This window comes from Brienomyrus brachyistius, chromosome 5 (assembly GCF_023856365.1).
Source record: "Brienomyrus brachyistius isolate T26 chromosome 5, BBRACH_0.4, whole genome shotgun sequence".
NCBI lineage: Eukaryota > Metazoa > Chordata > Actinopteri > Osteoglossiformes > Mormyridae > Brienomyrus > Brienomyrus brachyistius.
In genome coordinates this window covers 39081587-39216981 of record NC_064537.1, presented here as the reverse complement: position 1 = coordinate 39216981, position 135395 = coordinate 39081587, and the positions used below count along the sequence as shown (strand labels likewise).

The following is a 135395-nucleotide window of genomic DNA, read 5'->3' as shown; positions in this document are numbered from 1 at the left end:
CATAGTAGAAGGAAATACAAGATAAGAAAGGTGTGAGTCAGAATGAAAGTGAAAGGTTATCCTGGGAGTCAGTGACATAGGAGAGAAACTCAACTTGAGGTACAGAAGGAGTTTAAAAAAAGTAACCTGTTTTGAAATCTGTACCTTGCATATTTATGCAGTCTGCTGCAAACTTTCTATAGTATTTTAGTCTCTGTGGGGAATTCTTGCGTTTTAAATCCTACCTTCACTTGCCTCCGAAATACTGTAAGGAAATACACTATATTGAGAAGGATTCTTTGAAAATACTGCCACTGTGATGATCTATTTAACAATAAGTATTGAGTGAATAAATGATTGCTGAAAATGTTTAAACGATATTCAGGATGTGAATGTGCCGTATGTGTCATGGATGCACCTTAAGAAAAGGAAAATAAACTGAAAGGTAGATTTATTACACTGTGTGCAGTTAATTGTACATCCTGACCGACATGAAAAGTTAGCAGGGCCACTGCTGCTGTGATACATGTCCTTCTATTGGGCAGTTTGCTGTGGGACGTGGGAAACCATCTGGATGTTTGGCAGCGATCGTTATCCACTGAGGCGCCCTACATTCATACACTCAATTATTTTCATTATCATTGTTCTTACAATTTATAAATGCAGTAACCTTTCTAATGATCAGAACAGTGAAACAGTGAAAGAACTGCTAATTTCCCTGACTGGTTTTAACTGTAACATCCATCTATCTGTGTGGTTTATATCTATTATCTTTCATCTCTGTGTATCCACACACTACTGAATAGATTATGTAAATGAATATCATTTCCAAAGTTAAATGCACCTTAACCACATTGGTCGCATGTAAATACCCAAACTGGCGAGGCGGCAGTATGACCCCAGCATGCTGCTAGCCCCGCCCCCTCACGCACACACCATTTTTATACCGCACACCTTAATCACAAAGGCTCCACAATAACAATAAACTAAAGTGACCTCTGGCTCTAGCTGAACGCCCGCTTCCAAAAATGGAAAGTGAAATCAGTTCTTTTACAGGTCACCTTGTTCAGCGGCGAGCTGCATTTAGTTCATTTTGTACAAGAAATTACATTTTCTAATGACGTTTCATTTTTTTCTCCAAAATCTTTTAAAGATTACTTTTGAAAACTTGAAGATGTGCGACAGATACTCTGATTTGTAGGTGGTATAAAAATGCTAAGAGAAAAGGTTTTTAAGAAATTCCATTTGATGAACTTGCACAAACAAGAAGTATCACGCATTTCATGGTTTATACAGCTACTTTAATATTTGAATAAAAGTTTATGGTACGAAAATATACAACTAACAAATTTAAGACTCACAAATTTGTAATTTGTGAAACAACAAAAGCGTAAATGTTAAAACTGGAAATACAAAAAACTGCACACCTGTGATTTCACGCAGGGCAGTGCAAAGTACCAGTATCCAGATGGAAATGTACCCAAAAATTTGAAAAACAGAATCCTGTGTCTGCCTTGACATTGTCGAGGAGGCGACAAAAGCACGTCTGCCTGAGATGTACCGCTGTTGCAGGTGCTCTCATTTGACTGAAACAGATCTCAGTCCCTCTATAATGCATGTCAGCTGCAGCTGGCACATTGCCCTGCTCTGCATGCTGTTGGCCCTGAACTAGGAAACTAGCATTTTGACTCCAGAGTACAATAGACTCAACTTGTGCCACTTCTAAAAGTCAAATTTACAAATTAAGCCGGCTAATTTTTTACTCACTGTTTCTGCTATAGTTGACACCTAACTTAGACATTCTAGGATGGTTGAGCAGAGTTCTGGCCTATGCACCAAAGCATGATTATATAATTTTAACAAATATGTACGGCATTGCAGTCTGCCTGAGGCTTGTGTGCATGCAAGTTCTATTCTTCTAAGCGTCCCAGTAGAGGCGTTTGTTGAGTCTGAAATGCAAAAATGCCCATTTACGTAGCTACTGTGAAAATCACAATTGAAACATTTCCGCTACGGTTGTGAGAATATCCTGTCTGTAGGGGGGGTGGGGGAGTGTTTCAGCAAAGTCAGAATGTACAAGTAGAAATGTATGAAGAATACAGCAGCATGGCCCTGGACAGTTAGAGCTCGAGCAAAGATGAGCTATAACATGTGAATGAAATTGCCATAATTAACAAGTCCTGCAAAGTTTCTCAGCATCAAACTTTGCTTAGGCTGGAGGTCAGGTTCCTGCACTCTGCATGTGTCTCTCGCCCTGCATGTGTCTCGCTCTGCATGTGTCTCTCGCCCTGCATGTGTCTCTCGCTCTGCATGTGTCTCTCGCACTGCATGTGTCTCTCGCCCTGCATGTATCTCGCTCTGCATGTGTCTCTCACTCTGCATGTATCTCTCGCCCTGCATGTGTCTCTCGCTCTGCATGTGTCTCTCGCACTGCATGTATCTCGCTCTGCATGTATCTCTCACTCTGCATGTATCTCTCGCCCTGCATGTGTCTCTCGCTCTGCATGTGTCTCTCGCTCTGCATGTATCTCTCGCTCTGCATGTGTCTCTCGCACTGCATGTGTCTCTCGCCCTGCATGTATCTCGCTCTGCATGTGTCTCTCGCTCTGCATGTGTCTCTCGCTCTGCATGTGTCTCGCTCTGCATGTGTCTCTCGCCCTGCATGTGTCTCGCTCTGCATGTGTCTCTCGCCCTGCATGTGTCTCTCGCTCTGCATGTATCTCTCGCCTTGCATGTGTCTCTCGCTCTGCATGTCTCTCGCTCTGCATGTGTCTCTCGCTCTGCATGTGTCTCGCTCTGCATGTGTCTCGCCCTGCATGTGTCTCGCTCTGCATGTGTCTCGCTCTGCATGTGTCTCTCGCCCTGCATGTGTCTCGCTTTGCATGTGTCTCTCGCTCTGCATGTGTCTCTCGCCCTACATGTGTCTCGCTCTGCATGTCTCTCGCCCTGCATGTGTCTCTCGCTCTGCATGTGTCTCTCGCCCTGCATGTCTCGCTCTGCATATGTCTCTCGCTCTGCATGTGTCTCTCGCCCTGCATGTGTCTCGCCCTGCATGTGTCTCGCCCTGCATGTGTCTCTCGCTCTGCATGTGTCTCGCTCTGCGTGTGTCTCTCGCCCTGCGTGTGTCTCTCGCCCTGCATGTGTCTCTCGCTCTGCATGTGTCTCTCACTCTCAACGGCCTGCTGCAGCATTGTTCAGGTAAACAATTATGTTTAGCAGCTGTCCGATTCACTCTGGGAAAAAATCACAGCATACCACATGTGAATTTTGTTGTGAGATTTGCTTATAGGTGTTGACTATAATTTTTTAAATCTCTTGGGCTTATAGATGGTGAAATGTGTGGTGCATCTTTAAATGAAATAATCTCCGGTTCTCACATTTCCCCCCACAGTCTAAGGTGCATTGAAGTTAACAAATTGTCTGTATGTGTGAGCATGTGTATGAATGGTGTGCATGTCTCCTGTGATGAGTTGGTCCCCATCCTGGGCGATTCCCTGTCTTGTGTCTGTAGCTTCAAAAATAGGCTCTGGGCTCCCACTATCTTGCATAGGCCAAGCAGCTATAGAATGGGTGGAATCTATGACATCACCATAAATAATATAACAAAACTTCCTTACTCTCCTTCTCTACCAGGTACACATTCTGAATTACACCACTGTAACCACTATACCTCGCACAGACAGGACGTCTATAAACCATTTGGGCCTTTATCTTTTCCTGACCAGTTTAGATCTCCCAGAGTTTGCGTTCTAAAGTTTTATCGATTAGGCCCTGGAGCCGGGCTTTGTACTGCTGCATTGGCTTATCAAGCAGCCAGTACAGGAATGCCTGTGAGATGTAGCACCTTCCATTTGCTGTAATCCTCCCACTTCTCCCATGGTACATGAAGACCCTTTGTATGCATGCGATGAATTCCAGATCTGGACCAAATCTCCTCCTGGAAAAACTATTATCTTTGCTTCCTTTGTGGCACCAGTGTGAGTCTTTGTAGCACTTCAAAACGACTTGTTGGTTCCACCTCTCCATTCATGGAAGAGTGTAGGGATGATGTTCGACTTTGTGTGCATCTTCATGTTATGCACCAGTGCAACAAATCCTCTCTATGAAGCAGAGATGACTGCCAACCACAATTGCTTTATTTGTCTCAAGTCTGAATTTCCCCATTTGTATTCTGGGTTACTGTTATCCGCAGAGATGCATGTGTACTCTTGATCGCACTGGTTTCCAGCAATTGCTTGACTTCTGCTGAGACAGCATTTTGCACAGAGAAAGGAAGCAATGTCAATTTTTTTTTGCTTTTTTGATGCGAAGCGCTCAATAGCTTGCAGCGAACAAAGCCTTTGGTGCAGCCCAACACCCTGTCATTGAGCGTGAACGAGCTGGCTAAATCCTACCAAACAGTGGCAGCAAAAGTTAAAGTAGAGAAAGATATTACATCATTATCTGCTGCCAATAGTGCACCAAACTGCATAACATAAAGTGTAGTGGGACTGAAGATTTTAGTGGTGTGGTTCCTAAATGGTGTTTCTAAAGCTATCTGGAATAATGGAAACACATGAGCCAGTGTGCACAAGTAAATCTGTAAGCCAGAAGTTGACATCATTTGTGCTTATAGACCGTGTGTGCGATGTGATCTTTGCTCTGATCTTCGTTTTGCAATGAGAGTACGTTACGTTCCGGAACAGCCGCAATCTCATTCCTGATTGGTGCACTCCCGGAAAATGTTCTGGGTGCTTACAATTTATGCATGCTACTTTCAGGCCTGGGCACTCAGAATGGCAGGATGGGGAGAAGAGCCGTTTCGGAAATAATGCCTGCAGGGTGTGCTGGTCTGCATGTTGTTTAATTTAGAACAGGACTTCCGTTCATCAGGCAGTTTCTGTACTACTGCTGTTTGGTGCTTGGATGCTAAGGGCTCAGCGTGTTTCATAGCTGATCCGATCTGACATATAATCATAATAGCTTTATCTAGCATGAGGTCCATTTGAATTAATAGTGTTTCACCTATTTCTGGATTCATTATTTTCTTCACCAACTGATCCTGTAACATCTCATTAGTATTTCTGCCACTTAACTGTAACTAGCATTTCACACGGTCCCTAGTCCATTATGCACTCATTTCGTTCTCTTGGCTCCCTGCCAAATTGCATGATACTCGACCACAACATTCACCTTTGCAGAAGATTTCCTCTCTAGAGCAGAAAGAGTACTATCAAATGTAGTAGTCGTATTGGTGAGTGTGCAAGAAATCTACATGCCTTCGGCTTTTGCTGGTCTGGGCCCCTGCCACCCTCAGCACCAGCATGTAACTATCAAACATCTTCATCCTTATATATAAGGGAATTGCAGAAGGAGCAGGATAAGGCGGCAACATCAAGTAAAGTGGAATAGTGCCACCTTCCTCACCTCCAGGTTTCTGGTGTATTTTTAATTAAATGAAATAATCTCATGGACCGTCATTAATCTATCCCAACACTTTCTGAATCTCTTTGTCTATTGCCTCCGCCGATATGCATTCCAAAGTACACTAAAGCAGTCATTACCTCCCACAGACGGGAAGTAGTCACAACAAAATGCATGTTATGTCTTGCTACAGCAAAGAAGAACACTTAGATTCTAGACACGTATTACTAGGCTTTAAGGCTTCTACTAACCTACAGTGGTGCAATGTTTTGGGTTACCTTAGGTGACAGTTCTGAAACTTCATTTTCCATTCTGCTTACTCAGCGCAGGGTTAGAGTAAGACTAAGCTAGGAAACACAGGGCACAAAGAAGGGGACCTCCTGCATTGAATGCCAGTCCATCACAGGGCATAAAGCAGGGCACGTCCAGCACTGAATGTCAGTCCATCACAGGGCACAAAGCAGGGCACGTCCAGCACTGAGTGCCAGTCCATCTCAGGGCACAAAGAAGGGGACCTCCTGCATTGAATGCCAGTCCATCACACGGCACAAAGCAGGGCACGTCCAGCACTGAGTGCCAGTCCATCACAGGGCACAAAGCAGGGCACGTCCAGCACTGAGTGCCAGTCCATCACAGGGCACAAAGCAGGGCATGTCCAGCACTGAGTGCCAGTCCATCACAGGGCACAAAGCAGGGCACGTCCAGCACTGAGTGCCAGTCCATCTCAGGGCACAAAGCAGGGCACGTCTAGCACTGAGTGCAAGTCCATCTCATGGCACAAAGCAGGGTACGTCCAGCACTGAGTGCCAGTCCATCCCAGGGCACAAAGCAGGGCACGTCCAGCACTGAGTGCCAGTCCATCTCAGGGCCCTGATCCTTGGGTGCTGAATTATCTACTCCCTGCTATGTCATGATGTCACATATGATTTAAATGCAGAAGACACATTTTCCTGTGGTGTATCATCACCAAATAAAATATGGGAACTACTTAGAATGTCTGAGAGCAACAGAAAAATATAAAATATATTAAAAATCCGTATGTATATGTTCTGTGGGTCCCCTTTTTCTAGTGTCATTGGAAGCTAAAATTATTAATCCCCTCTTGAAAAACAGAATACTGGATCAATTATAGACTTATTTCAAATCTGCACTTTATAGCCAAAGTTATTGAGAAAGCAGTTTTCAGTCAACCGAGCTGGTCTCTAAACACAAATAGCTATCCTGAGAGCTTTCAGTCTGGCTTCTGACCACATCACAATGATATTATTCTCATAAAAGTATTAAATGACATGCGTTTCATTGCTGATGCAGGTGAAATAACAATCCTAGCGTTATTAGACCACAGTGCATCCTTAATACTATCTATCATAAAATATTTCTAGACAGGTTGGAAAACTGTGCAGGACTCTCAGGAATGGTCCTTAGATGGTTCAGGACTTAAAATGGTTGTTTTGTAACTATTGTAAATTATGGAACTGAGCAAACTGCCATGGCATGAAGAGTCCGGCAAGGACCACTTCTTGGGCCTCTCTTATTTATTCGCTTCCACTTGGCCAATGGGGGCTGATGTTAGAAGTAAAAGTGTCAATGCAGGAGATAAATACAATATCTGCCTATTGTATTTATGCAGATGACTACTGTATTATTGATGTGTGGTGTCAATCCCTGGAGCAAACAAACAACTGTATACAACTATATTTCGTTCAATTAAAGCTAAAACTGATTGAAAACATGTTTTCATGTACTGCAAGAGATTTAATGTTCAGTACTATTTCTCTAAGGGAGACATCTGTTGGCCACACTTTAATACACATCACTTTTGCATCTGTTTTTAAGAAAATGTCCCCGTGTTCCTATATTTGCTTCTTCAGGTAGTTATTTGCTTACACCTGTACAAAAAACAGCCAAACACTCCTGTGCTTTTCTCAAAAAACATCCTGACAGCCCAGCTGTGCCTCCTCGTGTGGAGGATGCATGATGTGCACACATACCCACATGCTCTTTCCATTCCAGCACCTTCTATGTGGAAAAACTGATTCTTGCACATCCTTACTTCTCATTTTGGTTGGACGGTCTTCATGCAGCAGTGAAATTTAATGCGCTGCTCCCTCCCAGCAGTAAAGCCATATTCAATCTATGAATTTATCAAATTACATTGCAAAAATAAAAAATCCTTGTTCTGTATACTACTCAAACGCCAATTCCTTAGATCTGCGCTGACATACAGATCCCCTGGTCCTTTAAGGCCTTGTTTGCACTAGGCTTTAAAATGCGTCTTGGGTGATCGGATGGCATGTGCTTTAGTGCAAACGAACACCAAGATACATTGTGATCCGATCCCTTAAACCAATTGCCATGGTGGTTTGGGATGCATCTCACTCCATATCTTCTGTAGTGTCAACACTATTGCATCCTGGATGTGTCCCCAACAAGGACGTCACAATAAATGTGTGCGCGACAAAATCTGAACACAAGGAGTCAGCTGGACAACTTGGAGGAGCATGATCGACACAGGTGTAAATGGTGATGTGTCTCAGATGTCTACTTACGGTCCAATTGGCCAAGACGCGTTTTACAGCCAAGTGTAAGCAGAGCTGTAGTGTTGCTGGAGGAGTGTATGTGGTTTCTCCTCACACTCATCCACTGCCAGATACAAAGAGGGTCAAGCCTGACAACCATGCTTCTTACCTAGAATACAAATCAGCAAAGATATAATCCTTGCCAGGGCCTTGGAAATTTAGATGCTGTAGGGTGAATCTTTGTACCTTTCACTGAGCCACTGGGGCTGCTGTTAGAAGAAAAAGTGTCAATGCAGGAGATAAATATGAGAGGTAATTGGGCGAAGACTGCCTCTTCTAACATTGTACTTTCAGTGGTGAAAGGGCCACTTCTTCCTTGTCCATAGTCCTTCCGTAAATAAAAAAAATAAAAATTAAGAAAAATCAGATGCACCCACTGATGATAGTTTCATTGCCAGAATTTCATCTGTCACAGATTCATCCCTTGGATCGGATCCATTATTTGGTGATTCTGATGGAAAAATTGGGAATACACTAATATTAATTACTTATCCCCATAAGTAACCCCAGCTATTTTTTGAACTTTGACTGCAGATAGGTAGTGATAATTTATGTATTATGCTTTGTCAGTAACATTATTCTGCTGAAATTGTTATGAGAATTCTCAATTACCTCCATATCTAATATTATTGTCAGTTCATACCAAATGCTTATGTTCCCCTCTTGGGCAGATGGTGAGCCCTATCTACCATGTCCAGGTCTGTAAGTGGTATTTTGTTCAATCTGTATGACTAGGAATGAGGTAAGACTTGTTGAACTGTGTTAATCTGTGCTAGACCTCAGAGTAGGCTAGTCAATTGCTTGCAATGTTTAGTGCTGGGGGCTCCATCCTACCCTTAGAAAGTTTATGTGCAATGCAGTGTGTGGCTCAGTGGGCTAAGCCACTGTGACTGATTGCCCAGGCTTTATGAAATAATCACATGTCTGGGGGTTCTCTGTTGGTGCTGCAAAGCGTTGCTTTTTGGCCATGACTGCACCTTTTCTTTGCTGCACCTCATAGTCTACATCCTTAACATTCCTTACCAGTAATTTAGATAGAAATGAGAGTTTATCTCTCAGCGTAAAGAGATGTAGTGTCATGCTGCAGTCTGCAGTCATGTCATGCTGCAGTCAGGATGGTTGATGTTACCGAAATGAATCTGAAGAACACTTTGTTAGACATAATATAAACTGCACTGTTTTCTGGTGATCAAACCTTGCGTGATATACAGAAATCCAGGGGCTGTTGGGTAAAGCCGAAGGAATATTTAATCTACATGAATGCAAGCATCCATTTGTAACAGGTCTGAGGGATGACATCAGACTTTCGTTTGGAAAATGAAAATTGGTGCAATCCGTGCATCTCCGAGAAATACTGATCCATCAATCTTTTGGGCTGATCAGGGTCATGATCGTGTCACACTGCACAAATTAAGTGTGGTTCTCCAAGCCACTTCACTCAGCCACCGTATAGCCTCCAAGGAGCTAAGTGGCACTTTTACACTTTTCTAATGTGCTTGCAATTTATTCTCTCCCTTTAAGAACATCAGTTAAAGGGGAGGGGCTGAGGCAAAGGAAAGTGGGAAGTCAAAGAATAAAATGACAGCAAAATTTTAGGACAAGGGAGAATGATGGCAATTCGGCATTTCTTGCATTGAGTGTGTTGCTTTGTAAAAACAGTGCTCATTTGTATTGTCTATTGACAATATTTTATTGTCTGTTGCCATCTGCACTTATTACACATATTCTAGACACAGCTGTTTTTTCCCATCTTCACTGGCAAACAGCTGTAAGACCATTCCGGATTACACCAGACCTTTCCAAGGGTACAGATAGGTGGAAAGGTCAGGTTCAGAAAGTACAAATCCAGAACATGATTTTTGCTTCAATCAACCAGTTGAACATAGTCACAGTCGCAGAGTACTCAACTGGTTGGTTGACACAAAATCTCATATACACAAACTACGTTTTGATTATATATACTACTACTTTCTGAACCTGAACTTTGCACCTTTGGGTACAGATTCCTTCTTCTGTCAATTCCAAGCCAGCTGGCTTATAGTATCCCCCCAGTGTGACCTGGATTTGGCTTTGAGGTCTCCATCCTGTAGAATATTTTCAGAATATCTCCTCCAACCAAGTGACTTCTCTAAGAGATGCCCAAACCACCTCAGATGACTACTCTCCATCCAAATCAGCAGCTCTTGTATTTCCAGGAATCTCTGGATATCTGAACTCATCCTGTAAGAGAGTGAGATCAGCAAGACTATTTGTATCAGCAAACCTCTTACAGAGATTAGCCACAGCTGAATACCATAGGTGAGGATCAAGACAGATCGGCCAGTAAGCCCCAAAGCTCATCCGGTGGTTTAGCTCCTGCTTCTCCATCACGGACCTCCTCAGTACAGCAAAAATAAATAAGTAAATGCAGCCACCAAACCAATCCTCCTGTCAGTCTCATGTTCCCTCTTGTGAATCAGATCCTCAGGAAGTCCTTCACTAAATGCACAGTAATCCACTCGTTTCCAAGATAGTCCTCTGGCTTTGGATTTGGAGGTGCCAGTTCTCATCCCTGCTGCTTCACATTCAGCACTGGATTGCTCAGGTGTATGCTGTAGGCCCTCTTCAGATTGAAATCACCCAGAAGAACTACAGAATCCGTAGAGAGTACATTTTCAAACACCTCAGCCACCATCTCCACGAAGGCTGAGTAATGCAAAGTGCTGTTTTGTGTACGTTTCCTTCCCTGAAACTTGCCCTCAGCCTAGGACTTCTGAGTTTGCCCACACTTGCCTGAGGTCTTGTGCCATGGGGAACTTGAGAGTAGGACAGACTTCATCTCTGATCAAGAGATCCAGGTAGATCCTTTAAGGTAGGTATTATTTCACTGCTAACTCTTATTTTAACTAAAGCAAAAATAACTACAGAGGATCATTGAAGGTCTTTCCTACCACTCCCTTATGTTTTCTCTGTTTCATTTCATCATCCTTTAAAGACCTGTCAGTAATTACTGAAAGAAGATGTCTGCATCTTTTCAGGATTGTCCTGCTCTTCTGCCACAGCCATGGGTGTTTGGAATCCGGCTGAGGCGGAGGCTTACCTTCTCTCCTTGGTTGGGATGTGCTTGGCATATGTAATGAAAGGGATCGGGATATACAGAAATGTTCCCTTGGGGCATATCAGCAGTCTTACTCTGCAGTAGTAGTCAAGTCTGACTCATCGGTGTTGCTGTGAAGCCACCAGATGGTGCAGACCTCTCCAAGGAGAGCGCCTGGATGCTGTCGGGAGTTTTTCCTGCCGTCTGACACTAAGAAAGGCTTAACCATGTTCTTCCTTGCTGCATGAGATCCATTTTTTTTTGTAAGACAGGAACGTCTACATTGCTGTTATGTGGGTTACTACTGCATAGCAGCTCACAGCATGTTGTGGCTAACTGGCGTGCTCCACAGCAATCATTTTGATCTTTTATTTATAATTTTTTATTTACTGAAATAGCAAATTTCTTTTACATTTGCTGAGCTTGATAGATAAGATTGAAAGCAAGTATTGACTCAATGTGGGTAATATATTTCATCCATCCATCCATCCATCCATCCATCCATCCATTCTCACTACTGATGAGCATAAAATTTTAAATAATGTAAGACCGAAAATGGATATTTAGGTGTCTATTGATTTGGTTTATTTTAATTTATTATACTGCAATTTATTTGTAATTATGCAAATTCATTGCATTTTCATTTATTAATATACTGTAAAAGAACAGAAAACCCTTAAGGACAAATCCGTGATAAACGTATTACTTATGCAGTCATGTTGGAGGACACTTCCTTGGCCTGCTACTCTCCTTTCCTGTTAGCTCATGCCAGATGGTCTGATGACCAGGTCTGTAATGCAGAGCAACTTTGCATTGTTAAGTACACAAACATTCCAAGTTACAGAGACCTACTTCCATGACAGCAATTCCGGAGAAGGTACTTCATAGAAAATCCTCAGCTTTCCCAAGTTATACACATTTAATTCACCTGATAATTCATGTCCATTTTTTCTTTACTCTAAGCTGATTACTTTCAAGTCTTGACTTTGACTTGTGAGTATATCTACAGTATGAGTTTATCTACTACTGGGATTTCCTTGCTCTATGAAACACTGTGCTGTGAGCTTGTCTTCTGGCAAGACAAAACTGAACCACCCAAGTATTGCTCCGACTCCTAAATGCAAATAAATATGCTAATATTCCTGCTGTTGGTATGTGGCAATTACATTTAGCTAAGCTACATGTATTTTCACTAAACATTTTACGCTCACCACAATGTCTGAAAAAAGTCCGAAAATGGTCACAGATGAATCACTTCATTTAGACTGTAGAGAGTTTACAGATCAGTGGTCATCGTTGACACACCACAACAACGAAATGTGTCCTCTGCATTTAACCCATACAGTATGTGACATAGTGGGGGGCAGCTAATTCAGCAGCCTGGGAGCAGTGCTTGGGGGCGGTACCTTGCACAGGGTACCTTCTTTACCATTAAGACACCACTGCCCCAGCAGTTTGTAAACCCAGACAAATCATTTCAAAATCACCTGTACTTGATCACAGCTGCCTGATGGTTACAGCAATCATCTTCAGCTATCCAGCTATGTTTAGGACTTTATTATAATCCATTACCACCATACAAGATATCTGATGACTAGAGGGTGGATTATTAAGCTTTTGATAACATCTTTCCATAATCCATTAAACTGGACAGCTATAAGTAGAGAATATTTCCACGAGGTGCAAAAATGGATATGAAGGCATAGTAAAACATTTAATGATAAATTTACTTACAGAAATTTAATTAGGTTAAGGAACAGGGCTACTTGGTGATAGCTGACACAGCTTATATACATTTGATTTTAGTCACTCTTTATTGCATTATCTTATTCTAATATTATGCTAAACTTTTGTCATTGCATGCTCCTAGCTAAACCATTTCACTGAATGATACCATGCACTGCATGCATAGGGCTGCCTGCGTACACATCAGGCAGATTCTCCTAAGTATACTAAAGCCTTATAACTCTAAAATTAATACCATAGTCACATTAGTTACAGAAAAGTTGTGATGTATTTGTTTATTGTCAGTTTCAGTCAGGGAAGCAGGCCAATGAAAGATAAGGAAGGGAGACAGAAAAGTGTGGGAAAAAAGTTAAACTGACTGGTCACTGTAGAAAGACACAAATGAACATTAAATGTCATTATGTGGTAAAAGTATCTGCGGGATATTTTGTGGGAAAACATGTAAACAGAATGAGATGGAAAGAGAAACAATGCAATTGGCAGCGTGAAATGGAAACTTCTATTCATCTTGAAGCCACTTGTCAAGTACAGGCTTGTGGTAATCCTGGAGCCTCTTCCACAGACAGGACAGGGAGCACCCTGGACGATATGCCAGCCGATCACAGGACGCACACTCACACACACCGTGGGCAATTCAGACGCAAAAGTTTCTCAAAATGCATGTTTATGGACTGTGAGAATAAACTGGAGTACCTCTAGGTAGCATATGGAGAATCCTTACACACCCGGCAGGAATGGGGTTCAGATCCCTTTACCCTAAAGGTCTCAAGTCATCCTAGCATCCCTCAAACCGACAGTGCTGTGACAAAGACAGCACATGAACATATTTCACATGTTTTCCAACATACTGCATAGCTGGAATGTCAATAAATCTGAGACTTATGACAATAAGGAGAGAAAAGACCAGGAACAGGAAGAAGCCGAACATGCTGCGGTCAAGATTAGACTGTGAAAGGAAACAAAAGAAATCTAAATCAGTGGGAAGGGAAAGGCAACTTGAGATTAGCTCATTACAGGAGAGAAACAAACCTGATTTGAATAATAAAACTGAAGATAATTTGGACGCTGTGGACAAAAACTATAAAGCTATAGATCATGTCAGTATAATGATCCTCTATGGTGAGACAAATCTGAGCTTCACGTCAGCGGGAGCCAACGTTTAAGGATCATTTTTATGTCATATGAAAGGAACAATAATAAACATCTTACAGTTTACTTTCCTCTTTTTTTCATAATACATGCACAAATCAATAGAACTAGTGCATTTTTCACTTTAAACTTAACTATGTATTAGTAATGTAAAGAAATTTTACCTACTTTTATTTTGATGATTGCACAGCCCTGTAAGAATATCTCTGCGGGCCGGACGCGGCTATTACCCGGGTCTGCCCTAGGCTGTGATACAAGCAGAGCAAGCCGCAGACGGAACGAGCAAAATGGGAGATGAGGGACGAGCCCCCCCCCCCCCCCCAATGCCCATCTCAAATAAAACTGCTGACAGACAGCAGCAAAGAAAGTGACAAGGAGCGGGTGAGAAGAAAATTGTACAGAATGAGAAAATGACTAATAAAGACAGTGAGAATGAAAAATGGGGAAATAAACTAATTATACAACAATTTATGGAAGAAGCAGGTAATGAAAAATGTGCAGAAAAAGAAAGTGAAGATTTGATTAGAAGTGTTTTGGGCTGTATCTCATGCCCATATAAGTGCAGGGAAATGCAGAGGCTGAGAGAATATTGAAGGCAAAAAATGCAGGTGGGAACATGAGGAGAGGTAGGCAAGCGGGTAGCCGGGCTGTGCTGTGTCATCAATCAATACAGCGATCGGAAAGACAATAATCAAATAAGTCAACTGCAAGGACAAAAATTTAAGAGGTGGGATGAGACACCATTTCCTGAGGGCTGTTCTCATCTTGACATTTTCAAAAGAGGAGATGGGTAGCCCTTCTTTACTCTCACCTTTTGGGGGCAAGTGTGTGGCTCAGTGAGATGGAGCTCCCTACCTGTGATCAGAAGGTCACTCGTTAAATTTCTGGGGGCTGGTGCTGTTGTTGACCCCTGAACAGGTCCCTTAAACCCCAAGCTCCAGGAGAAGCTAAAGGCTTGTTCGTACTCCTCTGCACACCCATAACACCTGTAACACTCATGCATCCACAGTGTGTATACGGACACAGAAACGCCGGGCGAGCCGCACACCTTGCACGTGTGCACAGCACGTTATAGAGGTGACATATCGTGCACGTGTGCACGTTGCTTACTTTCTACGTCGTTCCAATATGGATATGAAGGAGGAAGAACTTGTGCATACACTGTCCATGCAGAGGCGCACAATGGAGTAAAGCAGCACATGGATGTGTCTACATGTGCAGAGAAGTATGAACCGAGCTGTGCTCGCACCCCAGGCTTCACTATCACCTGTATGTACGTATATGTGTGTGTGACTCAAAGGAGAGCAAGACGTGCAAAGAACCATCCAAAGTACATGTTCTTATATCCATGGGTGTTGCTAGAGATCTGGGCCCTATCAAACCATATATACTGCATTAGGCTCGCAACCCAGAGTCATCCAAGTATATTCTACAATTTCTAAGCCTGGAAGCACTCCTGCTCATCCTTGTACAAATGGCAGAAAAGCTTCCATTCAGTTTAAACATAGGCATAGTCAGTGAGATCATAAACCTCATAGCATTGATCTCACCTGACTTTCAGATCTCTGATGGTTACACTGGTCGACCACGATTTTGTCACAGAACAACTAAGGGGTGTCTTTTATGTCGTTTTTTTTTACGCTGACTTGATAAATGTACTCACAGAGTTTTTAGTGACATAATTTTTAGGCTTTTTGCCTTTATTGAGGGTGTATAATGTATCGGTTTGTTAAAAATTTTATTTAGGAAAAATTAATTTCAATTTGAGAAAAAAAATTAAGTAATTAACTATAAGTCTGTTTCGGCAGAGTTTAGGCTATAACATATTTGGTCAAGTTGAGACATGTTGAGTCCTGCTCTCTCTCTGATATGTAAAAACAATATGAAGACCAGTTGAGTTCCAGTATGCTGACTCAAGTACAGCAGAGCATCATACACTTCTACCTTGTAAATGAGTCACTTCCACCATGCATATACACAGTAAATATACATATAGCATAAAGTTTAATTGTGTGTCAGTCAAAATCCATGCATATTTAGATATTTGACTTCAGCACAACAAATATTGTACAATTCGCCTATTTTGAGAAAGCAAAACTTTGTAGACCGGTGTAAGACCTTCATCTCTCGCTAAACTTTTCTTTGCACAGTACAAAAGAATGCATCAGTACTCTGAACGTGCAGAAATCCATACTCCATTTTTGGGCAGAATTTAACCTTTCAAGGAATACAGCTCAGTGAACCAATTAGAATCTTCCTGCCAAGCAAAGTGACCAAAGTTAAAAAGTTTGGGGGTTGCTAACCGAAGCATATACTGTCTGGTCAATGAATAGAGAATAAATCAGCTCAGTCAAACTGCAAGCTATCAGTCCTAGAGAAAAATTTGGCCTGAGTTTGCTACCAAGCTATTTTGTTCTTCAAACCTCACGCTGCATTGTTAAGATTCACACATTCGCACCAGCCCTCGTAACAATGTCTGTGCTGACGAGGCTGGAGGTCATCGTTTTGCATACAGTAATTCTCATGCCTGGCTCTGATACTTTGGATTTTAAAAATACTTTCCTTGAAGAAAATGTGTGTTACAATACGGTTCCGTTTTTGTGAGGAAGCTGGTCTTCTTTTCAGAAATGATGCTATCACTTCTCTGTCATGTTGATAAGAATAAAAAAATAAATTTGCCTGCCATTTAAAACATTGTGGCTTGCTGCGGAGTCACTGTCACATTATAAATTCATTAACTGTCACTCACTGTGCTACATCAGACAAGCAGGAATCTGCTGTCCACCAACAGCTATGTCACCTATGCTCAGTTCAGCTGCTTATTACCTCTTAACAAGAACTCCAGGTGCAGTAAACCAGTCAGCCTTCACAAATACTGAGTCCACTGACAAACTGACTTTGTGTTCATTATAACTTGTGGGTCATCTTTCTTCATCAGACAGCCAAATATGACAGCTGTCTTTGTATCAAGTCTTATTTTACTAGTCGAGAGTCTTATAATTCACTACCTGCAACGTGTTCACATTATCTCACGTAAGCCAATCTGAGCACGGTTTTCATATAGCGTTTAATCCCATTTGTGAGTTACTGGTTATGACAGGTTTGTATACTTCATGCATCTCAGAGTTTACGTGGATACTGGCAACAATGTCAAGGCTATAAAATAACTATAGATGAGACCCCAGTATTTATAAATAAATTAAGTGAAACAAACAATACATTTTAAAGCTCGATAATTATTAGCAATAAATGACTATGGCCACAAGGTGGAGCCCTTGTGAACGATGGCGAATATTCTCTCATTTTGACATGTATTCAGATTATGAAATTTTTATCCACTAACTCAGATATGAATTATATATATCCATCTGCTTGCATTTTGGCAACATGTTAATGCATAGGTTTTTGCGTCTGCAACGCCACACCAAACAGAATTAGCACTGGGTAATGCCTAAGTCATGTAATCGCACATGCGTGATCCCATACGTAATTCAGTCCCTGGGATACTCCAGTCAGGCCTTGTTAGATGCTTGACGAAACAGCTGCTGCCTTCGCACGGAAGGTAAAGTGATGATTATAGAATGAGTTATGGTGTGGGTTCATAGAGTAGGAGAAGGACGGTATGCTGATAGCCACGGCAGATCCTCTCAAATTAGAATGATGGTTAACTTACAGTTTGATGTAATAGTTATAACATTAGGCACCACTGCTGAAATGTTACTACACAGAATTGAATTATGCAGTATGAGTCTGACTATTGGATACCTTCTTTCACATGGAAAAAACAACCATTACAAGTCAGAAGCATCCATTTATTTTCTGAACCACTACCGCTTTTATAATTATATTTTCATATTATTACTACTAACACACATAGGCAATGTAATCATACATCTTATAATTGCATTTCCCAATCAGAGTCACAGAGTAGCACAGGCATGAGGCTGGGGTACACCCTGGACGGGATGCCAGTCCGTCACAGGGCACGAGGCTGGGGTATACCCTGGACGGGATGCCAGTCCGTCACAGGGCACGAGGCTGGGGTTCAGCCTGGACGGGATGCCAGTCCATCACAGGGCATGAGGCTGGGGGACATCCTGGATGGGACGCCAGTCCATCACAGGGCACGAGGCTGGGGTACACCCTGGACGGGATGCCAGTCCATCACAGGGCACGAGGCTGGGGTACACCCTGGACGGGATGCCAGTCCATCACAGGGCACGAGGCTGGGGTACACCCTGGACGGGATGCCAGTCCATCGCAGGACACGAGGCTGGGGTACACCCTGGACGGGATGCCAGTCCATCGCAGGGCACGAGGCTGGGGTACACCCTGGACGGGATGCCAGTCCATCGCAGGGCACGAGGCTGGGGTACACCTTGGACGGGATGCAGTACATTATAGGGAACTTACACAATTATACACTATAGGTAGAGATGGCCATTAGCCTAACTGCATATCTTTTGGCTCTTTGGGTGGAAACCCAGACAATATGGGGAGGAAATGCAAACTCACACACGGAGTAGAGTGGGATTTGAACCCCCAACCACGGAGATGCACTACCCCCCCATGGATGAGGTACCCTACATTCATACATTAAGTGTTATTTTTTCAATCATTATTTTTAGAATTCCTAAAAGCGGCAGCCGTTTTTAGGATCAGTATGTTAAGACCACAATAGTCCCCAGACTACGAGTCCATACTGGAGAAGAAGCTGGACAAGAGATGAATCAATACAGATCTGTGTACATCTACATACTATATTTAACGAAAATAATGTCTCCATTGTTTAAAGTGGAATTTAACCTCGCTTAGCCTTCAGAAGTGAAAGCATGGCTGGGAAACAGAACGACTAGGGAGCGAAGCACAGGACTGCAGAGCTGTCCATTAGCTTCCACGCTTCCTGCAGCATCCGCTGGTGTACTTCCACAGCATTCCTTAAGTAGTTCAGATATTAGGCATACTTCAAACTGAGTGTGTCGATCTATATATTCCTGTATGTGTTTGTCCTGTTTCACCTTTTATTTCCGCAGCCCGATTTTCCTGCATTTCTCACGAATCCTGAAAATACTTTACAGCTTCTCTGCTTTAATTCAGGCCAGACCTCCACCTGTTCTGTCTTCCTATGATAGTGCCTTTTCTCCACAGATCATTTTCACATTGTCTCCTTTATCCTTGCCCTCTTTAAATCTCTCCCTTTCCGTCACTCCTGCCCCATCCCCTCCCCATTACCACGGTCATTCCGCGGCCCCTCTTTTTCACGCCCATTCCCCTCCGTTTCCTGCAGCTCCGTGCTTTCCCTTCCATCTTTTTCTCCATTTCTTCTCTCTCCTCTGTCGCTCCATGTCCCAGTTTTGCTCAGGAGGCTAGGGGTTAACTCCACAGGCAAGTAGAGCAGTCTTTTTTCCCATAATGAGGGCACAGGCTGAGAGACACAAAAGGGGTCACTGAGGATTGTGTATACATACTCAGATCCTCAGTGATTCTCACTTGCCTGAGTTCTGAGGAAATACGGAGGATTTGCAGGGCAAACTGACATTTGCACTCTTTAGAGAGACGCATTGGCATGAGGATTGTGCCCTGTGCCGCTGTCGGCCGCCTTTGTGAGCCTTATCATACCCGCCGTCCCTAAGAGCAGGTAGAATTGAGGAACCTGCACACTTTCTCATTATGTCCTCTGAAGAGCTGCATGCACATCACCTCCCCTCTATTAAATGTTAAAAAAGCCTGAGTTCCAGATGATAAAAAGGACAAGGAAACGTTCAAAGGCCATTTATTTTTGTAATGTGCAGGTTTCTTGTACATGACAATTTATACAAAAAGAAATATAGACATGAAGAGTAATACTTCTTGTGGTACAATTCATGGTGACAGGTGGCATTGTCAAGCATGTGACAGGACTTCTCACAGCCGATAATGTACCGCTGTGTGATGTAATGCCATACCAGGTGTAGGTTTTGCAGCCATTACATTTGGCAATGTGTGACACTGCTCTGTCTGCCCAAAGGCTCCAAAGCCTGTGTGCTCACACTTCCGACATACTTCCCGCTTAAGCTGATTGCTTTCTCTCCCGCAGTCTCCTGACATTCCCGTGCCACATCCCAGGTGACCCCCCCCTGCCTGTCCGCATTCCTGCTGAAGCCTTTCAGCTGGATGCTGCCAGACGCAGATCCGCCAGTGCGCCTCACCTGTGACAGCGCCTTATCGCCGCTAAGTAATGATGCAACAGCGGCTTCCCACACTTGCTCCACATTGTCTGGTCCTTTGGCACTGGGGCCAGGATTAATATCGCTATACGCTCAACAACGAATGAGCTCCAAAAGCTCCTTGGAGTCCAGCTCCGTTCCAGCTGTATTTTAGCTACCTTTTAACAGGAGACAATTAACTCCACTGGCTCCTCATCTATAGGAACAATTCAATAAACCTGCAGTATAGTAAGACATTTGCATTACTATAACCCAAACTCACTTCAATCATAATTAGGCACTGTTACAACCTAATAGATCTCCACCAACCTTGAGAAAGTAGGTCTGAGATGGACTAATGAATTGTTGTGCATAGAATAGACATTTAGCACTACAAATTTAGTTTTTAAACCTTTTATACGGACCTCTCTGGTTAAAGCTATTACTATGACTACAATTCTTCTCATTTCTTTCGTAGATGTTGATGGGACGAAATACTGAAGTGAAAATGGTTCTATGATCTGAAAATAACAATAATGAACAGTAAGGGATGGCTTGGCTGCGCAAGGTGCTACAGCTTTGTGAGACGGCTGCAGATATTATACAGCATCTATGTAGAGGCTAGAAACCCCCGATGCATCAGGAGTGCCACCTTTCCCTGGTATCTGGAAGGGACCTTCACCTGCCAGTCTCTACTGGAAGGTCTACAGATTCATTACTGCTGATAACAACACAAGATACACATTTATGACTGATTCAGTATTTGATAACATATGCAGAATCTTTCGGAAATTGCTTTGTAGGCACAATATAGACGTTAAAATGACCTGCTACACTATATCAGGGGAAATGCTCAGACCTCACGTGATCCAAAAGGGCTATCCTCATGACATAAACTGAATATCCATGTTTCTTTGGAAGGGTGACCAGATTTGCTACCTCAAGCTGACAAACCGACCCACTTTACAGGAAGCATGCCTCAGATGCTATTCATAGCTCTGGCACCCAGACTCCAGCTGCTCTTCATGGGGGCAACATGATGGTTTGCTAATTCCCCCCAACAGGCGGACACCCCTCTTACTCCATCCTGTTACATGTCATTCCTGATACAAGGCAGCTGCTAGCAGAAGAATTGCATGAAGTCATTTGCATCCTTCACCTTATGGCTGTGGTATTCCGTGAAAACATAAGCCTTCACAAGCACTGCTTGGACCCCATGTCTGCAAAGCGCTATATATCAAGTTCTTTAATTTTCTGGGCTACCACAGGCTCCCATGCCTTGCAGTGTCCATGGTGTGTATGTGCCTTGTGATAAGCTGCCGTTTAAATCTAAGGAGGAACAAAACTTGTAATACGACCATTCTGATTACATAGGTGACATGGGCTTTTGTTTCTCCCTTAAAGAAAACCATACTGGGGGAGGGTTGCAGGCAGAATGGCTCGAAAACAGGATCGGTAGGGTAGTGGCATGGTAAACAATTTGAATCTCCAGCAACAGGGCAGTGTCTTGTTATGTTTGGACATTCCTCCTCTACAGCTTAGAGTCCAAATAACCTCACTGCGTCACCCTGTTTTACATTTAAAAAATACGGACTCTATGATTTATCAACAGGAACTCTGTTGCCATGTAACACCACATAATGCCTACAGCACATGAAACACCTGTTCGCTAGTTTGTTGGAACTGCAGGATGTAAGACTGATTTCACGCTTGGCTTCTCCTCCAACGCTCCTAACACTACATCAACTTTCTGGTTGTCACTCACAGCCCTGCCAGCATCCAAAAGAAAGCCTTAATCGGTAAGCACTCTTTTGCAAAGTCATTTCCGCTCTCTGCTCCCAAGATCTCAAACAGCCCTTGTGACGTCACAGATAAAAAGACATGCGCCGGAGTGCGGTGGTGGAATTCAGCACCGCACCAATGGACAGTGTCCGCAATCTCTCTGCGGACGGCGATGGCTGCCTGCGAGGAATGCGGACAGGACACGGCCGGCGGCCGCTGGTGACCAGAGAAAGTGGGCAGGGTCACCTCACCAGTGCTGCTCAAATCCACGGAGCAGGCAGACAGGAGGTGAAAGCTGTGTGCAACCTTCTGTTCCCCAGTAGCAGACAGCTCTGAGGACAAACGTCCGAATGGGAGCGCTTCCTCCAGACCTTACTGCCCGGTGACACAAGAAATGTGACAACCATCCCACGCCGCCCACAAACTGCACTCCAGTGGCCGCCCTCCCCATCCCAAATGGACCTAAGGCTTCACCCAGCCTGCCCCCTAACCCTCTTTCCCTATATCGCCAAGTTAAACACACCCCTCTGCCCCCCCAAATCCAGTCTCCATGTACATTTGTCCCTGCCACGCCCCTGGTACTGCAAACATAAAAGGTGCAGAAATGCCTGCCTGTTGTCCTGCTCCCGTCACCCCCGCTCCTTCAGCTATTCTCCACTGCAGTGATAACACATTCAATCGCACCAGCTTTCCAGCCTTAACATTTCCAACAGTAAGTTATTTTTTGACTGAGCCACCCGGCGCTAGACCCCCTGCATCTTTCAGCATGTGAGAATCTTCAATTTCACATCACCTTTCAAACTGATGCTCACTGAGTTTCACTCACTGATTTACATATGCCAACAGGTCCACCTCTGGTGACCATATACGAAACTGAAAAAACTGTGTTATTAATTGGATTTCATCATATCCATAGATCTGCTCCTTCCTGCGAGCAGATCTCAAATAATCACAGTCATTACTGCCCACCCTCCATTAAGCATCACATACATTATCGTGAGTGTGTTGTGGAAGACCAGTCAAACTTCTGAAGTGGATAATTACAAGACAATAAAGCACAGGTGTCAAACTCCAGTCCTGGGGGGTGAAGCCCTGCACGTGTTTGGGTTTCCCCTCATTTAACACACCTCATTCAACTCCTTGTGCTAATTGCTACACAGCTCTTGAGCTGAACCATTTGTGGTGGAACAGGGACAGAACTAAGCTACAGAGGGCCCTAGCCCTCCTGGGCTGGAGTTTGACACCCCTGCAATAGGTCTCTCTTTGTATATTTGTATGGAAATGATTTAGATGCTGCAATACTCAGTAAAATGACTGAATAAAAATTAAATAGGTTCTTGCAGATATATGTGTGTGTATGTATGTATGTATATAGAAAACTCTAATCCCAACTTGATGACCTTAACCACTTTATAGTTTTTTGATTGCATTCAGAGAGCTTTGTTGGGGCCTGAAAAATAGTCCCCATAACGTCAAAATAGCAGATTTTTATTCCATTGTGGGGGGATATTCGGTCCCCACAATGTAATATGAACATAATCCACACACACACACAGACACACACACACACACACGCACACACTTTCTTGTACAAAAAACGTTAATTCAGCTATAATGTTAGGACAATTAAAGCAAGAGGATGCTTTTTTGTACAAAAGACATTGCTATTTGCCATGTTATAATAATAAAACTAATAATAATGATAAAGTAGTTATTTAGTTAAAGACCGAGTGCTTAATATCCTGTTCTGAATGAAAGATAACTCCCATTTGCCACTGACCCCCATTAGGCTTAAATAATTGACCTCGGGGTGGCAGAATCACACAGTGGTTAGCGCTGTTGTCTCGCATTTATAAGACCAGGGTCTGAGTCTCTGCCATGGGTCTGTGTGTGGATTTTGCATGTCCACCCCGAATAGGACTAGCAGATAAAGAGGATGGATGGATAGTTGACTTTACAGTATCTTGCTATATCCACCAGTTAGCTCTCTGTGCTAAATACTGTAATACAAGAGAGGACTAAAGGCAAAGCTGGGGGCACTTGACAGTTATTGGTCAGCAATAGGTGAGAGGGGCATACAGGAAAATGTGATGATCAGAGCTTCAAAAAAACTCAACGCGAGGAGTGTGCCGATGGGAGCCAACACTAACCTCAAAGACAGACACGGATTCTTATGACATATGCAATGAAACAATGCTACCAATTCAATGAAGACACTTTATAATTTTTCTGATTTAAACACTCAAAATATTCTGGTAACGATTCCATTATGTCATACAAATGTAATGTAGCTAAATATAGATCCTATCACTCTCTGTTTCACAATCAATTCATATGTTTTTTTATTTTTTTTTTGCGGTGCCGTGTGCATGCAAGCTCGAGAAATGTCAGAACTATGTACAGTATGAATATCACCGAGATGTTTCAACTGCAATTCATTTCATGCTGTTTATTTTTCCAGGAAGCTAATTTTCTTTGCAAGTCGCGTACGTTTTTAATGCCCACTAAGACAAATGCATGCAAACTCCCCTGGAATAAGCACAATAAGAAGCATTTGCTTTTTCTGCACATTAGCAGTTTTAATGGCTTCCTCGGAAGCTGCAATTTTACTGCATTTTCTCCTTCATGTCTAGCACCAGCTCTGACTGCTTGTAGCTAAATCGGGACTCTTTTCAGAGAGAAGTGGCGGAATCTTGCTCATTTGTAAAAGGTTCAGCAGAATCTTCCCATTTCCCTAAATATGGTGTGTTCTCTCCAGGCTTCCCAAGTGGTTGTTGCTCCAGATAGGTGCCGTGCCTGGCTTCGATTCAGTGGTGCCGCTTGCGACCTTTGTGTGGAAGCGCGATGCTGTGTAAGCTTGATGCTTATGCTGGTTATACAGACAAGGGCCTGCCAGTTTGTCTCCGCAGCATCTGAGGGTTCATCAGGCGCTGCACAGATGCCGAAGCCTGGCTGTGTTACCGTTACTGTCTTTGGCTTTCTGCAGTAACTGCCTCAGTTAATACTGCTAATGCGAGTATTACCCAGGGTGGCCAGATAGCGCAGTGGGTGGGACTGCCAGGATTTCAGATCTGGCCCCTGTTCTGTGCGTGCAGGAAAGTGGATGCTATATTATGCCATGGTTTGCAGTCCAAAAACAGTATGTGAGTGTCTGTATGGCATATATGTGTGTATACATTGTGCATATGTGATGTGACAGACATCCCACGGATTCCCCACTTTGTAGCTAACCATGATCCCGAATAAGACAGCAATCAGAAGACAGATGAATGGTAACTCCCCACGACCCTGACCAGGATAAGTGGTTGGAAGATGGGTGGATGGATGGATGGTAACTTTAACTCTTTGTGAACATTTGTTTGGAAGTAGAAGTAGTCAAATTCCTCGATGGATCTAGTTTAAATCCCACACAAGCCCTATATGACTGATAATTGCACATCCCCCTTGCAATATTAAAGTATTTATAAATAAAATTAGAAATAAATTAGAAAATGAATCGAAAAAAAATTATTTGGTTGGTAGCCGTCTAAATTGTTCTTAATTAACTGCTATTGAATAGCCACCCAGATGAAAGATTTTAGGCAGAACCAAAGAGATTCTTAAAATAAAGCCTGCATTACTAATGTTTCCCTTGGTATTTAGCAGAAACACCTGCATGATTTTCCTCTCTAATAAGAGAACGGCACAGTTCACCGGTTGCAATCCATCCATCTTCCAACCATTGATCCAGTGCAAGGCCACCTGGAGTCCATCCCAGGGAGAAGAGAGGACATGGCAGAGAACACCCTGCATGGGATGGCGGTCTAGTGCAGGCCACACACAACAAGCTATTTAAATCACCAGTTCACCTAAATACACATCTCTAGACTGTAGGAAAAAACCTGTGCAAAGCAGGGAGAGCAAGCAGGTTCCACGCGCACAGATCTGGGGCAGAATTCTAATGCTGGAGGACTGAGTTGACAGTGGTACCCAAGGAGGCACCACGCCACCCTGAACAAGTCACTATCCGAGATGAAATTGCTAATAAGCTTCCTTTATATATAAATAATTATTTTTTTTCCTGAGTGAATAGGGTGCTTAAAAGGCTGTTTTCCCAATTTATTTAGGTAGCTTTAAGGTAAAATGAACTGCATGACTTGGTTTGCTAATATCAGAATAGCCCCGAAGGCCTCAATAAATAAATTAATAACTACATAAACACAAACAAATAAATGCACCACTATTTATACAGGCCCTACCCTTATTATCCGATTAACCATGTTGAGCATTTTAATCAATTTCTTCTTCTTTTTTTTATCAAATGTTGCATTCATTTCATTTATTTGTGACTTGAAGCAACCTGCTTTGCTCCACTAACTTAAGTAGTCTTCTTGTTTAATGTAACACAAAAAATAAAGAAAATTCTGTCATTATCTTCTAAGGTAGGCTAATTACTGTATTTGGGTAACTTGATGCTGACTAATTAATGTCAGATTCTGACAGCGTCACCATTAGTTCTCGCTCTTTCTGTTTCCTCTTAAGGTGTTTTGCATGAAGCGCTAAGTGACGGAAATATTAAAACAAAGTCAACTATTTGAGCCAAGCGAGAGTCGAAGAAGCGTGATGCACTCGGAACAGGATATCAAGCGCTCTCTTTAACTAAATAGCTACTTCAGAGAAGCCGCACAGTATATACAATATTATACTGCAAGAAGGTTCTTTATAACTACAGCTGAAGCTAGAGAATGTCAAACTTAGGATGTAATAGCAATACTACTATATCCGTTCAACTCTAAATTCAGATAACCATTTATTGCTTCAAATGGAATAATTTCTTGGCTCAGTGTCTATTCATAATTGACCTGTAAGTTTTGTATAAGCTCGTGTTGTGACCCGAGCCCTACTCACCTCGCAGATACGCATAGTACAGGTGCATAAAAAGGGCTCATTTTCACGGAGCTATATGATGTAAAGGCTCAACTAAACCCCAGCAGCTGGGTCGTATACATTCAGAGAGGATAAAAAAGCAGATCGTGGAAGGGCACGGCGGATAGCTGCGGTCACGTCAGTCGGTAAGGTACGGGATCTGTCCGCAACTTTGCACTTTTACCTGAATGGGCATATCTTCATATATAAGCTGGTAGGGTCTGTTTCACGTGTGAAGTCTATTTGAATCCTTGGCGCGCGCAGGTCACGTCGTAACGCAGGGCCTCGGCACGCGGACGCTCCTCCGCTAACGGCACGCGATAGTATTTAGTGAGGGCAACCGGACGACAGCGTCCGGTTGGATAGCGGAGTCTCCGCGCGCAGAGACCCTGTGTCACATCTTATTGAGGCGTAAGTACGCGCGCCTTGGATCCATATCGCCGGCAGCACGAGGAAGCGGCGGTCTGGAGATCAGTAACCTTGCCCGCTACGAGGGGGGAGAGAGGTGAGGGGGGAGAGTCTGGGAGCAGACAGGCCCATCTGTCACTCTGAAAAATGAAGGAGATGTAATAGAATTGGGAGAAAGAAAGAATTATCTGAGAACCGACCGCTCTGTGCCAAACTTAATAACAAGCTGGTTCAGGGAGTATATGTACTTCCGTGGATTTACTGCTAAGGCACCAAAATAACGGAGTTATTCTTAAAATCTTAGACGAATAGACGAAATAAGAAGACAAATTCGTTTAATTCTATGCCATTCCTACGGAAAGACAAACATGAATTAGACCCATAGCAACCGGCTATGCGTGTTTTGCCATTTTAGTTTGCAAGATCTTAAATTCATTGGCAGTCCTCATGCTGTGTAGATGTGTGGTAGTGATATAACAGAAGGTATGGCTAATGGTAAGTGCCTGGGAAGAGACAAGTCAGATGTCCAAAAAGCTGTTGTGTTCATTCATTTGTTATTTTATTCTATTTTTATTGCAACATAAAGATACATGTTTATCAGGACATTAAAATCATACACTGTTTTCTCGATAATGTCTTTATTATAGTGCTTCTGCTGTTATGCAATGTTTTAAAAGCCATAATCTCATTTTTGCAATGTTTAATGCATTTTTAAACCAAAATCACATCACAGATTGCTAAGACTCAGTGTCGTCACATTTGCAATCTTTCTTAACAATACTCTGAAAAGCGATGTGTGCAAAGTCCATTACGGTGTCTTGAACATTTAAAATCATTTATAACATCGGCAACATAAGGGGGCGAGCTGGATGACTGGATGCTATGTAGACAGAGAGGGAGGGAGAGGGGCAGCAAAGAGAGAGGAGGAAAGTGGGAGGAGCAGGAGTGAAAAGAGAGGCAGGGAGGGAGGGGATGAATGGGAGAAACCAGCCAACCAGCTGAGCAGGAGAGAGATCAGGGCTGTTTGAACATGCTACTGTGGGGGAGAGAGAGAACGGGAGAGGGAGAGGGAGAGAGAGAGAGCCCAAGGAATCTGAACTGTTACTACAGCAATTACCGCTGTGTTCTGCTGAGAATTAAGGATATGCAGAGACATACTTGTAGATAGAGGGGACAGACCTCAAAATGTAATTTTTAATGCAAATTCATTCCAGCCTTTTACTGTTTTTTTTCCCCCCATCAGTTCTTTATTAAATTTGCCTCTTTCTCTCCTCCTCCCCCCCCCCTCCCCCGTCTGTCTCTCACTCTCATTTTTTCCCAAGTACCAGCTGCTGGATCCCCTCTATTTCCATCCCTTCCACTCTGTCATCCCCTCCGTGCGGGAAGCAGGGCTGTGCGATTCGGGAGACGAAGAGGAGAAGGAAGCGCTGCACGCAGTAAGAGAAGGCTGATTCTTTTTTTTCCTTTCGCTGGGAAATGTTGCTGGCAGGGAAAGCGACAAGACGTGAGCGAATGGGAGAGGGGGACAGACGGGCAGGATGATGGAAAAGGAGCTGCTGCTTTAGGGAGGCAGTGGGGACAGCGATTTTGGAATTTTGGAGTCCCAGGTTACATTTATGCCTGTGCATGTTTGATTGTGCATATATATATGTGTATGTATGTGTGTGGTTGCACTGATGCATTTGGACCAAGAGAGCATTGGTTGGAGTCACTTAAATGATTTCTGGATTAGGAGTTTTCCCAAACCTGCCTATGGAATTAATTGTCTGTTTGAAGGAACGAAGGCAGAATAAAGAAAAGGCGGGTGCTGTCTGCTGTAGCGTTAAGTATTTCAGGGCCGAAGCACTACTGACAGACACAGAAAACAGTGGAAATGTGAAAGCTCTTGCAAGAGCCCTGGAGAGAGCGGTTATTTATAGTGAGAGCACACAGCAAAGGATGAGAGGAGTGTGAGGTGCAGAGAAAGAAAAAGGAGATCGCTTAAGAGAGTTAGAGTTAATAAAGGGTGAAAGAGAGGAAAAGTCAGAGATGCAGAGTGGCTGAGTATGTAATTATATAGTGGGCTTTTACTCAAACTGTCTTGCAAAATGCCTTCTTGTAATCCATTCACAGTTTTATATGCATGTATGTGGGAAGAAGGTTCCCAAGTATTGACCAGGAATTCCCACTTGAAGTTCGGCTGGAAGGTGGGAATTTAAGGCAATGAGATTAAAAGTGATGCACCTGGAAAGTGTATGCACGGCCAATGTGTTCTATTTTTGGCCCCCATGTCTTCGTCATCTTTCATTATCCTTCTGTCGCACTCGGCGTTGTACACATCGCCTATGGACATGCTGTAGTTGGGTCACTGTATGGGGCGAGCATAATTATACAGTGAAGTGCGTTTCCACAGCAGAGCGGAGGCAGGAGGATGGAGTGGAGAGAGTGATGACTGATAGAGTGTATCTATAGGGGAAACCTGCATGACTGTAGATAGAGAAAGAGAATAAAAATATGAGAATTAAGGGAGATAAAGCTGGATGACAGAAGAAGAGGACCAAAGTGAGAAGTGGAGCATGGAAGAAACAGACGGACAGAAATGAAAGTTGTAAAGCCACAATATGAAGAATAGAGGGTGGGTCATGGCCAGACCAGAAGCTGGTGTAGTTACAGCTGAGTGATAGAGGCATGTTGCGATCTGCTGCAGAAAAAGAGAGAGCTAAGAATTACATCACTGAGGGAGAGATTAATAAAGCAGATCATCTCCCAAACTGTCTGTTTTGTGCTTCATTGGCCCCGCCTACATGTATAAACTTTTTTTTTTCTTTTCCCCGTCGCCTCCCCCACCCTTAGCCGGAAGAGGAGAGCGTGTGCTCAGACCCAGCGCTGCCTCTCTCTGATCTTTCTCCCATCCTTGCCTTTTTTATCCACCGGTCTGTCAGGGAACCAGCAGCAGCTCAGCCTTTGTAGTTGAGGCCCTTTCCTCATGACATTTTAAAACACATAGCTGAACTCCTGCTGTTCGCCGGGGCGGGGTGTGGTGATGGGGTGGTGGTGGGGGGGAGGCAGTTGACTAGCTTGTACCAGCTTATGTATTGATTCACTGACTGAGCATACTGAGGTCAGCACACCAACTCACCAACTCTAAAATTAGATTTATTTAAAAATAATAAATGAGAAATAAGCAAAGCCGCAGCGCTACGATGAGCCACATTTAATACCCCGTCAGTCATAGCGCGTTCCACAAATCCTGTGGTCGTCCTTCCTCTCATCCCTCCCTAGCTCAATGTGTCCAAATTAGCCCCCTTTCGCCAAAGGTAATATCTGAAGAGGCTATGGTTGGAAAATGACTGACCTACAATATTTCCCGTGCTAGTTCAGAGGCAGTGGGAAGGTAGTTTGCGTGTCTATTTTTATCTAGCTCATTTGCTGTCCTTCCTCTTATCATGCCCAAACTGCAGATCTGAGATAGCCTTTCTCTGTTGTGGCAAACTTTGCCAGTCATCTGTTGTCTGAGGTCAAAGCTGTACCTCTCTCTCCTCCATCCATTCTCCGTCTTCCTCCATTATTCTGTCATGTCTGCCTGCACCTCGACACTTGTCCTGTTTCATTTAAGGTCATGTTCTCCATTTATCTTTGTCACTTGATTCACCTTCCCCGATGTCCTGGATGGCATTTTCCCCCAATGTTTACCGTTAAGAATGTCTCATGTGCCTCACCATATTTTATGAAGATTACCACATTCAGAAACAATCTGGAATTTTCCACAAATTGAGTTCTGTGGCTCATAGTTTGAGCGTGGGACATGGCATGTGCTGTTTCATAATTGGCTTTATTCTGTCATGGGGAGAGTTTCTAAGTTGGCCCTGATATCTCGGTGTGCTGCAGCAAAAGCGCCTCCAACAGACCTGTCAGACACTTGCAGCTTGGCGTTTTCCAGCACTTTGGGAAACGCACCACTTCTCCAGTTGTTACCATTGCCATTTTTTGTGCCATGTCACCTGCAGTGTGTAAGGAACAACATCAGCCTGGCAGGGAGCGTTTTAAGGCAACTTCCTGGCATCCCAGCCCGACTTGAGGGCTCTGCATTTAATACTCGCTAGGAAATTACTAAATCACAGCAAACACCCGGCGAAACGGAGACAGCCATGTATATGTGAACCTGTGAATATCCCCACACAATGAATAATTTGTATATTTTTACTTGGTTTGCTTTGCCTATTTCACTTTCAAATGTATTCTAAAAATGCGTGAATGAGAAGTCTTTCACTGCCGGTATTGCAGGACTGACTCATGAAGGGTTAGCAATTTGCAGAGAATTCCACCAACCACACGTAAGCAGTTTTTGAGGGAATTAACCAATAGCAGAGAGGTACAGGAATACCATCCGACAACAAGCAGCAAATACCGAGTGATGCAAGGCGGCTTTGTCTGGACAAACTGGTTCCAAGTTGTTTTGTCCCTTCCTTTTCTTCTTTATTTTGTAACATTTAATCGCCATGTCGAAGAGCAGATACTGTGGTGGCAGTCAAAAACCAAAACTGTGTTATTGAAGAGGTTATTTTTGGAAAAACATGCCTTTGAGAAGAGCAGGAACTAGGGTGGCATTGAAACAGGACAAGTATGGCAGGGATTTAGGTTTGAGTGACCTGAATTGTGTTTAATATTTATGTTCTTTATGGTGGATCTTTAAATAGCATTTATGGTTGTATATTTGGTTGTATATTCTTGATACTGACTTATAGTGTGCTCATTTCTGCATTACAACAGGGAAAAGATTCAGTCAATAACTGTTCCGATTGACATATAAAGCTACTGAATATCACTCAAGTGAATGTCAACCAAGGAGCATTGTAACAGCCGGGCGGCGAAGCCCACTTAAAAAAGAAAAGTGTGCAGTTTCCTATGTTTTCATGCTCTGACCACTTGAGGACAATGCTAATGAGAACCACTTTGGATTTTGTTTTTCTTTTTTTCTCCACAGTGCAAAAGCCATAGAGTAATACTGTCTGAAAGCGGTACTATATCAGGCTTACTCATACCAAAGCCTGGCTGTGCCAGTTAATAACCAGGAGCACACTTTCGACAGATGGTCTGCTCAGAGTGTTTCCTCGTTGTTCACTTTCCGTGTCTGTGGCAAATTAAAGACTCACACAGGTAAACTGTGGTAAAGTGAAAATGTAACGGACCAGTGCTGGAAATAAACAGGTGCCCCTAGGATTAAGCTTCTGTTTATGTCCCAACTGCATCACTAAATTAGGGCGCAAAATCGGCTGCAAAATATGCTTTTCCTTATTGTTAAATGTAAATGTATCCATTTGGGAGTGGTTCCTGATATAATATGACAAATCAGTCAGTGGTATGTCACTGGCTACTCATATTTATGGTGGGGGGGGGGGAGTTGTGGCTGATGCAGTATTTAAATCTATAATACTCGTGTGAAAAAAGGCACTGTCATGGAAGCCTGGACAACTGAATCTCACACCGGCTCCAGGAGGCCTTATTCATAATGAACCAAAAAGAGTTAAACACACTTAGCTTTATTAATTAAGAAGCTGTGGGCGATCAGATGACAAAGGCAGGGCTGTCCCCATCCGCAAGTCTGCTCATGATGATGCCGAGAGCAGGGAGGAGAGAACAAAGCATTTTGAAAAGTCAGCTTGAGGTCTACGCCCCAAAACTCATCCCTGTGGCTGCCTTTATCGTCGTAATAATCTCTCCCGTCGTTCTCGTTCATCTATGCCGGCCGGGCTGACATCGCTTCTCACAATGCTGGATGTCAGAAGCAACCGGGACCCGAGAGTAAATGTATTTTGCGGTAATGGACTCCGTGCAATAATGACTGGTGACTTAACCGAGGGCCCAGTGGGGCTCCTTGACGCTGCGAACAATTCATTTACTATAAGAGCAGTGAATGCCCAACCACTGCTTGTCCATTAGTGTTGATCACGGACCTGCTCCGTCCAGCTCCTACCTCTCAATGCATCAGATGTTCGCTCCATTATGTGTATCTTAAAATGAAATAATGGAGAAGAGAGGCTCTGTGAGTTTAGGTTCTATTTCTGTAAACAGACATTCTTTGAGTGACTCTCAAGGGTATATACTGTAGAAATGGATCCAGGTGAGTTACAGCTAGCGCTGATGAAAATACCCAGGCTTTACAGCTCACACCTCCTGAGTGTTGATCTCTAATGCCCTCCCAAAGACTGAAGGCATCATAATAAAGTGTGATCCATCAGCTACATTTCATATCAACATTTCCGCATTTCACAGGCAGTGCTATCGGATGGCCCCCAGTGATGGTACGACATCAGCGATCTTTAGCCCAGACTACATAGTGTCTATATATAAATCAGAAACTTATATATAAAAATCTGAAGTGCACTTGTTTGTTTTGGACAGTCTCCATGCTTGTCGGGTTCGTCAGGGCCCCCGCCAGAATGACGTACTTAAGAACTGAGCACCTTACGTCAGCGATGGCCAGGTGTAAACAGCCAAGCTACACACAGGCCATGGATGGGCGGGCAGCAGCAGCAGAGATAAGGCATTGTTTTGAATTCAAAATAAACTGAACTGGGTTAATAAATGGCATATAAAATATTTATTGGCTGTCAAGTTTTTTTTTTTTTGTACATTTAATGACTCTGCAGCCAGACTGTATGCCTCCACCATCGGATTTCCATATTTGGTAATAAGCTCCTGATGATCAATGATAACAATAATTCAAAGAATACTAGCCAACTGCAAAGTAACTGCAGTAATGAAGTAACATCTTGGGCATCATCAGTCACTGATAACAGGTCAGATGGATAACACTTTCCAGCAGGGATTTCTTTTTATTTATTTATCTATCTATATATATATATATATATATATATATATATATATATATATATAAGTGTGCGTGAGAGAGTGAATGGTGTGTGAGTGTGCCCTGTGATGGGCTGGCCCCCCATCCTGGATTGTTCCCTGCCTCGTGCCCATTGCTTCCGGGATAGGCTCCGGACCCCCCCCCCCCCCCCCACGACCCAGTAGGATAAGCGGTTTGGAAAATGGATGGATGGATGGAGATATAAATATATAAATCTTTATTTATTTATCTTTTCTTGTTATTTTCTTTTGCACTATTAGCATGCACATTTTAAGCCCTATTTCTGAATGCTGTTTTCACACCCTGCTGTCATTTATATGACATATTTGGATCTGGCGTACGTTGCATTATGACATCATGCTGATTAAATGTGAGTGACTTGCTGATGACAAAACTCCCCAGCGTGTGATGTATGTTTATAAATACAGGAAAGCCATAGCAGGCTGAATGATGCATTTTGTGCAAACCATACGTAATAGATATCCATCATGTATTTTAAGCCCAGTTAGTGACCTTGCTGTTGGTAACCAGAATCAAAAATAGCCGCAAACATGAACCCACTGAGAGTCAAAGCAGGTTTGTTATTGTTTTTTGATTTTAGTTTAAATATGTCATTGTGATACTGTGAAGCTGGACTCATTCTCAGCAGCAGTATTGAAATAAGAGTTCTGACATGCTATTCCCACTCTCTGACTAATGGACAGAATGACTAGCTAAAGATCTGCAGGATAAAGGGACACACTGCATTACAGCTGTTCTTAGTTTGCCTCAAAGCATGGCGGCTAACACACAGAGTGTGAACACAAGTGTTATTTTCTTGCCAGTAAGCTGAGCAGTGCTGGCAGTGTCTTGTTGCGAAACACTCGGGCAAGTGTCCTGCGTCCTCATCTCTCCATTCATTCATTAGCTCCATTATCCGGGTGCTTTTTGAAAAGGCGGAACACTCCAGAATAATCTACTGGATATGCCATATCTAGATGGCTTATTTGGAAGTAGGGTGTAAATAATACAGGTAATTATCTAATTACAGGTTCAGTTATGTCCGGAAGAGGGCTGCAGTGAAAACCATCATTCTCTCAGCTATTCAGGAAACGACGATGGCTCTTTTGTAAACTCTCTTAATTGGTCCTTTCAGCCATCATTGATCGTATTAGTTGTTTTTTTTTGTATCTAAAACTATGAAGTAATCATTATATATGGAGAATAAATGTATGATTAGAAAAAAATGTTGATGCTATACTACATTATATTTACGTATAGAATTACTTTAATTATTCATATTTAGAGGGCATAAAATGGTGTGTGAAATGTCTTACATTTGTTGATTTATTACACCCAGAGTAATTGGTATCAAAACAGAAGTGAAAGTATTCACCTGTATTCATTTACCATTGGACCATGTGTCTACAGTGTGTACAGCGTATACAGTGTCTATAGTGTGTACAGCATCTATAGTGTGTACAATGTTTACAGTATGTATAGTATTTACAGTATTTTTAGTGTGTAATGCAGCCATAGTGTGTACATATTTACTGTGAGTTTATTTACAATGTGTACAGCATCTACAGAGTGTACAGTGTCTAGCATCTACAGCTTCTAAAATGTGAACCGCATTTACAGTGTGCAGTGTGTACAGTTCAGTTTTTACAGTGCTTATAGTGTACAGCATTTGTAATGTGTATACTATGTACAATGTTTTCAGTAGGGATAAGATGTACAGCATAAACAGTAGGGCTGCCACTAACGACTATTTTTCTAATAATGAATCTATTGACTCTTTTACCAATTGGTCGATTAATCTAAACAATTTTCCACAAGAAAATCTAATTGACCATTTAATTTAAGTTTATTTTATTTTGACAACAACAAACTGTATGTCATTGATGGGTTTTAGATAACAGATGGCAATTTATGGACATTACATTTGTCCATAATTTGATAAGCAGATTAGTAGTATGCAAAAAATGAATGAAAGGCCTATTATAATACCCAAAAATCTGGAGAAATTTGGTGTGTTTATTAAATTTGGTCTGCGGAGCACGCTACATAATTTTGTTTTGGTAAATCATGGTAGCGTCAGCATCATTGACTACATTGACTAATTGTGGTAGCCCTAGTATACAGCATTTACAGAGAGTATAGTGTGTACAGCATGTTCTGTGTGTACTATGTGTTGAGCGTACAGTGTTTGCAGTATCTGCAATGTGTACAGCTTTTACAGTGTGTATAGTGTGTACAGTGTGCACAGCGTTTTTAGTGTGTAGAGTGTTTACAGAATGTATAGCATTTACAGTGTCCATACTGTAGGGCGTACAGTGTTTGAAGTGTCTACAACATTTATGGTATGTACAGCATTTTAAGTATGTGCAGTGTGTACAGGGTCTACAGTGAGGACAGTGTTTACATCATGTACAGCATTTACAGTGTATATAGGGTGTACAACGAGTACAACATTTACAGTTTGTAGAGGATGTTCAACTTGTGTAGCATTTATAGTGTGTATATTGAGTACAACGTTTACTGTGTACAGTGTTTAGTGTGCAGTTTCTACAGTATGTATAGTGTGTGCAGTGTGCAACATGTATAGCATTCACAGTGTGTATAGGGTATACAACATGTACAGCATTTACAATGTGTATAGTGTGTACACTGTTTACAATGTGTACAGTATTTACAGTGCATAGTTTGAACAGCATTCACAGTGTATACAGTGTATACAGTTCCAAATGCTGAGGCTTTCTGAAATTAACTGCATCTTGTGTCCCTTCAGTTGCTCCACAGCCTATAATCACTCTGCCAATAATCAACTTCCAATAGTTTTTATTACATTTACAATAAATTGTAATCCATTAAATAGTTCTTTAGATTACCATTTAATCTGAATAGGGAGAGAGAGAAGAGGGAGAGTGTGTGTGTGTGTGTGTGTGTGTGTGAGAGAGAGAGAGAAAGAGAGAGAGAGAGAGAGGGACACAGAGAAGCAGATATAGGCTGAATGACAAGGGAGGAAGCAGCACTTTCAGACTTTGTGATATTGTGTAATAGCGATTGCATTGTGTAGCTCATGTAGGATAAGGTCACAGTCAAGTCAAGTCAATTGGGCTTTATTGTCGTACCATCCATATGTAAGTATGTAATAGAATGAAACAGCATTCCCATTGGTCAACATACAACAGCAATGACAGGGGGAGGATTTCACAATACTTAAAGTGCAAAACAGGACAGTGTGTAACGGGGGGACAGAAAGGTTTATACATGTAGTGTAGGTACGAAACAATAAGTAATACAGAAACAGCATAATGTAGTGTCAAAAATGATGAATGACAATTAATTGATATACAATAATGACCAGTTCCATGTCCAAGCTTTGACAGTCTCCATCTTTGGTAATTATTAAAAATGATGTATCTATTTTAATGGCTTCTTAGTGACCTCAATAAGAAATAATATCCATTTGCCCAACTGCATGCGTGAAAGCTGTGTGAGGTGACCTGGAGCCTGCATCAGGCCACACAGCGCAAGGTGGGGGTCACCCTGGGTGGTTTGGTAGCAGAAATATTATCCTGAGCAAGGTTGTAAGTAAAAAACAGAATAATATTTAAACCATGGTTTTTAAACCAAGCTGTGTGCACTGAAGTCATGTAGTCAGTCAGTGAGAGCGAGATGAGATGGCCAGCCGGTGCCAAGTCGGGATAAGTAGAGGTGCTGTCTTAATGAGAGCAATCAATATGGCAGACAGTTTTATCATGCCATCTTAAGGAAATCCTGCCATATATCAAACATCTCCCTGTAGAGCAGCAAATTCACATATTCCCAGGTTTTATATACTTCATTCATTCAGTGAAATCTTGCAGAAGTGAAGGGGAAATGCTGATCCAGCAATAGGTTTCCGGCTGTATTCAAACACGAATTATAATGAGCTCGACTTTCCAGCTTTTTTCTGCTCTCTTTTATTTCAACCGTTCTTGAAAATGGAAAGTAGGAACATCTCTAATTATCAGCAGAACTGTGGCATCAGCTGTTGGCATTTATTTCTTTTTTTTGTTAACTTTGAAGTTACTTTGTCAATTTTAGATCATTTTTTTAACCATAAAAATGTAAATATGAATTATGTTTTGTACATTTGTAAGCTAAACATCTAAGAATATTTATATAATGTATACCTTATAATTAAAGAATTTCAGACATTCCATTTGTTGAAACCTACACTGTTTTGTGCTATATTACTGTCTGTGGTACATTCCATCCATCCATTTTCCAAACCGCTTATCCTACTGGGTCGCGGGGGGTCCGGAGCCTATCCCAGAAGCAATGGGCACGAGGCAGGGAACAACCCAGGACGGGGAGCCAGCCCATCATCACAGGGCACACTCACACACCAGTCACTCTCACACGCACACCTACAGGCAATTTAGCAACTCCAATTAGCCTCAGCATGTTTTTGGACTGTGGGGGGAAACCGGAGTACCCGGAGGAAACCCCACGACATGGGGAGAACATGCAAACTCCGCACACATATGACCCAGGTGGAGACTCGAACCCGGGTCCCAGAGGTGTGAGGCAACAGTGCTAACCACTGCACCATATTGCACTATGGGCAATATGATGACAAATATATGATTTTGGAAATATGATAGAACACAATTAACACTGATGGAATATACACACACACACACACACACATACACACAAACACACACACAAACACACACACACACTATGGACCATTTAGTGATGTGTTTGCCTAACTGCATTTCTTTGGATTGTGGGAGGAATCCTGTAAGACATGATGAGAACATGCAAGCTGAGATTCAAGCCACCTCTGCTAGTCACTGAGCCCCAGTACCACTGTGAAAACATAGATGCATAATATTAATGAGGTAGATGAATGAGAAACACAATTCACATGGCAATTAACAAGTTTCCCAGGTATAGCCTGTTGATTCAGTCGGTGATGTTAATATGATGACAAGCCAGACAATCAGCATTGTTAGATTTCAAGATAAAATGGCCTAATTGCATGGGCAGGTAGTTTAACAGCGAGAGTTAGCTGTTAGCTAGTGACAGAGTGTCAATTTGATCAGCCGGATTGCTGTCTGGTTAGCTGCCTAGCTAGCCTGGAGCCTTTATGCTTGACCTGAAGTGGCAGCACATGGAGTAAATTATAATTTCCCTTCAGTCATAAACTGTAAATGCAGGTCTGACTCCTGTCACAGGATATGCCAACGTTGAAGGCTATACCTCATAGTTTTGATAAATAGAATAAATCTCATGTACCCATCTGTCTATTTTCAAACTGCTTATGCCATACAGGGTCTCAGTCAGCCTGGGGCTTATCCTCGGAATCACACACATGGGGCAGGGGACATTTTGGACAGACCGCCTGTCCATCACAGGGCACTCATTCACACACACCAGGGGAGTTTAAGACACAATTTTATCCAACTGCATGTTTCGAACGACAGAAAGAAACCTGCGCAAATGGACAAATTCCGCATACACAGAGTTGGCGGCAGGAATAAAACCCCCAATGCTAAGCTGAGCTAAAATGCCACCCCCTACGCATGACCAATACAATCTATTTTCTGAGTCTTTCTCCATTATCAGGAGTTCTGGGTCGGCATTTTTTGTTCTGTGCAATGTTATGTGATTGGAAGTGTACTGTATGTCTTGTATAACCTGAAGTTTGATTCTCTAATTCATCCGGACATCTACCTCTCACATGTCAGGGCTATGCACAGGGCTGGGGTACACTCTGGGTGGGATGGCAGTCTATTGTAGGGCAAAAGGCTGGGGTACACTCTGGGTGGGATGCCAGTCTATTATAGGGCACAGGGCTGGGGTACACTCTGGGTGGGATGCCAGTCTATTATAGGGCACAGGGCTGGGGTACACTCTGGGTGGGATGACAGTCTATTATAGGGCAAAAGGCTGGGGTACACTCTGGGTGGGATGCCAGTCTATTATAGGGCACAAGACTGGGGTACAGTCTGGGTGGGATGCCAGTCTATTATAGGGCACAAGACTGGGGTACACTCTGGGTGGGATGCCAGTCTATTATAGGGCACAAGACTGGGGTACACTCTGGGTGGGATGCCAGTCTATTATAGGGCACAAGACTGGGGTACACTCTGGGTGGGATGCCAGTCTATTATCGGGCAAAAGGCTGGGGTACACTCTGGGTGGGATGCCAGTCTATTATAGGGCACAAGACTGGGGTACACTCTGGGTGGGATGCCAGTCTATTATAGGGTACAGGGCTGGGGTACACTCTGGATGGGATGCCAGCCTATTATAGGGCAAAAGGCTGGGGTACACCTTGGATGGGATGCCAGTCTATTATAGGGTATAAGACTGGGGTACACCCTGGATGGGATGCCAGTCTATTATAGGGTACAAGGCTGGGGTACACCTTGGATGGGATGCCAGTCTAATTTAGGGTATAAGGCTGGGGTACACTTTGGATGGGATGCCAGTCCATCATAGGGCAAGAGGCTGGGGTACACCCTGGATGGGATGCCAGTCCATCATAGGGCAAGAGGCTGGGGTACACCCTGGATGGGATGCCAGTCTATTATAGGGCACAAGACTGGGGTACACCCCCGATGGGATGCCAGTCTATTATAGGGCAAAAGGCTGGGGTACACCCCCGATGGGATGCCAGTCTATTATAGGGTACAAAGCTGGGGTACATCCCCGATGGGATGCCAGTCTATTATAGGGCACAAGACTGGGGTATACCCTGGATGGGATGCCAGTCTATTATAGAGTACAAGGCTGGGGTACTCCCCCAGTGGGTTGCCAGTCTATTATAGGGTACAGGGCTGGGGTACATCCTGGATTGGATGCCAGTCTATTATAGGGTACAAAGCTGGGGTACACCCCCAATGGGATGCCAGTCTATTATAGGGCAAAAGGCTGGGGTACACCCCCGATGGGATGCCAGTCTATTATAGGGCACAAGTCTGGGGTACACCCTGGATGGGATGCCAGTCTATTATAGGGTATAGGGCTGGGGTACACTCTGGATGGGATGCCAGTCTATTATAGGGCACAGGGCTGGGGTACACCCTGGATGGGATGCCAGTTTATTATAGGGTATAGGGCTGGGGTACACTCTGGATGGGATGCCAGTCTATTATAGGGCACAGGGCTGGGGTACACTCTGGGTGGGATGCCAGTCTATTATAGGGTACAGGGCTGGGGTACACTCTGGGTGGGATGCCAGTCTATTATAGGGCACAGGACTGGGGTACACTTTGGGTGGGATGCCAGTCTATTATAAGGCACAAGACTGGGGTATACCCTGGATGGGATGCCAGTCTATTATAGGGTACAAGGCTGGGGTACACTCTGGATGGGATGCCAGTCTATTATAGGGCACAAGTCTGGGGTACACCCTGGATGGGATGCCAGTCTATTATAGGGTATATGGCTGGGGTACACTCTGGATGGGATGCCAGTCTATTATAGGGTATAGGGCTGGGGTACACTCTGGATGGGATGCCAGTCTATTATAGGGCACAGGGCTGGGGTACACTCTGGATGGGATGCCAGTCTATTATAGGGTACAGGGCTGGGGTACACTCTGGGTGGGATGCCAGTCTATTATAGGGCACAGGGCTGGGGTACACTTTGGGTGGGATGCCAGTTTATTATAAGGCACAAGACTGGGGTATACCCTGGATGGGATGCCAGTCTATTATAGGGTACAAGGCTGGGGTACACCCTGGATGGGATGCCATCAATCCTTATCCAAAAACATCAAACATTTTTTTAACAGCTGTTAACCAAATAGGTCAGAGACTTGGTAAAGACTTCTGCATATTTCCCCTTGTGATTTATAAGTATGTCATATGCATTGTAATGTACTAGTAATGAGCTACTCCACTTATAATAGCACACATTAGTAATAGGGCCATACAGAAATGCACACATTAGTAACTTAGCTGGTACACAAAGATCTCCCGTTTGATACCTACTCACTGAGACACCAAGAAGGAACAACAAGCCCATTACAAGTACCCAAAATGCATTAGCATACTTATCCTCTAGAGACACCCTGAAGTATGCTTCACAATGTGTTATGGATGCAGTTCGTTTCGTTCCAGGCTTATTAACTCGCAGAAAGAGTGCAGGAAGAAGCAAGGATGCCACTATAGACTAAGGGGCACACAGGAAGAATGTCAGGTGGCCCAGGCTGGGTAAAGGCATGCGGGCGCATTGGGGTACAGCTCTGCTGTAAGAGTCCAGGGCAGTTTATGCATCTCTTATTAGTGCCTAGTGACTATGCAATAATGGAGCCCTTAAGGCATATTAATAACACATCTGGATATTATTATGATTTATGTGTAGTAGGAAAAGTGTTTTAATGTTTTATGAGTTTGGCTGTCTTGCAGGTATTCTTTAGCTAATGAGAGTAACATATTTTACTTTGCTGATACTGTACATGTGTACTCTTATTTTGTTCTTATGGCTTTGACAAACAGAACAATGATTTGACAAAAACAGAAATTTTATTGCTTTTTTTTAAAGATACAAATGACATTTTTATGTTGTTCAAAAGGTATGTTTATTTTATGGCGAGGTAGGGGGATTGGAGGTTTAGTTTCAGTAAATGGGGAGCCCTGGGGGATGATTTTTTTTTATCTTTGTCTTTTGTATATCCAATTACGTGGGCTTTCCGTTTCTATGGGTTCTAACTCTTTCTAAAGTTATCTGCTAATTAAATTATGAACTTAGCTTTAGATTACATGAGCTGGTGAAGGAAATAAGACAACAAATCACCAAATGATGAAAAAAATCATATATAATATAATATATAATACAATTTCTTGGCAAAATTTCTCATTTATGCTTAGAGGCGCAACAACATAGGCGAAAGAACACAGCCTTGTACTAATCTGTAATTTTAGATGGTTAGAGATTAAGCTCCATTTGGGAATGCCTTTCAAATATGAAGGCTGTGATTTATAGCACTAATAATTATCTCAGTATTACAATTTCCATTCTTGCTTACCTTAAAACAACATAAAGCTGGACATGTAAAATTTTTCTCCAGTTTAATCCTCTGGGAGCTACTAAAATACAAAGACGTGAGTAACGAATAAAAGGTTTTTAATAATGCAGACTTTCTGTTGAGAAATTTATCGGCGTTTTCATTGAGACATTTATCTCTGTTGCAAATAACATATTACAATGCAAAATTTGAGTTGCTTATGTGCCAGTCACTATAAATATCGTCATGTGTGCTGATTGTAGGCTTTTCAAAGACGTGCTATCGAAAGCACACTTTGCAGTCCTTTGGAAAATTGTATGGTTCTCAGGTGCTCAATTTGTCCAATATTAGTGCTTATTCTAGCAACAATTACATAGTCATTAGGGGTTTAACTGCAAAGACTAATTGCCTCTTCCAGACCACACAGGAGATATTGCTCTGGTTAATGACATCATCACCAGTGGCTGGCCGGACGTGCCGTCTGACATGTGAGAAGTGAGATGACTCTTTTGTACCTGTAGCCTTCCTGCGTTTTTTTTAATGCAGCCTGTGTACCTTCTACTGAATCACTGTGATGCTGGAATCGTCAGTCCAGTCTGGGCTACCAGTCCTCGTGATGCACGCATTAAGTGTTTCTAATACAGCCTATTATTCCTATACTTTTTCAATACCTTTTAATTAGCCACGCTTCACGCTATATTTTCCTCGTATGTTCCCCATGCCAGCAAAATAAAACTTACTGTCATTACAGACACCAAGAATGGATTTATTAACTGGAGTTTTCTCAGACTGATAAATGACATACCCTGTAAAAGATTAACAGACAATTATAATTCTACTTATCAAGATATTGCACAAATTAAACCCTTCAGTGTGTAGATATCTTTGCCTCTTGAGGGTATTTATTAAATTATTCCAGCTTATGTACAGTGCCTATTTGTTTATCAGAGAGATGGCCTGTTTGACTCACGGACTGGAAATAAAGCTTCGGGTGTGAATCATATTTCTACATGCAGCGCTCTGTCAGATATTTTATCTTGCTAATTAAGAGCGAAACCCAGTTTTTCGAGTAGAGACAAGTTTCGAATGTCCTTTCCTTTCAAGTTTAAAATGGAAAAATTGAAAGGCTGGGATTGGGTCAGCACAGAAATCACATGAAATGTGAGGCGAGATGGAAAGGCCGGGGGTGAGATGCTGTCCCCCCCCCCGCAGTGAATCAGTGTGGTAATGTTTCAGTTTCGGCAAAACGAGGGGGGGGGGGGGCGGGGGGCACAGTTCTGTGCTTTGTTACAAAAACCAGTAGCTTACTAATGTTTAATTATGGAGTGACATTTAAAAATGCAGACCTCATTTCCTGTCTCACTGTGTCTCACTTCCTGTTTCTCTCACAGACTCTCGTATGAGCCACTGCACACATGTTGGTGACTTTCACTGACTTGCCTTCGTCAGGTGTTTGGAATCTCATTGCAGCCTGTGAGAAAGACGGCGTGGGGTGGGGGCGTATTAAAGGAAAAGAGTAAAAGTGAGTGAAAGAAATTGGCCGGTCCCATTTTGTAGTATAAAAGTGGGGCGATCTGTTCCTTGGATATTTTCCAATGAAATTTCCCAGGGACCAAGACACTGAAAATATCTTGCTATATGCATGCTCTGTCCTACATAGTGCAGGGAAGAGAGAGAGAGGGAAGAGAGCGGAGACCATGTGTGCGTGTACGTGTCTGTGTTTATGTGTCTGTAGTGTGATATTAATCTTTCAATGGAACATCAGCAGTCAAAAAAAGAAACACCCTGACAGTCAAATTGGGAAAAACTGAGTCGTACTTTAATAGCGAACATACAGCATATGGAAACTTTTTCAGCATTACAGTAAACAAGCAAATTGCAAACAAACTCTGTGTAGTTTTGGTGCATAGACACGAAGCTCTAGACTGGAACAAACACACTAATAAGCCCGGATTGATAAGAGACTCCTCGCTCCTTTGCTATAAGACAGCTGGTGATGGGGCCCAAAAATAAAATGTCCTTCGATGAAGGAGAGTGAGAGATTAGCAAAGAAAACTAGAAGGATGTGAAGATCTTTATCTCTTTTATCTGCCTTTGTGGGCTGGCTTCTAAGCGGCGCCTTTCTGTAACTCCTTCATCAATGCTTATCAAGCCCCATTTTTCTATTGACAGTTTCCATTCATCTCTGATGTTGCGCCTGCCCGTTGTTTGCTTGGATTCCCTCAGTCAACATCTTCGTTTGCTCTTTCCACTCCGCCATGTTAATTACCGCGTTCCTTCTTGGCCTCTATGCTTTTTCCGCTGATCACCTTGGAGAACTTCTCCCCGTACTCAGTCAGCCTATTTTGTTGATGCGTTTCTATTATTACTGTCTATCGCTAGCATAGTGTTCTCTAAGACACCGTATTTTCCTGTTAACTCATCACTGTGTTTTTTGGTGCCTTTACTAAACTCCTTCAGTCTCACTACTGCGCAAAAAAAAGATTTTTGCCCCATTCTCATACCAGCTAATTAGTCGGTATGTTGACAGTACATTGATTTTTGTGTTCTTCACATACACTTCCTACAATCCTCCCCCCCTTTTCCCTTTCTCAGCAAAAATTAAATAAATAAATTTGAAAGAGCAATGCCTAGTAATCCAGCTGGTAAAATGGTGCATAGTCTAGATAGAAATAATAACATAACAATATTAACTCTTGTGGAGTAGGTGTTGTGTCCATTAAGACCATCTCTGAGCACAATATTGCACCAGTGACTTCATTAGTGTTGTCTCGAGTGATGGACTTGCTGGAACTTCATTGGACTGCAGAGCAAGGCCCGAACCACATCCTGTTCCTGACAGCTGGCTGCTCCCTGTCACTTCCTGTAATTCAATAGTGTTAAGATCGTTGTAGTCATCACCATTCAAAGTAGTATTTCTTTTTTTCTCTTACTTTGACTGTGAGTAAAATCTAGCCCTCTGCATGCTCTTCTATTGTGTCTGTTTTTGTCATTCAGACATTGGTGTTTGTCATGATCTTTTGTAGCTATTAATCGCCATACCTTGGTAGGTTATTTAAAGTGCAGCCTGGAAAGGCTATATATTATGATCTGTCAGTGAATAGAGTGGAAATGAATTACATAAAGGGGAAGAGGATGAAAATTTTTTAAATAAAAATAAAACAATGGCACACTTCTCACTTCCTGTCAAACATACAACACAAAGAATTTATATTGTGTGCATTTGCCCTGCTGCTCTTGTCATAAAAGTGGTATTTAGCAAACACTCTACGTGTTGCTCACTTGTCTCATATGTCATAAAGTTTTCTCTTCTTATTTTATTGTTGTTTTTCCGACAGTGTGTCTCCAGGTATGAGGCCATCACGGCCAGTGTCGCCACCCTGTCGCCATGACGATGCCACTCAGCCCCCTCTCCAGTGATGAGGAACAGCAAAGGATGCTGGGAAAAAGTCAACACTTCTATCCAGGGGCAGAAGACGAGGATGGAGAGGAAGAAGATGATGAGGAAGAGGCAGAGGAAAACCACACAGAGGAGCGAGGTGATAAAGAGAATGGAGAGCTAGAAGGAGAGGAAGAAGAAGAAGAAGTAAAAGAGATGCAAAAAGGTGGCCAATCTCGTGGTGGCAGGGAGGAGGGGCCCAGACAGGCAGCCAACATGATTGGACAACCAATGGCAGACAGACAATTACGACCAAGCAACCTGGGACATGTCAGAAACCCTCATTTGTCTAACCCGGGACCCGCCCATCACCAACCTGCCAATCAGCAGCAGCCCCTCCACCCATCAGCCAGTCGGCAGCAGCTAAGACGACTGAGGGAGCGCAGCCAGAGCACGGTGACCCCCGGCGAAGACACGCAGATCTCCATGATGGTGTTCCGCATCGGCATCCCCGACATCAAACAAACGGTTAGTCCACCAGAGTAATGCTGCCCAAATCCTCCTGAAATTATGCTTCTGTTGCTGATGCCTGTACCACAGGGAGTCTTACAGGGGTAATTGCATCGTGGGTCTTTTTAAATGCAGAATAATGCACACACAGCTAAAACATTGAAGGAGTTGCGGTATTGAAAGTAAGGAGCCCTAGGACTGTACCCTCACAAGGTGACCTACTAGCGCTTAAATAAAGGCCCCATTATATTGACATACTCCTCCATCTATCCATCCATCCTTCCATGAAACATGGAGCTGGAAACAGTGTGGGTGGCATTCCGGTACCTTCAAGTGCACACTCTCTCTCACACACTACAATGAACCAAGAGACACCAGTCCCCATAACATGCATGTTTTTGTAGAAAAGCGGCAAAAACACAGGAAAGCATGATAACTCAAGTTGCACAGAGCTGGGCACCGAAATCAAACCCGGGACCCTGGAGGTGTGAAGCTGTAGCGGTAACCACTGAGCCACTATGACACCTTGGAATTTATGCCATTAGGTCATTCATCAATTAAAATAATGCACTGACTTCTTTAAAGAGGCTGTATTATGGTCATTTTCACAGTTCAGGATTTTATTTTTGGGGTCTACTAGAATAGATTTACATGTTCCAATATTGAAAAACCATTTCTCATACTGTACATCTCTTGTATCTGTCTATAGCTTTGCCTAAAACATTCTGCTAGAGATGTAAACCCCACCCCTGATGAGCCCAGTGTGCTCTGATCGGTCAGCTTGCCCCACTGGTCAGCTTGCCCTACACATTCCACCCCCGTCTTTCAGTCTGCAGACAAATCCTTGTAGGTAGGCGGCCAATAAGGATTGTATTACAAGGTGACCTCACCATGTGACGGAAGTTATGAATTTGATAGAGGTGGGCATGTAGAGTTGTGCATCCCGTAGAAGAACTTGTCCTGTGAAAGGGACCAGCTGATACAGAATTAGCCAAACACTTGACTTACATAAAATTTTGTGCTACTACATAAAAATGAGACTGCAGAATGCCTGGAGTGATTGAAGTTTCAGCTGTGGCTTTGCAGAAGGAGGGACAGTAAACAGCACAGGGATGCTAAGATAATGCTGAACTTTTGATTAGTATAACTTATAAATAAATTTGCATGCAATTTAAATTGTTATATGCTGAAAAAGGCTGTATTGAATATAAAAACGTTCTTGCAGTGACCCAGCACCTTCCAAGGGATGAGACCTAGAAAAATCACAGGTTACCTCAGGCCTTCATTGTCAGATCTTAGCGGCTTTGATGCGAAAAGGCAGATGGGTCCTTGAAGAAGGCTCCACAATAAAAGCATTCGGAGGGTCCTCCATACAATGAATGACAACGGTGGCACTAAGGGATATGACTTCAGCAAGCATTCTTAATCTTCCTGGGACCGCAGTGTTTACCCTGAGTCTTAAACAATGATGACTGTGTTTCCCAAGCTACAAAATTAGATTGAGTGACAGTATCACCAGTGACAACAACAGCTGCGCTGGGGAAAAAAGCTCCACTTAGGAGAGAAACATGTCCAATTGCAGCTTTATTACCAGGTTGAGGAGTGTTAGGGGCATTATTGCCGAAGGACAAGTACATATTTCAGTAATGAAAGTGTTGTATTAATGACTATTTCAATCATTACATCTATCACAGGTGTCTAAGCAGGAAGCAGGGAGAGCATAAAGTGACAGGCAGTGTCAGGAAACAGAACAGGCACTGATACGAACATTCGGTTGATTAGTTATGGGATGGACATGCCACTGATCAAGCAGAGAGACCAAAATGGCAGCACTTTCATCCATAGAGATCTGTGTCAGGGCAAGGTGATGCTTCGTCTCTCTTTTTATGAAAAGGTTTTTTTTTTAATAATATTTTATTCTCTCTGTTGTTTTCCTGCTGTCACTGGCAGGAAAATTTACACTTACAGCTGTTGAACTGTTGAATTATCTATTTTAGGTGCATGTATTATGTAGCTCCCTCTCATCCACTGTATACAGTTAGTTTATGGACTTGTCGGTCCAATGCATCTCACAGATGCTTGACACGCCCCCGGCTGTCCACATGATGCAACAGAAAATGGGATTCCTCGGCCAGGCAACCTTCTGCCATTGCTCCAAGGTCCTTTTCAGACACGTGCCCATTGTAGGCGCTTTCAGTAGTGGATGGGGGTTGGCAGCGGCTCTCCAACAAGTTTAATACATGGCTCCATAGCCTTATACACAACTGGACTCCATGCACTGTGGGTCGTGATACATTACTCCCAAGACCATCATCAAAATTACCCTGTTTTTGGTCTGTATCGCACCGGTCCCTATCTGTAGATTGTGGTTTTTCCCTTGGACAACCCTCAGTAGGTACTCACCATGGCTGACTGTGAGCACCCCTTAAGCCTTGCTGTTTTTGCGATGCTCTGACTCACTCGTTTGACTTGGCCTTTGTCAAAGTCACATGCTTCTTTATTCCTACCCATTTCATCTGTATTCAATATGTCGACTATGGGGAACGAAGGTTAGCTTACTGTCTAATATATCCCAGACCACGGCACCGTTTTTACAAGATAGTCAACACTGTTCCCTTCACATGGGGGTGTTTATAATATTTTGGCTTATCGTTGTATTACTGTAATGCTGGCCTTTGGTATTAATTGAGCAGGTGAATCAAAGTCACAGATCAGTCTTCACCATCTGGCCGATGCCATATCCAGCGATATGCCACGGTATCCTTGTTTATCCCCAGTTCCTGGATTCCTTATGCATCTCGGTAAAGCAGCAGCTTCCCTGTCCCCCGCTGAGCCGAGCTCCGCTGATCTGTGGGGCGGGAGTCGAAGACCGTGCCTTTGTTTCTCCGTGATTCATCCTGCTTAAGTGGAAATGGCCGCGCTAACCCGCCGGCAAAGGAGGACCGCCTTTGCACCGCTCTGTGACTTGTTTGCTGTGCGGTCCACCTCGCCTTCGGTAACTATGAACAAGGGGTATCCGTATCGGGTGCCTTCTCTCGCAGGACCGCTTCCCCCTTCGATCTGTTTGTTTGTGCCTCTGCTTCTTAATTATTCAGAGGAAACAGAATCATTTTAGCCGCGGAGGAGCACGGATGCCAGCGTGTGGAGGTAGAGGCGGACGGTGCACGGGTGCGATTCGTGCCATTTGGCAAGTGCTTATGACAGCAGCTCTTCAGCCTGCTGCTCACATCCTCTGTAATTCCATCGCACAAGGCCTGTCCTACATGCCGGCTAATTCATCCTCCATAAATGCTAATTGCTCTGATAATTGTGCTTTAATGAGAAAGAGGCCGGCAGCCGGCAATAGACAGTGCAAACGCCATTTTCCCCTGGAAAACCAAAGTGTTTACCCAACACGCAAACTCAAATATCCCCGTTGCATCGGGCCGCCCCATGACACACATGGTATTGACCCAGATCGGTGACAGGAAGTTATCGGCCTGGCAGGTCGCACAAACTCGTGCCACAGAGGCGTCCGACGGTATTTACACCGCCGCTGGCAGCCAGATTATTTGCCCACAGGTGAAACCAGACCAGACCCGCAGCAGAGAGCAAACAAAGACATCGGTACTCTGCCCACACAGGGAGGAGGTCTGAACCACAGCCACGGTGGGCTACAGACGGGCATGAAACGGCGGCGTGCGGCAGCACTGGGAAAGCTCCCTGCGCCCTGTCAAAAATACCACGCTTGGTAGTCGGACGCAGTGCCCTGGTATATAAATAAGACAGCAGACATGGTGGAGGAATGGCATTCCAGAGTCAGGCGCTGCTGTGAGTCTGCCCTCAGAATGATACAGGAGAAAGGCAGTAGCAGGTAGGATGCATATGGAATGGCGGGGGGGGGGGGGTGTTTTGGGGGGGTGCTCTGAGAGGGGAGAGCAGAACTCCCTATAGGGCTCATTAAATGCCTCTCAACCTCCCGCACTTACCCTGTGGAAAATAACCACAGGAAATAAGAGAGGAAGAGCAATGGGAAGGGGGCCACATGCTAGCTCATGCATAGATAAAGACCCCCAGCGAGGGGCAGGCTCTACCCTACATGCATGCACTGCCCTCATTGCACCGATTTTCTCAATGGAGCTCTTCATTTGCAGCGCCACTAGTTGGGCATTTAAATCAGGGCATCTGCCCCTTTCATCCTGCCCAGGTGCTCTGGAATGTTACCTTACAACGCAGACGGTAAACAGAGGTGTCATCTGCCCCTTTAATCCTGCCCAGTCACCATGGTATCTTATTGAAGAATACAGACTGTAAGCAGAGGCATAACCTGCCCCTTTAATCCTGCCCAGTCGCCATGGTATTTTATTCAAGAATGCAGACTGTAAGCAGAGGCGTCACCTACCCCTTTAATCCTGCCCAGTCACCATGGTATCTTATTGAAGAATACAGACTGTAAGCAGAGGCGTAACCTGCCCCTTTAATCCTGCCCAGTCGCCATGGTATTTTATTCAAGAATGCAGACTGTAAGCAGAGGCGTCACCTACCCCTTTAATCCTGCCCAGTCACCATGGTATTTTATTCAAGAATACAGACTGTAGGCAGAGGCGTCACCTGCTACTTTAATCATGCCCAGTCGCCATGGTATTTTATTCAAGAATGCAGACTGTAAGCAGAGGAGTCACCTGCTACTTTAATTCTGCCCAGTCGCCATGGTATTTTATTCAAGAATGCAGACTGTAAGCAGAGGCGTCACCTACCCCTTTAATCCTGCCCAGTCGCCATGGTATTTTATTCAAGAATGCAGACTGTAAGCAGAGGCGTCACCTACCCCTTTAATCCTGCCCAGTCGCCATGGTATTTTATTCAAGAATGCAGACTGTAAGCAGAGGCGTCACCTACCCCTTTAATCCTGCCCATTCGCCATGGTATTTTATTCAAGAATGCAGACTGTAGGCAGAGGCGTCACCTGCTACTTTAATCCTGCCCAGTCACCATGGTATTTTATTCAAGAATGCAGACTGTAGGCAGAGGCGTCACCTGCTACTTTAATCCTGCCCAGTCACCATGGTATTTTATTCAAGAATGCAGACTGTAGGCAGAGGCGTAACCTGCCCCTTTAATCTTGCCCAGTCACCATGGTATTTTATTCAAGACTGCAGACTGTAGGCAGAGGCGTCACCTACCCCTTTAATTCTGCCCAGTCGCCATGGTATTTTATTCAAGAATGCAGACTGTAGGCAGAGGCGTCACCTGCTACTTTAATCCTGCCCAGTCACCATGGTATTTTATTCAAGACTGCAGACTGTAAGCAGAGGCGTCACCTACCCCTTTAATCCTGCCCAGTCGCCATGGTATTTTATTCAAGAATGCAGACTGTAGGCAGAGGCGTCACCTGCTACTTTAATCCTGCCCAGTCACCATGGTATTTTATTCAAGAATGCAGACTGTAAGCAGAGGCGTCACCTGCCCATTTAATCCTGCCCAGTGGCCATGGTATCTTATCGAAGAATACAGACTGTAATCAGAGGTGTCACCTGCCCCTTTAAGCTCACCCAGTCACAGAGGTATGTTATTCAACAATGCATACTGTAAATTGAGGCATTGCCTGTCCATTTAATTCCGTCCAGTTACCTTTGTATCTTATTGAACAATGCAAACTGTAAACTGTGGCATTGTCTGTCTCTTTAATCTGGCCCAGTCACCATGGTATTTTATGGAAGAATTCAGACTATAAATTGAGGCATTGCCTGCCCCTTTAATCCCGCCTAGTTGCCATTATATCTTATTTAACAATGCAGACTTTAAGATGAATCATCGCCTATCCCTTTAATCCTATCCAGTCTCCATGGTATTTTCTTGAAGAATGCATATTCTGAACAGAGGTGTCACCTACCCCTTTGATCTCACTCAGTCGCAGAGGAATATTATTTAACAATGCAGACTGTAAGATAAGGCATTTCCTACCCATTCCATTCCGTCCAGTCACCACGGTATCTTATTGAAGAATGCAGACTGTAAACTGAGGCATTGTTTGCCTCTTTAATCTGGCCCAGTCACCATGGTGTTTTATGGAAGAATTCAGATTATAAATTGAGGCATTGCCTGCTCCTTTAATCCCACCTAGTCGCCATGGTATTTTATTGAAGAATACAGACTGTAAACTGAGGCATCACCTCCCCCTTTAATCCTGCCCACTTGCTTTGATATCTTATTGAAGAATGCAGACTGTAAACAAATGCATCACCTGCCCCTTTAATCCCACTCAGTTGCCATGGTATTTTATCGAAGACTGCAGATTGTAAGCAGAGGTGTCACCTGCACCTTTGGTCCCACCTAGTTGCAGTGGTGTCTTATTTAATAATGCAGACTTTAAGATGAGGCATCGCCTGCCCCTTTAATCCCACTCAGTCGCCAAGGTATTTTATTGAAGAATGCAGACTGTTAATTGAGGCGATCACCTACCCCGTTAATCCTGCCTAGTTGTCCTTGTATCATTGAACAACGCAGACTGTTATTTGAGGTGTCACCTGCCCCTTTACTCCTGTCCAGTCACTGTGGAGGTATCTTACTTAACAATGCAGACTGTAAACTGAGGCATTGCCTGCCTCTTTAATCCCGCCCAGTCACCATGGTATTTTATTGAAGAATGCAGACTATAAATTTAGGTATTGCCTACCCCTTTAATCCTGCCTAGTTACCATGGTATTTTATTGAACAACGCAGACTGTAAGCAGAGGCATCACCTGCCCCTTCAATCCCATTGTGGTATCTTGTTGAACAGCATAGACTGTAAGGTGAGTCGTCACCTGCCTCTTTAATCCTGTCCAGTCAATGTGGAGTCTTACTGAACAACGCAGAATGTAAGCAGAGGTGTCACCTATCCCTTTAGTCCCACCCAGTCATCGTGGTATCTTCTTGAACAGCATAGACTGAAAGGTAACACGTCACCTGGTGGTATCTTCTTGAACAGCATAGATTGTAAGGTGACACGTAACCTGCCTCTTTAATCCTGTCCAGTCAATGTGGAGTCTTACTGAACAATGCAGACTGTAAGCAGAGGTGTCACCTACCCCTTAGGTCCCACCCTGTTGTCGTGGTATCTTATTAAACAGTGCAGTTTGTAAGCAGAGGGATCACCTGCCCCTTTAATCCCACTCATTAGCTGCAATCAGTCACTGTTGTATCTTAGAGATATCCCCCTGGACCATCTGTGTCACTGGTCAGTGCATTACAGCTCCCTGGGGTATTGTTTTTGTCAGTGTTTCCCGAGAGGAGTCGACCATTGTCAGTCTGGGAGTCACCTGATGCCTGCATGACTCTGTACATGTTTGATGCTGTCTATCAGAGTGCATGAACCCTGTGTTACCCAGTGAATTGTGATTCACTTATGTAATGTCTCATGTTACACTGGTCATAATAATTCCAGATACTGTAATTTACTATATTTACGATAAAAAAAATTGTTCCTGCAAAATAATTATTATATTCTTTTTCTTGATATTTTAACTGCAGTTAACTTCAATACTTCCATTTTAATGTTCTTTCTTGTATTATGTATCATTCTTCCTGCTTATTTTCTTTCTCCTCTAATTTCACACACAATCACACCATTTCATTCAGTCACACCATCCCATAATGCCCTGCCCCCCCTGGGACCAGCAAAGCATTGCTAAGGCAACCAGCAGCAAGCTCCACTAAAGAACTCGTTGCCATGCCAATGGTGCTGACTGCCTGCAAACTGACGGGGAGCGGGAGAGAGGGAGGGAGGGAGCGAATGAGTCGGGGAGGAATGATGACATGTATGCTGGCCGCCACCTTCACGCGGCCTTACTGTACACGTCACTGCCTGACAGGCCATGCAGCGGTGCTGCCAGCTGATGAGAGCAGGGATCTGCAGCCTGCTTTCACTCCACTGTCTCACCTGCCCTCCGCTCAGTGCAGATGCCCCCTGCAAACCTACCTTTGTAAATGTATATGAATGCATGTATGTTAGTATGCTTATACATGCTTCATATGTCATGGGTGTGGCTCACGCTGTGACTGCATCGGCATGTCTCTCACTTGGCTGATGCTCTTATTCAATCCCACTAACACAGATGGATATTTTGTCTTTAAGCATCATGCATGACAGATATATGAATATATTATACCTATATATACACAGCCCAGCAGAGGAACCGTACTAATACTGTGAGAGAGCATTCTTGTAGATGAATTCCATAGCAGTATTGCTTTTCTCTAGCGCAGTAGGTAATGGTCTTTGCTCTGCTGTTGGTTGGTGCTGTGTGTGCATCAGTGTGTAATGTGGGAATGAAACATTGTTCACTGGTTTAGACTCAGGAGACCTGGTGGGTGGTTTTTGTTCGGCATTCTGCAGTGTGTATTGCTAACCGAATGCATTAAATTATTTTGCAGCTTTGTCTAATCCAAAGGGCCTTTTTGTGTTTATCGTAACTGCTAATTGAATTCTGGCACTGGTTTGTTGGATTTATTTTTTTTGATTGTTTTTTTATTCTATACTGCCATTTCTGAGTATTGATCAGATACAGTACTCATAGACTAATTACAAAGATCAATTAATAATGTGTTGTTAATAATTGTAAGGTGTTACAATATTTTCTTAAATAATTAGCAATTAACTAAACTAAATGATTAATTTCAGTTCAGTTTTAATGTTTTGTGGGCTGCATTATTAAGCTGTAATAAGAACATAAATTTGCCGAATCAGTGCACATTTGTGCCGTGATCCATCTAAAGCTTATGACAGGCTCATTACTGACTTGTAACTGTTATGGCAGCAGTATTTCTCAACTGCTCTGTAAAGAGAAATTAATTAGGCGGCAGACTGGACAACCTACAATACTGGTATTATTTGAAAGTTTTTTTCTGTAATGAAATATCATTTATAGAAGTGTCAGTTTCCTGCACAAAAGTAACGGAATTGAACATATGCTAGACCTTAGGTTAATACAGCACATATCCATGTCATTTTCACCACTCTAATTCTTGCTGCTGTATTCCTCTAAATACACAGTGGTTTGTTATTTCACCGTAGTGATAAATCACTTTAACATATTTACTTAGATACTCCCAGCATATTTTACACAATGTCTCCCCCTAGTGTCCCTGAGACTGTCTGGCATCAGTTATAGTGCTGTAATTTATGTATAATTCTTGCTGGAAGAGGACTCCAGATTATATATGTTATTGTTCCTGGTTTTATTTTGCAGGACGCAGTTGCAATTAGTTGCTGCTTGACGACTCAAATGGTAATCCAATTTGTATAAATCCCAAAGTAGTTGTACAGTCTTTCTGCCGACATAGTATGGAACATGTCTACAATCAGGGGAATGACAGCGTGATCCATGGAAATCCTGTAATATCCAAGCACTGACCTGCAGCACTTGCCTATTCATCACCCTGCAGTAAAAGCCGGATGCACGAGCAGAACTCGACAGCAAGATCTGCTTTATCGGGATGCACATCGCCAATGACATCTGACACAGCTATGAGACTTGTGATATGTTACAGTGTGTGTTCATACCACATCTCGTGTTCCCCCCTGTTGGTCAACCAGCAGAAGTGCTTGCGGTTCAACCCGGATGCCACAGTGTGGTGCGCCAAACAGCAGGTGCTGTGCTCACTCACGGAGACGCTCCGAGACGTGCTCAACTACGGCCTCTTCCAGCCGGCCACTGACGGCCACGACGCCAAGTTCCTGGAGGAGGAGAGGTTTCTGCGGGACTACCCACAGTCCTTTGAGAAAGGCGTGCCGTATCTGGAGGTGGGGACTATTTGGACACTTACCCCATGTTCCCTCAGTTCCAGTCAACCCATTAGGCAGACGCCTAGGGCGCCATCTTCTGAGGGGGGTGCCAAATTAACAAACCAATTTTGGAGCCTGCAGAGGGTCACTGGACCCTAGATAGTTTTAGCGCGGATGTAATCGTGTCTGTTTACACCATTGATAACTCCATTACTGGTCTTGTCTTCAATCATTCAAGAGACATTATCCTTTCCGTTAATTGCCAAATGTTTTCTTTTTCAGTTTCGCTACAAGACCAGAGTGTATAAGCAGACAAATCTGGATGATAAGCAGCTAGCCAAACTGCACACTAAGGTATTCTTATAATGTCAATATAGTATGTGCTAATATGTGTGTGTATGTGATGTTTGTCTCTGTGCAGGCACTGTGATGTATGTGATATGTAGCAGTCATTTCCCCGAAATATACTTCTGCAGAAATCTCTTTGCATCTTGCATATCAGAGTGGCTTCTCACTTATAATCTGTAAATAAAAATGACTAGACTTCAGTAGATCGTCTGACTCACCCTGTCTCTCTCTCACAGCTGTGCAGGTATTACCCAGAATTCTCTTTTGCAAACTGAATCGTGTGTTTTGCTGACTGGTAACCCCTTCATCTCCTCACAGGCCAGCTTAAAGAAGTTTATGAGCTATGTTCAAGGCGGTATGCTGGAGAAGATGGCGAAGTTATTGGACAAGGGGCTTGACCCAAATTACCACGATTCTGATAATGGGGGTAAGGAAAAAAATATCTATAAACAGACAGTGGGGGGGCATGACATTGTGGTGGGTAACACTGTTGCCTCACACCTGAGGTTGGGGGGTTAGAATCCCACCTCCACTCTTTATCTGAAATGTACATGTTCACTGTTCCCTCTGGATATTCTCTCTAAATTGCTCAAAGACGGTGAGTGAGGTCTGCATATTCCTTGTGATGCCATCCCATCCAAGGAGGGGTGATGTGGGGCGATCCCTGTACCTGGGATCTGAAGGTCACTGGTTCGAACTCAACTGTTGCAAAATATTCACATGTTTGTTGGCCAATGAGCAAAGCCCATGACCCCAGGTTCTGTAGGTGCGTGCCCTTTGCTACAGTCCCCAAGCTTACTCTTGTCTTTGTCTCATGTAGAGCAGGTTGGAGAAGCCGAAATGAGAATTTCTCCAAGGTGGTCATAAAAATTCCATTTTGCCACAAACAGCATGACTGGTTTAAACCTGAATGGATTGACAGATGACAAGACAGATCAGATCAGCATTTTGTTTCACCCAGAGAGCAGGACTGGTTGATCCTATGGATGATATAGGCATGTGCCTAGAGCGCCAACATCTTTGGGCAGCTTGACTACGGCACCACATGGGACCAGTACTGCCCTTTAGGGACAGGCTTTGTATTCCATCCCTGCTTTGTTGTGTGTGGGTTCCCTCCCATAGTTCAGGGACTTCCTAAACTGCCATGACATAATTACAGTAGAGTGCTCGATGTCTCTAAATTGCCCATAGTGTGTCAGTGTCTGCATGCACGTGTCCTGCAATGGACTGCCATCCTATCCATGGTGTACTGCACCACTATGCTGCCTGTGTTAGGCTACAGGACCTCCCATGACCCTGACAAGGATAAGCAGCTGGAAGATGGACAATGAGATTTAGTTCTGAGCATTTTCGACGAGGTCCAGGAAGCTGATTGTATGTGTGGAGAGACCAGTCAAATCTGCCAGCAACTTAGCTGCAGGTTTGGGTCCCCATCTGTAAAAAGAAAAATATTACCACAGTTTCTTTTCAGGCTTATCAGATAAAATATATGAGGAGAGAAGGTCTGAAATTTAAGGGTGATAAACTGAAACAGGGAGCTGGCTTGCAAATATTTTAATATTGTTTATTATACAGTGGTCTTTTGACGTTTATGCCAGTTTGCTGGTTCTGCTTATTGTGCTGTTATATTTCCCATCCACCATTCTGCCCCCTGACACTAACTGTCTTTAAGATACAGTGTCCCAGAGACAGTGTCCCATTTCCTATTTCCCTTGGTATGTCGGTAAATGACTGTGTTACGCCCTGCTGTCCTCTGCTGTTGTCCTGCCAGTGCTGCACTCTACAATGAGCAGCAGCCGCTCTTTGTTCCAGCTGAGCCTTTAATTAATTGAGCTGAACTGAACACTGGATTTAATTCTGTGTAGAATTTGGTGAGTTTTGGCAGCTCTGGAGTTCTTCTGAAAGGTTTCATTCAAGGTCTAATTTATTTGTGTATAGTGCCCCTTAACTTTAACAAAATTAGTTAAGGTTCTTAAAAATGCATAATTATCTCCGTCTGTCAATCCGTCCATTTTCTACCATTCATTTGGGTCCGGGTAGCAGGGGGAGCAGTCTAAGCAAGGATGCCCAGACTTCCCTCACCCTGCTAGCTCCTCCAGTTCCTCATGAGGAATACCAATCTCTCCAGCATATCCTGGATCTGCCCCAGGGTCTACTCCCAGTTGGACATGCCCGAAACACCTGCCCAAGGTGGAGTCCAGGAGACATCCTAGATAGATGGCGAACCACCTCAAACACTATCATCCTTTAGAAGCAGAAGAGCAGTGGCTCTACTTTGAGCCCCTCCTGAATGTCTGAGCTCCCCACCCTATCTCTAAGGCTGAACCCAGATACCCTCTGGAGGAAAGTCATTTTTGCTGCGTGTATTTGTGATGTCATTCTTTCGGTCACTACCCAAAGCTCGTGACCATATGAGAGGATAGGAACACAGATTGACTGGTAAATCGATAGCTTTGTCTTCCGACTCAGCTCTCTCTTCACCACAACAGACGAGTACAGTGTTCAAATATCTGCTGACATTGCACCGATCTGCCTGTCCATCTCTCGTTCCATTCTTCCCTGACTTGTAAACATGACCCCAAGATACTTAAACTCATCTGCTTGAGGCAGTAACTCATCCCCAGCCCCAAGGGGAAAACATATCCTTTTCTGACTGAGAACCATGGCCTTAGACTTGGAGATGCTGATCCTCATCCCAACCGCTTCATATTTAATCACCATACTAGACATCCTGGCATAGTCCTTCCCAGGGAGGCTGAGGAATGTGATCCTCCTGAAGTTGGAACATACTCTCCAGTCCCCATTCTTAATGAATGGGGCTATCTGCCCATGCAGAGGTACTGTCCTTGACCTTCATGCTATGTTGAAGAGGCATGTCAGCCAAGACAACCCAGCAATATCAAGATCCTTCAAGAACTCAGGCCAAATCTTATGCACCCCCAGAGCTTTACCACCAAAGAGTTTTTGACTGCTTCAGTGACTTCAGCATTAGTGATAGGTAAATCCTCCTCTGAATCTTTCAGCTTCACTTCCTCCAAGGAAGGTGTATCAGTGGGATTCAGGAGGTCCTCAAAGTACTCCTTCCACCACTCAACTATATCCCCAGTTGAGGTCAATCATGCTGTAAACATCATGAACTGTTTCCCTCTCCTGAGACATCTGAAAGTTTGCCAGAATCTCTTCGAGGCTGATTGAAAGTCAATTTTCACAGGCCTCACCAAACTCCCCCTACACCTACAGTTTTGCTTCCTCAACTGCCAAAGCCATATTTCCTTTGGCCTGCTGGTACCTGTCACCTGCTTCTGGAATCCCACAGGCTAACTAAGATTGGAAGGCCTCCTTCTTCTTCCTGACAGCTCCTGTCACCGCTGGTGTCCACCATCAGGTTCAGGGATTGCTGCTGCCATAGGTACCAACAACCTTGTTCTTGGGAATCAAAAGTAACTCTACTGGAGGTATGAGTTGAATATCTCCCGAACAGGAGCCTCTGCTAGATTCTCCTAGAATCCCCTCACAATATGTTTGTATCTACAGCTGTGGCCAAAAGTCTTCACAATAATACAAGTACTGGTTTTCAGAAAGTTTGCTGCTTCAATGTTTGTGTATCTCTTTGTTATATGTTTCTATGATATAGTGAAGTATAATTACAAGAATTTCATGTGTCAAATGCTTTTATTGACAATTACATTAAATTTATGCAAAGAGTCAATATTTGCTGTGTTGACCCTTTTTTTCAAGACCTCTGCAGTTCGCCCTGGCTGCTGTCAATCAACTTCTGGGCCAAATCCTGACTGATGGCAGCACATTTTTGCATAAGCGATGCTTGGAATTTGTCAGAATCTGTGGGTTTTTGTTTCTCCACTCTCCTCTTGAGGATTGACCACAAGTTCTCAATGGGATTAAGGTCTGGGGAGTTTCCTGGCCATGGACCCAAAATGTTGATCTTTTGTTCCCCGAGTTATTTAGTTATCACTTTGCTTTATAGCTTCTCCATCATGCTGGTGTTCATCACCTAACTGTTCTTGGTTGGTTGGGAGAAGTTACTCTTGGAGGATGTTTTGGTACCATTCTTTATTCATGGCTGTATTCTTAGGCAAAATAGTGAGTGAGCCCACTCCCTTGGCTGAGAAGCAACCTGACACAAGAATGGTCTCAGGATGCTTTACTGTTGGCATGACACAAGACTGATGGTAGCGCTCACCTTTTCTTCTCTGCATGGGCAATCTTTTTTCTGGATTCCCCAAACAATCAGAAAGGGGATTCATCAGAGAAACTGACTTTATCCCAGTCCTCAACAGTCCAATTCATGTACCTTTTGCAGAATATCAGTCTGTCCCTGATGTTTTTCTTGTTGAGAAGTGGCTTCTTTGCTGCCCTTCTTGACACCAGGCCATCCTCCAAAAACCTTCATGGTGCATCAGCATGACAGAATGATCTCCAGCTTTGTCCTCATCAACACTCTCACCCGTGTTAACGAGAAAATCACTGAAATTATGTCAGCAGGTCCTTCTGTAGCAGGGCTGAAATGCAGTGGAAATAGTTTTTTTTTTTTTAGGATTAAGTTCATTTTCATAGCAAAGAGGGACTTTGCAATTAATTGCAATTCATCTGATCACTCTTCATAACATTCTGGAGAATATGATAATTGCCATCATAAAAACTGAGGCAGCAGACTTTGTGAAAATCAATATTGGTGTCATTCTCAAAAGTTTTGGCCACGGCTGAACCAAACTGGTGTTTTCGATTTCAATCATCGAGAGTGCTCTTGTGCCAGGTGCACTTTATGAACACGCTTACGATCAAACATGGTGTTTAGCACAGAATAGAGCATTGTTTGAGTTCAGTTCGGGCAGGCTGTTCCTCCCAATCACACCCCTCCAGGTATCTGTATGGTATCTCTCTACCTCGCACACAAACCCAGTCTCCTTTCCCTCAAGAGAGGCTATATTCCATGTCCCTAAATCAAGTTTTGGTAGCCAGTGATCAGGCTGCCAGGTATCCATTGAGCTCCCCTCAGACCTGGCTCCAGAGCGGGGCCCCGGTGTCCCCAATCTGGGCAAAGTCACATGGCCCTTATTGTTTACCTTCGTGGGGTTTTCTGAAATTCACTTTGTCTGTCTCACCTACGACCAATTTGCCTTGTGGGACCCTACCAGAGGCAATTGCCCCCAACAACGTAGCTCCTAGGATCAAAGAAGTGCACAATCCTCTCTACCACGATAAGGTGGTGATTTGTGGAAGGGAAAAATTATCTACCTAATTAATTTTTTCAAGATCTTAAACAATTTGAAGTATTATGTTGAATACTGATAGTTACATTAAGAAGAAAAAACAAACAAGAGGTTTTACTTCCCCTGGTTTTACTTCTTCGTAACACTTTGTCACAGATTTTTTGTTGGTTTGTTGTTAAAGTGTACTGATTCTTTTAAGACCAAAACAAATGCAGGAAATAATGCAAAAATCACTAGTAAGCCTTCTAATAGCAAAAGGTCCAATTGTATTCATTTTGTTGATTTCTTTATTGTTCTGTTTAATATTGGTTTAATTAGCATAATTGCACATATAAACATGGCATTGTGTTAACGGGAGTCTCGAACATTTTCAAACACCTGGTCATGTGTTTGATTGCAGGTCGCTGCTGGAATCCTTAGGAACCAGAACATGGTACTTTTCGAATGTGTAACATCTGTATGTTGGTGTATTTTGTGTGTTTTTCCGGGTGGGGCAGAGACACCCCTGACATTGGCAGTGCAGACTGAGCAGGCCAGCGCAGAGGGCATCAGGCTTCTGGTCATGGGCGGCGCTCACATCGATTTCCGGGCCAAGGATGGACTCACGCCCATGCACAAGGCCGTCAGGAGCCACAATCATGCTGGGCTGCTGGTAACCACCTCAGAACCACCTCTCTATTATTGCTTTCAGCTAGATGGCGCTCTGTTATTACTGGGTTTGTCAGCAGATGTTTATATTCAGAGATGCATATACCTGGGTTGCTCATTGGATAGCACTGTTGCCTCGCACATTCAGGGTTGTGGGTGTAAATGTCTCCTGTGTGTAGAGTCTGCATGTTCTCCCTAAGTCTTTCTAGTTTCTTCCCATAGTCCAACATCCAGTTAATAATTGCCATTTCTATATTGGCCCTATTGTGTTTGCATGGAATAACATACCATCTAGGGTTTACACGAGCCTTGTGCCCTGTGCTGCTTGGGAATGCCTCAGGGATGAGTGGTTGGAAGATAGACTGAGGGATGGATGGATGGATGGATCACATACAATGTTTTCCTGAAGAATTTTTCCTGAAGTAGTTTGCTCAAGGGTGCGACACAGTGACTTTCTTGGCATTAGCAAAGTTTTGGTCAGGGGTCCATGTGTTGGTTAGCAGGTGCTGCGGCGCTCAGGACAACGTTACTATTGTTCTTAAATACATGTTAAAAGACATCACATTGCAGCCATAATAACTGCATCGCTAATTGAATATAATGTACCTCCATTCAGTGCAGACAGCTTTATTGGCATGACGGATGACAGCATAGTCAGATGTGTCATATTAGTCATAGTTATTTATAAAGCATAGCTTGCTGTTCTGCTGCATTTGGCCCATTACCGCAATACTACATAGAAATTACCAAAAATTTTGTCATTCTCTCTCATTTTGGTTCTATTCCAAATTTGCCTACATCTTCCTCCTTGTACTTATCCGTTTGCTGCTTTCTCCTACACCTCCTCCTGGTTCCTTTCTCTTTCCTCTTCCCTGTTGTTTCATCTACTCCCCGCTGCCCCTCGTGCCCCTTCATGCCCCCGGCCCACTCTCTCTGCAGACCCTTTTGGCTCTAGGGGCATCGCCAGACTACAAAGACCGCTGGGGTCTGACCCCCTTGTACCACAGTGTGCTGACAGGGGGCGACACCTCCTGCTGCGAGACGCTGCTGTACCATCGATCCAAGCTAGGAGTGAGAGATGAGAACGGCTGGGACGAGATGCACCAGGTACCCCCCTCCCCCCTTGTGACAGTGGCCCCCTGCTTCTGGGTGGAGCGGAGTGTCTCGTGTCTGTTGGTGCATGTCCGTGTGTGTGTGTGGTCTGATCAGTCACTGTGCTTTGCTTATCTGGATGCCTGCTCTGTGTTCATCTCGAATATAATATGCACCCGTAGCATCATCACTCTCATGGCTCGGCGTAGCTCCGACTGGATAAGGAGCTGGATTGGTGGTCCTGGCGCTAAGCGGCTTTTGGATTTGACACTCAGGGGTACGCCTCGAAGCTGCTAATCGTTAGCATTGATGCGACGACACACCAGGGTGGCAGAGCTGCCTGCCACTCCCTCCATTTGCTGCGCTTGTGGAGACGGGTGGCGACTTTGCATAAGAAATGGATGAAGGAGCGCTCTAAGCTAGGAGCGACTGCATTACTCACACAGAACAAGCCGGGTAACATTAATTATTCCGACAGGCCGAGAATACATGTCCGCCCTACAAGAAAATGGGTGAATGACGTAATTATCGTCAGCAGCCAATACTGTACCAATCTGTCCGTACAAGTTAGAAGGAGATCTGAATGGGTTATATGAAGCTGGCAGTTGCGATTTCACCTTTGTGGCTATGAAATAAAACCCCGAGGCCAGAAAGGCGGCATAAACCCTGTGTGAGCATCAGCCTGCTTCTATAGTGCCTTTGAATCAATCCCAAATGTCCAATCTCGCAAAGTCGCCATGCAGTATTTCTGCAGCGTAAATGCAGTTAGCGCGAGCGTGATTAAATGCGCACATTTATTAAGCCGTGTTCCTTAAATTCATTCCGGATAGCTGCCTTTCTTTCAGGCACCCAATGGCAGTGTCCCTGCTGGGACTTGAACTTGCAAACTCTTGGTTTATCTCTTTAACCGCATTTGAGCCTTTTTCTAAAATTCAGCCGTGTTGCGAAAGTAGCGTTGAGGCCCAACGATAATATAATTTTCAAAATGATGCTGCAGCCCTGTGACTGGTGCATCACTTTGTTAAGTGCATGTGCCTCGGTGTGCTCTGCACAGATCAGCACCTGGGCATACTATATCATTTTGTGTGACGCCTGCACCGTTGCCCGTGTGCCGTCTGTTCTGGATGTTTCTCCTTTTCCTGTGTGCTTTGTAATTTGTGGTTGTGTGGCTTGATTGGCCTGCTTGCCTCTTTCCCGTTCTCACCAGTGTCTGCTCATCAGATCACGCCTGTATCTTTGTGCCCAGTGCCGTTGTCCTCTGACTTTCTCAGCCCCGGCCACACCCTGCTTCCTCTCTAAGCCCTTTCTCGCTCTCCACCTCCGTCACCATCCCTCTCAACTCACCCCTTCCCACCTCTGCTACCCCACCGCTCCATTAGTTTGCACTGCCACACTCATCTCTGTCCATCTTCTCTTTCCCTCTATTCCTCTGTCTGCATAGCTCAGGGACGAAGAGGAGTATGGGATGCAAGAGATACACAAGGTACTCATCCTTCCATCAGTCCATTAATCCATACCTCCATTCCCATCATCACGCCGTCATCACACACATGGTTAAAGTTGGCCTGCTCTAGGTCCATGAAGGTAAATGGCAGTGGTTTCTGGTTATGGAGATGTCGGTGTCTCGATCCTGACTCGCGCATTGCGCTCTGAGTGTGCGTTGGCGCATGCTAACTGCTGTTGTATAGCACAGTGCCTCTCTTCGTCTGTACCTCTGTCTCTGTTTATATTCTTACTTCAGCTGCTGTGAACCCCCCCCCTCCCCTCCGAATTGCAGGTCCCTTTTATTCACTTGCAGTGTATTACTGAATGATTGAAGTGTTTTACAGGGCAATTTGACAAACACTGTATTACCTCTGGTTTTCTTCTCAACTGTTTCTCTTTCTCTCCCTCTTTCTCTCCCTCTCTCTCTCTCTCTTCTCTCTGCCCATCTCAGTCTCCCTCTTTGATAGACCTTACAGCTTTCTTTAGTCTTACCTTTAACCTTTGCCCTTCCTTTTTTTCGAAACCTGGCCCCTTAACTGTGTGATTTCATTTCCTCTTGCCCATTAACCTTGCCCTTTGACCCTGCCCTCACATCTGCGTGACCCTCTTTCTCCCAGGCCTGCCAGAACGGCCACGCCCAGCATCTGGAGCACCTCCTTTTTTATGGTGCTGACTCCAGTTCCCAGAATGCCTCTGGAAACACCGCCATGCACATTTGCGCTCTGTATAATAAGGTAACAGGCGGCTCCCACAGCGTGAATCTGTGATGCACACACATAATGTTGAATATCATTATTCCAGCTTCATATTCATCTTGCTGAAGGCCAGGAGAGTTTCCAGCGGTGCACTTGTACTGAACTGGACCTCCTAGTCCCACGTGCTGGCAGCAGCGATCTCAGATGAAGATTTATTGGCACAATTACATGGTGGTATTATGGTCCAGCAGTAAACTCTGTAGATCACTCCAAATCAGCGGCGCAGCACCTGTAAGGAGCAGCTCAGGCTGCACCGTTTCGGGCCGACGGCACCGAAAGATTGGCACAGTACACCGGCAGGGCTTAAAGCAGCTTAGATGGAAGTGACTCACCCTGCCGCTGACTGATTGACTCTGATCCAATCAGGAGAGCTGCGTCCGCATCCTGCTGTACAGAGGAGCCAGTAAAGAGGCGAAGAACAATAATGGGCAAACCCCTTTCCAGGTAAGTGAGGGAATCACTGAGGGGAAGCTTTCCTTTCCCAGGCTACTCTTTGGCCATGACACGAGCGTTAGGAAATGGCGTGAATTACTTGAAACAGAAAATAAAAACAATATTCTTACCAAACTCGAATAAGAACCACAGAAAACCTGTCAGTTTATAAGCAGGCGTCCTGTGGACAGCCGCGTCTGTGCTGCCTTGACTATAAGGCCCCGAGGTATTTGCATCAAAGCAGTGCTCACTGTGTAGCGTTCTGTTTCTTCCAGGTAGCTATCATGTCCGGCCATTTTGAACTGGGAGAGATCATCAAAAACCACAGCGACGCAGACGTAGGTGAGTGTCTGTGCAGTGTGTAGTGTTCCCCCAGTGTCACTCTGTAAAAGCTAACTGATCGCTCTGCCGTCACTGTTTTCTGTTTCTTGTGATATGAAAGGTAATTGCTGTTTTTGTGTGTGTTCATTTTGCTGTGCCCTTGTCCTGTTTTTCCTAAGTGTTCCATGTGTATTTTTAAAGCTTGTTATATTGTATATTTGTGTTTCTGATTATAATATGGCCTTCATGGCCAGCGGTGGCTGCTGGCTTCTTTCCTATTTTTATGGGATTTGTAGCCACAAATTCACATCCCATCTGATGTCTGTACCTTTTCACTTCCCCCCCATCTTTCAGTGCCCTTTCTTGAGACACCCAAGTACGCCCCCCAGAGGCTAGACAGCGCCCGCACGCTGGCCCTGCCCCGGCCGCACCCTCTCCTTCGCGCCAACAGTGACAACACCATGAACGTTCCGGACTGGATGGGCCCCCCCGGTGTTGCCGCCAGCAACGCTGTGTCAGTGCAGGTATCGTCCCCCAGAGGGCACTATCCTCTGATAGTTAATAGTGGTGTGTGACAGCACTGTGATTTTCTGCCACCATTTCCGCCCAGGGGTACAAGAACCCGAGCTCCTCACGCAGTTCCAGCAGCCCTCGGGGGGCTCGCACCCGCTCCCCGTCCCGGGGGAGGGGTGGAGATAAAGAGGAGAAGGGCCGGCAAACTCGTGGACGGCAGGGGTGAGTGGGGAGTGAGGAGTGTGGGGGGAGGGGGGCAGGTGATGCTCATGTGGTTGGTTCACCCCCCGCGGGCTCTGTCCTGTACACTGACCCGACCCGTCTCCCTCCCCCCAGGCCCATGTCGGCCAATAGCACGGCGTCTGCGGGAGGCCAGAGGCGACGGCTTTACAGTGCCGTGCCGGGGCGTGTCTTTGTGGCCACACGCTCTCACTCTGCTCAGGGGGACCGAGAGATCAGCATCAGCAAAGGGGACAAAGTGAAAGGTGAGGTGGGACCAGGGGACAGCGGTAGTGCGAGGCGGAGGGAGAGTACATGTATATATGGCAATTCTTTCACTATTGCTGCCTTGTGTATGCTTATTATTATTATTATTATTATTATTATTATTATTATTATTATTATTACTTCACCAGCTTTGTCTGTGTGTTCTCTTCATATGACTGCATAGTACTCACCAGTGCCATAAAAGTATGTATTGGATTGTAGTTTATCATGGAATTACAAAAAAATAAAGCGACAGGCGGAATCGCGGTGTGAGTGAGTGGCCAAGAGTCCAGCCTCTGGCGTAGTAACCGGGCCGGTGCTCCCTGATCTCTCCCCTCCCCTCCTCCCTCCTCTCCTCTCCTCTCCTCTCCTCTCCTCTCTGCTCTCTGCTCCCTGCTCCTCTTGGCCAGTGCTGAGCGTGGGCGAGGGGGGATTCTGGGAGGGCACGGTGAAAGGCCGCACGGGCTGGTTTCCCTCCGACTGCGTGCAGGAGGTGCCGGCGCAAAGCCAGGACAGCCGCTCAGGTCAGTCACGCTCAACTGCGCGGCGGGACCCGGGCATTGCTGCCATGCCAGCACCACGCAGGGCGCCGTGATGTCAGCGCCAGCCGGAGATGCCAGGATGGCCAATGTCACATTACTGGGTAGGGGAGGGGGTTTCGGTCAGCACCCCCACCCCCCATTTTTAGAAATCTGGTCGGGTAGGTGAAGCCAGTCACTGAGGCAGCTCTGCAGTGTGGTCAGCGGTGGCGGGTTATGGACCTGCTGGTGATGCCGGCCTGCTTGCGTTTCGCAGAGAGCCGCAGCGAGAAGGCGAAGAAGCTCTTCCGGCACTACACGGTGGGCTCCTACGACAGCGTTGATGCCCCCAGGTAAGCTGCGCACCCCCACGTACCCCTATGGCGGCTTAGTGCTCATTCGGCTCTTGAGGCTCCTACTGTGTGAAATGCTGTGGAACCTGCCTTCTCGAGCTTGGATCCCGTGCAAACTGCGTTTATGCAATGGCTTTGTAGAAACAACCGGGGCTGTATTCCGACGACCGGTGCCTGATGTATACCTGTCTGTCTGCTCTGTGCTGGATCTCGGCTGAACAGATAAGATGCTTCTGTCCAGTTACGATAGTGACACTAAATGCAGTCACGCTGCTGTACTGCAGAGAGGGAGCTTAGCGGCATGCCGGGTCCCGTTGAGAGCCAGCTGGGTCACGGCGGCTTTCCCGTCGGGGCACGCGTAGGCTTCCTGAACATCACATGACCGTGTGGCGTCTGTCCAAATGCCTGAATCAGCAGCGTTGCTTTGCCCATTTCAGATACATTGATTCGTCACCAGAAGCGTTCTCAACGTTCTTTGCTTAAATGCATCACGGACACATCGTGGGAGAAATTGAGCCAAAGGCGAAGAAAAGCAGTCCACAACTGATCAGGGTCTACTAAACTGCATCCTCTCTGTGTTTCGGGACCAAACTGTCATTCGCAATCTGAACCTTTCCTCTGTATTGCCATTGGAGCCAGACAATCTTTACGATTATCTTGAGAAGCCTCTCCTTTCCGATATCGACTGATACTGAGTTCTGTGGAATATGAGGGCAGTGCTTTGTACACAGGATTTTTTAGGCTGATATTATAATTGTGATCCATTCAGATTTTTCAGGTCTTGACTGTATCGTTTATGTCACACACAATCACCATCTGCAGAAAGGAAACTTCGATCCCACTTTCCCATATTCGATCCCATAAAAATCCCCAGTCGGGTCTATGGTGTGCCATTCAGGACAATCGGGCAAAGCATTTGTTGCTGTGTGTTTTGCATGCAGGCTCAGTACCTTTGGCATGGTGGATATGAATACATGTATGTTTAGCGCGTGTGCTATTTTCTGCATGGCCTTGCATAAGTTTCACTAGGGGTACAGATGTTCCGCACAGCGCTGTATGGCATGCGGTGTAGACGCTGCAGTGTGCATACAGCACGTTAAGCCGCAGCGATAGTGCTTTACGCTGCCGCGTCCTGCAGTGCTGTCGTCTCACATTGCTGCTCCGTGCCCCGGGAAACTGCACTTCATCTATATGACCTACACGGCATGCTGTAGCGCCGTACCACTGCCCCTGCGGTGCACACACACTCACACTCATTTTACTTGCTGCACGGGCGACTCACGCTCCTTTCAAAGACCAGTTGGGGATGTTCTGGTCGACTCTTTGGCTCAAACTTCTTGCACTATCTTGCTCTTCATCTGTTTTTTTTTTTATTGAAAATCCCACTCTCATTTAGCCCCTTTCATATCCCTCCATCTCTCCCTCGTTCACCTAGATCAGCCTTTCGCTAGTCTGGCGGTTTTTGATCGAATGAGAAACGAAAACCGAAAACTGCCCAACTGCACCCCCCCAGCCACACGCCCCCCTGGGGTTTCCATCTGGAGGTCGGCAGCTGAAGGGCGATGTGCAGGACAGTGTGCAGGACCGTGCGCAGGACCGTGCGAGGCTGGCGCTGTGGTTCAACACCTCGATGGGTCCCTGTCACACACACACACACACACACACCAACGCATTAACTACCGCTAATTATTCAAGTGAGGCCTGTAGTATCAGGGCTTATGCGAGTATGTAACAAGAACTGAAGGTTAAAATGCAGATGGTTCGCTGTTTACTAACATCCCGGCTTGGGACTGCTGTAGCACAGTGACTAAAGTTTACTGTCTGCCTCCATACCTCTCTTCTACTCACTCTATCGCTCACAGCCGGAGTCAGGAGAGTCCTTGAGCCATTTGTCCTTTGTCTGGACAACATTATCCTGTGACTGGCCAAGCCTTTCGTTTTATTTCATTTAATTGCTCATTTGCTCGGCTTTTAGTCGGTACCCAATTATGACCGGTCGTTTCGGTTAAATTGCCCTCGAGACATTTTTTTTTTCCCTGACAGCTTGTCATCCGAGACTGAATGAACATTGGAGCAGCTTTGCCTTTTCATTTCGGTGCAAATGTATCTGCGGAACTTCCGAGGTGTCCATGTGTGTGGAATTATAGCCAGATCCCTTCAGCAAGCCTAGTCAATTAATGACCGGAATGAAAAATGTTACATACAAAGCCCCTACCCCACTCAGAATCACCCACACGCAATGGAAGACCTTTATCAAACCCTTCCCAGAACCCATTAACACCCACTGTTGGCTACTCACTTACCAAACAGCAACAGTAATAAATGTTTGTTTTCCTAATTGGCTTGATTTCCTTTTGATCGGATAAAAAGCAGATAAAAGCCCTTTCCTTGATTGTGGATATGGTTGCTTCTCTGGCCGTTGGCTTTGTACACTATGCTGTGTGCCTTGTTTTTGCTCAGGTTTAGCCCAGCGTGTCGCATAGCAGCCTTCTTACAGGGTGGCAGGTTCAGATGTGGCCACCGGTGTGTGTGAAAATTAAAAGCCCTCCCTATGATTGTGAGCATTTATTGTGCCGGTGAGGTGACCTCATGCTTGCATCGTCCTGAGGGTGCCCTGTGATTGGCCAGGGTAGAGTGTGTTCCCGCCTCCCCTGATAAATCGTAGATCAGCACAACTCCCCTTGAATAAACAACTGAAAATTAGTGTATGTATTATGAATACAAATGCAATTCTATATAGTGCTCATTGACAGTTCCTCTCTATCCTGATAAATTAATTAAATGATCCTCCTTTAAGCATGTTATTCTTGATTTAATTAGCAACTGGGCTGATACCTGGCAGATGAAATTTAACGTAGATAAATGTAAGGTAGTCCATGCAGGGAGCAGAAATATAAAGTACGGATATTTTATGGGTTCCACTGAAATAAAGGTAGCTGATTATGAGAAAGACCTCGATGTGTATGTTGATGCTTCCATGTCTTGCTCTCGCCAGTGTGGGGAAACAATAAAAAAGGCCAATAGAATGTTGGGTTACATCTCTAGGTGTGTGGAGGTGATACTACAATTATATAATTCCTTGGTAAGACCCTCTTAAAATATTGTGTGCAAGTTTGGTCACCATACCTTAAAAAGGACATTGCTGCCTTGGAAAGGGTGCAACATAGGGCTACAAAAATGCTTCCTGGTCTTAGAGGAGTGTCTCATGAGGAGAGGTTAACTGAGCTGAATCTGTTCAGCCTTGAGCAAAGGAGACTAAGGGAGGACATGATCCAGGTATATAAGAGTCTAACAGGTCTGGATGCTGTTCAACCAAATGGCTACTTCAATATTAGTTTAAATAGTAGAACTCGTGGCCATAGGTGGAAATTAGCAGGAGAACATTTTAAAATGGATTTGAGAAAACACTTATTTACACAGTATGTCGTTAGAGTATGGAATAGTCTTCCTGCTAGTGTAGCACAAGCTAAAACCCTGGGTTCCTTCGTATCAGAGCTAGATAAGATTTTAACAACTCTGAGCTATTAGTCGAGTTCTTCCCAAACGAGCTTGTTGGGCTGAATGGCCTCCTCTCGTTTGTAAATTTTTTATGTTCTTAAGTTCGTAAGTCACCCACAGGTGGGTAGTTCAGAGATAATGTCCGGACCAAGATTTTATTTCATACAGCCAATTTATTAGTCTGTGAGAGATACATACTCAACTGGTTGGTTGAAACAATTTTGGTCCAGGCTTTTAGTCTTTGAAACTGAATTACCCACCTCTACCAGATATATATATAAAATTAGACATTGTATCATTGTTTAAAGTAACAATTCAGTTACAGCAAGACGTCCTGAGTATGGTTACCACATTACCTATATATGTTATTGATTTTATAATGATTACAGTGTTTCATCAACATCAGTCACCTTCTCTTTTGCAGTTTGATTATTTCTCCTTTGTCTTTATACTTCAGTGTCTATAGTTTATAGATATTTAGTTAAAGAAAAATTAAACTTACTATTGAAATCCAAAAATAACTGATCCAGTCTGATAGAAGGTTACACTTATACAGCTCTTTTCAGGTCAATTAGTTTACCTTTATATATTATGTTAGTAAAAAAAATAATCACCTTCTGTTCGTCTGTAGTGTTGTAGTACCCTAGACCAGTCTTGGTCACGAGACCACTTTTTGCGGTTTTGGCCTCATCTCAGACTTTATTTTGACTCTGTCTTGTTTCAGTCTCAGACATAGAGACTCAATGTTTTATTTCAAGACCAGTCAAGACCACTCATAAAAACTCCTCAATATGTATCACAGTGGCTTAATATTCATCTGTTTGTTAACCCCTAGAACCAAACAAACACAAAATGTGTTGATTTTCACAGCCTTTAATCTCAGGCTTGTAATTTTACATAGGTATAACACTCAGAATCACATACAGTATCTTTGCAATCGAGAGAACTTACTCAATCCGGTCTAGTAATCCATAAAACAGTATTATTCAGATTAGACAGAAACCAAAGCGCACATTCGCTTCCTCAATGATCCACGCACTACCCTTCTGCGGAATAAAAAATATTTAATAATTTATATATGATAAGCCTATAAAGAAAGGGATAGAAAAACACTCAAAAATGAGTTTTACAAGGAATAACAACAAAACGCAGCATCCTTTATTCGGAAGATGATTACTTGGTATTTTTTGCTAAATTTATTCACAAAAGTTTGTATACGTATGTTTGATGTCAAGCTCCATCAAAACAATTGAAATAGAAAACGCCCATTGTGTAATTGGAACACCTCCTACATGTAAACACAATGACGTGTTACAGCGTTGGTTTGTTGTTACAGGCTCAAATGCCAACTAATAGTTTCCTTCTCAAATTTCACTTTAACAATCATACCGTATGTAAGTGGAAAAATGATAGTGATAGACATTCAGCATTAGACTCTAAAACCATCTGCTATCTCTGTTTATCCAGTGGATCATAAACTAAACATTGCCTTTTTATTTCAATTTATTTCAGATGTTATAAAGTAATGAATAAAAATGTTGCATTGCTGTCTATCAGATAACTATCAGTTACCAAATGGATGCAAAATCAGTGATATTCATTTCCGTCTGGCACTAACCACATATTCCTTTTCAATATTAAGCCATAGAAAGGTCCCCAGTGAAACCCCTGCATTCCCACATCAGAGAGACTCCAATCTCAAAATTTACAAGATTATACTTGTGGTGCCTGTAAATGTGTATATTAAAAATTCCATCCATCCATCCATTTTCCAAACTGCTTATCATGCTGGGTCATGGGGGGGGCAGAGCCTATCCTGGAAGGTATGGGCACAAGGCAAGGAAAAACCCAGGATGGGAGAGGGGGGGGCAGCCCATCACAAGGCACACTTACACACCATTCCCTCCTACAGGCAATTTAGTAACTCCAATTAGCCTCAGCATGATTTTGGACTGTGGGGGGGAAACCGGAGTACTTGGAGGAAACCCCACGACGACATGGGGAGAACATGCAAAATCAAACACATGAAATGTAACTCAGGCAGAGACTTGAACCCGGGTCCCAAAGGTGTGAGGCAACAGTGCTAACCACTGCACCCCCATGCCACCCCATATTAAAAATGAATAAAATAAGAAATTGAGAAATTTCAATAGGCGCAAGTAGTTTTTCCTCATAAGAAGGATGATATAACTGTGTCAGGATTTACACATCAAATTATGACATATCTTAGTAGCCCAGAATGTCCTGAAAACAAAACCATAAAGTATATGTGGCTAACTCATGTACATACAATGTAATACGCCTAATATGAAAGGGATAGAAGAACTCAAAATATATACAGATAGGTTCGAAGGATTAACACAGTACTGTAATTGGGTATAAAACGTCCTGCTTCAAAGTTCAAATGCAACCAATAAGGTGCATCGTATTTGAAAAAAAATTAACTTTTTTTAAAAAAGCATGTGTATTAAAATTTTAAGACAAAACACCCATGTTTCAAATTATACTGTGACACAAATTTTAAGCCATACTGCCTATCCTCAAGATGGTGCCTATGCTCCACATTTTATACTGTATTGTGTTATGTAGACTCAAACATTAGTCTGTTTCTAATCTTGACTTGGTCCTGCCCTACCTTGGTCTTGGTCTTGTCTCAGTCTCGCCTTGCCTTGGTCATGGTCTTGTCTTACTCTTGCCCTGCTTTGGTCTTGGCCTTGTTTCGGTCTCGATACACTCTGACCTTGGTAATGACTTGGTCTCAGTGTAAGAATTCTTGACTAAATGGCTACTTGTCTGTGATATGGGTTGTTTAGGGATCTCTCACAACCTAGGGCACGAGGTAGGGGAACACACTAAACTTCTTAGTTTTAGTCCCTGTCCTTTATTTTGCTTTTCTATCTCTATATGAGACTTTTTTATTTGAATTAAGATAGCATTTCTTTCACCTACATCAATGACGATTGATTTCTGATAGGGCCATATTATGCTAATATTTTGATTAGCTACCCTCCAGTGACATGTAGCATACTTGGAAGTCTCCTATTGGCTGAAAGCTCAGGATTGGCCAGTGCTGTTGAGAAAACAGCAGCAGCTTCATCAATATCTGCCACGGAAAATCTGCGTCGGAGTGGTGGGAGTCTGAGCTGCTCTGCTTTATGCTCGAGGTTGTTATCTATATGTCGCAATTGTGAAATGGAACATGATTAATGTGAAGAACGAGAGCTGCGGGAAATAATGAGATAACTGGCGAAGCCACTGGGCGTGACTCGTTGGTCATTTGCTATTCCTGTCAGGACTGCTGGTGGGCCCCGACAGGCCCCAGAGAGTGCCAGTTGGCCCCTGGGGGCTCCAGCAAGTCCCAAAGAGTGCCAGTGGGCCCCAGTGAGCCACAGACAGTGGCAGTGAGCCACAGTGGGCCCCAATCAACCCCAGCGTGTGCCAAGGGGCCCTAGCAAGCCCCAGAGAGTGCCAATGGGCCACAGCAGGCTGCAGGGGGCCCCAACGAATCCCAGAGAGCACCAGGGGGCCCCGGCAAACTCCAGTCAGCCCCAGCAAGCACCAGGGGTTCCCTGTGAGCCCCAGAGAGCATCAGGGGGCCACAGCGGGCCTGAGTGTGTGACAGTGGGCCCCAATGTGGCCCAGAGAATGCCAGGGGGCCACAGCTGGCCCAAGTGTTGACAGTGGGCCCCAATGTGGCCCAGAGAGTGCCAGGGGGCCACAGGGGACTACAGAGGGCTCCAGCTGATGTGTCCCTTTCTTCCGCTGTCATCTTTGCTCCCACAACAGATCGACATGGTGGTCTTTGTATCACAGCTGTCCAGTTTCTGACTTAGGACATGCTCCCCCAACTCTGCCCTCTCCTTAATGGGGGAGGGGTCACAGTACAACATACAAAGTCAGCACGTCCATATCAGCAAATCTCACCCCTCATTTTTTACCCCCTCTTCTTCCAGAAACATATGAGAGGGACAGAAAGTGAGGGATGAAGTGACGGCTGAGCCGTGTGCTCTTGTGGCAGCTGGGGATGGAGGGATGGAGGTGAAGAGGGAAGAGTGGAATGGGAAGCTGGGGGGGTGAGCAAAATGCAGCTCTGATGGAAGGGATTGCATGGATTAAGGGGGGCAGGAAGAAAAAAAGTCAAACTTACTGTGTAAGGAAGCAAAATAAGCTGATAAGCTTGAGGAACAAGGTGAGCAGCCGCCTTCAGTGAAATCAGGGACTGGGTGATGCCTGCTGAAACTGCCCCAGCGAAGCCTGAGTTGCAGTTCAGCTAGACCAGCCCAGGGCACATGCAAAACCTAATACACGAGAATGCGAGGGCATATCCAGTGCTGCAGTGCCCAACAGGGGAATTATTATTGTCATCATCATTAACATTAATGCACTGATATTAGTCGCATTATTTTCATTATTCTATACGGTACCACTTTAATAACGAAACTGTAAATCCCATATACAGCACTGTAGATATTACTAAGCAATCACCCAATGAAAGAAGGGCAAAGCAGGAACAGCTTACTGTGAAACAGCAACCTTTGCTGCTGAAGCGGCATCCTTGACATGCTAACATGTTAATGTAAAGGTCACCCTCACAGCTCCGCTATTACACAAGGAAAATTTCCAAAGATAACTCGCAATAATTTGGTTTGACACTACTGCGCATCCCTGATACGCATCTGAAAAGCATGACAAACTGATCAGGTTGTTAATTATGCCCGGCTATGTCCAGATGTGTTGATAACTCAAAAATATTTTCTCAAGTCTTTTTCAAACTTTGCAGACATGTTGTATGGGTGACTATCTGGATCCAAATTTCCAGACAGATCACACCAAACCTGAAGCAGCATTGCACAGTGATAGCAAAACAGGACAGCTTCTGACACCTGATTCTGTTTGACTTTGAGACTCTGTTTACTGATATTAGGGTATTTTGTTTATTCTGTTTGATCTTATTACCATTTCACCAAACATTATATGGGTGAAAATCTACATCTGAAACACATAACTCAAATTGCCCCTAAGTTAAATCAGCACTAGGTGGCAGTAGTAAGCGGAAAGGGTGGCTGTGGAAGCCACCTTGTGAACAGAGCCATCTGCCATCTAGCGGTATTCCATGTATGTGGGGCTCAAGATGATTTTCTGAATATTTAAAAATAAAGTTCATATATTTTTTTGTCACCAGCTCCCCCCATTCAGCAAGTTTTACCAGTAGCGATCCAGTAGCCAGTATCATGGGGAGCTTGGTAAAACTTATCGTAGGGGAATTTGAATAAAGTTAGTCTTTTAATAGGGACTTTTTGAGAGGTGGGGAGAGTGTGGAGGGTAGGCTTGGATGGTACCATATTTTTGTTATACTGCAGTGTTTTCGTTCACCAATATTTATCGTGCCGGAATTTAATTATGTCACATTTCCGTTGTCCTACTCAGCAGTTGAAAGAACAGCTGTAGATCAGGCAAACCTGATTAAACTGAGACAAATCACAAAAAGCTCAACTTTTTATAAAGATGTTTTTGCACAGGTGGGACAGGTTAGGGCAATACGATGGTAATATTTTCGCTATACCGCGATATGTTTATTTGGCTGACTGAATCCCTTCACTTGTATGGACGACATGATGGTATGAAATTAGATACCACTCGAGTCTACTGTATGGGGGGAGTACAAATAGAGGTTGGAGTGTGGGAGGAGTAGGGATTAGATTGGGGAGGGTGGGGGGGCGGTGAAGGGACCATTCACATAATATTTCAATGTCTTCATCATCTTTTGTCAGCCTCTGTCATTTGTATGCTCATCTTAAAAGACTGGGGCAGAGTGATGGTTCTGAGGCTAGGGATCTGTTCCAGCAACTGAAAGGTTGTTGGTTTAAATCCCATGAATGCCCAGAGTGATTCTACTCTGTTGGGCCCTTGAGCAAGGCCCTTAACCTGCAATTGCTGCATCTTGACGTTAATCTACATCCAGCTCTCAAAGGAGATCCTCCATCTTACAGGGAAAAACTTGGGGGCTGGTAGCAGGACTGGCACCATTTGGACTAGTGTTGTGCTGAGGTGTCACCTGCTGCATGGCTGCACTCAGGCTCTCATCCCTGAGGTGGTTTGTCATGTGGTGAGTGCAGAAATGCACTGTAATCAGTGCATGCTCCTCACCTCTCTCTTAAAAGACTAGCGTTAAAATATATTTTTATTTTCAAAGTTAAAATGCCAATATAACAGCTTTTTCTTTCCTTGTTAGTGTTTACGTAGCTTTTACAAGTTTGGGATCTGTTATGTGATATGTTTTTTTTGCCAACTAACTGCAGCTTGTGTGTGTACAGTAAAAGACAATCTATGTAGTGGTAATATTTGATCTGAGAAGGAAAATCACAGTGGGGTCTGCATGTGTCTGTATGTGTGTGTCTCTGTTTGACATTACATAGAAATGCTGTTAACTAGTGGAGATATATTCCATGCAAATTAGCATGTAAGTGGAATGTGCAATAAATGAATAAGTGTAGTTAATTAATGTATGAATATGCATTTCAAGTTGATCCATCAAGTAATTCTCAAAGTTATAGAGCTTTGGGGGTGGGGGGGGTGGAGTAGGGATTAGGTGGGATGGGGGTGAACTAACATTCTTCTTGTCACATGCGGTTTGTTTTATATAATATTTTGTGTCTGTGTATAATACCTCACCAAATATATATTTGTATTGCTAGCATTTAAGAATGTATTTTTCTTATAACTCACAGTACAGCTTCTGAAAAGCTCACGCATTTCATGAGGCAGTAAGTACAGTATTTAAAGCAAAACAGAAACTGTGGTTTAAATGTATGAATCTTCCCACTGCGTGGTGCTCCACAGTGGAAGAATATAAACGTAATGTAAATGAAAATAGTTTGGATTTATTTTTGAATAAAGCTGACAATTTCTTTCACATTTAACTTGTCAAGATACATAACATTTGCCATTTAACTCTGTTGCTTTTGCTTCCACAGTCTCAGGTTCTGCTATTGCAGGGGTACATACTACACAGTCAGTCTGCTGTATAAACCTGCCAATCCGGCTGATCACTGTTTCATTTACCAAACATAACACACTGCACATTTTTTCTCGCATTGAATTTTATGTTTAAATAACTGCAGTTACTGAGTTCATATTCATATTTATTGTCGCTTTAGAAAAATAAAACAAAATAATATATTATTTTTTACTATGTATTTTTAAGAATAAAATGTAGCAATTATTTCACCAGAAAGTCCTGTCTCGTGTCCTGTAGGCATCTTCAGGATTATAGTAATTGAGCTCATACATCTTGTAGCTGGTTGTCCTTCTCATCTTTTTCCATCAACACATTGTATAAATGTCCCTGATTAATATTTTAATTTATTTTCATGGCTGTCAAGCCACTTAAAAAAACGTGTAGTTCTTTATCGATAGCCAGATGTGCTGTTTATCTCTGTGTGTATTAATGCGATTTGGGCTAAGAGTGATTCAGGTCATGGACCATGGAACATCTGAACTGGGGGGGGGGGGGGGGGGGGGTTACGGGAGACATAAAGTCATGGAAGACTCAGATATAAACTACTGCCTATGCCTTTTCTCTAAATTGGCAAAATACAATTTTGTGTCTCATGATGCATGTTGACATTTGGCTAATGCTGCCGATGGCATAACATTAAATATACAGTCTAATAAGAAGTAAAATTGTAAAACTCGAGAGTGAGCAATACTATTTGCCTTGCCTAAAAATCATGGATATTTTTAAAGATTTTATCTTTTCTTTAATTACTAATTTATTTTTTGTTCGCCATTCTTCATGATTCCCTAAAAGGTACCTGCCTTACCCCCCTTCCGCAGCCCATGTTTCAGGTAGCCCAAATAAGTGGGTGGATTTCCTGAAGAGGCCCTTTCTACCCCTTAATGCTAAGGGATGAAATTAGAACATAAAAAAAATCCTAAACCCAACCCTGGTACCTGAATAGGGCCCCAACATGTGTTTTTCCAGTCTGACATTGTCTGGAACGTTCTCTAAATGTCACTATGTGCGCTATTGCAGTCAATTACTGTGACCCTGTCCTGGATAAACGCTTATGAAAGGTGAATGTATGGACATGGTAAGCAGTGGCACAGCAGTCATTGTCTGTAATGAAAACTGAAAGTAGCATAAACAAAAGTACAGGGAGAAAAATCACTTCATAATTTATTAAAATGAAAGATAAATTTTTGGATAAATTACAATAAAATCGACTTATTGCCTTTAATAAAATAAAAATGGTTTTAAGATGGAAGTTGTTATAGTTTTATGGTTTTTAAATTAAGTACTTTCATGGAAAGCCATAACAGTGACATTAAAAACCAGTGACATTTGGTGTATGAAGTGGTCCTGTGCTTAAAGGAGCTATTAGCCAAAGGTGGCGATTTCAGGACCGGAGACTACAAATCCAGACCAAGATTTTGTTGCTCTATTTCTGTGAGTCTTTATACTCAACTGGTTGGTTGGAAGAAAACCATGGTCTGGAGTTGTACTCTCTGGACCTGAAATCTCCACCTCTGCTATTAGCAATACAGCTAGAACATGCACACCAGCGCCGCCTATCCAAGTATGTGCTGAGGTACGCCTCAGAGTCATTGCTATTCTGTTAATGTGCCCTATCTAATGCAAGTAGACTTAATTGTAGACTTGAAACGATTTCTTAAGCATGTCACATTTTAAAAAATTAAACGTGGTAAAAGTCAGAGAAAAACAGGCTGAGTGTCTGGAAACCTGAATCTTCTGAACCATCCTGAACTTGTCCAAGCTGGGGGAGAGCAGGGCCCCTCCGCCAATTGCAGGGCTTGTCATTTGACGCAGCACTGACTGTTGGGGGGCCGCGACAGGGCCTCGTACAGGAGACGTGGACACCAGCATAGCCAGCAGGTAGCAATGTGACAGGCGTGTACTCAAAGGCTTACAGATAAGAGCTCCGGCAGATCCAGCACGGCACGGCTAGCCTGCAGTCAAAGCTCCTCCAGTTCAGTCTGCTGTTAAATCTGTACAGGCATCACTTCCGTTTTAACAAGACCTGCATGTTTGTTTGGAGAGCACTACTTCCTGTTTGTAGGTGCATGCTGAGTTCAGCCATTCCATTCATGTAGGAGCACTAATTCTTAAGTCTCCTGAAGTAGAGTTTCTAAGTTACAAGTCTAAAGTGATCATGTTTTCTAGTTCTGGTTATGATGCTTATAACAGTATTCACCATAGAGTAGAAAAGGTGCAATTCAGACTCCCTGAAACGGAGGCTTTGCGGTAATCTGTACTGCTGTGGTAGTGACGAGGAGAACAAGAGATCAGCTTAGTTTTTAAGCATATCTGTGTTGTAGGGCACAGAATTAGCAAGCACAAGTACTGAAGCACAGATCTGAGTCAAAAAGCGAGATCAGATTTCTTAGTTGGATCAACAGCGTTGAAATTGAAACATGGCATCACCTCTTGGAGTTTTAAACTGTCAATTTTTGCATCTAATTGGCATTTTTGGGTCTTTTCTGTTTTTTTGAAAACTAATATGTAAAGTTTTATTAAATTAGTTCTAATATTCTAATATTAAATTAGAATTCTATAATGATCTTTTCCTTCCACCTCATTGTGGTTTGATTGTTTTAATATATGTTTATATATTCTCTGCATACAGATTTGTTTTGAAGATAATTCCTATTCCAGTCATAACTGTTTAACCATAATGATTTTTGGTCACACATGCTGAATTTCATCACATTTTGTGCTCCAGTGCCAGTCAGGAAGAATCAGGGCTGAACCCCAAAAGCTGAATGATTCCATTTTGAGGAATGAGCTCCAATAAGCAACAAAAACCTTTGTTGGTTGGTCTAATGGACGTAGTGCTGGGGAAAGTCCAACAATGGGGAGAGTTGATGGATTAGGCCTCATGTACTGTAAGCTTATTTCAGTCTCCAGGATAAAAACTCTCAGCTGTAACCCAAGACATAGAGATCGAGTATCAGCCGAATGGGTTTGATGCCGAATGGGTTTTCGATGGCTTTATGTTTTTAGCTTTAGCTTTTAGCATCTGATGCATGCGTTTGGGTTCAGTTTCCCTTGCTTTAAATGTAGCATTCCTTATGTAAGGCTTTGTGCACATAAGGGCGTGTTTGCTGTATACGTGTTTGCATTTGTCAGCTGCCATTAGCCAGCCGTCAGCAGTGTGTGCATGAATCCGATGATGGCGTTAAGCCGCTTCTGTATGTGTCTGAAATCAGCACAGTCATAAAATTGGCGATCCCAGTCACTCCTCTCCCCCCTCCCAACATTACCTAATTTTCCCGTTCCCTCTTATATGTCAAATGACACTGGCTGCCCCTCCCCCCTCTCTCATTCACTCCCTTTCTCCATCCCTCCCTCGCTCTCGCACACTCTCTCTCTTTCCCTCTCTCTCACTGTCGCAGTCAAAGAAAAGCGTCTCCCTCCCTCTTTCGCTCGCTCTCTCTCTCTTCCTCTCTCGCTCTGTCTTAAGCATGAAGGGCCTGGGAGTGCTAGGCCCTCTCTCTCTCTCGCTCTGTCTCTCTCTCCTCCTCTCCTCCCCTCTCGCGGCTCTCCCTGGCTGTTCTCTCGCTGGAAGACGAGGAGGAGGAGGAGGAGGGGGGGGAAATGGCGATGGGGGGATGCGGAGAGGGGGATCTATCTCTCCCTCTCTCCCTCTCTTCTTCCTGGCCATCCCTAGGCCCCAAAAACAGGAGCGTTTGGTTCATTTACAGGTAGTGGCTTTTTTTTTTTTCCATGCCGGCTGTGGAGGGAGGGAGAGGGTGATGGAGAGACGGAGAGATGGAGGGCGAGAGGCTGATGCATGTGCGAGGACATGGCTGGATGGAGGAGTACATGTGAGCATGGGGTAGGCCGACGGGCAGCGGTGCGAATCCGTGCATTTTCCGTGTGCGTGTGCGAGTGTGTGTTCGGCTTGGGGAGGCACAGGGGCACCAGCCGGATGCAGGGGCTCGTCTCCATGGCTCCCTTTCCGTGTATTTACTGTGCGAATCCGCTGGGCAGCTTCCCCCGGAATGCCTCTCCCTCCCAACATGTCAGCATGCGGCGTGCGTCTCAGACTGATAGATTCTCTGGGGGGGAATCCGAAATTGATGATATTCTGATTGGCAGATTGCTGGGCTTATAACTGTGTGTGTGTGCGTGTTTGTGTGGATCGGGCTGCGTGGTTTGGGGAACTGCTGTTGGAATAGAGAGATATAGAGGGGAAAAGAGGCGGGAGACGGCATTCTTAAACAGGTATCGATGCTGTTGCTTTGCTTGGTTGGGGGGCGGGTTGGGGCGTGCGTATGTGTCTGTGTGTGTGTTTACAGGATGTGCTCTGTGGAGACACGCAGCTGCTTCCTCTGTATATAAGCCGAACACAGAGCGGAATGCATGAGCGGAGCAGCCTTTGCGCTGCAGTTTGGAAGTGGGCTGATAGGACAGTATGTACAGACGGACAGGAAAAAACGGCAGAGTGAGGCAGGTACTGTAGCAGAGATGCAGGGATACATGCCTCCATCAGAATGGTGCTGAGGGCAAGGAGGCAGGAATAAGGAAGCATCAAGGGAGGATAAAACGATACGGCTCTGTGTTCAGCATTACATGCTTCACACAGGTTTCAAGGATGGACAGACAAACAGTGACACAGGCAGTGTGGACGGGCTGGGAGTTTAATCCGGTGTAATAGCAGTGGGGTCCCCTGGAATATCCCCGTGCATCTTTAAAACTTACCAGTTGCGGGACAAGGGTCTCAGGTTCTTTGGAGAGCAGAAGAAACGCAGAGAGACGGAACCAGAGAGCATGAGACAGATGCTGAGGGGCACTTAATGTGCCAGAGTATGGTGAGATTAGCAGCGTGTTTGGACAGTAAGTTACAGTAGCTGAACACTGTATGCGGCTGGCTTCCGAGCAGGCCAATAGTGTGACTGATACAGCTGATGGTGTTAGTGCCTCAGCCGACTGTGTGACTGCTACAGCTGCCGGTGACACAGCTACAATCGACTGTGTGACTGCTACAGCTGCCGGTGACACAGCTACAATCGACTGTGTGACTGCTACAGCTGCCGGTGACACAGCTACAATCGACTGTGTGACTGCTACAGCTGCTGGCGTCTCAGCTACAGCCGACAGTATGACAGCTACAGCCGACAATGTGACTGCAACAGATGCTGGTGTGACTGCTACAGCTGACTGTGTGACTGTTACAGCCCACAGTGTAACTGCAACAGCTGCTGGTGTGACTGGTACAGCTGCCGGTGTAACTGCTACAACTGCTGCTGTGACTGCTACAGCCGCCGGTGTGACTGCTACAGCCAACACTGTGACTGTTACTGCCAATGGCTGATTGGCACGCTGACTCGCTGATTGACACGTCGGCAAGATGAAAGACAAAGTGACTAAGTGTCTGGTTTGGGAAAGGATAACACCAGAACAAGGAGATGGCAAGGGGAGACAGGGACAAAGCCCTGAGAGGACAGGGCATGGGTGGAACACACCGAACACTTGGATCTTCAGCTGTGAGGTCCACGTAATGGAATATAGCTCCTTAGGAGGTTCTGTGCTGGATTACGCCAGCCACCAGTGAGCTTGGACCAGTGTCCACCTCTTCAGCATTTGTGTTCCTCACTTCCCAGTCTTCTCCAGATCTTTTTTCATACCTTGTACATGAGGCACTGAGACTTTGGGCCCCTTTTATCCCAGGGCTGTTACTGCTCCAAACCTATTATAAACCCATCCTTATCTACTATAGGTCTGGAGTCAGTGTGGCCATTGTGATTGGTCAGCGATCACTGCTGGCATTTCCTGCACAGGTGGTGATGTCACTAGGGAAGGGGGAGAGTGCTGGGCATGTGAGTCGCGTGGCTCTCCCCATACCCCCAACAGTGGGGGGAACCCGAAGGCGTGGCCGCCATCTGCCCGCTAAACTTGCTCGCCGATTCAGCCTTTAAACATTTATCTCCCCCGCGTGGAATGGCATGAAGCGGCCCTGTGCCTGCCGGTTGCAGTGCAGTCAGCCAGCCTTTACAGGACCTCCACCGATGTGCAGGACAGAAGCGAGGTTACCCTCCAACATGCATGCCTCATCTCTCTTTATGGTTCTCAGCCCGGTGGTCAGTGACAGGGTGTCACTCAGTCCTACGGTGAAATGCACGCAGAACTGACTTCCCCTTCCTACACCACTCTCTCCCAGTGACTACATCATCAAAGAGAAGACCGTGCTCCTGCAGAAGAAGGACAACGAGGGCTTTGGCTTTGTGCTGCGGGGTGCCAAAGGTCAGCTGTCCCTCTCACACCGTCCCGCCCCCCTGCCTTCACCCCATGCTGTCCATTGCTCCTCGCCGCCTTTGGCTTCACCTTCTCTCTCATGTTCCTCAAGGCGTGCTGCGATTGCCACAGCGCATACCAATCCTCCATCATCACATGGATATATATTCATAAATGCGCCTCATCACTCTTCCGGCAGGCCCCTTCTCTTCTAATTATCTGCGCTTCTCCCCTCTCTCATTGCATCCTCTCTCTCTCTAGCTCAGACTCCAATCGAGGAGTTTACTCCAACCCCAGCATTCCCGGCGCTGCAGTACCTGGAGTCGGTTGATGAGGGGGGAGTAGCCTGGAGAGCTGGCCTGCGAATGGGAGACTTCCTTATTGAGGTGTGTCTCCAAGGCCTGGTATATCAGACATACCATGGCTTTATAAATGACTCAAAGTAGCATGGCTTTGCAGGCCTCTGGTAAACAATGCAAATACAGCAGCTGTTCATCTGCTAGCATGATTCGTTCACAGAGCTTTTCTTGACTGCCTCTTTTTCTTGACCCTGACATCAACCCAAGGTGAACGGTCACAATGTGGTGAAGGTGGGGCACCGGCAGGTGGTCAACATGATCCGCCAAGGAGGCAACAGCCTCATGGTCAAAGTCGTCATGGTAACGCGCAACCCGGAGATGGAGGAGGCGTCCAGAAAAAAAGGTAAAGGGCTGCCAAGGAACAATGGACATGTGGTTAAATTAGGAGTATGCTTTGCAGTCTTTCAAGGCTGAAATTGTATCAGTAATTATCAAGTAGCAATCATCATTAACTTTAGAACTGAAAGGAGATGTTTCGTTATAGGTTGGTGATACTTTTGTTATCAGAAATAAAGATTATTATACATATTGTACACTTGCAGAATGATTTTATATCAAACATTTTGCATTGTATTGTTATACATCTACAACAATTATCTGTGTTATAATTATGCATGTGAAACATCTGATTTGCCACCCCCATCTCCCGCTTGGTTCTTTATTCCTCTTTCTTGGCAGTTCCCCAGCAGAGTAAGAGACTGACTCCACCTGCAATTGCATTGCGCTCCAAATCCATGACCTCAGAGCTGGAGGAAATGGGTAAGGCACAATGAGGGGGAGGGACGAGACTGAAAAATAACCCAGCAAGCCAGTGACAAAGGGGGGACGGGAGCATCCACAAATGTCATTAGCTAAATGAAAAAGTAAGAGGCTGAAAAGCAGTGAAAGAAGTAGGGTGATAAGATGGATTGGTGAGCCCTTAGTAGGATAGTGGAAGAGAAACGGGGATTGGCCGTAAGGTACACAGAAAGTATAAGGGAGTGGTCAATAATATTGGCCATGTAACGAGCAGGGATCATCTTGAAATTCACATACTTCTGTGAAAGAGTTTTATATTAACCAACAAGGAAATAAAAAGTGAACTGCAGTTTTCAGTGGATTTCACTGTTCTTGCAGAAATTCCACAGTCCCTTCCAGCACCCGTACTGCAGGTAACCCTAATATTGCAACACCCGACTGACCCTGAAATCTCCCCAGCCCAACCAATCCCCCCCTTCATCCCTCTCTACCCACCAACCCACAGCCCAAATGTCATTCCGAAGGACTCCCAATATTCCCCACTAACATCCTGTATCTAAGTGACAGTACGTTGTCCTAGTAACAGAATAGGGAGCAGAAAATCAGCAGGACTTGAGGTGCAACACGCTGGCAGTGGGTGGCACTGTGGCACATCTCTCAGGGGGGCAATTAGCTATGATTATGGAAAGTATGTCACTTCAGATAATCACAGAAGAAAAGCAGTGGTCTTGCAGGAATTCAACTACAGGTGCCGTTTACAGGAGCTGAGTCTTGGAGGCTTGGCCCAGCGAGGTCTCTCAAAGACAGAGTTGTGTTTACAGTCAGCTATGTTTCTTCTTTGTAACATCCTGTGTTATTTCTGGTTGATTCTCCTTTAAGGGCCGTTAAAAGTGTTTCCCATTAACCATGGTATTGATTGTTTTGTCTTACATGTCTCAGAACTTCACTTTCACGTTTCTCCATTCCGGATACTGGATTTAAAGATTGAGGAGTATCATTCCAGTGCTCGGCCCCTTTAAGAGGCAGTTGCCAGATATTTTGCTCCAGCAACCTTGGAGCATCTTGGGGGATGAAGATGAATCTCCTGCAGTGGAATCAGCTGTGCAGAATCCACAATTGCACTCTGACGAATGATACCTCTTTTCTCGAGTCTTTCAATCGGTCCACAGCAGGAAAGTGAGGTTTTGAGTCTGTTTGTGGATGTATTTCAGTACATTATTGACATTCAACCAAACATGTTTATCACACCACAGACTTTGGTTAAGCACATGTATTAACTTTTGCTACATGTTTCGCAGATCACTTAATAAAGAATGAGGATTTTCATTATGAAACTGCTAGGCTGAACCTCTGCAGTATATGGTGCATTACCTATGCTTAGGAGAATCTTCCAGAATCCATAAGTCCCCCATTTCACTGCACTCCTGTCCAGCACGCCCTGCCTCTGAGGCAGGCTGGCCTCCCCATCAAACATACTATTAAATGCTACATGCCAACACTATGACCTAAGGCGGTGTTGAGGCAGCGTAGCAGTTAAGCCCTTGACCCACAATGCTAATGCGGTAATGAGGCAGCCTCTACCAAAAGCCAGCCACTACCCCCCACTCCAGATATCGGCGTGTTAGAATGCACATCACACCATCCACTCTCGACACGTGACACGTACACCAGACCTGTGTGCAGCTCGCAGTGACCGGGACAAAAACAGAAGCAAAGGAAAAAATTAAAAATCACATGAACCCCACTGGTATCCCCATGGGCAAAAACAATCTATGTGTGACTCAAAACTCATCTTTTCTATTTCTGTTCCTGCTGCATGGACATCTAATAGTGGAGAAAGGTGAGAGAGATACACCTGTTTTGCGATAGATTACACCTCATCTGAACGGAAAGCATGTAGCCATCCACTCTCACATGTACAAGTTAGCACTGCTAACGCAATAATCTGAATGTTTACACTAATCGGAAATACGGGGGCTCGTAGCAATACTTCAATTAAATCCTTCTCCATTTTGGATGTTGCAGCTGCCTCTCCTTGGAAGAAAAAAGCAGGTGACGATGGCTACTCCCTCCATTATCTATTCATGTGCTCTGTTCGTAGATCCCTTGTGTTTGTGTGTGCGTGTGCACAGTGATAATATTTAACGCCGTCCTTGTTTAACTTATAAAACGTAAGAAGTTTCTGTCATTTCAGAATTCGAGGCTTCGCAGGTTTCGGAGAAGAAGAGGACGGTCTATCAGATGGCATTAAGTAAGAGTACAGACAAATTTACTGCTCGAGTGCTTGCCAGGCCCTGTATTGGACAGGAAGATGCGTGGACGGACTCTGTACTTCCTTCCCTCACAGATAAGCTAGATGAGATCCTGGCGGCTGCCCAGCAGACTATCAGCACTTCTGAAGGACAAGGGCCACGGCCTCATGGTGGAAAGCGAGACAAGAACAGAGGCATCTACTCCAATGAAGTATAGCACACATTTTACTCTAATCCTGTGTGGTTTGTTTAGGGCAGGGTTTCACAAAGTCCAGACCGCAGTCTGGATGAGGACCGAACCGCAAATTAATCTGGACCCAATGCACCTTAAGAATCAATATGGTTAACGTAAAAAGGCTTAACATGGTTTGAAGTTCAAAAATACAATGTAGAATCACCAAACTCCGTACCAATATAATTCGTCAAACCCCTCCCCCCCATGACAGACAGTCGAAACAATAAACGAGCGTGAAAAAGTACCCATTGTTGTTATATATTGGTGTCCATATGGAAGATTATTGTTTATTTCTTAAAGTTGAAATGCTGTCTTGTTATTGAAAATCAATCCGGACCTCTGAACTAAAAGCTGATGTGGACCTTTGACCAAAAACTTTGAGAACTTCTGGTTTAGGATTTAGGCTCCTGCGTACAGTCTCCGGCATCTTCCTAACACTCCTTTGGCTGCACGTAACTTTATAATTCATGGGTCTGTTTTCGCTATGCTACAAATCGGAATGTCACACCATTGTGAGTCTGTGCCAGGCAGCATGACAGTCCCCACAGAGAAAGCCAGATCTTGGAGTGTCAGACAGACAAGTTCCCCTGCAATACTTGTTCGCCAAATATGGTTTGACTACTACTCTGCAAAGTTTACTATGAGACCTTCTAACTCCTTGCAAGTCAACAGAAGAGCAGACGAGATGAATTAAATATAGAGGCAGCTCCTGACTCATGTAAAGTCAACTTGCCTAAATCCAAACTTATGCCCAAGATATCTGAGAGATTAAGGAAGCGCTAATGCAAAAAGTCGGCGTACACCTGCGAATTTACACTTTATCTTTTCATTTATTTAATGTGTTCTTTATTATGTATTAGTAGTAAATTTATTGATTATGTGTTTTTTGCTATAAGGTGTCTTGAATGGAATGGGGGGGTATAGTTTATGGAACGGATTACTTACATCGGTCAAGAACTGCCTGTACTTGCATGAGGATGTGAATGTCAGGCCTTGTCCATGTTTCCTCTTTAGGTAATTTATGTTAGCATTTCCACTGACTGCGTTTATTTTTTTCCCTGTCTGTTGCTTCTTTTCAGCAGGCAAATTACGACCAATCAGGAGTCGGCATGATGTCATCGGGATCAGGGTTTGGCTATGACCGAGCACAATTAATGTCAGGCCATGCTCCACAGCACGGTATGATGCTGCGACAGAAATCCATCGGTGAGGTTGTCTGTTTATCTGTCTGTCCGTCCTTGGTCCGTACTTCACTGTACTGTTCTGCGTGACTGTGCTATACGATACGTAAGGCTCCAGTCTGCTTTGTCTGTACCGTTTTGTGCTCTGTGTCTCTACTGTACAGCCGTGTACAGTAAAGGTCAGTACTGTCTAGGACAGTACTGGGCTGGACTGTACTCATCTGTATGTCTGTCTGTTGCGACAGATATACAGACGCCAGAGCAAACTCACTGAAGCTGTGGTGCAGACAAACCCACGTAGGCATAGCAAGGGCACGAAGGAACATGCAGCTCACTTAAGTGCAATTTAACAAAGAACGAACCAAGACCAAAAGACATGGACAGACAGATACCAGCATAGTCCCAGTGGTAGAATTCAAAATGAGTGATGAGTTTGGTTTGACATCATTGGCGCCCTGTAAGTCGTCATGGTCCAGCTGGCTGCTAGCTCCTCCTTTTTCGAGATGTTTCTCAGAGTCCTATCTAGTCGTTATACTTCGCTTTCGAGTATGTGCATTCTTACTCTCTGCACTTGGCTTTGCTCCAGGTGTTACAGAGGAGGAGAAGCAGTACCTTCACCCTCCGGCTATGAAGTTCTCACGCAGCCTATCGGTTCCTGGCTCTGATGACATCCCTCCGCCCCCCACCACTGCCCCACCTGACCCTCCTTTCTCTGCAGGGCCCTCCTTGGGCTGGAGAGGGAAACAGCTGCAGAAACAGCCCTCAGTTTCGGTGTCCCAGGCTTCCACGTCGTCGCAATACCAGCTCTACTCGCAGGCAGTCCACTATTCCCAGACAGGCCGTGGAGGGCCGGGTGGCGGCAGCGGGGGTGTGGACCATGCAGCCCCTTTCTCCCACCCTTCGTCGCACCCCTCCCACCCTCAGCCGAGTCGGCCCACTCGCAAAGGCAGCATGTACGTTGGAGAATCTGTAGGAGCCGCAGCAGGGAGGGCGGCAGTTTTGAGGAGGGGCTACAGCAATGCCGTCCCCCCATCCAGCGTGGCTCCCATGAGCCAGCAGCAGCCGTCTGTGCAGAGCCAGGCCTCCCAGCAGCCAGTGTCCCGCATGGACAGGGGCGGAGCAGGCCAGGCGGGGTGGCGGGGGTGCACCCAAAGGAGGTGCCAGGAGAGGAAAGGGCCACTTAGTCAAACAGTCCAAAGTTGAGAACCAGACACCCACGCACGCTCTCAAGTCCCAAGTTCCTGTGGAAAAAAGCTCCATCCCCATCCCGACCATCATTGTTAAGGCACCTTCCACGAGCAGCAGCGGCCGGAGCAGCCAGGGCAGCAGTGTGGATGCAGAGCCACCACCAGACACTGAAGCCAAACCATCGCCCGGAGAGCCCGCCGAGCCCCCAACATCCACCCCCAGCCCTGCGGCGGGATCGACTCCAGCAAACCCCGTCCCCTCATCCACCTTCCGACCTTCTCTCCCATCCCTCCGTGCCCAGGAGAGTGTGGATTTCACCAGTCAGTTCGGGGCAGCCATAGTTGGGGCGGCCCGCAGGGACAGGGAGCGATTCCACGAAGCACGAAGGAAGAGCGCGTCCTTCTTCATCTCAGCTGAGGATGAGGTTGGATTGGGATTGGGTGGAGGGAGGACCCCGACAACGCAGCAGCACAGCGCCCAGATGGAGAACCCGTCCCCCCGCCTGCGCCCATCCAAATCCATTGACGAGGGCATGTTCTCTGGAGACACCTTCATCCATCATGCACGCAGCATGCCCCCCGCATTCGGGCTCCCGGAATATTCTACGCCAGCACCCGCTGGTGACTACCAGCCCAAATCTGTACCAACTGATTTCTATCGGGCAGGGAAACAGCCAGCTACCACCTTCATCCACCCATTGACTGGGAAGGTTCTGGATCCCTCTTCCCCACTTGGCCTGGCCCTGGCTGCTAGGGAGAGGGCCCTAAAAGATGATGGGAGGATGCGCAGGGAGAGGGGCGAGCACCACTTTGGGCGCCAGCTCTCCAGTGTCGGGGCCTTCCCGTCTATCGCCACCTCACCATCCCTGCTACCCCACATCGCCTCCTCCTCGACCGCCTCGGTTTCCCAGTCCTCCAGCTCCTCTTACCTCGTCACATCTTCCTCTCTCGCTGCCACCACCTCCACACCGGGCCGCCCACCTTCCCCGAGGATATACCGTAGTGGAGGGGTGTGGGATGAGGAGGGCAGTGAGAAGGAGAAAGAAGTGGGACCCAGGGAGGGGTTGAGAGTGCGATTTTCAGAAGATAAGCCAATCCACACACATCATTACCAGTCGCAGAACTATCAGCTAGGCTACAGGGAGCGGGAGAGGGAGGCGTACGGGAAGAAGCCGGAGCAGCAGGCTTCCCAGCTGCAATCCCAATCCTCTTCCCATCAAGCCCCACCACAGAGACCCACTTTCTTGCGCATGGAAAGTGACACCAATGCCTCGATCCTCTCTGTGACTCCCCCCTCCCCTCCCCCGGTGGCCCCAGCCCCCACAAAGGGCAGCGAAGGAGGAGAAAATGGAGGCTTGGGTTTGATGGTACTTCCGCCTCCTGCCCCCTCAGTAGACATAGATGATGAGTTTGTTTTCGCTGACCCCTTGCCTCCACCTCTACAATTCGCCAATAGCTTTGATAGGGGTCTGGGAGGAATGTCAGGGTATGGTCATCAGGGAGGAATGATTACCAGTAACCTACACGCTTCCATAAAGCCTCCACCACCTCCTCCTCCCCCTCCACCTCCTCCCCCACCTCCATCAGGACAAAAAGAGCCTTTCATAGGAAGTTTTCCTTCCCACACGCCACTTACATCCCCCCAGGCGGGGGATTCCACCACATCCAGCCTTACGTCCTATGACAGTGAGGTAGCCAACCTAACCCAATCAGCCCTCTCCCCTTCCTCCTCCTCCTCCCGCCCTTTAGCTCCACCATCACCCTCCACCCTCCAGCCATCTCTGTCAGAATCGTCAGCCCCTGCTTCGATCTCTCCTCCCACCACCTCCACCTTCCATAGACCCCTATCTGTCAGTCACTCTCACCATCTCTACAACAGCACACAGAATGCGGGACACTCCTCTCCCACCCCTCCCCCTCTTTCTGCTCCTTCCACGACCACCGTAGTGGTCCGCAGTCCCACCCCCACAGCCAATTCTGCCCAAGACAGGGGGATATCTGTTGCGACCACGACTGTGAGCTATGTGAGCACCACCCCAACCTCAACTGCACCTACACCCACCACAACCACCCTTATGCACTTGGAGCATGCGGCAACCACTACCGCAAGTGCGGGTGGGGGCAAGACCATCGACCAAACCCACACTTCCGCCAAAAGTGGGGAGTCCCTGGAGACCGTGGTAGATTCTGGGATTGAGGAGCTGGACAGTCGCAGCAGTAGTGACCACCATCTGGACAACATCTTAGGGATGGGAGGAATGAGAGGGGAAAAGGGAGAAAGAATAGGGGGGGTGCCAGGGGACAGGGGCAGTGGCATCCTCGATTCCTATATGACTTATTTAGATGGGCAAACGTTTGAGATGCACAACTCAAAGACAGCGCCCTCTACCTACCCAAAAGTACAGCGCTACAAGGAAGGTGGGAGGTCGGTGCCAGACCTTCATCGACAGACCAACACTGCGCCGCCCTCCTTTCACACCCAAAGACAGAGAGAGGAAGTGGCCGAGGAAGTCTTAGAAGGCGAGGAAGTCAATGAGGAAGAGAATGGACATGAGGGCTATAGAGTTCGGGAGAGCCAGAGCTTGGGGACTCATTCCTCCCTCTATATTGAGAGGCCTCGGACACCAGAGCTAAAACCCCTCTGGGGAGAAGGGGGCACTGGGGGGGGGCCTGAAGGCACAGGAGAAGAGGGGACGCACGGGGGTGTTGTATTTCTGGAAGGACGGAAATTGCACCCCCCTCTCTCAAGTATGAAAGCCAGCATCATCAACGAACTGAGTTCCAAGCTGCAGCAGATGGGCAACAAAAGCATGGAGGGCTGGGGAGGACAGAGGTCCCTGGCTAGACACAGGTACGGCTGCTCGCGGTCTGTGGCTCCACTTGGTGTTGGACATCTGTATCATATGTCTAAATGTCCTTGTTGAAAGTCATGTATGTCCAGGTAGATTTGTCACTCCTCAGTGTTTTCCTTGCAGTCTCGAGCATGTATGTTTGTGAAAGATGTCTCTCATGCTCTGGACAGGTTTGCTTTTACTTGTGTTTCTGTGACCTACTGCAAAGTCTTGGTGTCCTGTCCTGCATCCCATACGCTGGGCGTGTCTGTTTACTCTATTTGTGACTGGTGTGGATAAGCCCTGTGTGTCATCATTAAAACAGCACTGAGTCACTTCCCCCCTGCTACACTGTGACTGAGTCAACAGTGTGTCAGCACAATGTATGACTCCCCTCTCGAAATATCTGTCCCCTGTGCTTCGGCATCTGATATTTTTCTAGATTCTTCTTTTTCTTTTTGTACTGTTCTACATGCAATATACAGTATATTTTGTCACTGGGCACCAAGAAGAATCCACAGACAAATGGATAGTCTTTGGTCATATGTAGGGATTATATACAAAAATGTGTGTGTGAGTACGGATTTAAGCCTCCTCTCTTTCCGGTAATCGTCAATACCGTTCTTGTCTGTCTGCCTGTGCCTCAAACAGCAAGGTTACTCAGGGATTCTCTCTGTCTTCCTCCTGCTCTTGCTCAGCTGTTTTATTCGATGTCAGTGCAGAGGAGCTGTGTTCCTCAATGAAAAGCTACTGAACTCCTGCCCTCTGTCTTTCGTCCAGGTTCTCTGAAGACTCCTCCTCGGCCCTGAGCCCTCCAACCCCCACAGCTCGTTCCCCCTCTCCACTGCCCACCTCTCCCACTCTAACTCCCCAGCCAGCCCTGTCCCCAACGCCCTCGCCCTCCCCATCATCTCAGCCATCGCTCTACCCCAACTGGGCCCGCTCTCCGTCCCCGCAGCCCCCTACCGCACGCTCCCAGTCCCCACAAACCCACTCCCCCCTGTCCCCCTCCTACTCCCCATACCCTACCTCTCCCAAGCACAGACACTCATACCGAAGCAAGGCCTTGGAATTCCAGTTCGCCCCAAGCCGGGAATCCAGAAGGTCTGAGTCTCACAGCCATTCCCACCACTTACAGCGCCGCCGTGCACCCAGCCCACTTATCTCTTTGTCTGATAGGCCAAAGCTTGGCCCCCCTCGTCCTTCCTCTCTTCCGATTCTTCCTACAACACCCTTATATGGCAGCCCCTATGAATTAAGGGGTTCCATCACCCCGCCGTCGCCAGCCAATCCCCTGGGAGACCCCTACTTCTCACCTTCACCGCCTCTCTTTGCTCCCTCCGGGGCGCCCCCTCCCAATTCCTCACTGGTGGTCTCCCGCTCCCTCTCCCCAACCCAATTCCTATCAGGCACGTCCTCTCCTCCGCTGCATCCGCTCCCGCCGCCAGCTTGCCTCAGCTATCCGCACCTGCCCCTGCCTCCGTCCACCAAGCCCTTTGCCTCCAAGCCTCTCCCGTACTGGACGAAATACGACGTTGCCGACTGGCTGGGCTATCTGAACTTGGGAGAGCACAGGGAGAAGTTCTTGGACAATGAGATCGACGGCACGCACCTCCCCTCCCTCACCAAGGAGGACTACCTGGACCTGGGGGTGACCCGTGTTGGTCACCGCATGAATATCGAGCGAGCATTGAAAAGGCTGATGGACAGGTGAGATAAAGATGTAGGACAGAGAACAGAGATTAGTGGGAAAGAAGAGGAAAATAAAGAAAAGACAAGGAAAAGGGAAGGGCAACGACGGAGGAAGAGAGTTCTGTAGCTTGTTTCTTTGAAAGCATGTCCTCTTGTGGTGTATTTTGTCAGAATTATCATTGAGTCCCAAGGTCACACCATGTCCATCACCTTGTGTATGCTCTTTGTTGTCCATCACCTTTTGTGTACTTTTTGTTGTCCATCACCTTGTATATACTATTTGTTGTCCATCTCGTGCTCTGTTTATTCATATCAATTGTTTCTCTCTGCATTCCTTCATAGGCTCTCTTCACCATTCCCTGTCTCTGCTCTACCCCCCCGAGAGGGTCAGACCGATCGAAGGAGAAGCGAAGAGACATGAAGCCAAGAAGACATAGTGAAAGAGAAGGGGATGAGGAAAAGAATGGAGAGAGAGCAAGAGAGAGAGAGAGAGAAAGAAAGAGATCACAACTGTAAATATTGGATTGGCAGACCGTTGGAAGCATGGTTTACTGTCACTGACAGTAGCGGATTAATAAAAAGAGAAGAAAAAGAGAAGAGCAGATGGGAAAAGAGAGGAAGAGAAGCGAAGGGTTGGGTGGACGTGTGTACCACAGACAGACTTGTGTGCACAAATCACGACACAGCACACACACAGAGACACACACTCACACAGAGGTACAATGTCATTTAAAAATACACTAAACACACTAACATATGAACAGACTTAAATAAATGTTAAATTACATGACATATTTGAACAGTAACATTTTGAGAAATATAGATGTATATATATATAAAACTAAAAAGTTTTACAGCCAGACCTTTTGATCTCACTTATTTGTAAGTTTAGGAGGAGAATGGCAACTTTTGTGCTTGAGAGTGTGAGAAAGAAAAAGAGTGGAGATAAAAGTATTAACAAACAGCTACATGCCTTGGCCCCCACGCCTGTTCAATTCAATCATGTTTTCACACTCTCCTATTTTTCTGGTTTGATTTTGGCCACTTTCCCTGTTACTAGGGAAATAAACACTGCATTGTGGAGGTACTTGTGTACTTGCTTTTTTCCCACTCAGTGACAACATCCCAGCTGGTGCAGAGCTCTGTATAGGAGACTCCACTGCTGGCAAGAACTACCGTTTGATAACTCCTATTTGACTAGAAACTGACCTCCTCTCAGTAAACTGTGCCGCTTGCCACAGAACCCTTATCAACCACGACTTTATCTATAAGACATCTCAGTAGGCTCTCATATTTGTTACATTTATGTTTTGACACACAAAAGCAGCTCCCCATACACAGAGACAAGCGCAGAGTCACACCTGCGGACGCTGGAGGAAGCGGGAGTGTGCAGACGTACATGGGAAGTTGTTGATAAACTGGGAGGCGCCTCAAAACGATCACCAAGGAGACTTTTTAAAGTCACATTTTTTAGAGAAAAAATGCCGCAAAATTATATTGACAATAAAGGCAAACTACAGACTGCTGTAACATCAAAGCGACGGCTGCACCTACAGCAAGAAGGAGGACAATTATGAAACTTTTAATTGGAGAGAGAGAGAGAGAAGTGGGACATTTGGGAGAAGAGACTTATAAGACTATTGCTCCCTTACCCACTCTATCCAGCCCTTCCAAAAAAACTCTTTATAAGGAAATTAAACAACTGAACAAATTATTATGGGTGAATGAATGAACAAATGGATGAATGAACGACTGAGTGAATATATATTTGCATCTGAGTTGAAATGCTGATTGTTAAGCAGTTTAAGTGGAATAAGCATCTTGTCATTCATATAATGAGAATTATTATTACTGTCATTATTATTATCACCTTCATAAATGTTACTGCCATTACTGTTCACTGCGGTTCCATTGCTATTCGTCGAAGAAATTAATTTTGTATCATTTTTGAGTTATAGTCCCTCCCATGAACCTATAAACTTCCAGCATGATTGGGCAAAACAATTTCACGGTGATTTAAAACTGAATAGGGTAGGGGACACAGCAGGTATGACATACAGTTTATTTACGATAGTGTAATTGCAAATGAGAGTTAAGTTTGTGCAGCCTATATGTGAATGGTTGCCAGGTTTCGTCAATAGCAACAGGATTTATGAAGTATATATTTATTCTGTACTCTTTTATATAGAGCTGTCTGCTATCTCAAATTCAAAGAAAAAACCTTTTGCTAGTTTTAGAAAAAAAAAAAAGCAGGTATGCAGACGGATGGTGACGGCTTGATTTTGCGCAGTCCCAGATGTTCGACACACGGAGGATTCACTTCTCCTTCGCCCATCTTTTCAGTTTTTATTCTCCCTTATTTGTTAGAGATATCAAATCAACAAGGGCTCTACTACCTTCCAGGTCTGTTGGTTTACGTTTAATCTTCTGAGTTCTTTCTTGCCAACTTTCTTCATCCTGCAAACCCACAGACTTTGTGGGCCAGCCTTCAGAGGCACTTTCATATGGGGGGGGGGGTTCCTGTTTATTTTTTATATTTTTATGGTCTGTTGAAAAAGGATGAAGGTGGCCCATTTCACATGCTATAAACATGAATTCAAAACAATTGGGTAAAATATGCTACTGCTTCCTAAATATAATGCCACTGACACATTCATGACAATAGTTATAATAACAATCATGATAACAGCTAGCATTATAAAAGTTTTATAGAATCTCTGTCTTCCAGATGTTTGAACATGAAGCAAATGTACACTTTGTTCATTTACTGAAATGCTTTCTACACAACTTGCTCTAGTCCCTCTGTTATCTGTCTCTCTCTCTCTTTCACAGCAACATACAGTGTGTCTGGGCCACCCTGCTATTCTTTTGGATCTCAGCTCTCTCTCTCCAATCCTGCACAGTCACAGTGAAGTATCGATGGCCATGCCTTTACTTTCCATTTATTCATCTTCCTTTAAGTTAATTTTAATCATTATATATTGTTATTCAGTTGCTGTAGTCCAGGTCTAAATATAAGACCTTGTAATAATTGAAAATAATTATCACCACTTACTTCAGTTAGATATTGTCAGAATGGAGTATGAAAGGGTTTACTGGTCAATATTTATTACACTAAATATGTAAGTCAAACCAGGTATCAACGCTACGCAAGTATGAGAGAGTATCATTGTGATGAAGGGATTGGCCAGAGAGTATAGAAAGCATTACTGTTTCACTTAAAAGAATATTTTAAAATTGTAAAGAAACAAATATCATACAATATGAAAACATGAGATATTATTTGGAGATATATATATAATGTATATGTGATTCACATATACACATATGCCTACACATACAGTATATGAATTACTGTTTTAAGAGATGAAAAATAATGGTTATATAATATTAGTATTATAATAAAGATGCTGAAATAAAATGAATAACTGGTTCTTTTCATTACGTCCTTCTTCACCGAATTTCTTTCCTACACCTTTTCCTGGCAGCACGGGCTGCTCCTTGACACTCTTAGCAGACGCTTGTCCCTGTGACGCTTGTCATAAGACTTTTGTTCTGCTACCTGCTTAATCAATGAAAGTTAAAAATATAAACAGAGGGACATGAAGATTATCTGTTTTTCTTAGAAATTGCTTGTAAGTTTTCCAGAGCTATTCACCAGATGGTGGTTCCCTTGAGCAAAATGTCATTTAACAACATAACTTTAGATACATAGTTCTTATTAAGTCTGTGATTAAAACTGAATAACTGTACAAGATCTTTTCACCCAGTCGTTCAAATACCAGTAATTACAATTGTGATGTAAAATGACCAAGCCACTGATTTTAAGCGATTCACTGGTTTATTAAAACGTGTCCTTTTATGAAGGTAATATTAATTATTAGAATCTTCATTATTATTAGAATCTTTGTGCACAAAATGTCTAACTTTATTATTTTATTAATAAATTATCACGTTTATGGTCCAGTACAATTTGTTATCCTGAAGATACTGCATTTTAGCAATGAGATCAAACAAAATAACTGCAGGCTAATGTTACTGAGAAATGACAAGTTAATGCAACTAATTGGTATGGCCTGCCAAAAGAGAAAAGTAATATAGAGAGATTGAACTTTATGGCAAAGAGTGTCTATGAAATAATACACAAATGTTTGTAAAGTCTACCATAGTGCTGCTAATCATTCATCTGCAGTGGCCTGTACTACGAAGTGGGGTTACTGGCTTATCGGGGTAACTTGTTGGATTTAAGGTACCACAATTCAAATGGACTTCATATTCATTCACTTACATTTTTCCCAGACTACCTTAAATCCGACAAGTTACCCCGATAAGCCAGTAACCCCACTTCGTAGTACAGGCCGCAGGCCTGTAGCTCTTCTGATGATCTCACCAGGTTCATCAGCAAACTAGTCAAGTAAACAAGGCGAAATCATTCAACTGATTAATGTATCATTTGCTGTGCTGTGAAGGTTCCCTCAGGTTTCCTTCCGTTGTCCGAAAACATGCAGTTAGTTAGTTTGACCGACCCTGCTCTATTGACTGGCTTGTCCTTCTTAAGCATGCATGCATTAACTTATGAACGATGGATGGATAGATGGATGGATACTGTCTAGTTCAAATAATTTTCCATGGTGACTTAGAACCCATTAATATTTCTTATATGAAATATATTTATGCATAAGGAGCACAGCAAACCCCATGACATTTGACTAGCCAGCAGACCGCCTTGCAATCTGTATCCTTTAGCGCCATGCTAACTGCTGACCCTTGCAAAGCCTGTAGTGCTTCAGGACTTCCTTGTGTAACACAATGCCCCTGTCCTCTGAGTCCCACTGCCAGATAATGTGAGTAGGTATTAGCGTAATGCTTCCCCACAGCCATCCTTTGTTGTTAAGGAGCTTTAGGATTCTCCCAGTGTTTATATTTAATGAAAGACTAATAGAGATTAGTGCAGTCTAAGGCATCATTGGACAGGGGGGCAAAAAACTAATTGAATGTGACCTTGCTCTCAGTTGATCGTTCTGGAGCTCATGAATAAAGATTGCACAGTGCTGCTCCTAGAAACAAATGCAAAAACTGCAGACTGGTTGAAACCAGTGGTGGGTGGGTTTCCACTAATCCACTAACCGCTATTTTGCTAAGCTAACTTTTTGCTAGTGGATTAGTATTTCTGTTAACTTTGAAAATTGTTAGCGGACCAATTAGTTTCTGCTAAATTTAGTTCCACTAACTGTAAACCCGCTATTTTTTTCGCAGGTAAATTAAATAAAGTTTAACAGTCAAAAACATTTATAAATCATGTCAACAGTGTATCTGGCACATTGTTGGCTGACTACATGTAAACACAATATAAGATTGTTCAATAGATTGTAGTATTTAAGATGGTCTGGGCTAAAAGTGAACGAAGATAAAGGCCATTTAAAATCAGCTGCCCTGAACTAAGCAGAGAACTAGGGCCTGTTTCACAAACTTGTTGGATTTCAGGTTCCCTCATTGGAGTGCTTTCAGTATCTGTCCGGGTAAACGGCACATTAGAAAGTGTGGGACATCCAGGATTTCATATTTCACAATTATGGGGTCAATGCTGAGTTTGGGGCCCCACTGCAGGAAGCAACAGGAGGCAAGGTACACACTGGTATGGCTGTCCAGTCCATCACAGATGCCACATACACACATCTACACACAGCTCGGAGTACGAGAAACATAAATTACTATATTATCTCTGCCCCCTGAGAAAGATCATAATAGGGTACACTTTTTGTCAACCCTTGTATAATTTTGTAATTTACAAAAAAAATTCCGGGATGCATGTATGTTGTACTTATGATGTGCCCACGGATCTGTTCGGTTATGTGACTACATTAAATCACAGAGTCCCGGCAAACCATCTGCGTCCAATTACTCAGACTCCATCTGTGGACCTCGGTGTTATTCCCCGTGTGCATGTTCACCGTTGTCTGTGCATGTGTCAGCGCTTTGTTGTGATATAAAATTTCAGCTGCCAAGGAAGCAGACACGCAATGATTCCTATTATGATGTAAAAAATAAATTGGGGCATAGGGCACACCATCTATACTAATGTGTAAAGACCTGCCCATCTATGATCTATGCAGGTATGTGTGAGTCTGATCTCACTGCCTGTAAATGCAGTCTGTAAATGCACGATTGTATATCTTGCCTTAACCCATTTCAAGTCATTGAGAATATTTTTCCCCATAGCCATTTATCCAGTTCAGACTTAGCCTGGAGCTTTTGCCAGGAAGCACAGGTTAGCCCCAGAAGAGAGTGCCAGTCTATCGCAGGGTGCAACACACACACATACCGAATGGGCAATTTAAATTTACCGAACCACATGTGTTTGGATTACTGGAGGAAACACACAAACAGTAAATACAGAGAAACATGCAGAGCCAGGCCTGGGACTCAAACCCACAGCTCCAGCGCTCCCAGACTGCAGTGCGGCCCGCTGAGTCAACACGCCACCCACAGGAAAGGAAAAAAATAGGGAAGGAAAATTAGATGAAATTACCATAAAATAAAACACTCCAGAAGCAAACAGCAGAGTTGTACACTTCCTGACCTTCCAAAAAATGAGTCATATGAAACTTACATAAAATATATTGTGCTTGATAACAAAATCACAGAGATGATTTTTTTGGTGATTTGAGCTAGGATTTTATAAAAAGTCATTGACTAAAGGGACAGTGTATCCATCCTGGCCCCATGATTTGAATCTTATATTGAATCACTGTATAAACAGTGGCTGTCCTTAATGAAATGACACATTCATTGTCAATTATATTTTCAGTTAAAAAAATACTTATTCCTATTCAACATTAATTAATCCATGCTGTTGTTACTTAGTTACATCATTGAGTGTATTCAGAATGTGATACACGTAATGTGTTCAATTAAAATCTCAGCCGGGAACCTCAGCCAAAGCAGTATGTCCCATGGCTCTCCAGGAGCTGTGTCACATGATGTCCTGCCCCGATTGTCTGCTCCTTCCGGATGCCACGCCCTCCCTCGTTAACCTCGTGTGGAATCCCCGTGTGATCAGCTGTTTCTGGTTGTTGTCATTAGTCCTCTGTATTTAGTCTGCGTTTCAGTTTGTTTCCCCAGTTTGGTCATTGTATTGTCCGTCTGCATTTTGTTTGCCTTCCCTTGAATTAAATATTCCCTGATTCCTTGCATCCTGCTGTTCTGTCTGCGTTCCAGGTGCCTTCATACACGACAAAATGACCGGACTCTCCCCAAAGACGCCTCACGTCACGGAGGACGAGTACCTCATACTCACTGATGAGGTGATCTTTTGGCTTCAGCAGCCCGAGGTGAAGGAGGACCCAGCTGCCAGAGCTCTTGCTTTGAGCGAGGGGGATCTCCCCGCCAGATGACACATACCAGGCGGAAGAGGTGCAGCGGAGCCTAGCGCAGCTCAGAAGGAGTAATGATCAGGCAAGTGTACCTGGACTGTGGAGGGATTCCTCTCTCACCATCCGGGCAGCCTGAACTTCCTGTCGCCCCCTCTGTATCTGACCTGCAAAAGAAGAGGAGAGTTCGCAAACGGGGGGGCATGTCCAAAACCCTTCTGGGATCTCCCGTTTTGCCGCAAACGCCCAACGTTTCTATGGATGCCGACCTCCTCGCGCATGACGCTTGTCTGCCTGCTTCGTTTGCGCATGATGCCTCTCTGCCTGCAGCTTCATCTCTGCCTACTTCATCGCCTGCGAACGACGCCCGCCTGCCTGCTCCATCGCCTCTGCCTGCAGCTTCACCAACATCAGAGCCTAGTTTGCCTGCTGCAGTGCCTGCGCCTGAGGTTAGTCTGTCCACTGCAGCACCTGCGCCGGAGACCTCCGGGGTCTGTATTGGTGGGTGATGGGGAATTCAGCGATGCAAAACTCCCCAGAAGCTGCCCCGCTCTGTAAGCAGCTCTAAAGGGAGTTTGCCGCCTTTACCCCTACTTCCCCACCTGGTGACATGGAGAAGATGGTGGAGAGCCTGCAGAAGCTGCTCCACTTTAGGACAGAGCAGGCCTACTGAGGCGCACCCTCCTGCTCTGCCCCCAGAGGTTCCTGCAGCACCCCTTGTGATTCTTATGCCAGCAGTACCAGCAACACCCCCCAAGGTTCCAGTGCTGGCAGTGCCTGCTCTACCACCAGAGGTGCTAGTTCTGCCCCCAGAGGTGCTAGCCCTGCTCCTAGAGGTTATTGTTCCTATCCTTGCCCCTGCCCCTGTTTTTTTTTTGTTCCTCGAGGTTCCTGCTTCGTTCCCTGTGGTTCCAGTTTCTGCTCAGGCCCCCATGGTTCCTGTGCCTGTGATCCTGGTCCTGGCGGCCGCTGCATCACCCTCCGTGGCTCCTGACCCAGCAGCCCCTGCACCACCCTCCGTGGATCCAGACCCGGTGGCTTTGGCTGCGCCCCCGGAGGTTCCTGCACCCCCTGTTCCGGCTGCGCCCCCAGTGGTTCCTGCGCCCCCCATTACAGCTGTACAGCTGTACCCCCCGTGGCTCCAGACTTGATGGCTTTGGTTGCGCCCCTGGAGGTCCCTGCGCCGCCGCCCGCAGTCCCTGAAGGATGCATGGTTCCTGGCCCAGCGGCCCCTGCAGCGCCCTCCGTGGTTCCTGGCCCAGCGCCCAAGGAGCCAGTCCCCGTGGTACCTGCTCCCAAGGTCCTTGTCCCAGCAGAAACATCTGTGTTTCTGAAGCCTATTCCAAAAAATACAGGATTCAAGACACAGGACAACCTGTAGCTGATGCCAGCTGACTGTGATACGCACAGTCATTTAATTTAGAACAGAATATTAACAAGACAGACAGACAGATACACACAATAGTAACAATAAAACTGGAGATCTGCTTTATGCTTCAGGTATCCATTGATGTTTTTTATTTGCTCGATCACTTCTCCATCAGGAATACTTGTCTAAAAGATCTGATCGCCTAACATGAAGCCATCTACAGATAGAACCCACAATTATTCAAGCCATTCTGATACTGCAGAATGATTCATTACAAAGCTGCATGCTGCTTATTTGGTCTCAAAACACACCACCGAACAGAATCCAGCAGCTACATTTAACGACACCAGCAGATAAGCTGCCAAAAAGTTGAATGTTGAAGCATTTTGTTACTCAGTTATCAACTTCCATCCATCCACCCATTTTCTGAAACTGCTGGTCTTATTCAGGGTTGGGGGGGGGGGGGGTCCACAGCCTATCCTGCAGGCTTCAGGTGCAAGGCGAGGAACAACCCAGGATGGGGCGCCAACCCATTGCGATTATCCACTTATGCATTAAAAAAGAACTTAGTCTGTTGTAGTCTGTTTCAAATGAAAAGCCTAAGAACTGAATTATACTAAACGATATGCTTCACTACAAATGGATAACAGCCTGAGTTACATAAAAAATAAAGCCAAAATAAAAGCTTTCAGCCCATTAATTAGTAGGAATTCACTTTTTATAATAGGGACCTTTTATATAATATTTGCATGCATTCATGGCTAAGTATTTACTCATGTAATTTTGCTTAAGTACATGTGTAAAACAGCAGCTCAATCCTGGGATTTTATTTCACTTCAACTCCACTTAACTAACAATTGCATTTGTTTTCAAACCATCCATCCATCCATCCATCCATTCATCCAGCTGCTCATCCTAAAGGGGTCACACAGGTGGGATACACCACAGATGTGATGTTAGTACAGCTTCCTGATTCCATACCTCACACTCCCAACTTTGGCACCCAACATTTTCACAGCCTCAACATAGAATAGCACAGAAATAACTACCCTAGTGTTTCCCCTATTATTATATTAGGGGGGTGCCCTGTGCCCCCCTTGAAGGTCAAGTTAATTTTATCAAATTTTATTTTCTATATAGCGTGATCACAACAGACGTCATTTTAGGTTACCTATCCTATAGAACAGGTCTATACATTGTCCTTTTATTTAACAAACTAAATAGCCTTATGTTATTTATCTTATTTATATAACAGCTTCTCATTTTTGTCTCTACACGGTTGCACGTTTACAATTCTCCGCACGGTGGAGTTCTGCCCCGATGCATGTGCACAGACACGTGCGCGCACACACAGGTGAGCACACTCCCACCAGCGGACAGAGAGCGTGCATCAGAAAATATGTTACGTCAACCACCTGAAAAGCAGACAAGAATATCTGCGTTTTTTTGACTGCTGTCATTAAAAGAAACACATGAATCCTGTCAGTGTGCGTCTACCCCCCCACCCCCAAAAAAAAGCTGCAAACCTAGGGGAAACACAACCCTGTGACTTTCCAAACTGCACAGCATCCCAGATGTTATTAGCATGACCTAGCAGAGCCCCCACCAAGACAGAAGATGGAATATCCCCTTACACCAGCCTTTAGGCGAAAGCTAGTATAAAGACACTCTGGCGTGGCACACTAAGCCGACAGTAAAGAGAGATGCAGCCACTCATATGTCCTGCAGTAAACAACCATTTAACATGCTTTGAATTTGGCAGACAGGTCAAACCTCAACATATTAAATCAGCTTGAGTAGAGGCTTAAACTGCAAACACTGAAATCTGTCAAAACCACTACACAGTAACAACCTAAAACAGAACTACGGTATTTGCCATGGACTACAGTACAGTACTGAAACCTTGGCACAGACAGGTAATGACACATTGAAAGAGTATTTGAAACTTAAGGACATTTTAATGACCCAAACCTACTTTTTCGGCTAGAACAGTGATCATCAACATGTCAACCCTGAGGTACTAGTAGCCCACATAATACATTCTAGAAATATTGCTGTACACTTATACATTGGGGCACAGTAGATTTTACAATCTATTTTAGAAAGGGTCTTGATAGTAATTTAGCAAAATTACATATTTCAGTTTTGACTGTTTTATTGGCAGTTTTAGGGTCACTATGTACTTATGTGCAAAATGGCCTCCGAAAATGTAATGTTGTGAGTGAGACAGGAATCCATGACTTTTGAAGCGTTTCGTCATTGATTGCATTTTGTATGAAAGCAAAGAGAACAGTTTAGCTCACATAAGCTAATGTTGTGGTGACTGTATAAAGAGTTTTGAGAAAGCAACTTCAGTATTGCAGTATTTGTCTTAGCAATTGAAAAAAACTCAAATTCACACTGCCTTTCCAAACTGATTGGTGTGAGGAGCAGTAATAGATATTCCAGACTGATGGGCCATTGACAGTTTGCAAAGGTGTGGTGACTCCAAAGTCACTTCAAAATTGTAACACATTAGTAATGAAACCTCACACAATTCTTTGAATGTGTCTTTGTGTAGCCAGCCCCTATGTCTATAAGCTTCAGAGCTCAAAAGTCTTGGCTAGAAATGTTTATAATGTGATTTTTTACAATGTGTCAGCACCACTGAAAATAGGTTTTTGAAAAGTGTATGTTTAAAGTAGATTTTAACAAAAAAACTGAATAATCATATTCCAAATGATCTCAGATTACTGGTGCTGACACCAAAGCATTTGTAGCTCTTTGGGATAAATGTTTTTTAGATAAGTGAAATATTTTACAGTTTTTCTGAATTGCTGAAATATTAAAAATCATTTTGGGGACAAAACTGCCAATTGCCAAAAGTCATTTATTGAATCAGTCACTTGGCAAAACTCCAAACCATGCTCACCTAGTTAGACACAATTTGCAGATCTCAGTCACCCTTTTTGCAAAACTTGAAACACATTCTCATTCATCAAAACACATTTTGCGCTGTGGAGAACTTTGATGCAAATAAGAAAACACAGGCCACAGAGGTTAAATGCAGCCAGCACACAGTAGTCATTTAAACACAATGACTCAAAAATGTTCACACACATTTCTAAACATTTGAAAAAGCCAAAGAGTAACTAGAACATAGAATGCATGCCATAGGTGAATAGGAGCTGAATTTCGACGTCAAGGTACAAATGGGCCACACAGAGGATTCTTTCTTTCTTTCCGTGACTCTGGCTTGGCAGTCGCACAGCATTTTACTGTAATATGCCTCTCATTTGTTCACTTTTTGGCTTTGTCCTTTACAGTAACTTTTCTGTACTTAATACAGCAAACGATACATATGTTATCAGTCATAACTGTACAGTATACAAATATATATATATATATATATATATATATATTTTTTTTTTTTTACTATAGTCCTACGGCTTCTAATTTACATGCCAACAACAGTTTTTACTGGTAGTGTTTTAATTTTTTTGTGAATTTAGCTTGAATTTTAGGGGTTGTGCTTAGTGGTTTGATTAAAACAGAGGAGATTTAAGGAAATGTGTTTTAGCAATTCAGAAAAACTGTAAAATATCAAGGCATGTCAGACTACTTTGACTACTTTGGGTGAGAGGCCTGACTCCAAAGGGTCACAGTAAATACTTATTATGCTGTTTCTTTTATGTTCCTCTTTTTGAGTCTGGTACTACGACAAAAAAATCCCAGTCTATCTCTCTAGTGCTACATCATTATTCCGTCCTCTTTGTGCAATGCAGTGATGTACAGTACTGTCAGCAAAACAGCATAATACTACCACCACCCTGCTTGACCATTGGTACTTCTAGAAACAATTTTTATTTTTATCTCCCATGCTGATAACTGCCAGTTCTGCAGGCTTGACTCAGATAAACTTATTCTCCAATTCTGAAGATGCCTTTGGCCTGACTGACCTTGTCCGGCCTTCATGAGTGCCCGTTTCTTCAACCCATTTGATGGTTTTAGTCCACACTGATTTATTAATATGGTGTAAGCCCTCCTTTTGCATCCAGCACAGCATCAATTTGTCTCGGGAATGACATGTACAAGTCCTGCACAGTGGCCAGAGAGATTTTGAGCCATTCCTCTTGCAGAACAGTGGCTAGGTCACTACGTGATGCTGGTGGAGGAAAACGTTTCCTGACTCGCTCCTCCAAAATATCCCAAAGTGGCTCAATAATATTCATATCTGGTGACTGTGCAGGCCATGAGAGATGTTCAACTTCACTTTCATGTTCATCAAACCACTCAGTCACAAGTCTTGCTGTGTGTGTTGGTATATCATCATCCTGGTACACAGCCCCACTTTCAGGGTACAATGTTTGAATCATTGGGTGAACATGGTCCTCCAGAATGGTCAGGTAGTCCTTGGCAGTGACTTGCCCATCTAGAACAAGTAGTGGGCCAAGGGAATGCCACGATACTGCAGCCCAAACCATCACTGATCCACCCCTGTGCTGCACACTGGGTACACAACAGTCCAGGTGGTAAGCCTCTTTGGGGCTTCTCCACACCATAACTTTCCTGGATGTGGGAAAGACAGTGAAGGTGGACTCACCAGAGAACATCATGTTTTTCACATTGTTCACAGCCCAAATTTTGTGCTGCTGGCACCAGTGAAACCGACGTTCTGCATTGACACAAGTAATCAAACATTCGCCTACAGCAGGTCGACCATCCATATTGAGCCTGCGGAGCTCCCGACGAACAGTTTTGGTGGAAACAGGAGAGTCGAGGTGCACATTTAATTGTGCAGTGAGTTGGGCAGCTGTGATTTTATGTTTCTTGGATACAATCCGGGTTAGTACCCGAACATCCCTTTCAGACAGCTTCCTCTTGCTTCCACAGTTACTCCTGTTTGATGTGGTCCGACCTTCGTAGTGGTATGCCGTCATTACTCTGGATACCGTAGCTCTTAATACACCGCAAAGACTGGCTGTTCTGGTCACAGAGAGACGCACCAGCAAGACGCACACCGACAATTTGTCCCCTTTTGAACTCTGATGTGTCTCCCATTATGTTCTGTGGATTGGAATATTTTATGTACAGCTGTGCTATTGCTTTGCTAATTCAACCTTCACACTCTGCTCTTACCGATGGAATGTGCAATCAGTGAAGATCGGCCACCAGCTACGCATTTAGGCGTGAAACCTCTAACATGAATGGCCACTGTTTCAGTTTCATTGTCCAACTCCTGTACGTATTATTAGCAGTAATTGATGCCAAACCACTAAGGTAATTTGGTGATGTGAAGATCAATGAAGGAAATGTCAGCTAGTGTTACAGACAAATGAAGGCGTCGTACCAAATCCCCTTCCTTTGATATTTCAATTTGATTTCCAATTTTGGTTAAAAATCAATTTCTCTGACTTCAAACAGATTAAGTAGATTTCGGGCGCATACTATACAAAAAATGTGTGCACACAGCAGAGATGATTTACAGATTTGACTGATACTGAAAGTTTAGCACTACAAGTCATGTCAGTCTCATCAGAGTCGTGTTGGCAGGAGACCATGAATTTAAACACTGTTGTTGATGCTCAGACCAACAAAACCGCATGCCTCCACAGCTTCAAGTCAAGTCAAGTCAAGTAGGTTTTATTGTCATTTCAGCCATACACACAGTATATAGCGAAACGAGAACGTTCCTCCAGGACCATGGTGCAACACAGAGCAGGACAAAGACAGAGCAACATCATAAGTGCAGACAGGACAGCATAGCAGTACAGATTGACAAGACAAGACAACATACAGTGCCAATTAACGGTGGTAACATTCTGGATACAGTATTTAAGTTACTGTATGGTAGCAGCGAAGGTTATTTGTGCAAAAATGCTGTGCAAAACTGCTGTGGTATAGAAGAGTAAGGAGTTGAGGCAATAATTAACAATTATTGTCATTATGTGTGTGGGGGGGGGGGATTGTGTTCAGTTCCGGTTCAGGAGTCTGATGGCCTGAGGGAAGAAGCTGTTCCCCATTCTGGCAGTGGAGGCCCACATGCTATGGAACCTTTTGCCAGACGGGAGGAGGGAGAAGAGTGTGTGTGAGGGGTGTGAGGGGTCATCCACAATGCTGGTGGCTTTGCGATGCTGCGTGTGGTGTAGATATCTGTAATAGAGGGGAGAGAGATCCCAATGATCTTCTCGGCTGTCCTCACAATCCTCTGTAGGGTCTTGCGGTCCGAGACGCTGCAATTCCCATACCAGGCTGTGATGCAGCCACAGAGAAAGCTCTCTATGGTCCCTCTATAAAACATGGTGAGGATTGGGGGTGGAAGGTGCGCTGTTCTCAGTCTCTGCAGGAAGTAGAGACGCTGCTGGGCCTTCTTGGCAGTGGAGCTGGTGTTGAGGGTCCACGTGAGGTTCTCCGTGATGTGGACACCAAGGAACTTGGTGCTCTGCACGATCTCCACCGAGGAGCCGCCGATGCTCAGGAGTGATCTCTCTGTGCCCTCCTGAAGTCGACAACCACCTCCTTAAGTTTTGTCCACGTTCAGGGAGAGATTGTTGGCTCTGCACCAATCCGTCAGCTGTCGCACCTCCTCTCTGTAGGCTTCCTCATCTTTCCCGCTGATCAGACCCACCACAGTTGTGTCATCGGCGAACTTTATTATGTGGTTTGAGCTGTGCATTGCTGCACAGTCATGGGTCAGCAGCGTGAAAAGTAGAGGGCTGAGCACACAGCCCTGGGGGGCTCCCGTGTTCAGCGTGGTGGTGCTGGAGATGTTGCTCCCGATCCTGACTGACTGAGGTCTCCCAGTCAGGAAGTCCAAGACCCAGTTACAGAGAGAGGTGTTCAAGCCCAGCAGTTTAAGCTTCCCGATCAGATGCTGAGGAACGATGGTGTTGAATGCTGAGCTGAAGTCTATGAACAGCATTCTAACATAAGTGTCCTTTTTGTCTAGATGGGTGAGGGCCAGATGAAGGGTGGTGGTGATGGCGTCGTCCGTAGAGCGGATGGGACGGTATGCAAACTGCAGGGGGTCCAGTGAGGGTGGCAGTAGGGACTTGATGTGCCTCATGACGAGCCTCTCGAAGCACTTCAGGATGATGGGCGTGAGTGCAACGGGACGATAGTCATTGAGGCAGGACACTGAAGACCTCTTTGGCACGGGGATGATGGTGGAGGTTTTGAAGCATGTTGGGATGACTGTGGTCCTCAGAGAGATGTTGAAGATGTTTGTGAGAACATCAGCCAGCTGTTCTGCACATCCTCTGAGCACACAACCAGGGATGTTGTCTGGTCCAGCAGCTTTCCGCGGGTTGACTCTAAGCAGAGTTTTCCTCACATCAGCCACGGTCAGACAGAGCACCTGGTCGTTGGGAGGTGGGATGGACTTCCTCACTGCCATGCTGTTTTGGGCTTCAAACCGTGCGTAGAAGCTATTCAGCACGTCTGGAAGGGAGGCCTCACCGTCACAGGCAGGTGGAGATGCCCTGTAGTTGGTGATGGCCTGGATGCCCTGCCACATGCGCCGAACATCCCCAGTGTCTTTGAAGTGGCTGTATAGTTTCTGGGCGTGGGCACGCTTCACCACTCTGATGGTCCTGAGCATGTTCTTGGAGACAGTGACATCATCGATGCACTTGCTGATGTAGCCAGTGTCCAATGTTGTGTACTCCTCCACGTTGGTAGAGTCACCGTAGGTTGCAGCCTCCCTGAACACGTCCCAGTCAGTGCACTCAAAACAGTCTTGAAGAGCAGATATGGCTCCTGGGGTCCAGATCTTTGTCTGCTTCTGGACGGGTTTGGCGCGTCTGACGAGAGGTCTGTAGGCTGCGATGAGCACGATTGACACGTGATCAGAGAATCCGAGGTGGGGGCGGGGCTCAGCGCGGAACGCGCCAGGGATATTTGTATAAAGCACAGTCCAGCGTGTTCACCCCCCTCGTCGGAAAGTCCACATGCTGATAGAATTTGGGGAGAACTGTCTTGAGGTTTGCATGATTAAAGTCCCCAGCGATGATAAACAGTCTGTCGGGGTATGTGTTTTGGAGTCCACTGATGGCTCCGTACAGTTCAGGCAGCACGTTGTTAGTATTAGCGCTGAGTGAGATATACACCATGACTATAAGCACGGTGCTGAATTCCCTCGGTAAATAAAAAGGTCTGCATCTGACTGTCATAAATTCCAGCAGCGGTGAACAGTGGTTCGAGATCAGTGCAGCGTTCACACACCAGTCCGAATTGATATAGATGCAGAGCCCTCCGCCTCGTGCTTTGTGGCTGAGAGTAGCATCACGGTCGCTACGGTACAATAGCATGTTCCTAATAGCCGTAACAGTCTCCGGAACGCCGTCGTTGAGCCATGTCTCCGTAAAAACATAAGCACAAAAGTTCCTAAACTCACGCTGGGTGGATTGCTGGAGTCGGATGTAGTCCATTTTATTGTCCAGGGACCGGACATTAGCGAGAAAGATGGATGGGATCGCTGGCCGGCTAGCGTTACCTTTTAGCCTATCATGGACCCCCGCTCGCTTGCCGTGCTTCCGCTATCTCGCACACCACTTGCGATGTCTCCTCCCCTGGCCGTCGACATTAGGCAGCAGCGTGGTCTGGGGGCCCGGTCCACGTAGCAGGCAGAAATCACGGAGTAGCAGCAGCAGCTCGTCCTCGAGGTAAGCTACTCGCTCTTCTCTTATCTGATGCAGGGTCTGATGGTCGTAGACATGCGTACCAGCTGTTTGGATGCACATGTTGGCGGTGTTTGGTGTGGAGTTTAGACAAGAAAAAACACACATTTGCACCAAAGTGTTGGACCCGGAGTGGCCGCTGCGACCTAGCGCGCCGCCATCTTGGTCCCCCTCCCGTTCCGTTACCTAAGAGGACAGATAGAAAAATTAGCAACACTGGCAACTGAAAAAGGAGAGGAAAAATCAAAATGAATGTAGCGCAATTAGGTTTCAGTCATAGACTAAAGAATAACAGTCTCCTCAAACTGTCTTGTCTTCTCAGGAGACAGCAGCACTTTTGACACTACAGACAATCAGAACCCAGGTCAAATCATTACAGGACAAAAAAAAAGAACCTAAAAACTGGGAATGCTGTAGATATATAGTCAAATGCCCAGTTTAAAGAAGTATCTTAACTTGCCTGAAAGTCAGCAGCTGGGTCCTTCACCTACAGTAGGAATGGAGAGAGAGAAAAAAATCAGTGAACTATCAAGAATGAGTAAGTGGAGAGACTTATTTTCATATGCATCATACATGGTGAATAGTAATCTCCTCGGGCCTTATCAGGACAGAGGCACTTGTGTATAATCCAGTGCAAAGCATCATGGGAGATCATCACCTCACCCACATGATACCAAAACACATTTTCATTTTTCCAGAAACAGTTCACATTTTCTACAGTCACCCCCCCCCACCACAAAAAAAAATTAATATATATATATATATATATATATATATATATATATATATATATATATATATATATATATATATATATATATATATATATATATATAATTTATTTATTTATTATTACTTTACACATACTTCTGCTCCTGCTGGGAAATGTAAATTCACTAATGCACTAATGCACAGGACAGCAAATGGAACACAACGACTGCAGTGACCAGTACACAATTCTGGGTTCAATAAATTCATTCAAAAAGCTAGAAAATCGAAAAAAACATTCTGTGGTAAATCACTTACAATAATAAAGGCGAGAAGTTCATCAGTTACTTTGGCACAATGATGACTGGTAATAAAACAATCACAAGCCGATTCAGTTTCCCCAGAGCATAATCATATTTTCTAGTGCATACAACGGAAAAAAATAATCCGCCACGGTATAACTAAAAACGTCAACGATACAGATTCTGCAGGCAATGTACCGCACAATTCTGTAAGCCAGAGAAGTACATTGAAGTACGAAAACCAACAAGAAATAAATTCTAAGCTGAAGGAACTTAGAATATTTGACTGATATCTTATTTCTATTTTGACTCATGTCAAAACAGATGCTCATAATTTGGAAGATATGGTATCTTTGTTCTAATAACTTTCGGGAGCGCAATATCCTCACGTGTTTACCAGCTACACTTACAGCACAAAGCGGGACCACGTGCTTAAAAGAAACGACACTAATTAGCCTGGCGAGTGCAGCATCCTTACTAATGAGGTCTTCTATTTCAAGTTTATAACAAATTAACATAACTAAACAGTTCAACAAAAATCCTATGGCGCCGATCTGAAACATCCGTTAAATAAAATATTATGCGATATGTGATTCAAGTAGCCCAGACCTATCTGTAAGTCGCAACTGAAAAACGAAAAAAAAATCCGCACCGGAGTTGTACTTCAATCATACCTCTACAGTTCTTAGAGCTAACACTCTTAATTAAAACACATTAAAACTGATAGTGAACTGAAACCGATAGCGAGTTTCAAAATAAACCAAAATGACAAACCCATAGACAATTAATAAGCAATCATTGTTTCCAAAATATCACAAAACCATTCCTAACACTAACCTGAGCAGCACACCGGCTGCAGACTCCTTTCCAATCAACGTGGGTGGCTTTAATGCGCATGAAATCGAAGGACCCAGGATGTTGTGCCAGCTTGCCCGGCGAAATACCCTCTATAGCAGACCTCGCAAATATCTTTTTTCGTGTTTCTTCAAATTGTTCCGTATATTAAGCATATTTATCCTCATATAATATCAATCATTTTAAAGACCATGTGAATTAAAGTTGATACTTTATCATTTAATATTCTCCACTAACTTAAAACAAATGTATACTTATAACCCGTGCCCACATAAGTTCGCGCATGGCTGTTTTATTTAGAAGAAACCAATATGGAAATCCGTGCACCCGTGTGTTTGTGTGTGTGTAAAAAAAAAGTATAATTTATACATTTCACATTTCTTTTGTTACTTTCCCCTTTTGTCCTGACTACTTATGCTGTCTAATAATGATTTTTTTAACAAATTATTCCAAGAAATAAATACTGACAATACCTTTTGATACTATAAAATATAATTAGGCCTAATAAATTATATGGTGTCTTGTTAATGAATTATGGAAAGAATACCTAATATGTATACCTAATAAAGTGAGCATTGAGTTTATGTTATAATTGTATGTAAATTTGAACTAATGAAGTAGTGGATGAACGTTTGTCTGTTTATCAAAAGCATTTGCACACGCCTGTCTCACCCCGTTTCCCTGTTTTCCCCTGCAAGTTACATTGAGGTGACCAAGGCAGCTGTACACAATATGTGACATGTTGACAGAAGAGGAGAAGATTCGTAGATGTCAGACTGAGATGTGTGGAATAAAAAGAGGAGAGAGGATGGGAAAAGATATGAACAAAAGCAAAGGACTAAGTGGGTGTGTGTACCACAAACAGATACATCTCACACACACAGATACAGAGGTACAATGATATTTAAAAAACACTAAACATGAACATAAACATACAGACTTTAAATGTAAACAAATGACGTGACATATTTCAACAATGGACACGGGAGGAAACAGGGAGAGTGCAGACACACATGTGAAATCATCGACGGGAGGCACCTCGTAATGATCACAAAGGAGACTTTTCAAAGCCACATTTAAAAAAAGATGCATTAAAGGCAAAGCAAAACTACAGACTTCTTTAACATCAAAGGAATGGCTGCATCTACAGCAACAAAGAGAACAATTAGGAAACTTTTAATTGAAGAGAGAGAGAGAGAGAGAGAGAGAGAGAGAGAGAGAGATGGGACATTGGGAGAAGAGATTATAAAACTATTGCTCCTTTATCTACTCCATCCATCCCTTTCAAAAAAACTCTTTATAAGGGAATTAAACAACTGAACAAATTATTATGGGTGAATGAATGAGCTAATGGATGAATGAACGATTAAGTGAATATATATTTGTGTCTCAATTGAAATGCTGATTGTTAAGCAGTTTAAGCAGAATAATCATCTTGTCATTCATATAATGAGAATTGTTGTTATTACTGTCATTATTATTATCACCTTCATAAATGTTACTGCCATTACTGTCCACTGGGGTTCCATTGCTATTCCATTGCTATTCCATTGCTGAGAAATTAAGTTTTGTATCCTTTTTGAGTTATAGCCCATCCCATGAACCTACAAACGTCCTCACCCACTGCATGAGGAAACGCCTTTGGATCCCATCTGGCAATCTCCCAGGCTGACACATGGTCCAGTCCCCCCCTACAGAAAAATAACCATCTATCTACCATAGCCAGGTGTTATGTGGGCGTCCCCTTGGCCTGGTCCAGCCACTCGGGTGCTTAGCGATGAGGATTCTGCAAGCCAGATCACCCTCATGGAAACACACCACATGGCTGTAGTGCTGTAACTGATGCTCCCTCACAATGCAAGTAATGTGTCTCATTCAGAACTCCCTGAGCAACCTCTTGTTCAACACAAAGTCAAATCAGCAGTACCCAAGGATTCTCCAAAGAGACACAGTACCAAAGGAGTCCAGCCTTTGTCTTAGGTCACTGGACAGCATCCATGTTTGGCAGCCATTCAGCAAAACAGGAACACCAGGACTCTAAAGACTTGGACCTTTGTCCTCTTACAAAGATATTGGGAACGACACACTCCTTTCCAGCAACTTCATGACTCCCTATTTTCTCCGTCAACTGACTTCATAGGAAGAGTCAGAAACATCACAGCCGAGGTAAGTGAGCCTCTCGATGCAGTCGACAATCTTTCCGCAGACAGACACACTGCTGATGGCTGTGCCCAAGAGGTCACAGGCCAGGATCTTTTATCCAGGCCACTCGCTAGCCCAGACTCTCAGACTCCTCACTCAGCCTCTTGAGATAGAGCCCTGATCAGAGCCTCCATTGACACACTGACTCTGACTGTGACTCTCTGTGGAACAAATTCAGCTGTGCGAATAACATCATTGACAAAGTCAAGATCAGTAAACCTTTCCTCACTTTCATCACAGATGCCCCACAGCCACTGGACCCCATGATGCTGCCCAACACCCAGTGCATGAAAGTATTCTACGAGTGTACAGGTAAGCCATGATGTCCAGCAACTTCGGGGGGATCCCGCAAAGTCTCAGGATGTCCCACAGGGCGGCTTGATCAACTGAGTTGAATGCTTTACAAAAATTGACAAAGGCTGCAAAGAAATTCTGCACATATTTGTGATTGCACTCAACGAGAACCTTCACATCCAGTATGCGGTCGATGGCAGTTTAGCAAATGATCACGGATGCTGTTGAGAATGACTCTAGCAAGGATATTAATCAATACTGGGAGCAGTGTAATCTCTCTGTAGTTGCCACAATCCAGGTGATCACTCTTGCCTTTCAAGATAGAGACAACAAATCTGGTTTTCCAGTCAGGTGGGATAATGCCCATCTCCTAAATGAAAGCAAGGATTGCTTGCAATACCAGGAAGACAGTTTTACCACCAGATTGGACACTACAGATCCCTGCAGCCTTCCCTACATCCCCAGCTGTTTCACCACCTGTTGAATCTCAGTGAGACTGGGTGGTTCACAGCTATATAGAGGATCAGCCTCAAGAACTGTGGACCCAGAGATGTCCAATGTCCTAACCGGAGGATTAGCTTTAAACAGTTGCTCTAAGTAGCCTGCCCAGTGGATCACAACTGCAGTGTCATAAGGACCTTTCCATCACTTGCCCTGACTGTGACTCTCTGAGGAACAGATTCAGCTGTGCGAATGCTTCGATTCCTCTCTAAGCAAGACATGGGTTACTAGATCATAGGTGGTGTATAACGTGCTCACAGATCCCTCTAACAAACACCTCCTTACCTCTGAGCCCTCACAGCCTTGTCGTTGCTACACTGAGAAAACAGACAACAAATTCAACAGCTATCGTAAGATGTTCAGTATTTATTGCAAACAAAATGAGCTCTTGTGTTACCAGCTTAATCAATTAAAGTTTAAAATATCAACAGAGGGACATGAAGATTATCTGTTTTTCTTAGAAATTGCTTTTCTGTTTTCCAGAGGTATTCACCAGATGGTGGTTCCCTTGAGCAAAATGTCAGTTAACAACCTTACGTTAGATATATAGTTTTTATTAATGTTGTGATGTGTGGGACTAAGGATACAGGAGCAGGAGTCAGGGCAAAACAAAATGGGGTTATTAACAAAAAGGGAACAGGTCATAAAACAGACTAAGTATACAGAGCTCACAGAGACAACAACATCAATGTCAAGACCGGGAAGCACGGAAGTGGGAAGCAGCATTAATCGTCATAATTCATAAATCAAAATTCGTCATAGTTATCGTCAACGATCTTTATTTTCAGACTAAAGCGAGATGATAACTAAATAAAAATGATTTTGTGAGGCCTAAGACTATGACGAAGTGTATTGACAATTTCGTCAACAAATAAAAACAAGACAAAAATGTTTGCCAGAGACGGGATCCAATTAGAATAAATGTAGTTTGCATACAGCGGTATTCACCTGAAATTTAAAGAGGTCCAGTTAGAGAAAATCTCTTGAAGCAAAGGTCTGGAAGATTGTAATGTCTAACTAACTGATGTGATATATATAAGTGTATATAAGTAGCCTATTAGTTGTATCAACATTGCATGTAATCAATACCTGACTGTCAAAACAAGTTAATTCAGTACAATTCAAAAACTTTTTGACAATATTTATTGTCACGTGACATATAGAGCTGAACAAATGTGTATCTCATTTACTAATTTAAAAGGATATTTTAAAAGTAGGGCTGCATTTCAAAATAAGAGAAAATATAATGTGAAAATTGTGTGAATAAAGTGCTTAAGCTGTAAAACCCTAATACAGCCTTGTTTATGTCATATATATTAGTGTTCATGGATTTAAGTATAGGTTTCGAAAATCCCACACTGGTAATAAAATTAAAGTCTCGTTTTAATATAAATACATAGAAACTTAACACTTCCATTGCTATTAGAGTAGGATATGGGCGGTCATATTATTTAGAAAAGATATAAAACGTGACATGTTTTTCTCATGGTGGTGCAGTGATTAGCACTGTTGCCTCACGCCTCTGGGACCTGGATTCGAGTCTCCGCCTGGGTTACATGTGTGTGGAGTTTGCATGTTCTCCCCATGTCGTCGTGGGGTTTCCTCCGGCTACTCCAGTTTCCCCCCACAGTCCAAAGACATGCTGAGGCTAATTGGACTTGCTAAATTGCCCGTAGGTGTGCATGTGTGAGTGAATGGTGTGTGAGTGTGCCCTGCGATGGGCTGGCCCCCCATCCTGGGTTGTTCCCTGCCTCATGCCCATTGCTTCTGGGATAGGCTCCAGACCCCCCACGACCCAGCAGGATAAGCAATTTGGAAGATGGATGTTTTTCTCATATTAGCTTTATATTTGTCGTAGGAAGAACACAAACGGAATGACAAGCCGTTTCAGGCGAAAACAGCGATTTTACTTTTCATTTCAAATAAAATGCGGGGTTGTCAACTTTGGCCAGCTGGCTGGAGTGAGATTTTCAGTTCGAGATATCTGCACAGAAATGTAACAGTTCTTACCTTGTAAATAATCTGCTTTTGTATTTAACCGTGTAAATACACTTTTGATGTAACAAATTTTATAATGGAATAATATAGATTTGCGGTAAGATAGCAGAACTCACCAGTGAGCAGCATCTAAAATTGAAATTTATCCTGTTGCTATTCTTCTTTAATAGCATTTGCATTTATTAATTATTATTAATTATTTTGATGTTGAAAATGCTGAAATAGAATGGTTGCACTTCCTGCTACTGATAGCCGTTGAGAAGTATGTTTTCAATGTTTGGAATTTTTTTTTCTTGATAATGGGTATAAATCCCTGATACCATTATTGGTCTTTTTCTTATAACATATTTGAGAAATTCAGGTGAAACATTTAACAGTGAAGAATAGCAAATAAAAATATTACAAATATTTATTTTTATATTTTTATTTTAATATACAGAGAGAGCAGGCCTGGTGGCATTGTAGCCTATGCACTTTTTCTTTGAAGGGATTTTATTTTTGCACTAATGGCACTACTGATTTTACAGTACTCAGTTTCCGGGTAAATAAACACATGTTTGAGTTTCAAATAAGAGTGAAATCTGTGTATTTGTGTACTGCACAGTCAGACCTTAACACCATTCCTTAACATTGGTTTCATTTCATCTTGTTGAACATAATGACTTTCAGAAATCGAAGGAAAACTTTAAACATTATACTTTGCATTTTTAATTTTAGTCGACTTAATCAACTGTAGTTGTAGTCGACTGTAATCTTATGATATTTAGTCAACTAAAACTAAAATAATTTAGATGACTAAATTATAACTGAAACTAAATTACATTTTAGTCAAAAGACTATGACTAAAACTAAATAAAATTTTTCTGTCAAAATTAACACTTCTGGGAAGCACTTTTAACAAGGACTAACGAGAGAGCAAACGTGAGGCAGCTGGACTGAATCACACAAGGGCAGGAACAAGAGGTAAAACAAATGCATAACAGGTGTGTCTCATTAGGGCCACTCTAGGGAGAAAATGGGAGGGGCAGGTAGTCTGGGTGTAACAATTAAGGCTTTGATTTAAATTGAATGACTATGTACATGAAAAATTTAAAGTAATTTCAAAGTCTTTACAGTAATTACAATTTACTCCTGATTAGATCCAAGACAAAACTGTGATAAAAATGTACTTATTTAAAGTGATTCACTGATTAATTAATGTTTCCTTTTATGAAGGTATTATTATTCATTATTAGAGTCTTTGTCTGCAAAATGTATCATTTTACGCAAATCATAATCACGCCGTATTACTGACTTTATTGAGGTATTATAAAATTCATGGTACATTAAAATTGGTCATCTTGAAGATTAGCATTTTAGCAATGAGATCAAGCAAAATACCTGCAGGCTAACTCCCCAAACAGAAACATTATTATGATAAGATAAGATACGATAGATCTTTATTGTCACTATTACAGAAATAGTGAAAAACAGTTTAGCAGCTCTCTGTTTAGCAGCATAAGAGTAATAAATAAGAGAAATTAGAAGACACAAAAAGAGACAGACATACTATTATAGAATGAGTGTCTTAGTGCAATGAGTGCAGTATGTTAGTCCATATAGAAGACAGTCATTCTGGGGGGTGGATACTGTTTCACAGAAACAGTAATTCAGGGGGTGGGGGATGGGCGCATTTGACTGCCTGAGGGTAAAAGCTTTTGTTCAGTCTCTTTGTTCTTGCTCTGATTGACCTGTAGCGTCTGCCAGATGGGAGGGGGGAGAAAAGATAGTGTCCAGGGTGTGAGGAGTCTTTGATTATTCTACTGGCTCTCCAGTGGAGTCTGCCAGTGTAAATGTCCTTGAGGGGGGGTAGTGCTGTTCCGATTACCCCCTCTGCCGCCCTTACCACCCGCTGCAGGTTCTTCCTGTCTTCCTCAGTGCAGATACTGAAACCCACTGTGCAGCAGTAGGTCAGGAGGCTCTCGGTGGTCCAGCAGTAAAAATTAGTCAGCAGCTTTTGGGGGAGGTGGGCCTGACGCATCTTCCTGAGGAAGTACAATCTTTGTTGTGCCTTCCCCACCTGGTGAGAGATGTTTGTGGACCAGGTGAGGTCGGCAGAGATGTGGACTCCTAGGAACTTGAAGCTCTCCACTCTCTCTACTTCTTCTCCGTCAATGTAGAGGGAAGCTCAGCCCGCTTGGCTCTCCTGAAGTCCAAATCAGCACCTCAGTTTCAGGTTATTACTGTCACACCATTGCCTCAGCTGCTAGACCTCCTCCCTGTAGGCTGATTGTCGTTGTTGTCAATCAGTTGTACAATGGTGGTGTCATCAGCAAATTTGATTATGGTGTTGCTGGTGTGAATGGGAGAACAGTCAGAAGTGAAAAGGGAAGAGAGGAGGGGACGTAGGACACACCCCTGTGGCATGTCTGTGTTCAGGATGAGAGTGGAGGAGATGTGGTCTCCCATGCTCACGTTCTGGGGTCTGTTGCTGAGGAAGTCCATTATTATTATTATAATTTTTATTATTACTGAGCAAAGGACAAGTTAATGCAACTAACTGGCATGACCTGCCAAAAGAAGACAGTGATACCAGAGACATTGAGCTTTATGGCAAAAAAATCTATGAAATAATATAGTTTGGCTAAATAATAATGTTTGGGAAGTCTGTTTGCCGTGCACTGTAGTTTTCTGTTTTTTTTTTTTATTATTAAATTTAACTGTAAATTAACAACCTAACTGTTACTTTAAGTATTATATCAAGAATGACAAATTACATTTATGTCTCATTTTTTTACAGAAAATAGATTTTATTATTTTATATAGATTGTATAAAGATTTTCGTGCATACTTACAATTTAATGTTTTTTTCTTTGTAATTTTAAGGTAAATCTGATTAGTTTAAATATGTACTTTTAACATTTACACACATACTCTGCAAATCTTGATATAAATCTAGCAGACTTTTGTATTACATCAAACACAATGCATAGTTTTTTTTTTTTAACGAGTGCAAAGCTGCACTGATCTCAAGGTTAAAACAGGTCCTTCTTGCTGCAAGGTGACAGTGCTAACCACTGAGCACATGTACCATTGAAGTAACACATTAATACCATGTTGAAATGGATGATAATGCATATTTATCAAACTGCAGAATTGCTGTTAAGACAGCAGAATTGCTGGTCAGACAGAAATATTAGCCAGGGTTCATCGTTGAACATAGATCTGACTTAGAGCCAATCCAAACAAACGTTGTCTTTGCTTCCATCACAACTGAAGTACATTTAAGACAGTCACTGTCTTCAGTGAGACATTCAGCAGTTTCAGTTTATGTTGCTGTATACAGAAGTTCAACCCTAAGTAACAGGTTGTGTACCATTCCAACGCAAGGGGAAAATGTCATTGTCATGTGTGCATAGTTGGAATTTTGGCATAAGACTGATTCTACATAAAAGATTAAGGGTTTCTTAAAATGGCAGAGGGTCATTCTATGGGTCACATGAATGTAACTTTAATGTCACCATGATGTCAATCCAGCCATTTGCTTTTCAAATAGACTTACATACCTGGGGTGGGAATTGGCAGTGATCACCCAGATTGATATTATATCAATATACCCTGTATATATTTGCCGATTGGATACATATCGCAAATTTTAAACAGATTTTGTGAAGAGCATTTCAGGTCTAAATTTAAAGTAAAGACATGGACTGTAACGATTCATGTCTTTCAGTTACAGCATTTTCACTTTGGAACATGTGATATAATGAATTAAGACAAGTAGATGTTCAACATGGAAAACATTATGCCAACTGTGGCTTTGAGTTTGTTACAGCTAGTACTAGAGAGCTGAGACCCCCTCACGTCACTTAAATCAGTAGTTTGGGAACATTTTGGGTTCCCAATTAGTTATGCCAACACCAAAGAGACAGAGTAGTTGATAAGACTAAGAATGTCTGTCGGCTCTGTTATACTGAACTCTAAACTATTTTTCTGAAAGCACATCCAACATGCTAACTCGTTTTTGCCAGGAAAGTCATTCCAAGGGCTAAAAAATAACTAATGCTAAGTTCACACTAAATGATTTTAGCCCTTTTCTGCTTGCCGAAAGTTTTCGGTAATAGCCAACAAAAAACGCAGATCAAAGGCAAGGGCCTTGGCGGTGGCAAATTGGTGCTCTATGGCTATTAGTTCAAAGACGTGACCAGACAGAGTTGCCAGTTCATCGCAGACGCCCATCAGCTTTCTAGCAGGCTAAATATCTGGACCTGTTGGCAAATCCAAAACCTGTGTGAAAAGTGCTGTGACTGACAATGAATGTGGCGACGAACTACAGCCGACGAAAGAGCAAGACACAGAGTCCGGTGAAACTTGAGGGCAGAGTTTAAAAAAGTTTAAATAGTTCAGTTTGTTTAGAAATTGTTCTTAGCGTTTAGGGAAGAGGTATAGAGATATTCAGTGAAAGTTCATTTACCTTCGGTTAGTTTAACTTGAGATGGTGCAGGAAAAGTCTCTGCACACGCTAACTCATTCATGATAGCACCGGATCAAACTGGAAGATGTCAGTGCCTTAGCAGAATCAGACTGTGTGCAACTGAGCATGTATATATTAGCAGTACCAAATGTGAACAACATCATTTTAGTAACCCATGTTTAAACTGACATTTACAAACAAATATTTATAGAAACGTGAATTGTATCGATCCCCCCCCCCACACACACACCCCTACTACACAGAGTATGTCATATGGATTCATATGCAGTGTTTGTGCAGTAGCTGTTTTGTAGCAGTGGAGGCTGTAAGAGATTTTTGTTGCTTGTTCCCTCTTCATTGCTATCAGTCCTCATTTTGGCTCTTGTGCAGGTAATGGCACTAAAACCTTTGATATTTGGGAATTTTATTTAAAGAAGCACTTCTAAACACTGGACCTAAACTTGTCTGTGCTTGTGTAAAGGGTGCTTCTGTTGAGGCTAACTGATTAATAATAACAATATCTCACTGCTGAGTAGGTTAAATGTAGAGGAAACACTTCATATGGACCAGTGCATTGGAATTTTGATTGAACAAAAGACTGAGAGACAGATGGAGTGATAGTCTGGCACATCTACAGTACTTAAGAATGGAATGACCAACCGTCACCCCTCACTGTGGGTGGGGAAATATGTGTATGGTGTGTACTATACTGCGTGTGTGCATATGGTCCAGATAAACATTACATTGTGGGGGTTAAATGTCTGCACAATGTGATAAAAAGCTGTTATTTTGATGGTGTGGGGACCATTTTCTCGATCCCCACAAGAGGAAATTCAATTAATAAAAATTTGTCACTGTAATCAAAACACACATTTTGAGGTTTTCCCATAGAAATGGGGACCCACAAAGATATGAGTGTGTGTGTGTGCCTATGTGTGTGGGCAGGTGTTATTTATACATTGCAACCTGGTTTCCAAAGAATTTGGGGCAATGTGGAAAATGTCATATTTAATTGAAAATAGAACAAAGACACTGCGATGGGCTGGCCCCCCATCCTGGGTTGTTCCCTGCCTCGTGTCCATTGATTCTGGGATAGGCTCCGGACCCCCCGCGACCCAGTAGGATAAGCGGTTTGGAAAATGGATGGATGGATAGAACAAAGACATTGAAACTGAGAAATATCATTGTTGTATGGCAAATATATGCTCAATTTCAATTTGATGGCAGCAAAATGTTTCAAAAAAGTTGAGACAGGGGCGTGTTTACTACTGTGTTGCATCACTTCTTTTAACGACACTCTGTAAACATCTGGGAACTCAGGAGACCCGTCGCCTGAGCTTTGAAAGTGAAACCTTGTCCCTTTCTTGCCTGATATAGAATTTCAACTGCTTAACAGTTCGAGGGTCTCCTTTGGTGTGTTTTTCGTTTCATGATGTGGTGAATGTTTTCGATGGGTGACAGGTCTGAAATGAAATTCCCTATTTTTTGCAATATTACATTGAGTAACATTATGATTTGCAAATTATTATATTCTGTTTTTATTTACATTTCACACAACGTTTTCCACAGGTTTTTTGGAAATGGGATCCTAATGCCATTATAATATGCATTTTTGGTAAAAGTCTTTAACTTTGTATTAAACCTCAAAACATGCACATTTTATAGCGGCATTCAAATGGACCTGATTAAACACTCAATTATTGTGGCTCCAATGGATGATAAAACTCTGGCTGGTAGTTGTGTGAGTAACATATGACCTGCAGGACAAGGCTTTGTCATGTCCATCAATGTGAATGAGACTCGGGTTATAAAAAAAACCTTTTTGTTTGCTTTACAGATTTTTCCTTTAATTACACAGATATATGATGCAACTTGTCTTGGAGTGATGTTACAGAGATGTTATATCTGTCCCAAACACATTAAATATATATAGCTGCCTGTTTCTTTCTGAGCAATTTTTACATTCCCTTTTCCTACACCGACAACTACTAATAATAAGAGACTTGCTTTTTTTAAGGTCAAGTACTGGAAAAAGGAATATGAGGGAGAACAGACCCAACAGAGAGATAAGCCCATCACTAATAAGTAACTATCACTTAAAGTAATAAATATATACCGATGTTACATGTGGGTTGAATGCAGAGGACACATTTCATTGTTGAGCTGTGGTGTGTCAACAATGACCACTGAATGATCTCTGAATTCTATGGATCTGATTTGTTTTCCAGGACTTCCCAAAGATGCTCGATCAGTCTGGGTTTTGGAGAATTTGAGGGCCAAGTCAATTTTGTGACCCAGCACATTACCCCGCTGAAAGAGCCCACTGTCATCGGGGAATACCGTTGCCATGAAGGGGTGTACATGGTCTGCAACCATGTTTAGGTAGGAGGTACATCCATCCATGTGAATGCCAGGACCAAGGTTTCCCAGCAGAATATTTCCCAGAGCATCACAGTGCTTCCACCCACTTTCCTTCTTCCCACAGTGCATTCCAATGCCATCTCTCCCCCAGGAAAACGATGCACATAAACCCAATCGTCCACATGATCTAAAAGAATACATGACTCATCAGACCAGGCCACCTTCTTCAATTGCTCAATATTCCAGTTCTAACACTCATGTGCACATTGTAGGTGCTTTCAGCCATGGACTGGGGACAGTATGAGCTCTCTGACTGGTCTGCAGCTATTTAGTCCCATATGAAACATTCTACGACGCACTGTGTTTTCTCACACCTTTCTATCATGGCCAGCATTAAGGCTTTCAGCTATTTGTCCTACAGTAGCTTTACTGTGGGATCGAACTAAACAGCTTTCGCTTCTTATGTGCATCACTGAGCCTTAGGCGTCCATGACCCCATGGCCAGTTCACTAGTTGTCCTTCCTTAGACTAACCACTGCATAACAGGAACCCCCCACAAGACCTGCCGTTTTGGAGATGCTCTGACCCGGTTATCTTGGCCCTTGTCTAAGTCGCTCATCCTGACGCTTGCCCATTTTTCCTGCTTCCAACACATCAGCTTCAAGAACTGACTGTTTACTTGCTTCATAATATATCCCACCTCATGAGATGCCATTGTAACACGATAATCAGTGTCATTCACTTCACCTGTCAGTGATTTTAATGTTGTGGCTGATTGGTGTATGTAGTATTAAGTACACTACTATTGAAAAGTTAATGTAAGCCACAGGTTTTTACCTCTTTTACATTTATTTCATAAACTGAAGATTTTTTAATTCTTATTAAGCATTGCAAACTGTAGTCAAATATGTGTAAAAATATGTGCCAAATAAAACAAGTTTCCTTTATAATATGGAAAGAGTATGTAAGGTGCATGTCTAAAATTCTATTAACAAGTTGTGTCATGATGCCGTAGTCAAATACTAGGCTGTCCTTTACCTTTAAATGCACTAGTTAACTGTTTCATGTTAACTGTATTTTGTACAGCAGCTTATTGGAACCACCCTGCTAACACAAAATTAGCCCAATTTCTCGTTATAACATAATATGTAGCTCACAGTGACGAGATAGATATCTTATTATTACAAGATAAGTACCTCATTATAATGAGAAAAACATTTCATGGCGGCACAGTATGAACTATTACAGTATATAGTTTGTTTGCTATACAGTATATACTGTGCTGAGTACAGGTACATAGCCACAATGGAGTTCACATCTGACCAGGTGCACATTAAAAACATATAAATACAATACATTATAATAGACTGTAGACATCAACATAAGTGTGAAGTATGGTTCTGTGGGAAATATATGGTAGTTTGTGGCTTAATGTGCAGACAGGAAGTACAGTCAGAATGATTGTGCTAGGAAATATGACAAGATGCAATGATACAGATGAAAATAGGAGATACACATTGTGCAAAATGGGCAGCTGGTGCAATCAAATGAGTAGATAATGCAAATAAAAAACTGTTCGGTGGAGTTAGTGAGTTGTGTATGGAGGGGCGTGGAGTGGAGAATCAACATTGTGAGGTAGTTTTGAGCACATTTACAGCTGTGGGGGGGGAAGCGATTCCTCAGGTTAACCCCGAAGAATTGGATGAAATTTTGTGTGGCTACTTGTCTAACATAGAACAGTGTTCTCAAGTTGGGATGGGAGACATATTATGCCTGTTTACAAAGATTTGAGCAAATATATGTACCGCTGTAAAGCTCACCTAACATAGTATTCGGGCACAGACTCACTATGTGCAGGCTTGACTGCAGTCTTGTCCCCAGCATAAAATAGAACGTGGTGAAATAATGTAAATGAATCAACATACCCATTAAGTTTTAAGGAGAAATGTTTGCCACGTAACTCAAACAATTACATTCTCATTTTAATTACATAAATTAGTATTATGATATAATGCAAGTCTTTCATGTTTTGGTGAGATTTCATATCTTGTTATAAGAAGATAATTTCGTATGTCATTCAAAAAAAAATGCTTTCATGTTTTGTTATACTTTCTTGTTATAACGAGGTACTTATCATAATGAGTAACTGGGCAAGTTTTATTTTTATTATGGTAGCAGCAATACGCTGGCAAATTTTTGAGACTTTTGTCTTCCAAAAAAAAATGGTTAATGTACAATCTTGAGCTTTGTTTAAGGTGTTTGTAAATTTAGAAAAAATCTGTAAAAAATAGCATTTCTCTGCAAAACAGTGCTATCATTTTGTTGAAGGTGTTTGATAATATTTCAGGAAATACCTGTACAACATTACAAACAACAGTATTTCTCTGTGAAACCATTAAGGAAAATTTCAGTAAATTTGATTTTGCACTTTATTTTACTTTAATTTTAGTTTTTGTTTGACAGCTGCTGCTGCCAGTCATTGGACCTTGTGCGTGTGTGTGTATAGCAAAAAGTTAACCACGCAGAAGTAAGGCTTCAATTTGGATGTCATTTGGTTAGACATGCAAACCTACGATGGGTATGTAAATGATTTGATTTGCAAGGAGCTGGCATGTCTAGTCACCAGACACTGAGGATGCCCTGTAGATACATTAGGCAGCATTACTAGCACTTGACGGAGTTTGATAGGGGTCACATTATTGGTTTGCATGAGGCTGGGTGGTCGTATTGTACAATTGCCCGGCATTCAAATGTCACGGTTGCCCCATGCTGGAACCAATGGGCATGTCGTGAAGGGTCCGGTCGCCCAAAGCAGACCACACCAAGGGAGGATCGTCATATTGTGCACCAAGCATTACAGAACCCCATGATATCTGCGCCTGCCATTCGAACACGGGTATTGGACTCTCTACAACACTCCATTTCAACACCGCATATCATGTGTGTCTCGATGACTGGCATCAGCCCAATTACAGGTTCACTCTTCCATGCGTTGGCTGCCTTCAACACCATTGTAGAGACGGCTGCATCTGGAGTGGCGTTGTAATCGGGAGGCATGGACTGATGATGAATGGCATCGTACCATGTTCAGTGATGAATCTCAGCTCTGCATTACCATGGATGACCATCATGTGTGCGTATGGCTGCACAGAGGGCCAATCCTGCCAATGCTGTGGAGAGATACACCGGCGTTATTCCTGGCATCATGGTGTGGGGATGCATAGAGTATGACTTCAGGTCATCGCTGGTAGTGATTTGGGGGACCCTGATGGCACAGCGCTATGTCAGTGACATCCTGTGTCTGCATGTCTTACCCCTCCTGAGACAGCACCCTGGTACAGTCTTTCAACAAGACAACACCTGTCCACATATAGTACGTGTGTCTTTTGACTGCCTGCGTCATGCTGAGGCCATCTGTGGCCAGTCAGGTCCCCTGATCTTTCCCCAATCAAACATGTGTGGCATCAACTCGGACATCAACTCAGACTCAGTGCCAATCTTTAGGATGTCGACGGCCAGTTACAACATCCCACTATATGTTGTATGTGTACAACTGTGTGCGTGATGAATAAACCTCTTGAATCTTGAATGAACAACTGTGGTCCGACTTGCTGCAGGAGAGGATACAACGGTTGTACGGCTTCGCACAGTATTGCCGCATGCATCCAGGCCCAGGTGGGGGCAGGGAGTGCCACACAAATTGTATACAGTCCTGGCCGAAATTATCGGCACCCCTGGAATTTTTCCAGAAAATGCACCATTTCTCCCAGAAAATTGTTGCAATGACAAATGTTTTGGTATACAATTGTTTATTTCCTTTATGTGCATTGGATCAACACAAAAAAACGCCAAATTTGACATCATTTCACACAGAACTCCAAAAATGGGCTGGACAAAATTATTGGCACCTTTTCAAAATAGTGGGTAAATCGTTTTATTTCAAGCATATGATGCTCGTTTGAACCTGTGGCAAGAAACAAGTGCTGGCAATATAGCAATTACACCTGAAGTCAGTTAAAATGGAGAAAAGTTGACTCAACCTTTCTGTTGTGTGTCTGTTTGTGCCACACTAAGCATGGAGAACAGAAAGAAGAGCAGAGAATTGTCAGAAAACTTGAGAACAAAAACTGTGGAAAAAATATCAACAATTTCAAGGCTAAAAGTCCCTCTCCAGAGATCTTCATGTTCCTTGTCATCACCTGCTCGTACGATCCTCGGTTTTGCCACGCCCCCTCATTAACCACGTGTGCTACCCCGATTGTAACCAGCTGTTTTCTGTCAGTTTGAATAGTCCTGTGTATTTAGTCTGCGTTCAAGTCTGTTTCCCCAGTCCGGTCGTGCCGTGCTCTGCCTATAATAAAACCCTGTTTTCTGGGCTTCTGTGTGCCCGATCCTGATTCCCCACTCACTGCTCGATCGCCCTGCGCGCGATCACCACATTCCACTGCGCGCAACATAAACAAGAAGTTCACCAACCAACACAGGACTGTCTGTGTGTGTGTTTGTGTGTGTGTGGGGGGGGGGGGGGGCGGCGGCATGGTGATGCACTGTTGCCTCGCACCTCTGGGACACGGGTTCAAGTCTTCGCCTGGGTTACATGTGTGTGGAGTTTGCATGTTCTCCCCATGTCATTGTAGGGTTTCCTCCGGGTACTCCGGTTTCCCCCCACAGTTACAAAATTGCCCGTAGGTGTGCATGTGTGAGTGAATGGGTTCTTCCCTGCCTCGTGCCCATAGGCTCCAGACTCCCCGCGACCCCAAAGTCATTGGACAATGGATGTACACACACACAAGTGTATATCCATATATACACATGTGTGTCTGTATGTCCATCCATCCATAGTGCCACTAATCATTCATTCATCTGCAGACCTGTTGCTCCTCTGATGACCTCACCAGTTCAGAGCATTGTGTTTGGCAGCCTCTCGTTACTAGTCAATGAAACAAGGCAAAATCCATCCATCCATCCATCCATTTTCCAAACCGCTTATCCTATTGGGTCGTGGGGGGTCTGGAGCCTATCCCGGAAGCAATGGGCACGAGGCAGGGAACAACCCAGGATGGGGGGCCAGCCCATCACAGGGCACACTCACACCATTCACTCACACATGCACACCTACAGGCAATTTAGCAACTCCAATCAGCCTCAGCATGTTTTTGGACTGTGGGGGGGAAACTGGAGTACGAGGAGGAAACCCCACGACAACATGGGGAGAACATGCAAACTCCACACACATGTAACCCAGGCGGAGACTCGAACCCGGGTCCCAGAGGTGTGAGGCAACAGTGCTAACCACTGCACCACCATGCCCCCCCAAGGCAAAATCAGTCAACTAATTAATTTCTAATTTGAGTCTCACCTGGCACTCCAATGTTCTCCTGCTGTCCAAAAATATGCAGTTATTTTGACAAACCCTCTTTTATTGGCTGCCTTGCGCTTCTAAACATAAATTACTATATTCTTCCTCCCCACCAAAAAAAAAACAATCATAATAGGGTGCGGGCGGAATGGTTATCTTAGCCCTCAAATAATTTTTTGATTAACCTGCAAGAAAAATTCAGGTAAGCCTGTCTGTTGTACCCATGAAGCACCCACGGATGGCTTTCCCAAAAGCTTTGTAATACCAAGTAGTTTGTTATCTAGTACTTAAGATCGATCGTTAAGTACACGTTTCCCGAAACCCTTTGTAACTAGTTTATTATCTCGTTAGCAGATTTACAAGTGCTCCGACCCACTCGTTGTTTTCAGCATTGTTCTTTATTTGAACTTTTGTCTGCTGTCCTGTCACGGTACCAGAGATATAGATGACAGAAACACATTAACGCTCTTTTTTGGACAACGTAATAATGTTGATATAATATGAGGTCAATATTGCAATATAAAACTATGAAGTCGACTACAGTATAATGTAGCGCAAATGAGGCTCATTGTTGTAACACCTGCATGCCATTTGAGTACATAACAGGGTTATGCAACATTCAGAAGTGACATGAGAATGACCTTGAAAATCAAATTAAATACATAAATCACTTGAAAACATGGTGCAGAATCGCAATTCGACTTTGAATATAAGGTAATAGAACTAAAATGGAACTGATTTCTTCTTACTGTCATTTCAAATCTTACAGGGTGTGGCCAAGTCAATTCAAAATCCAATTAATAATTTCTGAACGAGCCTGGTAAGCGACATAATGATCTCACCAATCAAACTTGCTATGTATTCAGTCACACCTTTTGAAGTGGGAAGGTGAATCACCCTTTATGACCAGCAATGGCAAAGAATTGTGCAAGTCAACAGAACGCAGCATTTGCGACAGCATCATCCAGGAAGCCAAGTTGCTTTTGCTGGTGATCATGAACCCCTTGGACAATCTCAGTAATGAGCAATTGATAGAGAAATACGGGCTGGCCTGGGGTGAAATAATGAGCCCCCTTGTTCCTGTGCAGGATAAACTGAAAAGAGGAACACACCAGACTTTTGCCCTCAGTGCACCTGACAGCTGTTTCTATGCCACAGGTGGATTCTTGCAGACCATAAGTGATGCATATGGCCTCAGCAAGGCTGCTGTGACCTGTAACTGTGCATGCATTGATCACATTTCTGGTGCACCATGCATTGTATATCTGGTGTTTTAGATGGATGGAATGCTGAACCCCATTCATATTTACAAGCGTCTGCCAATTGTACCCTTTGCTGCAGGTAATTGTACCTTTTAAGGAAATAATTTAATTCAAATATATAATTTTTATATCCATCCATCCATTTTATGAAACCGCTTATCCTGTTCAGGGTCGCGGGGGGTTCAGAGCCTGTCCCAGAGGCTATGGGCGCAAAGGGGGTAACAACCCAGGATGGGGATGATTTTTATATGATATATCACTTTCACCACCTCCTTAATAACTTGTTCTAAGGCTTCCTTTGAAAGTATTACTACCTTTTCCTATAGCTGCCCACCATTGCGCTTCGTTTACAAGGAAGAATCATCACATTTTGAGCCTCTTTTTATATTATCAACACATATGTGACCCATCACCACGAAATGAGTCTTATGGGTGCAGTTCTACCAGTACGACTTAAGACTCATTTCGTGGCGACGGGTCACATATGTTGTTTTCTTGTGGTCTTGATTATGGGTGCTTTGGTGTGTTTTCATTGATTTTCTAATCAGTTTATATTTTGTTTACATTTCCATATGTCTGGTGTAACAATCGTATAACGCAGACAGACACACATACCGAATGGGCAATTTAAATTCACCAAATCACATGTGTTTGGATTACTGGAGGAAACACACAAACAGTAAATACAGAGAAACATGCAGAGCCAGGCCTGGGACTCAAACCCACAGCTCCAGCGCTCCCAGACTGCAGTGCGGCCCGCTGAGTCAACACGCCACCCACAGGAAAGGAAAAAAATAGGGAAGGAAAATTAGATGAAATTACCATAAAATAAAACACTCCAGAAGCAAACAGCAGAGTTGTACACTTCCTGACCTTCCAAAAAATGAGTCATATGAAACTTACATAAAATATATTGTGCTTGATAACAAAATCACAGAGATGATTTTTTTGGTGATTTGAGCTAGGATTTTATAAAAAGTCATTGACTAAAGGGACAGTGTATCCATCCTGGCCCCATGATTTGAATCTTATTATACTGTATATATTATACTTATTATACTTATCTTATTAAACAGTGGCTGTCCTTAATGAAATGACACATTCATTGTCAATTATATTTTCAGTAAAAAAAAAACTTATTGCTATTCAGCATTAATTAATCCATCTTACTAAGTAACCTATTGTTACTTAGTTACATCACTGAGTGTATTCAGATCGTCTGCTCCTTCCGGGTGCCACGCCCTCCCTCGTTAACCTCGTGTGGAATCCCCGTGTGATCAGCTGTTTCTGGTTATGTCATTAGTCCTCTGTATTTAGTCTGTGTTTCAGTTTGTTTCCCCAGTCCGGTCATTGTTGTCCATTTTGTTTGCCTGCCCTTAAATTAAACACCATATTCTTTGCATCCTGCTCTTCTGTCTGCGTTCCAGGCGCCTTCATACACGACACATGACCCTGATACCTGCTATGGATCCAGCTTTACTCTATGCAAACTGAAGATCTAACACCTCATCTAAACATTGCAAGCCATTCTGACCCTTTCTGCAGGCATCGGTATTGACAGACTTCTGTATTCATATAGCTGCCTTATCAGATACAGCTT

At 44.0% G+C, this 135395-nt stretch overlaps 1 protein-coding gene and 1 pseudogene across 3 annotated transcripts in view; both read left to right on the top strand.

Moving 5' to 3' along the window:
* Nucleotides 1-434, top strand: part of LOC125742068 (glycogen [starch] synthase, muscle-like) — a 12570-nt gene extending 12136 nt beyond the window's left edge. For all 3 annotated transcript variants that reach the window (XM_049013707.1, XM_049013704.1, XM_049013705.1), the window contains exon 16: nt 1-434. This exon is cut by the window's left edge and continues 482 nt beyond it. The gene's annotated coding sequence lies outside the window, so the exon portion shown is untranslated.
* A 27826-nt stretch (nt 435-28260) lies between these two features.
* Nucleotides 28261-99499, top strand: LOC125742062 (SH3 and multiple ankyrin repeat domains protein 1-like; annotated as a pseudogene).
* Nucleotides 99500-135395: the final 35896 nt, after the last annotated feature.